This window comes from Telmatherina bonti (genome assembly GCF_933228915.1).
Source record: "Telmatherina bonti genome assembly, chromosome: 19".
NCBI lineage: Eukaryota > Metazoa > Chordata > Actinopteri > Atheriniformes > Telmatherinidae > Telmatherina > Telmatherina bonti.
Genome location: NC_136617.1, coordinates 33,946,429 through 34,089,699, shown reverse-complemented (window position 1 = coordinate 34,089,699; position 143,271 = coordinate 33,946,429). Strand labels below are relative to the sequence as shown.

At 44.9% G+C, this 143,271-nt stretch overlaps 6 protein-coding genes and 1 long non-coding RNA gene across 10 annotated transcripts; 4 read left to right on the top strand and 3 right to left on the bottom strand.

The window, feature by feature from the left end:
• Positions 1–10,813: 10,813 nt before the first annotated feature.
• On the bottom strand, positions 10,814–18,275 carry LOC306769711 (tRNA selenocysteine 1-associated protein 1-like). The gene is made up of 9 exons (XM_079258405.1): positions 18,137–18,275; positions 16,936–17,033; positions 15,612–15,711; positions 15,475–15,524; positions 15,245–15,376; positions 14,733–14,849; positions 14,445–14,652; positions 14,338–14,374; positions 10,814–11,455 (listed from the first exon to the last, which is right to left on the bottom strand). Exons 1-9 carry the CDS (start codon positions 18,158–18,160, stop codon positions 11,295–11,297), a joined length of 927 nt encoding a protein of 308 aa, XP_079114531.1. The 5' UTR covers positions 18,161–18,275; the 3' UTR covers positions 10,814–11,294.
• Positions 18,276–27,521: 9,246 nt separating this feature from the next.
• Positions 27,522–62,957, bottom strand: sacm1la (SAC1 like phosphatidylinositide phosphatase a). 2 transcript variants are annotated; one of them, XM_079259138.1, is made up of 20 exons: positions 62,899–62,957; positions 54,746–54,843; positions 54,299–54,373; positions 54,081–54,208; positions 46,404–46,553; positions 43,524–43,583; positions 43,419–43,452; positions 42,580–42,681; positions 42,409–42,494; positions 42,201–42,287; positions 42,063–42,131; positions 41,888–41,967; positions 40,065–40,163; positions 39,853–39,991; positions 32,801–32,870; positions 32,629–32,701; positions 32,461–32,554; positions 30,817–30,909; positions 30,681–30,738; positions 27,522–28,277 (listed from the first exon to the last, which is right to left on the bottom strand). In XM_079259138.1, the coding sequence occupies exons 1-20, from the start codon at positions 62,925–62,927 to the stop codon at positions 28,141–28,143; spliced, it is 1,761 nt and encodes a 586-aa protein (XP_079115264.1). In that variant the 5' UTR covers positions 62,928–62,957; the 3' UTR covers positions 27,522–28,140. The 2 variants fall into 2 exon arrangements, with proteins under 2 accessions (XP_079115264.1, XP_079115265.1); XM_079259139.1 differs by lacking the exons at positions 30,681–30,738; positions 30,817–30,909; positions 32,461–32,554; positions 32,629–32,701.
• A 1,355-nt stretch (positions 62,958–64,312) lies between these two features.
• LOC306770310 lies at positions 64,313–67,967 on the top strand. Its single transcript, XR_013771732.1, has 5 exons — positions 64,313–64,605; positions 65,529–65,572; positions 65,751–65,781; positions 66,057–66,097; positions 67,835–67,967. It is a non-coding gene; the product is annotated as an uncharacterized lncRNA (long non-coding RNA).
• Positions 67,968–68,449: 482 nt separating this feature from the next.
• On the top strand, positions 68,450–73,965 carry cUnh6orf47 (chromosome Un C6orf47 homolog). Its single transcript, XM_079258885.1, has 3 exons — positions 68,450–68,491; positions 69,612–70,805; positions 72,691–73,965. The coding sequence occupies exon 2, from the start codon at positions 69,960–69,962 to the stop codon at positions 70,785–70,787; it is 828 nt and encodes a 275-aa protein (XP_079115011.1). The 5' UTR covers positions 68,450–68,491; positions 69,612–69,959; the 3' UTR covers positions 70,788–70,805; positions 72,691–73,965.
• A 1,712-nt stretch (positions 73,966–75,677) lies between these two features.
• ppp1r11 (protein phosphatase 1, regulatory (inhibitor) subunit 11) lies at positions 75,678–84,787 on the bottom strand. Its single transcript, XM_079259067.1, has 3 exons — positions 84,508–84,787; positions 80,469–80,577; positions 75,678–78,753 (listed from the first exon to the last, which is right to left on the bottom strand). The coding sequence occupies exons 1-3, from the start codon at positions 84,583–84,585 to the stop codon at positions 78,569–78,571; spliced, it is 372 nt and encodes a 123-aa protein (XP_079115193.1). The 5' UTR covers positions 84,586–84,787; the 3' UTR covers positions 75,678–78,568.
• A 778-nt stretch (positions 84,788–85,565) lies between these two features.
• On the top strand, positions 85,566–126,009 carry vars2 (valyl-tRNA synthetase 2, mitochondrial). 2 transcript variants are annotated; one of them, XR_013771734.1, is made up of 31 exons: positions 85,566–85,803; positions 86,305–86,512; positions 87,552–87,633; positions 87,728–87,828; positions 88,185–88,303; positions 88,373–88,439; positions 88,570–88,667; positions 90,012–90,093; positions 91,659–91,778; positions 94,698–94,806; positions 94,888–94,976; positions 96,597–96,687; positions 96,766–96,893; positions 104,663–104,766; positions 107,834–107,915; positions 108,004–108,080; positions 108,202–108,289; positions 108,440–108,533; positions 109,950–110,020; positions 110,121–110,246; positions 110,367–110,471; positions 115,127–115,195; positions 115,276–115,354; positions 119,323–119,453; positions 119,623–119,775; positions 121,044–121,295; positions 123,446–123,557; positions 123,638–123,840; positions 125,064–125,213; positions 125,622–125,776; positions 125,856–126,009. XR_013771734.1 is itself a non-coding variant. In XM_079259184.1 (30 exons), exons 2-30 carry the CDS (start codon positions 86,321–86,323, stop codon positions 125,697–125,699), a joined length of 3,252 nt encoding a protein of 1,083 aa, XP_079115310.1. In that variant the 5' UTR covers positions 85,566–85,803; positions 86,305–86,320; the 3' UTR covers positions 125,700–126,009. The 2 variants fall into 2 exon arrangements, 1 of the variants encoding a protein (XP_079115310.1); XM_079259184.1 differs by having other exon boundaries at positions 125,622–126,009.
• A 1,262-nt stretch (positions 126,010–127,271) lies between these two features.
• mgat1b (alpha-1,3-mannosyl-glycoprotein 2-beta-N-acetylglucosaminyltransferase b) lies at positions 127,272–140,105 on the top strand. Of its 2 annotated transcripts, none has more exons than XM_079259189.1 (3): positions 127,272–127,551; positions 134,539–135,692; positions 138,651–140,105. In XM_079259189.1, exons 2-3 carry the CDS (start codon positions 134,841–134,843, stop codon positions 139,350–139,352), a joined length of 1,554 nt encoding a protein of 517 aa, XP_079115315.1. In that variant the 5' UTR covers positions 127,272–127,551; positions 134,539–134,840; the 3' UTR covers positions 139,353–140,105. The 2 variants fall into 2 exon arrangements, with proteins under 2 accessions (XP_079115315.1, XP_079115316.1); XM_079259190.1 differs by lacking the exon at positions 127,272–127,551 and adding an exon at positions 127,927–127,974.
• Positions 140,106–143,271: the final 3,166 nt, after the last annotated feature.

Here is a 143,271-nt window from a genome sequence, read left to right as displayed (position 1 = left end):
ATGCTGACAGAAAAAGAAGTGGAAATATTCCGTACACCTGCTGGACTACGCCGCTGGACTGGAGCCGGATTAGAGGGCAATAAGTCGTAATCACGTGGCAGCATGTCAGGTTTTTGTCTGCTCCAGATGTTTCATTGATCTTTTACAGAGATGAAGCTGCTCAGAATTAAAATGATTCCACTTTGTAATCAGCAGAGTCTCTGCTTTCATGCAACACCTTGTTTGTGTGGTTTGTCACAGCGGAGAGATATAAACCAAAGCTCTGAACAGTAACATCCTCATCCATCCGTTTTCTTAACCGCTGAGTCCAGTTAAGAGTCGCAGGGAAGCTGGACTTCAGTTTTTTTTATTTGGCCAGAAATATAAGTTTAACTCTTTCTTTTTTCTCTCTGTTAAATTTCATCTTTTTTTAAATATAAAGAATGTTTTCTGCTTATTTCATGTCAGTTTAAGTGTCATTTGTCTCCTTAGAGCTGTAAGCAGGAGAGTTACATGTCTCCCAACTCCTTCAGGGATCAGAAGAGTTTTCTCATATTAAAGGTCAGACGTTCCAGCAGAGCTGATCATGTGACGTGACGTGAGTACAGAAAGTACTATCTACATGCATACTTGTCTGACCTTGTCTTAGATGATCATCCTAATGTGTCCAGTTGTGTTTGAGCTGGCTGGACTTGCCTGGACTGCAGTCAGCAGAGATGATGGGCTCTGACAACTCTGGATAATTAACGGGAATCTTTCCCTGCGGACTCCCAGCGTGCAGCCAGCAGCTTTAATATAACCTCAGACATGCTCCCACTTTTAAAATAACGTGACAATGAAGAGGTCAGGCAGGATTTCTCATGGTGACAGCAGCAAATTGGTATGAAACAAAAATCATAAATATCCCTACAGCTGTGTCTAACTTCTCTTAACGCGCGGCGATGAGCAGAAAGCATGAAATAAACATGCTGGTTATAGCAAAGAATCTTCATGTCCTTCTATAGATGGCAAATAAAAACAAAACCATGTGAGAATAGATAAAAACCATGACATATAAATCAACATTAAACAGACACATTCAGCAGATTTGGGGTTCTTTTAGACTTTTTTCTTTTAAATGAGCCTCAAAGATGTGAAACATTTTTTTATAAAGAGGATTCCATCATTTATCCATCATCACGACACGAAGCTCTGGACACGGTGACCGTATAGCGGTCCTGGCTAGAAGGGGCGGGACTTACCATGAGGCAAAACTAGGCGATTGTCTAGGGCCCCCAGTTCTTCAGGGCCCCATAAAACTTGTTGTATACTTATAGTTATTTATTACTTAGTTATTACCAACAAAAATTCTGTTTTTCATTAAAATGCATTTGCTAAACTGTCAGCAGAATGATTATTATATTATGTGTGTCTCGGGATCCCCCTTCAATACCTAATGTGATCTGTGTGTGTGTGTGTGTGTGTGTGTGTGTGTGTGTTTGGGCTGGGATCATAACCGTTCAGCCCATGCCTCGGTTCCCTTGTTGCTTTTCCTCTGAGACTAACCTGCTCAAAATCTGAGTTGATCCCTCTCCCGCCTCCCCGCTTCCTTTTCTTCTGACACACAACCTGTAGACTTTCAGCAGCAAGTTGACATGATGGTAGCACCTCCAGTTAGCTTCATGTGGAAATGAGCGGCATTAGTCTTTTTTTTGTTAGGGTGGTCATGCACCCCCGGTTAGGCTGCACCCTGGGCCTGAAACCGTCCCTGCCATATGGTAGAACCCGTGACGGGTTGGTCCGTGTCGTGACTGAACAGACATGTTTGTCAGCAGCGAAACCACCACAGTTTGTGGTGAAAGGTGGGGAGGGCCACAATCTGCTGGGGAGAAACTGGCTCAAAGCCACCAGGCTGGACTGGAGAAGCATCTTCTGTTGCAGACAAGACAAGCAGCCACAGGAGCTCTTACAGCAGGCAGCATGTTTAAATGTGAGCGGAGCGCATTAGAGGCAGCCACAGCCAAAATATATGTCGACCCCCCCCCCCCCGATCAAGCCTGACCTCTGCCATCTGCCCAAAATCCTCTTCAACACCATCTACTTGTCTTTTGCCTCTTAATGGACACCAGGAAGAAGATTAGACTTTGAAAATGTTGACACATATTGTTTTAAATGGTAAATATCCCTAAAAACCGTTGGTACTTTTTGTTTGACATTTTGTTAAAAGGACAAATAATGACTTAATTGGACTTTTCTGATCATTTTTTATGGGTTGGGTCTTTATGAGGTAAGCTATTTTACCAGTGTATTTTTCTATGTTCTTAAATTTTTTAAAGAATTATTTCAAGTGTGTATAATATCATGTAATTCTTTGAAAAAGGTCCATATCCAGCGAGTGATGAGTGACATGTCAACCATTTTGACACTTAATATCATGCTACATTATTTAGGTTCGTCCATTCTCCTTGGTTGGGATGTCTGGATGCAAAAGAAACAAAACATTCCACAGTTTTCAGCAGAAAGATGGACAACCTCCATCAGGAGTTCTCTGGATTGGGTCAATCTTGTCAGTTCTGAGAGTAAAAGTGCAGCTAAAGCGATTAAGGAATATGACTTTAACATATCAGGCATCAGCTAATGTTGGTTGGTTGTTACACTTCTCTCTGGAAAACTACATTCAGTATTAAAACTTACAGTGGTGAACATAGTATTCTGATGACATTAATTGTAGTATTCACACACTTCAGTAAAACAGCTGTAAACAGGGAAAACAGCCTTTAAAGCCCCGTGTTGAACAACTTCTGTGATTTTGTGAACTACAATTATTTCTTTGCTTCCTCATAAGGGATCAGGTCATGTCAGACCTGGTTGGGTCCACAGGACGCGTGACGCATGTGTTGAACGTTGGGTATAACCAGGGAAACCGTGTGTATGGGGGAAAAGACTAAAGAGACCAAGGGGTAGTAGAAGCTATTCCTTCTTGTCATGCATCAATGCCAGTCTCTTCTCTCCTAGGGTTGTTTTTGTCACCTTCCTGCTCCAACATACTTGAATATAATTAAATGGATCCAACAGCTTCTACAAAACTATTTTAATTTTTGCAGCAGTTCACCCAAAATCTAGAGGTGTGCAATCTAGGTTTCCATTCAGGGTGCTACTATCAGATTATTAAATGATTATCAGGGTTGTTTTATTTGCCCCTTTTTCCACATTGAGAGTTTTTCCTCTCAGCGACTACGTTGGTGCAACTTCATACTCCATTCAATATCCATTATTTCAAGTCACCAAACAAATTTATCTCCACGATTTTTCATTTATGTGTAATCATAAATAAATACAACACATATCAAACCTATTTTTCATACATTTCTCATACCTTTCATGTCTTTAAATGTTTCCCTGGAGGAAAAATGTGTCAGCAATAGTTAGGAGCAGCTCCTCTTGTTGGATCGGAGCTGCTGTCACATGTTGGTAATTTCACTGAGATTTTACTTTGGCTTTAAACAACATATATAAGCAGTAAGTCTTGTCCAAGTTTGTCTTTTCTCGTGTCCATAAAAAGTAAAATGTTTCCAAACACGACCCTTCAAACCCAAAGAGAAAATCTCAAGCTGAGTACCAGTAGCTGCAGGCAAGCGGCAAGCTTCCTGCTGTCTCTGTTGTTTACTGTTTGCAACTTTTAGCTTCCTGTTAAACTTTACAGCCACATTTCTGCCATTTAATTATTATGATGAATAAACTCTTTTTTTTTTTAATCATTTGCAAATCATAATTGAATTGTCACGTTTACATCAAGATGGATCCGCTACATAGGAAATCAGCCCACCCTCTACCCTTATCAACAACTAATTCAGCATCCATCTTGATCCTACCTTTACCATGAGATCCAGAGCGCATTGTTGTTCTCTTCCTTGGAGGAATGTACATCATACCTGCCCATGTTCATCCATCAGTCTTCAGTGAAGTGTCTGAAGTAACAACGGTACTGTAACGCTGTGGCTGGCTCCTAAAATCTCCATACTTTAAAGAATAAAACAAGACGGTTTATAACTCACTGGAGGTTTTATTCCAATTAAATTGTCTTACTTGACTTTACACAGTGGAAGGAAACTGTTCTGTGTTAAATCAGCTGATCAGTCTGATCGATCTGCTGCTGTGTGAAATCATTCCACTATTAGACCTGAAAACGCTGATGGCTACAAGACTAGATGTCTTAACAAATAAAAACCTACAACAGAGACCTGTACTGGAAATTAGATCTGAAGGTCAAGAGTAACTTTGCCGCAACAAAACCAGTTTATTAAGGATGGCAGTAAGCGGAGACAGCGGGACATGTTGGGAGGAAAGCAGGCAGGGAAAACAGCTGAGATGCTAGAACAGCTAAATTTGACTCACAAGAGTCAAATTTATATCTCTGGACAATTTCATCGGGCTTTAGAGTACAAGTTTCAACAAGAGTACAAGTTCTTGGAAGGATTCATATTTCAATTTCTCTGGGCTGAGAAAACTGCACATCAGGCTGAAGGTCGATGTTCCTGTAACACTTATCAGTTTAGCTTTTTGCCTTTCTGCATTTTCAATTTCATTGGCTGCAAAAGTACTGATCAAGTATGTCAGTAAACTCACGCTAACTCTAATTTTTGGGATCAAAAACTGCTAGCATACCAGTTGTAGACATACCTCTCTTCCTTGGCAGAATGTAACTGCAGTCCCTTGTTAACCAGCCAAAGATGTACATCATACCGGCCATCAGTCTTCAGTGAAGTGTCTGAAGTAACAACGATAACGCAACGCTGTGGCTGGCTCCCAAAAACAAACTCCATCCTTTGCTGTCTGGCAAAAGATGGAGTTTGAAATTCTCCAAATTCCTGTTTAATTCAGGAATTTGAACAAAAAGAGCTTTCCCTTACGCAGGGCCGGATTAAACGTGCACAGGGTCCTGGGCCCAGAGTGTCCCAGGGGCCCCCTTCCCCACCACAACATGATGAAAATTATGAATGATACGCTGTGAAACAAGATTTCTAACATCTGTCAGCCAGTGGTACCAACAGCAATACACTGGACACTGTGGTGTAACTATCTGGCTTTTATGTACATTTTGTTTCAGGTCCAAACTGCTGGTGTTTTCCCTATGGGTCCCACATGGACCCTAAGTGGGTGTGGGCTCCTGGGCCTGTCTCCATAATGCCTATTGGATAATCCGGTCTTACGGCTGAAGAAGCATTTATTGTGTGACATGTTAGCATTGTAAATGTCTCGGAGTCCACCAAGGTTTTAGCGTCTACACTGAGCAGTGGCTAAGCCTGACAATTCAAAGGGCTTTACATAAAATCATGAAAGCATTGCGGCAGGATGGTTTAAACTTGTCAGAACAAAAACACCTGTTATCTTCAAAACCATTTAGCCGTTGAAGTAAAGCTACTATTTAATTTGTCAAGGTGGCGGAAGATGAACTGTTGGCCCTCCTCGTACTTCCTCCAACCTGTTGAGGTTGAGGTGGCCTCTTCAGCACATCGCTCCATTGGAAGAGGTCCCATCCTTTTCCTTGAATGCAAAGATGTGTTTATAGTGATCCACGGATTCTTCCCAGATCATTCTCCACCTCCTCTGAGAAGACCGTCTTTTCTTCTGCTGTTCCACTGTAACCTTCCTTTGCCTCCCTCTTTTTCAATGTTTACCTGTCAATATTTCTCTCATTTGCAACTGATCTGATGGACTTTCCACCTTTGACATTACTGACTGCTCTCTCCAGAGTAAGTAAGTAAGTAAAGGTTTATTTATATAGCGACTTCCAAGATAAAATCACAAAGCACTTCACAACAAGACACAAAAACATTAAAGCAACATAAAACATCAAGAAAGAACATAAAAACAAATAAAACTAAATAAAAAGCAAGATTAAAAAGATATGTCTTAAGCTGCTGTTTAAAAGAGATCACCGTTCTCAGGCTGAGAGGAAGGGAGTACCATAAAGCAGGAGCCACTGCTGCAAAGGCTCTGTCACCTTTTGTTTTCCACCGCTGTGTAAAACCGCCAGCAGACCCTGGTCATCAGATCTCAGAGACCTGCTGGGAACATATGGCGTTAAAAGGTCTCTAATATAGCCAGGCGATTGGTTATATAGGGCTCTATAGGTTAAAACCAGGATTTTGAGTAATGGGGAGCCGGTGCAGCTGGGTCAGTAGCGGAGTGACGGGGGTGGATTTAGATGATCTACTGAGTAGCCTTGCAGCAGCATTCTCTACAACCTGAAGACAACCCAACAGTTTATTGTTTAGGCAGGTAAAGTTAGTATAACAGTAGTCGAGCCAGGTGGAGATGAAGGAATAAACAATCATCTCCAACTTAGATGGAGAAACAATTGGTCTCAGTTTGGCAATGATCCTCAAATGATAAAAACAGGACCAGACAAGCGACTTTATGTGGGCGTCTAGGGAAAGTGCGGGGTCCATGATAACACTGAGATTCTTCACAGTCGGCTTAACAAAACGGGCAAGCAGGCCAAGACTCTCAGCTATTTCAGTATTAAATTTGTCTGGGGAGCAAACAAGAACTTCAGTTTTTGCTTCATTTAGTTGAAGAAAATTTTCGCTAAACCAAGTTTTGACGGCATCCAGACACCCAAGTAAAAACTGAATCTTAAAAACATCCTGAGGTTTAAAAGAAATATACAGCTGGATATCCTCAGCATAGCAATGATAGGTAATATCTTTAAATGACCCTGTAATATCCTGCAAAGGGAGCAAATATAAAATGAACAACAACGGACCCAGGACGGACCCCTGTGGAACGCCATAATCAAGCGATGAGGCAGAAGACCAGAAAGGTAAGAGGAGAACCATTAAAATGCAAATCCTGGTACCCGGACCCAGTGTTTCAGCCCGTCAAGCAAAACCAGAGGAGAAGAGAAGCATTAATAGTTGTGAGTACTTAAGGGGCAATAGCCTGGAAGACATCTTTAAATAGGGGTGTAGGAAGAACATCAAGGGAGATGATGTTGAGCCTTCACTGAGCCAACTAATGTGACCAGCTCTGGTATTATTATTTATTATTATTTATTATTTATTTAGTTATTTTGGATTATGGGCGGGAAACAGGAACTAAAACAGCTGATGGGGACATAGAGCTTCTCACGGATTTGACTTTTTCAATCAAAAAGGCCAAATAAATGTTCACAATCCTCATTTGAGGTAATCGGGGCAGCAGGAAGAGTGGGAGTAACTAAACTGCTAACGGTGTTAAATAACACTCGATGACTGCCACGGCTTTTTGAGATTAAATTTTTTAAATAGGCGTATCTTGCATCTCTGACAGTGTTGTTGAAAGAAGTCAGAAGATCCTTCAGGAAAAGCAGGTGGACTTACAATCCAGTTTCCTTCCACAGAGGGGGATGGGCGCCAGTTGGTTTTCCTCATGTTGGTTCGCTTTTCTTTTACTGGAATGATTATAACAAACAAACCAAACCAGTTGATTGTACTTAAATAAAGATAATTTTATACAACAGAGACTTACATGAGTTTCAGTTCGTTATGGTGGAGTAAGTTAATCCAGTGGTTCAACTTTACCGCATGGCCACAATTTTAGAAAAAAAACAGGCTATCTTAGAAATTCAAGCTAATCTCAAGTGAAATTATTCGTATGATTTTAGTTAATAGTTCATAACAAACATGTATTACATGTAATTTTATGTAATTTTGTATGTATGTAATTTTATACCTGGATAAATTTGCATTGACATTCATTTCACCCAATAAGCAGAAAATATACTTTGGCAACAAAAAGTTGTTTTTGTGTAGAAAAAAAAACTTACCACTTCTCCCATCTGCTTTTCTGCATCACAGCATGATGAACTTGATGGGTTCTTCATGAATTTATGGTCACATGATAGAATTTGTGGAAGGTTATGGAGTTAAAGATCAACTTACCCACTGACTCATCTAACCCCTCTCTCCCCTACGTCTAGGTGTACTCAGTGGTGCAGTCCAGGGTATACGCCGGCACACGGCATATACCCACTTCTTTTTCAGTCAGCATAGAGTACACCCACTTCTACATTTCTAAGCTCCCTGTGATGCTGCTTTTACAATTACAAACGTCTCTACACATGTGGCCACGTCGCCCAGCAGCTCAGCTACGGTTACCGATGCTACACTGGCGCAGTTAGCCATCAGATGCGTTAACTTTAGCCTGAACATAGACATAATGAAGACATATGTACATAAGTCTATGAGCCTGTCTCCGGGGCCGAAGCTTCAGTTTGGTTCTGTAACTGTTACATGTCTATATGTCAAACCTTGGACGAGATGGCTTGAACCTTGAATTTCCCCTCAGGGATGAATAAAGTATCTTTGATTTAATTTGATTAGTAATTTCATAACTCTTCCTCCATGAAACTGAGGAGCAGAAATTATGTGACAATGAGCTCAAATATTTATGGATTTTTGGGGTGAAGTAACTAGAGTAGTCTGAAATGTCACTTTCTATGAAACAATATTTTTCTGGGCTATTTTTATGTTTGTTTTTTATAACAAGGGCAAAAGTATACCCACTTCTTGAGGGACCACTACACCACTGGTTGTGCTTGAGCCAGACAATGAACTCCACGTTGCCTCTGATGTGTTGACTAACATGTGAGTGATAATGTGTCATCTTTTGTAATGGGAAACATTTTCCACTTTTAAATGATGACACAAGATGTCATCAGAGGTTTAATACTGGTCTTGCACTTTATCTGTACAAACTACAGGGAGACAAACAAGCCCCTTTATAGAAATAGATTTTATATATATATATATATATATATATATATATATATATATATATATATATATATATATATATATATATATATATAAAAATATATTTATAAGGACTAGCTGTCATCATGTGACAACAGCTGTATATACAGAGGAACCCCTGACCCTGACCAGCTAAACCCATCAATAATTCTAATAAAAAATCAGTTGTTTTTTTTTGCCTTGGTGGGATTTTTCAGGTTCTTCTTCTGGTGAACTACTTGTGGTTCTCCTCATACTGTAAAACAATTACAAAAATCTGTAAACTTTCGCAAAATGTTTTGTTTTTAATGAAAAATTTCAATAATTTAAAAAACACTTTTTAGTTTAAACTTTGGTCTGAGGAGGACAAGCTCATATTTAAGAAGCAATCTCTTCTGAATTTAGATGCCCTGTTGCCCTAATGTTGTTTGTGCCTTTAACAAACTGTAAAACTAGATAAATGTACCATTTACGTGGGATATCAGAATTATAGTCTTGTAAAATGTGTCTACCAGATTGTCCACTGCAGTGTTTGGAGCAGTTTTGAATAATATGCCATAGTTTAATAGCACAAAAAAATGAAATCTTCCCTTGCAACCAGTTTGTTGACTTCTTACATTTGTAAACCTTAAAGTTTTTTGTGTTGTTTAACAGAAAAAACAGAATGTACTACGCAGCAGCAACACACAAGAACTGATCAACCCAGCAGGTAGGTGAACCAAAAAGTTCCTGGATCCAAACAAATCAAAATCCAAACCAAAAGAAATTAAAAAAAAATCACTTCTTCCTTTTCACATTTTCAACAAGTCCTGAAAATTTCATGAAAATCCATTCATAACTTTTTGAGTTATCTTGAACACAAACAGATAAACGCTGGTAAAACACTGATGAAAATAGTATAAATTCATGTTTGTGCTCCTGCTCGACCAGGCAACAGTCCAGTAATAGTAATAATCAATGATGAAGAGACCACAGCATGTGTCAAAATATTATATTCTAATTGTATGAAGTATGAAGCCAAACAAGCCACAACACCACTTTGGGACTTTTTATCCTGAATACAAAGAAAATCCTGCAGGTTACTTTAGAAATAAACCATAAAATAAACTATGATATCCAGCAGTTGTTTTCCTGAAGCAGCATCGTCTCACTGAAGACTCGGGAAAAACCAGGAGAAGAGACTGCTGGTTTAAAACGTTTCACACTGAAGCAGAAGAATGGATCATAACCCTGACACTGACATGGTTTTAACTACAATAATCACGAAACAAATGATGAAAGGGTGCCGATAAAGTTTGGGAACCACTGGGTTAATTCTTCCCAACATCAGACGGGGTTTATCCCTGCTAGTGAGAAGACCACCAGACAGCCGTAACACTGTTTACATCTGTTTGAGTCCATCCTCAAAACACACCTGTTGAAGAAAGCACGGCTTTATGCTGCATTTTATTGGTTCTTTTGTTGCAGTTTTAATGTCCGTTCTTATTGTAATGTCCTTGTGTAGCCTGAAAGGTACTTTTAAATGAAATGCATTATTATTATTTATCTTCCAGTCATGTAAAAGGTTTACATTAATACCATCAGCTGTGCTGATGGTATTAATGCATCACACGACTGTAGGGTAACTGTGAAACTCTGGCGTTGATATGCAGATGAAGCGCTGTCAGGTGTACAGAAGCTACAGGATTAATTAACCAGGATCCTCTTCATGAAGTCGGTTTTCTGCATCCGATCTGAAATAAGAAAATCTACGAAGGCTCCATGTCTGATCTGGTCTCTAAAGAAAGCTTCCTGCAGTGTACAGAAATGTTTTCCATGTTCACATCTGAACGCTGAAGAACAGAGTGAAAACTCACGTTTATAAACCAGTAAAGAAAATATTTTATTCAGTGCCTCAGCAGGAGAAGCACAAAAAAACAGCAGAGAAGAACAGACTGGAAAACAGAAGAAATAAACTGTTAGTTCAGATTAAAACAACAAAAAATGAGATTCAGTCCAAAACAACATGAACTGTCTGAATCGTGTGTGTGTGTGTGTGTGTGTGTGTGTGTGTGTGTGTGTGTGTGTGTGTGTGTGTGTGTGTGAGTGAAGACATGCGGGATAAAAAAGCTCCTCAATATTCCCTGACACACACACACACACACACACACACACACACACACACACACACACACACACACTAACTATAAAACAGCATAAAAACAGAGAAAATGTCAGAAGAAAAAGAAACATTTTATTCATAGGAAGAATTTTGTCCCAGTTTTCCTCTCGGGACAGATGGGAATGTGTGACGCAACACATCCTCTCTAACAGGAAGTCCACTCATCATACCTGGTCCGGGTGTCAGAACTCATCACCGTGGTCACCAGACCAGGCCCTCTGAACTGGTTCCAGTCAGACCAGTAAGACTCAGAGCTTAGTGAACAGAAGTTCTGTATTAATGGTACCAAAGTGATGCCGGGTCACGTCCAGCTCCTCCATGTTCAGTCCATTTAATCCTCTTTTCTTCCAACGATGGTGTAATCCTGCCCCGTCGTCAGACAGTAAAAAGTTAAGTTCTCAGCAGCAGATGGGTTCAGGAATGATGGAAGCCAGATATTCCTGTTCTGCAGAAAACTCTGGTGGCTGCCAGTGACAATCCAAGAGAGCGTCGTACAGCTCCTCGCTGTTCTCCATGAACTTCCTGTTATCCTCCAGCACATCCGGCTCCAGGATGGGATCTAGAACACCGAGAGGAGGAGGAGGGTCACGGATCGGCACAGAACCTTCAGCTGTTGATGTAAACTTACTGAAACCTGCAGCTGATCCAGTCGCTCTGCTGGCTGTTTATATTTTACACTAATGTGTGTTTTTCCTTTTGGATGGGAAATAGATCCAATTATCCCACCAGCAAAGTGGCGTGATTCAGTTAGTCAGTCATAAGATCACAAAAGAAAAAGCAGAACAAGTAAACCTAAAATCCTCCGTGTGGGACCGCTGGAACCGCATCGTGGACGGGAACAAGGCCAAACTAATCGGACTGGGATGAGCAGAAACTAGTCAGCACATCGAGCTAAATGTTCTTTAGAAATTAAAGTTCACTATTCACAAAAAGTTAGGGATATTCAGCTTTTGGGTGAAATTTCACAACAAGCCTAAAATGCCTTCAAACCTGTACAGGTGAACTTAATGTGATCTTCTCTAAGCTTTTAAATGCACATGTCCAACTGTTAAATGTTTCAATAAATTTTGCACAAGTTGTTGTTCTCTAACAAGGAGCTTAACGGCAAAAATCACGGCAGGTGTGTGATCCTTGAATTGACCAATAAATGTCCTGGTTCAATTAGAGCTGGTGTTTAAACAGTTGTCCTCATCATGCTGTTCACATTTTGACATCATGAGACCAAGACGACACCTAACAATGGAACAACAGTCCCTTGCCATTGCGACGCTTCAAACAGGACGTTCTCAGACAGAAGTGGCCACTGAGCTTGGAGTGTCACAGAGTGTCATCAGCAGGTTGCAACAGAGATATGGAGAGACTGGAAGAGTCACAGAAAGGCCTAGAAGTGGACGTCCTTTGGTCACATCCCGTGCTGATGACCGCTACATTGTGAACACTGCCCTGAGAAACCGGATGATGAATGCCACTCAACTCCAGGCACGTTTAAGAGAGGTGAGAGGCACCCAAGTGTCCCGTCAGACCATTCCAAACCGTTTCCATCAGCGTGGTCTGCGTGCTAGACGACCTGTACGGGTACCTGACCACACCACCAGGCACAGGCATCATCGTCTTGCATGGGCCAGGGAGCATTTACGCTGGACGAGGAACCAGTGGGCCTCAGTGCTGTTCTCTGATGAAAGTCGATTCACACTGAGCAGAAATGATGTTGGAGACGTCAGGGAGAGCGCTATGCATCAGCCACTGTTGTCACCAGGCCAGCTTTTGGTGGTGGCGGTGTTACAGTGTGGGCAGGGGTGTCCACTTGGTACAGAACTGCCCTACACTTTGTGAATGGTACAGTGACAAGCCCATACTACCTGAATAACATCATTAATCCAGTGATTGTGCCCCTACATGAACAGCACAGGCCTAATTTCATCTTCATGGACGACAATGCTCCTGCTCATCGAGGCCGCATCATCAGGGAACGGCTGTTGGAGACTGGTGTACCTCAAATGGAACGGCCTGCACTCTCTCCAGACCTGAATCCCATTGAAAACCTGTGGGATCAGCTGAGCCGTCGTGTAGAGGCTCGAGACCCTGCACCCCAGAACCTCAATGACCAGAGGGCTGCCCTTCAAGAAGAGTGGGATGCCATGCCTCAGCAGGCAATAAGTTGCCTTGTGAACAGCATGAGACGTCGTTGTAAAGCTGTAATTGATGCTCAAGGGCACATGACCAGATATTGAGACGTTCAAATTTTTTGTTGTGGTGTAACTACCATTGTTGTTACCTTTTGTGTTGAATGAATTTTTTGAGATGAGGAAATCAGTAGTGCATCCTTCTACTTAAATGTCTTACTTTTATGATATTATATCACTTTAGCATGAACATATTGCATTTTCCATAAATTTCACCTGAAAGCCAAATATCCCTAACTTTTTGTGAGTAGTGTATGTTGATCTCTGAAAGGTTGTACTTGCATTGTTTTGGTATTATTGTTAAGTTAAAAATGGTCTCAAAATGACAACAATAATAACTCAGCGCAATAATATCCTTTATCGCAATAATTTCTAAAACAATTAATCTTTGTTACCGTGACAGCATGTGGATCATAATGTCTTGCTGAATAAGTTGAGCTCATAGACTGTATATAAAAGATGGGCGGAGCCTCCGTGACGTCACCTGTAGGTTTCTGAAGAGCTGAATTGAAGCTCGGTGGGTGGTTCCTACCATCAACATCTTGGCAGGGTCATGCGTGTCGTCTCACCCGAAAAATACAAATATGGGCAAAGAGGTGGAGCTGAGAGGGGGGCTGTGATCGTCATGGTGGATGATTAACATCGAGCGAACTCCGAGCTTTCTGTAGCTAAGAGTTAACCGAGCTAACCTGGAGATAACAGGAGCTAACCAGCTAACGGAGGTAAGCGGGCTAAAGCTAAGTCACGTTGTTAACTGGCTAAAAACCGCGGTTGTTCTACGTTCTTCTGACTTGAAGCGTGAGGCCAGGTACCTGTCAATCAAAAGGACACGCCCCTAAATATGCCGAACTTCGAGATTAAATGACTTCAAAACGGGTGAGTTAGAAAAAAATTCACTCCCCCGCAGTTGTCATGAAGGTAAACCTGACCTATTAAACCTAAAATGGATTTTTGAACCAGGCTGTAAACATGTTTATTCCTGTTGTAAACATGTTTATTTCTGCTGTAAACATGTTTATTTCTGCTGTGAAGTTGGTCTTTTTAACATGGGAGTCTATGGGGATTTGCTCTGTTTTGCAGCCTCTAGTGGATGAAGGGGGAACTGCAGTTTTATACTCTTCCACATCAGCTTCACTTTTAACCGCTGGAGGCTCCGTCCATCTTTCATATACCATATCTGTGGTTGAGCTGCTGTGCTTTTCATCCCGCTGCTACTACATCTTTAACCTGCGGTCTACCAGCAGCTGCATCAACTCACCTTCAAGCCCGTCGTCCTCCAGAACCGTTTCGCTTTCCTTTAAAAGGAAAATAATCATTAATAATAATTCTGGCAGTTTATCTAACGGTGCAGCAGGGCGAGCTCACCTGGGCTTGTGGGTACTGTGTGTAGTCATACTGCTGGTAGTTGTAGCCATACATTGCTGCAGTCTGGTCGTAGCCCCAAGACGGGTAGTAGCCAGGATACTGCTGGTACTGGTTGTACTGGCTGTACTGGTCGTAGCCGTATCTATAATCTGAGCCGGACTGCCAGGTCTGTTTCGGATCCACTTGCTGTTGCTGCTTGTTCCTTAAACTGGGAGATGGAGGACAAACACTGCTGAGCTCCAGTCATTTGGTTTCTTTTCTGAAGGCGGAGAAGCTTCTGGTTCTTACTTGTTAGCAGCCAGACTCAATCTGAGAGGTTTGCCTCCGAGTCCGACGGCGCCCTGACACTCGTCCAACGCTCGCTTCTGGAGACGCTCATCTGGGAACTGAACGAAGCCACAGCCCCTACGGAGGACAGAACAACATGTAAAGCATTTAATTAAAGATGAAAGCCTTCAGACTGTTCTCCTGAGGAGAACTTCATCCAGTCGGGTCTCCAACGGAACAAAGATCATCATTTTCTCAGGAATACTCGAACATGTTGAAGCAGTTATTAACCTGGCCATTGTGAATCACCAGGTCAGACTACGTAGAATCACCTGTTGGATTTGTTCATTACTGGTTTTATTCCACCTTATAAATGACTAAATCAATGAGTACCGTTGTAGGATGAGGTTCAATGAGCTTCATGTGATTGGTGGTGGTGAAGCTGAAAGCGGACCAGCTTTAATGGAGGTGGTAAAAACCAAACCGATCCTGCTTTCTCAGCGACTTTCAGACTGTGCAGCATCAACACTTACTTTGAGTTGCCCATGCTGTCTAGCACCACTTTCCCACCACGACAGGATGGGTAACGGTTGTAGAAGAACTCATAAAGCATCCCATCATCCACCTCTGGAGTCAGATCTCCCACAAACAGAGAATACATCTGACTGCAGCAAGAAAGAAAGAGAGGCTGATTATCCATATAACGTCAGCGTTAACGAACAGCTTTATTCATTTTGACACTTTGGTTCCTGTTCAGACTAACCCAGTTTCCTGCTTTCCGAAAGTGGCTCGGTTTAGCTTGAATCTTGTTGGCTAAGAGAAAGATGTGTCATGTTCATTATAACAAGGAGTCCCATTCAAACAGATCAAACAAAATCATTCAATAAAAGCTCTCCTTACCGGACTGGCTCCCGGTAACGATTTCCCATTGACTTTACGCAGACACCTCTCAGCTGTGGCCTCGTCGGTCATCTCCACAAAACAGTAACCCAGAGCTCCACTGGAGGACAAGACAAAGTTAAACACTAGGAGTGGGAAGATCGAATTGAAAAAACAGGATTTTTTGGCTTCACAATTTTAAAATCGATTTTTTTGTATTTTAAAAAAATAATTTTTTTTTCAAACAAATAAAAATAATCCATTATAAAAATGTAGTCATTTTTATTGTTTTTATTGAACTTTTTACTTGTCTTCTTGGGGCGTTATAGCAGCAGAATGATGGTCTGGTTACTGGGTTGTTTTTTCCTCTTTGAATTTAAAGTGGAACTATTATGTTCCATAGCATTTTAGGCTAATTTATTTTTATTTCTGAGACCAGAAGGGCTGGGATTGATGAAGTTATTGTCACAAATGGCTTTATTTACTTCAGACCGACCCTCTCCGTAGGCTGTCAGATCAGCCTGCGTGCAAAACGAGTGGATTGAGACTCTTCCGCATTAAGCCCCGCCTCCCGCCACTGCACTACATCGGGAGCGCGCACCGCACCTGCTTTCACCGTCATTGTAACATCTCATAAACAGAAGGATTAGGCTCATATGAGCTCAATAAAAAAACAAACTACAATGTCAACACATAGCATCCAGCCCTACATGTTGGAACCTGAATCAGAGCCTGAAAACGAAGTGGAAAACAGCAACCCACAGCAACGAATGCAGCAGGATGTCTCTCTTTGGTAAACTCACCAGCCATCGTTGGAAATAACTTTATCCCACGTTTTCCACCCGCCTGATGTATTTGTACATGCCCTTGTTAACCAGTAGAAGGTAACCAATCACCGAACCTTATCCCCCGGGACGTCACAAGGATTTCCAAGTAGAAAAAAACTCTCTAAAACGACGCGTTTTTCGTCGCTATGGAAACCAAACAGAGAGCGTGCTGGAACTCAAACTCAAACATGCGTTTAGGTGATAAAAAACAGTGTCGTTCACATGTCTGATGAGGATTCAACACTGTAACCCTGTAGAAAGCTCAGAAAACTCCAAATACCAGAATAGCATTCCTTTAAGAAAAAGTGACGAGCAAAATAAAAGTTTTATCCGTTTATTTTGTTTTTAATCTACAAAATCAGCAATATTGAAGAATTGTGAGAATTACAATTTAAATCGAATCGGCACCCAAAAAAGCGGAATCGAATCGGGACAAAAGAATATCGTCACAGCTCTATTAAACGCCATCAAACTTCTAAACAGGAAGCACTTCAACTCAGTGTGGATGAACCTCTCACCCCGTCATCTTATTGCGGATGATCCGCACACTGACCACTTGCTCCCCCATGGTGGAAAAGGCTCTGGTGATGAACTTCTCATCCATGTAGGCATCCAGCTGCAAGGGAACACAAAGCTTAAAGAATAAGCTCCTGACCAATCATTTATTAGATTTTAGTTTTAAGTGGAAATTAAAGACACAGCTGATCCAACATGAGAGAGCATAAACACAGATGATCGTGATTGGGTCCATCTTCAAACGGTGCTAAACAGATAAATAATAGCTCCTCTTTGACCAAATTAGATTTTTAAAAATTTACAAGAGTAATTTAATCATCTTGCACGTCCACTCTGATCAGGTTTGGATGCTGATCCGGCCTGAAGCGTGTTTCTGATTGGGGGTTTCTGTGTGACCCGGATGTTGCTAAAAGAGAAAAACCTCTGAGCACTGCAGGCTGGCGGGCGTCTTCAGGTCTTGTGTGTCTCTACCAGGGGCGCTGCCAGGAATTTTGGGCCCTATGAAAGACAATGGACCCCACCGCTTGATTGCAAATTTTAGATTTTTGTTTTTACTTCAAGATAATTTTTTTAAAAAGCTTTTCATGGGAATAATAAAAATCTAGGGCTGTGTTTAACCGTTTATGGGGCAAGTGACTATTTTTTTTAGCACTTTGTTTCCTTTCATATGCAGTGTGAAACTTTTTTTTTTTTTTTAATTAATGTTACAACAGCATGGAGGTCTTGGTTCATACCAGAAGGACAATTTTAGATTAATATTTTTAATTTGAAAGTATTTTATTGAGTATAAAGGGTTAAATCACAGTGCATACATCTAACTAGGTTATTTTATTATAAATGGTTTATCAGTTTATATTACTGCTATATTTTATTACAACCTTTGGAAAAAGTATTTATTATTTATAATGAAGGTTTAATGATTTTCTTATATAGTTTATACATCTTTTTGGGCCCCTATGAAGTCGTAGAATCCTCCTAACTTTCCCCCATATGGCACCTCTGGTCTATACCATACATAAAATACGAGAGGAAACAATAAGACTCCTTATCCGAGTAAAGAATTATTAATAAAACAATATTCAGACGTTAAACTTTGCGGGTTCCTACAGCGCTAACGTTGTGCTAGCATGCTAGTTAACATGCTAGCTGGCTAATCCGCGTAACTGACCGACAGTTTTCGGCAGGAAACCGGAATAAACTTACATTCCCCATCCACAAAGTGCTCATGATGCTGTCAGGGTGAAAACCTCTCAGCAAAAACTGTTGAAAACTAAAAAGGAAGATCAGCACAAGTCACGCCGGCTAGTACGCAGTTTGAAGGCTAATCAACGTTACGTCTTTACGTCACTGATTAAAACGTCACGGCGTTGCTCTCAGTCCCTCCTGCGTCATAGACGTTACGTAAATACGTACTTATCAATGTTTATAGGGCTATGCCCTGCATTGTATAGACATTAGTAATAATTGCCATTATAATTGGTATGCTGATTATTAAAAGAAAGACGAACTCTGTATAAATCTCTTTTTATGTTTAGCCATTTTTTTTTATTCACAAATGGAAAGTTCAGAAATGTTCCCCCAATTTGATCTTTTTTAAAAATGAGCTCAAACTATATGTAAAATCTTTGAATTGTATGGAAAACCCCATAGTTCAAACATTGTACTCCTATTTACTTTATATTCCCTTGGACTTGATTGTCTCAGTCTGAAGTCTTGTTACCTTTTGCAATGTTGGCCTCATTTTTGCACTTTTGTTTTAATTTTTTTAAATGTAATGCTCAAACTATTCACAATTGTTCCCTTATTTCAAATGTTACAATTGTAAAAGCACAGCCATGTTTGCTATATTGCATATATTCACTTGTGAGTTATCAAATAAAAGAAAAAAAACATAGACATTAATAAATTAGTGATAATTTATAAATTAAACTTTATTTATATCTATGCTGCATTACTAGTTCATGAATTGATAAAAATATATTTCAGTTTTAGCATCTGATGTTATTTATATTCTATTGAGAATAAAACGTGTTGGTTAGATTTGCAATTTTTTCATTTCCACGGCATCCTCAGAATTTTTTTCTTTTAAATTGGGATTGTATTTACAGTTTTATTACCTTGACGTTTGAATGAATGAAACTTTAATGTCCCACAAGGGGGAATTTGTCATGGTGCAAGTTCAGCTGCAGACAAACAAACATTAACACAACAGTGCACAGAGACATAATGATACAGTAAAATCAATAAAAATAGAAAAAAGTGCAGACTTTTAGAAATAAAGTGCAAAATGTATGTGTGTTCAGATAATTATGGAAAGGGATCGGAGGGATGAAGGGGAGGGAGTGGTGATGGACAGGGGATCCACAGCTGAAGGCTTCCTTCCTGCCCTGTAAGCTGGGAGCGATCTGGGTGGAGGTCTACATACTCCTGAACCCTCTCCATGCTGCTGGGGTTGCTGAGGAGTCTCCCCTCTACCTCAGCAGGTTGTACTCTGAGAATAGAACACGAGAAGGGTCAGCCAGGATTTTAGAGGCTTGCCTGACCACGGCCTCCTCATACAGAGGCTGAAGGGGTTGTGAGTCTGATTTCTCTCCTACTTTAATGCTGTTGTTACAGTTCTGTGCAGCTTGGTCTTTTTCTGGACTGTCAGGGAGCCGTACCACGCTGCCATGCTAGATCTTACAACACTCGCAAACACTATCCTGTCAAATATATCCCCTGATCTCTGCATGCACACCAAACAGGCATGGCCTTCTTAGGAGGCTAGTCCGTTGCATGTCAACATGTTCACTCCAGCTCAGGCTGTTAGACACCATCGAATCCAAATATATGACGAAACTTGTTCCATGGGTGTGTTGCTGATGGTTACAGGGTCATGAGTCATGACGCTCCGAGGGTTAAAGATCATTTCTTTTGTTTTCTTCATATTTAACAGCAGGTGATGAACATTACAGGATTTAAATCTCCCTGAAGTACACACTGGGGTTTGTCTTTGTGTCTAACAGGGAGAGGATGATGGTGTCAGAATTAATCATGTGATTGCAGGGGCGTGTGCTCTTGCACTCATTTGTGTAGAGTGTATAAAGAAATGGAGAGCTAACACAGCCCTGTGGGACTCCTGTATTCCTCTGTTTGGGAGTAGAGAGGGAACCATTTACCAGGACTTGTTGAGAATTGTTTGTTAAATATGAATAAAACCATTTCACAGTTGCCGGGTTGACATTCAAATAGATTAGTTTCTGTATGATCATGTGTGGAAGAATTGTGTCAAAAGCAGAGCTAAAATCTGCAAATAGGACCCCTAACCCCATGGGCTTGAGGGTGCTCAAGGTTTTGGTTCATCAGATGTGTGACTAATCACTACATCTTCCCTGCCTTTACGCTAACTGTAGCAGGCCCAGACAACTGTCAACTTCTGATCTGAATCAACTAACCAGTTTTTTTTCCAAAACATTTCATGATTATTGAAGTTAACTCCTCTGGTTTATAGTCACCATTTGTAACATGGCATGAAACCTTAGGCACTGCCACTATTACAGATTTTTTTCCTAACTGTGGTAGAGAATGGCAGTTTTATGACCTTTGGAAAATAAAATGGAAGTTTTTGTGGGGTGTATCAGGGATGGACAAGAAGCAGAGTACAGAGAACTGGTCAGTCAGTTTGTTAAATGGTGCGGTGACAATCATCTCATTAAATAGCAGCAAAACAAAAGAGATGATTGTTGACTTCAGGAGGTACAAGTGTAACAGGAGGTGGCCGGGGGCATGTTAAAATAAAGAAAATAAAAACAGGTAATAAAAGAAGGGTCCTTCCGGCCACCTTGGTTCTTTTAAAAATCAGGGGGAGCAGAGTCAACCACACAAATCTCAATAAAAATGGTTTAATAAAATAAAAAAGGTTAAAAAGTTAAAATAAAACCAGAGTCCTCCAAAATGTCCTTTAAAATGGCCACTGTGCGGCTTGGGGCCCTCCTCTCTGCAGCGACGGATCCAGTCTTCTCAGCCTTCCTTCGGCAACGTCACGTCCAGGACCTGCAGAGAGGAGCATACGCGGCAGTCTACACGCTTAGGAGGGGAACCCTCCTACCTGGCCCTGCAGCCAGCCTCTCCCTCTGGACCCTAAACTAAGCCAGTCATACTCACGCTTGGTCCGGGGCCAGGAGTATCCGTAGGCCCAGGACTGAGAAGGGTTTTAGGGTCCAGACCGGCTGCTGCACTTCAGGCTCCGCCTCGCCACCACCAAGCCGCAGTAGGACCAGTCACTGGCCCCTCAGCAGTCTCATCATCGTCCATTTTCAGGAGCTTCGTCCCCTTCCTTGTCCTGCTCATCTTCTCTGTTTTCCTTCTGTTTCTCTTCTGCCACACCTGTTGCTCTTTTAAAGTGTCTGCCCAGCCATTCACAGGTGTTCCCACTTAATTAGTTATAATGCGACAGGCCTCCAGGGGGGTTAGTAGTGCAAGCAACAAGTTAAAAACACATGTAATAAAACTATTTCAATTTAAAAACCACACTTTAACCCCATCACAAGAATAAACAAAGCACTGTTTCCATCCTGGGAGAGGAGGTGGAGGAATACAAGTATCTTGGAGTTCAGCTGGACAACAAACTGGACTGGAAATGCAACACTGACTACATCTACAAGAAAGGTCAGAGCAGACTGTACTTCTTAAGGAAGCTGAGATGGTTTAACGTCTGCACCAAGATGTTGCATATCTTCTATAAGTCTGTTGTGGAGAGTGCAGTCAGCTTTGCAGCATCTGCTGGGGTAGTAGCATCAGAACCAGAGACTTAAAGAGAATCAAACTGATCCAGAAAGCTGCTTCTGTGCTTGGAGTAACTCTGGAGCTGCTGGAGCTGATTGTCCAAAGAAGAATGCTGCACAAGCTGATGAAGATGATGGAGGATTCTTCACACCCTCTCCACAACACAGTGATGAAACAACAAAGTGTGTTCAGTGAGAGGCTTCTTCAGGTCCCATGTAAGACTGAAAGATACAGAAGATCATTCCTGCCAGCAGCCAGCAGCCTCCGGAACAAGACCTCCTCTAGTTATTATTATATACTACAATGTTGAATTTACCTTTGGGGATTAATAAAGTATTTTTCCTTTCATTCCAAATGGGACACCGAGGCATAGCCAGTTCAGATGAACAGTTTCTAATCAAGGAAGCAGAAAGTGCATCCCATCCTGCAGACCTTACTAAAGACAGACTGTCCCTGATGGAGGTTGATCTGAGGTTCGTTGTGTCCATGGGGACGAGGGAGTCCAACATTTCTATCCCCTGTTGAGTTGTGAACCTTAGAGGAAAAAAAAAAAAAAAAAAAAAGTCAGGATACGAACATAATTGTTTCTGGTGTAAAATCAGAACTCAAACAGGTCTAAGTTTTAAACTTGTTTTTAGTGCAAATTGTTCTCTTGACAAACAGTGATACTGATTTTCAGAGGACGCTTGACTTCTAGACTGGTCACAAACTATCTGCGAAGATGGCCTGAGCACAGGACGGAGCGATAGTCTGCTTTCATAGTGGTGAAGTCTCCAGGATTCATGTCTGGTCCCGGATCTCTGGGGCCCTGGGGAGACCCTCAGGACCCCCCGCTGAGCTTCATGCTGGTTTGATATTTCATATACAGAGACATGTCCAACTCATGTGGTTCCTTCAGACTTGCATGTTTCATTAATGTAAAGTATAACTTACTGGTTTTCCAATGTAGAGCATTGTTAGTGTGGCGAGTGAAGAGACGACAAGTATGACAACGCCAGCTAGGGGTGACTCCCTAGCAAATCGGCCAACATGGCCACAAGTTTGATAAGAGCCCGGACAGTGATTGTGGGTTTCACAATAAAAACAAAGTTTAATACAACAAATGGTTAAAAGCTAAATAAAACCCATCTATAAAACCCTGTGAGTCCACAGCACAGGGATGAGCACAGGGGTGGGCCTGCAGAAGAGAGCAACCTGCCAACTGAAATAAACATGCATAACAGCAAAATAAATCAAAATCAAATATGAAAACTTAAACCATACAAAATGTTGAAGGCAGGTTGCCTCCGTACTGATGAGTCCCAGCCATGCCCAACAACACCCAGATGTGGGAGGGCAGAAAAGGTTAGTCTTCAGAAACCACAGCCGCTAGGAGAGGTCTCTCCCCAGGGTGAAGCAGGTCCACTCCAATGGTTGTTGTGAGCCAGACAAGACAGCAGTGTCCAAGGGACCTGGAGCAATGGCATGTGGCGCACACCTCCCCAGTATGCCTAAAGAGAAGGCTATTTACTTTGTGTATTGAGCAAAACCCTGTGGACATGTAGATATCCTACCTGGAAGGCAAGTGCAGCCTACCCACAAACAATTTATGACCATCTACTTCTCCAACTGATGCTGGAGAAGTAGATGGTTCAGCTCACCCGGCAGCCACAGCTGGCAAACTCCCACACTACAAGGAATCATGGTGAGTAACCCAGAGACAGAATTGCCAAACAGTCATGAACAGATTTTACTTACAATTTGTCAATGGGTAGAAATGACCACGCTCGCTGCTATGCTGCAGCAGGGTAGAACCAGGAGACGGACTGAGGAGCATGCACACCTGCCCATCTATAAGGCCCCTTGATTGGCCTCAATGGCTTACACCTGGTCCGTGCAGGTTTGTGTGGGAAGGGGAAGCCTTCCTCACCACTTAAGGATGTCCTTTGAACACATTTCCCCTGCACGAGTTCTAACTGAGCTAAGGAAAAACTGTCTGACCTTCAGCCGTAGCCGTCACAAATGAGGACGACAAAGACATCTCAAGGCACTTAAACATCCTGACAAGCGATTCTCATCTTGTATAAACATCCTAATCTGTTAAGTTATCTCATTGACATACAGTAGTTCTCAGAATCTTGAGCTGTAGTTCACAAACTTTCAGAGCCATGACGTGATGAAGATGAACATACGTTGGTGTTCACAGCTGTGACAAAGCACATAGAGGTGGAAATTCTGCACGTCTTGCCAAGATAATGCCAAAATCATTCATTCATTCGTTCATTATCCGGTCCACTTATTCCGATCAAGCGTTGCGGAGGAACTGGAGCCTATCCCAGCAATCTTTGGACGAGAGTTGGGGTACACCCTGGACAGGCTTCCAGTCCATTGCAGGGCGATAATACCAAATTTTTAATGATTTTTGTTCACGTCTCAATGGTTAAGTTTAAAAACTATCTGAAACACAATAGATTAGGAGGATAAAGTGGTCCATCCATCCATCCATCCATCCATCCATCCATCCATCTGTGTATGTTGATTTGTGTATGTAAAGTGCCCTGTGACAACATTGTTGTGAAGTGGCGCTATACAAATAAAGTTGAATTGAATTGAATTGAATTGAATCTTCCGCCGCTTATCCGGGGTCGGGTCGCGGGGGCAGCAGCCTAAGCAGGGAAGCCCAGACTTCCCCCTCCCCAGCTACATTTGCCAACTCTGCGGGGGGGATCCCGAGGCGTTCCCAGGCCAGCCGAGAGATATAATCCCTCCAGCGTGTCCTGGGTCTTCCCCGGGGTCTCCTCCCAGAGGGACGTGCCTGGAACACCTCACCAGGGAGGTCCAGGAGGCATCCTGACCAGATGCCCGAGCCACCTCAACTGGTTCCTCTCGATGCGGAGGAGCAGCGGCTCTACTCTGATCTCCTCCCGGATGACCGAGCTCCTCACCCTATCTCTACGGGAGAGCCTGGCGGCTGAAATGAGGAAACCCATTTCAGCCGCCTGTATACAAGATCTCGTTCTTTCGGTCACGACCCACAGCTCATGACCATAGGTGAGGGTAGGAATGTAGATCGACTGGTAAATCGAGAGCTTCGCCTTCTGGCTCAGCTCCTTCTTCACCACGACAGACCGGCGCAGAGTCCACATTACTGCAGACGCCGCACCGATCCGTCTGTCGATCTCACGCTCCATCCTTCCCTCACTCGTGAACAAGACCCCGAGATATTTAAACTCCTCCACTTGAGGCAGGACCTGACTCCCGACCCGGAGAGGGCAATCCACCCTATTCCGGCTGAGGACCATGGTCTCAGATTTGGAGGTGCTGATTCTCATCCCAGCCGCTTCACACTCGGCAGCGAATCGCTCAAGTGAGAGCTGGAGATCACGACCAGATGAAGCCAACAGGACCACGTCATCTGCAAAAAGCAGGGACCCAATCCTGAGGCCACCAAGCCGGATCCCCTCATATTTTTTTATATATGTGTATAGATGTATAGAAAGATAAATGTATAGATAGATAAATAGATAGATACACTCAGACACAGTGTTCACCACTCTTTGCAGGAGTGTCATGCAGTACAGCTGCTGCGAAGCTTTCTTCACCAGCTGTGTGGTATTTAGTGTCCACGTTCTTGCTGACGTGAACCCCTCTCCACTGCTGTTCTTCTCCTTCCTCGGGTCCATTATCTTCTTCTTCGTTCTATGTTGAAGGTGAGGTGGTTGTCTTCACGCCTCCCTCCTTTATGCTTTTGTCCTGCAGTGGTTCATACTATCACAGCTGTGTCATCTGGAAAACTGTCAGACAACCACCTTGTGTGAGGACAACTGTAGCGGACGGGGTTGAGGACAAAGACCTGAGATGTGCCAGTTTGCTCTGATGCCAGCCGAAGTCTTGCTTGCTATCCTAACAGAATCCTGCCGATTCTGCAGCAGATTTATGCAGCATTCCATCCAGTTTACACATCAAATCCCAAAAGATTATTTATGTCAGAAAACATGAACTGGTTTTCTCTTGAATCTATTTTCACGTTTATCTGTTCTCCTCAAATACAACATCCCACCATGGCCAGAGGACCAGAACGACTGGTCAGCTTCACAGGGGAAATGAAGTAAGCGTGTCCTCTTCCTAAACTTCAGAAGGACGCATGACAAAACACAGATAATTATAAAAAATACAAACACACTGCTGCATCCTCCTGATGAGGGACGTGAAACACACACAATGAAAGAAGTTGGAATCAGTCTTTTCTAAATAACAAGCTTCTGATTAACCACTGATTAGAAACATTTTTAGTAATCCAATATGTAATAAGTTGACAATAACGTAAACAGATCTATTATTGGTGAAAACTGCCAAAAAAATATATTTGCGACAAATGCAGTATTATGTATTCTTACGATATCAGCAGTAATTATTTCATTTTCAACGTATTCTATTCATGCAGGGTCAATAACCAACTAATACCAGAATAATGCTGTTGTGGAAATTTCATTTTTCCAGCTTTAGGTATTCATTTATTTCATAATCCTCAGCGTATGTTCATTTCTGATGATTGCTTTGTAGGCTTTTTCTAAAGGTCATGATGAACTTTAGCTTAGTTGCACAGTTATCTGCTTATTCTCCTTACAGACATACATGATGTGTAGAGGCCTTGAGATGTCTGCATTCAAGCATCTGATTAACCAGAACACACCAGGAGGTCAGATACCATGGAGCCATTAGGGAGGTTATAATTTAGTGGTCAGTTTGACCTCAGCTTCAGAATAACTCTTGTTTATAATAACCTGGGTTTATAACATGCAACTGACACTTGCGAGGAGGAAGGCTTCACAGGGTAGTTTGGTCTAGAGGGGTTCGAGCATTTCCGACTTCTGATCCGTCGGACATCTGAACCGACTCTCTGCAAGTTGCAATAATCTGTTTTTCTTATTTTCTGCTCAATAAACTTTGTCATCCTTTTCACTTCAGAACCAGACTCCTCATCATTGACAGACTTTTTCCCCACAACAACACATCACAATATACAACAAATGTTTTTACATTACTGGTTAGAAAATTACATTATTGACAAGTTATGACGTAGCTGGTTCATTATATTTAAAGTGTCTCTATGATGCACATTTCAGTCTAATTTAATATGCAAGTTTAGAAGAGCAAGAAATAATCAATCATTTTCCACAAACCCCTTCATTCATGTTGTATTGATCCTCTCAGATAACCCCCCTCCAGAAACACGTCAACAGAGGAAGCTCCGCCTCCTGCCTGCAGGCTGCGTCCGATTGGTCAACTGCCAGGAGTACTAATACTGATCAGTGAAGGTGGGCATGGCTATTTTCACGTGAACGTGCACAACCTAAAGATGACCAGTCACTGAGTCCCTTCCCAGGACGTCATTAAAATGTAGAAGTAGAAAAAAAAACCTCTCTAAAACCAATTGTTTCCGTTGCCATGGAAACCGAACATAGAGCGCGATGGAAAACTCAAACATGCGTTTAGTTGATAAAAAAGAAAGGAAAAAATGGCGCTGTTCATATGTCTGATGAATATTCAACATCAGAATACTGCAGAAAACTCAGAAAACTAGAAATAGCATCATAGAGCTGCTTTAAACAAGGAGAAATCATTATTAGTGTTTATTTTTACTCGTACCTCGTGGATTTGCCAGTAAGAATAACTGGATGCAAATTAGTTACTGGAGGAACTCTGGTGCACATTTCCATTTGTAGGTATGTTCAGTAATGCACAATATTGTCCCGTTAATAAAGAAATGAATTAATTAAAATGTCCAAAAGGAGTTCATGAGCATTTGCTACTAACATCATAGACCTGCACAAATACCTAGCTGTCTATACCTGTCTATACCAGGTTAAAGTCCTCCAGGATCATCGTACAAACATCTTTACTCTGATGTGGAACACAAAGGAGACATGATGAAAAACTGGATGCAAGTGGCACGTTTTATGGGTATCTAAAGTGCAAGTTAAGTCGGGAAAAACCTCCGATAGGACACGCTCATCATCAATACTCTGAATGATTAGCTTATTAGGAAGACATTGTTCACTCATAATACAGATTAGCAACATATTTATGTTCCATAAACAGGGTTTCATTACATTCAAACTCTGTATCTGCAGACTTACAGTATTCTTTTTAATTACATACAACAAATATTTCCAAACGGCCCCCACCTCCAGATTACTGTTCAGGGCCGAAATGATGTTGCATTAATAAATCCACAGAGAGATGCCTCATTCAATCAAACATTAGTGTAAATGTAGAGCAATGATGGTTTTGGAGTAAACGTACACCATCCAACAAGTCAGAGAAGTAACGAGGGCCTGTCAGCATAATGCAGAACACACAGGTGTGTTTGGAGGAGGTGCACTTTAAAAAAACAGTTCAGAGAAACACAGAGGCAGCAGGTCAGTGCAGGAGGACACTGAGGACACCGTCTACACCCACATTCAGTCAATCTTCTCCTTGTGAACAAGTTTAGGAGCATCCACAAAGTCCTGGCCGTTAAACAGGATGATGGTAGCAGTGATGGCGCTCGCGGCCCCCCAGAATACCACGTAGGCCAGGGTCTCTGTCCACGTGTCCCCTGGAAGACACACATCAGTCAGGAATCCTGGTTTTTCATCACTCCCCAGAGCTAAACTTCTCTTGTTGTTTTGTAAATGCAGTAAAGAGCTGGAAGTGCAGCGATGGTGCCATCCAGACGAGCAGCGTTGGAAACAACACGACTACCTCTAACACAAAGATGCAAAATAAGTCATTCTTAACCATGCAAAGACCTCTTGTGCCATCTGGAGGACCACTATAGGCTGCGCTGATAACATTTAAGACATGAGACATATTTTTCTTCCTACCAAAAGGAAAAAATGTTGCAGTTGTAGAAACAGAATAAACAAGGCAGAGCGAAGACCTCCGGCATGAATGTTAGCTAATGCTTTCCATCAGCGAAGCAGCACCTAAAAACCAAACTGGATATGAGACTGTTTACACAACTGCAAGTTTATTTCATTCATCTACAGAGACACAAGACAGATGTAGTGTGTGGTGACCTGGTGGGGGTTAATCTGATTTCATGAAGTCAACTCAATTATTATTATTTGAAAGGTGATTTATGGGGCAGATTATACAAGACTTAATTTTCTATCTGTGCCCATTTGTTCATGTGTAACAATGAACAGAAAATGAAATGAAATGAACAAAATAAATCTAGAAAAAAAACAAACAAAAAAACATCCAAAAGTTCTAGGAGAGTCTGTAACGTTGCAAGGCACAAACACAATAAAATAACCAAAAGAAACAACTTAAGTAACAAGAGTAAAAGAGCAAAAACATCTGACAGGCAACTCTTCAAAAATCTGTTTATTTCAATCAATAAATAGTTTAAATATTCTTTTATTTTTATTTTTTTTAAATACACCGCTAACTTTAATTACTCTTGATTTGATTCTGTATTTTTTTAAATGTGTTTTTTAGGTTTGCGACTCCATATTAAAAAATCTAATTACCATATTTGTAACTAGTTAATCTAATTAATCGCGTACAACAATATTTGCCCCAAAAAGCTAAATGTTTTTGTTTAAAACGGTTTTAGACACAGTTATCATTATTGTAAACTCAAGCTCTGTAATGTCAGACACTGCAGTGAACTGCAGCACAAATAAAACAGTTGAAAAAGAAATAGAAAATATATAGGGATGCACTGATATCAATAACAGTATCGGTATTGGCTCAATACCACGTGTGTACTAGTACTTGTGTACCGATACCACAACAATACCACACTAGTCCAGCCAGCACAGATGTGTTTGATGACATGCTTCAAACGTCGTTAAAAGAAATAAATGCCTTGAATGTTAAAATGAGACATTTTTTTCCACTAAAAGCCAGATATTTGTTCCTAAACCACACATTTATATGTGGCAAATCAGAATAAAACCTGTTGAAATGGTCAGATCTGTAATGTTATTATATTTGTTTTGGTGAGATAACTTCAGAAAGGATGGGTCATTTATTACAACCTGATGAAATCTGACACAGTTATAACAGCAATAATAACCTGAGTCACAGTAATGTTCACATAAACAGGTCTGGTATCGGCAAATATTCACTTTTCAGATATCAGTATCGGATCGGAACTCCCAAAAAGTGGATCGGTGTGTGTGTGTGTGACAGGCGACCTGTCTAGGGTGCTCCCCGCCTCTCACCCAGTGACTGCTGGGATTATTTATCTTGTTTGTTCGTGATGAAATGGCATTAAGTTGATGTGTTTTGTTTAACATGATCGTGCTGAAAGTATCAGAGCACATTTCACCGGCCGCTGCATGAGCACAAATCCACCTTTAGTCTCCAAAAGTCTTCAATAACACCAGAAAAGTTGCTCAATTTTCACTAGATGCTTTTTTTCCCCCCAAGTAGTGTCGCTAGAAGGGTCTTAAGCCAGATATAGATATAGAATCCTGAAGTTATTAGTTTTTATTTTGGTAAAATGGTCAGGGGAAGGGTTGGGTTGTGTGTGTTTGTAAGTGTGAAACCGTTTTCATTTTCATGTTGTTAAACACTTTGAGATGCTTTTGTATGAAAAGGGCTGTACAAATAAAGTTTGGTTTGATTTAAAATGATGTATAGGGCCACAGTAGCTAAATGTGTGTGCATCACTGTAGCCGGTGAAACAGGATACTGAGCCCTGACAAATATTCCGTGTCATACATGTTACTGTAAGTCCAGAAGCTTGGATTTTTCCATTCAAATGTCTTTTTATTGAACTTTTTTTTCTGCATCAAAACCTAATAGTTGTTTTTGTGACCTGGAGTTTTTAAATGTGTTCCTGCAGACGCCTGATTTCCATCTGAACTGTTAGCATGTTGTCTGTGGAGGTGCGTGCTGTGTGATGAAGTCCTACTGTGGCAAACTAACCGCATCGTCCCTGGAAGCGGACCGCGGTGCTGCTAAAGCAGACCAAACAGCCCCGAGATAACAAGAGTGAACATACCGGCCATCAGAAGACTGACGATGCACATGGAAAATGCCACCAGCATGACGATGGGCAGCTGCAGAGACAAGATTTACTCAGAGGTCACGGGAACTGGCTTCAGTTCTGCAGCAGGTTGAGGGTCTGATGAACTCACCGTCAGGAATTTCCAGTCCTTCTGAACACGAAGAGGAGTCGGTCCATCAGAGTCGTCAACGGCAAAATTACCAAGGAAAAGGTCAATGGAGTCCTGAAACACCACACACACACACACACACACACACACACACACACACACACACACACACACACACACACACACACACACACACACACACACACACACACACACACACACACACACACACCTTTACTGAGCTGCTAAGAGAACGTAAAGAAAACATGTGACTGTAATCTGGAGGTGATAAGAGCTTATTAACGTATTCTGTGGTATCACCATGGTAACAGTAAACTGGAGTACATGATCCTGTTAGTTTGGTCAGATGCAAAGTTCTGAAATGGAAGATGGTTCTGATCCGGGTCCTGCTGATCTGGACTTTGGTGTAATGCTAAAGTTTTAGCCTGTTAGGCTTCCTTCAGGTCTTCTTATCAGACAGCACGAAGGTCCTGATGGAGGTTTTCCTTTCTGGTTCTGGTCCTGATGGAGGTTTTCCTTCCTGGTTCTGGAGGTTTTCCTTTCTGGTTCTGGTCCTGATGGAGGTTTTCCTTTCTGGTTCTGGTCGTGATGGAGGTTTTCCTTCCTGGTCTTGGTCCTGATGGATGTTTTCCTTTCTGGTTCTGGTCCTGATGGATGTTTTCCTTTCTGGTTCTGGTCCTGATGGAGGTTTTCCTTCCTGGTTCTGGTCCTGATGGAGGTTTTCCTTCCTGGTTCTGGTCCTGATGGAGGTTTTCCTTCCTGGTTCTGGTTCTGATGGAGGTTTTCCTTCCTGGTTCTGGTCCTGATGGAGGTTTTCTATCCTGGTTCTGGTCCTGATGGAGGTTTTCCTTCCTGGTTCTGGTCCTGATGGAGGTTTTCCTTTCTGGTTCTGGTCCTGATGGAGGTTTTCCTTTCTGGTTCTGGTCCTGATGGAGGTTTTCCTTCCTGGTTCTGGTCCTGATGGAGGTTTTCCTTCCTGGTTCTGGTCCTGATGGAGGTTTTCCTTCCTGGTCCTGGTCCTGATGGAGGTTTTCCTTCCTGGTTCTGGTCCTGATGGAGGTTTTCCTTCCTGGTTCTGGTCCTGATGGAGGTTTTCCTTCCTGGTTCTGGTCCTGATGGAGGTTTTCCTTCCTGGTTCTGGTCCTGATGGAGGTTTTCCTTCCTGGTTCTGGTCCTGATGGAGGTTTTCTATCCTGGTTCTGGTCCTGATGGAGGTTTTCCATCCTGGTTCTGGTTCTGATGGAGGTTTTCTATCCTGGTCCTGGTCCTGACTGAGGTTTTCCTTCCTGGTTCTGGTTCTGATGGACTAATATGGGTCATATAATGGATTTATTGTAATTGGATCATTATAAATGGATCACTTCACAGTAAACTGGTTCTGTATAAAACCCGGTTCATATCAATGCAGCGTGAAATGGTCCGTTTGTCCGTAACCATGACGATGAGCAGGTCTTCCCAGCAGGTGAAGAAAGGCAGTGAATTCTCCACAGTGTTTACAGATATGCTAATGAGGCGATGTGTTCGACGTCCTACTGGGATCTGGGTGAGAATCTCCCCAGAAAGCCTGGGATGAATCCCCCACATGACCCGTCCAACATGCCACCACTGCAACACTCAGGACCGGTATGTAAAACCGTTCTACACCTGTCTGAACCCGTCAGAGAAGTTGTTTTTGTAGTAGCGGATCATGGAGTTCCAGCCATCCATCAGCAGCCCCCATCTGGTCCTCTTCCCCGTCCTGATGGAGGAAAGGACCGCGGTTAGATGGAGGTCACGGCAGGTGCTGGTCATGTGGTGCAGATGTTACGTTACCTGGTGAAGTCCGTTTTTAAGGCTCCGGTTCCAGCATACTGCACAGCGCATGCATTGGCATTGTCAGCCCATGCTGGTTAGAGAGCACACACACACAGAGAGAGAGCATGAGGACACACTTCTTACTCATCACACAACACATGCACACCGTCCAGCAGAGGCAGGATGTTACCGTTTTTATAGATCTTTTCAAACTCAGCTTGCTCTTCGATGCGCTGACCCACATTCAGGATCCCCATCCTCTGTGGACACAGAAGAAGAAAACAAGTAGCGGTGAGCAGCATGTCAATCATCCAAACACACGGCAGGTCTACGGGTCTGGACTGATGCTTCTGATCAGGAATAATCATCACGTTAAAACGGACTTCACTGTTCGCAGGCAGAGTTCAGATTTAATGCTCCAAACCTGCAGAATCTCCGCGGCTTCTTATTTACCATCTTCTATCAGAACAACTGTTCAATCCTCCAACTGGAACTTTCATTTCATCGACTTTATTTTCATTTCAAATTCTTCCACTTTTTTAAAGTTTGATTTTAATTTTTCCTTCAACCCAAAGTAAGATTTTCTGTAATGCACTTTGTCCAGTGGGGACAGACGCAGCGAGGACACACCTGTCCAGTGGGGACAGACGCAGCGAGGACACACCTGTCCAGTGGGGACAGACGCAGCGAGGACACACCTGTCCAGTGGGGACAGACGCAGCGAGGACACACCTGTCCAGTGGGGACAGACGCAGCGAGGACACACCTGTCCAGTGGGGACAGACGCAGCGAGGACACACCTGTCCAGTAGGGACAGACGCAGCGAGGACACACCTGTCCAGTGGGGACAGACGCAGCGAGGACACACCTGTCCCGTGGGGACAGACGCAGCGAGGACACACCTGTCCCGTGGGGACAGACGCAGCGAGGACACACCTGTCCCGTGGGGACAGACGCAGCGAGGACACACCTGTCCAGTAGGGACAGACGCAGCGAGGACACACCTGTCCAGTAGGGACAGACGCAGCGAGGACACACCTGTCCAGTAGGGACAGACGCAGCGAGGACACACCTGTCCAGTGGGGACAGACGCAGCGAGGACACACCTGTCCAGTAGGGACAGACGCAGCGAGGACACACCTGTCCAGTGGGGACAGACGCAGCGAGGACACACCTGTCCAGTGGGGACAGACGCAGCGAGGACACACCTGTCCAGTGGGGACAGACGCAGCGAGGACACACCTGTCCAGTGGGGACAGACGCAGCGAGGACACACCTGTCCAGTGGGGACAGACGCAGCGAGGACACACCTGTCCCGTGGGGACAGACGCAGCGAGGACACACCTGTCCAGTGGGGACAGACGCAGCGAGGACACACCTGTCCAGTGGGGACAGACGCAGCGAGGACACACCTGTCCAGTAGGGACAGACGCAGCGAGGACACACCTGTCCAGTAGGGACAGACGCAGCGAGGACACACCTGTCCAGTAGGGACAGACGCAGCGAGGACACACCTGTCCAGTGGGGACAGACGCAGCGAGGACACACCTGTCCAGTAGGGACAGACGCAGCGAGGACACACCTGTCCAGTAGGGACAGACGCAGCGAGGACACACCTGTCCAGTAGGGACAGACGCAGCGAGGACACACCTGTCCCGTGGGGACAGACGCAGCGAGGACACACCTGTCCAGTAGGGACAGACGCAGCGAGGACACACCTGTCCAGTAGGGACAGACGCAGCGAGGACACACCTGTCCAGTGGGGACAGACGCAGCGAGGACACACCTGTAAAAGCTGCTTCTGTTCTTTCTGAGCGTAATATTTACATAATGAGGAAAAGTGTCTGTTTTCTCAGCTCTGCAACATGTTTGATTCTTTTCTTTTCTCCCTGATGAGTATAAAGTTAAATATTTCACACCATCTCACTTTTTGGCCTTGTTTCCATGACAACGCTGAGAGAGGAAAACACAAACGTTTTGTTGACTGCTGGTTTCTCATTTACATCAGTGAATAAAACCACAAAGGTTTAAAAAGACTGACATTGGCTACAGTTAGATGATGTTTTTTAATTCGGAATTAATAACTCGGAATTAAATCAGAATTAACGGGTTCTCCGACCAGTTTGGATGAAAATAATAATTCTGAATAAACGTTTACAGGAAACACGTCCTTAATTCCTCTTTAGAGCGGCGGGTTGGGAAGGGTTCTGATTGGACAGAGGGTGCACGTGACGTCTACCGGAAATAAACAACGTTGGCTCCCTGCTTCTCGTCTTTTCAGTCGTAACTTGTAAAAACTACATAATAAGAACCAGTTTCGCCGCTATTTTCATTATAAGTGTGAAGTAGCAGCTCAACACATGTCATGATGTGGTTGTTGCTGTGCCTTACTTTCAGGTTTCCTGTTTTATTTTGTAGTTTTTCCTGTTTGGTTCTCTTGTTTGTTGTTTAGCTTTATTGATTTCCTGTTCATTGAGTTCGCCTGGTCTTGTTTTAGTTTATTCCGTACACCTGTTTCTTGTTCGGTTCTCCAGTGTATTTATACCCCTCAGTTTCAGTTCTTGGTTGCTGGATCATTTTGTTGCGCTTTGTTTGTTTGTATAAGTCCCCTGAGTTCCTCCGTTGGATTAAATCAGTCTGAATCTGCATCCCTGTTTCCCTCATGTCTGCATTTGGGTCCACATCCCCACCGCCTGTCCTGACAACACCAGCATACTACTTCACTTTCTGCAGCTACTGAGAAGGAGAAGAAAGATAGACCACCGAACACGGGAGGCGAAACAACGCGCGTCATCGGGACAGGACAAGGTAACGAGCATGCTCAGAACGACCGGAGTTAACTTAGAGCGGAATGAAGGTTTACATGACAGAGGAATTAAATAGTTCGGGATTAAAATGTGAATAAACCAGACACTTACATCGGATTTAAGTTTGATTCCAAATAGAAATCTGGATTAGGAATGAAGTGTTTACATGGTCGTCTTTCATCAGTTTAAAGCGGAATTAACTTTTATTCAGAATTAATCAGGAATTAAAACTCCCATGTAAACGTAGCCAATGTGTACGTAGCAGACAAGTCTGAGTCAGGTGTGTTCCAGCAGAAACCCCCTGGTAAAACCTGCAGGACACCTCGAGGACCAGGGTTGGGGATCCCAGTAAGCTCGAGATGAACCGCCACCAGGCTGAGAGAGGAGGGGGGGGGGGAGAGAAGAGCTTTCATAATGACAGAAATACTCCCTGATGCCAGAGAGTACTTCCCACGCAAACATCTGTATCACCCCGACTCTACTTTAAACTGGTAGAATTACTGTGGTAATAAACTTACAGAGTACTTAGCTTCTACTTTAAACTGGTAGAATTACTGTAGTAATAAACTTACAGAGTACTTAGCTTCTACTTTAAACTGGTAGAATTACTGTGGTAATAAACTTACAGAGTACTTAGCTTCTACTTTAAACTGGTAGAATTACTGTGGTAATAAACTTACAGAGTACTTAGCTTCTACTTTAAACTGGTAGAATTACTGTAGTAATAAACTTACAGAGTACTTAGCTTCTACTTTAAACTGGTAGAATTACTGTGGTAATAAACTTACAGAGTACTTAGCTTCTACTTTAAACTGGTAGAATTACTGTGGTAATAAACTTACAGAGTACTTAGCTTCTACTATTAACTGGTAGAATTACTGTGGTAATAAACTTACAGAGTACTTAGCTTCTACTTTAAACTGGTAGAATTACTGTAGTAATAAACTTACAGAGTACTTAGCTTCTACTTTAAACTGGTAGAATTACTGTGGTAATAAACTTACAGAGTACTTAGCTTCTACTTTAAACTGGTAGAATTACTGTAGTAATAAACTTACAGAGTACTTAGCTTCTACTTTAAACTGGTAGAATTACTGTGGTAATAAACTTACAGAGTACTTAGCTTCTACTTTAAACTGGTAGAATTACTGTGGTAATAAACTTACAGAGTACTTAGCTTCTACTATTAACTGGTAGAATTACTGTGGTAATAAACTTACAGAGTACTTAGCTTCTACTTTAAACTGGTAGAATTACTGTAGTAATAAACTTACAGAGTACTTAGCTTCTACTTTAAACTGGTAGAATTACTGTGGTAATAAACTTACAGAGTACTTAGCTTCTACTTTAAACTGGTAGAATTACTGTGGTAATAAACTTACAGAGTACTTAGCTTCTACTTTAAACTGGTAGAATTACTGTGGTAATAAACTTACAGAGTACTTAGCTTCTACTTTAAACTGGTAGAATTACTGTGGTAATAAACTTACAGAGTACTTAGCTTCTACTTTAAACTGGTAGAATTACTGTAGTAATAAACTTACAGAGTACTTAGCTTCTACTTTAAACTGGTAGAATTACTGTGGTAATAAACTTACAGAGTACTTAGCTTCTACTTTAAACTGGTAGAATTACTGTAGTAATAAACTTACAGAGTACTTAGCTTCTACTTTAAACTGGTAGAATTACTGTGGTAATAAACTTACAGAGTACTTAGCTTCTACTTTAAACTGGTAGAATTACTGTAGTAATAAACTTACAGAGTACTTAGCTTCTACTTTAAACTGGTAGAATTACTGTAGTAATAAACTTACAGAGTACTTAGCTTCTACTTTAAACTGGTAGAATTACTGTAGTAATAAACTTACAGAGTACTTAGCTTCTACTTTAAACTGGTAGAATTACTGTGGTAATAAACTTACAGAGTACTTAGCTTCTACTTTAAACTGGTAGAATTACTGTGGTAATAAACTTACAGAGTACTTAGCTTCTACTTTAAACTGGTAGAATTACTGTGGTAATAAACTTACAGAGTACTTAGCTTCTACTTTAAACTGGTAGAATTACTGTGGTAATAAACTTACAGAGTACTTAGCTTCTACTTTAAACTGGTAGAATTACTGTGGTAATAAACTTACAGAGTACTTAGCTTCTACTTTAAACTGGTAGAATTACTGTGGTAATAAACTTACAGAGTACTTAGCTTCTACTTTAAACTGGTAGAATTACTGTGGTAATAAACTTACAGAGTACTTAGCTTCTACTTTAAACTGGTAGAATTACTGTAGTAATAAACTTACAGCGTACTTAGCTTCTACTTTAAACTGGTAGAATTACTGTGGTAATAAACTTACAGAGTACTTAGCTTCTACTTTAAACTGGTAGAATTACTGTAGTAATAAACTTACAGAGTACTTAGCTTCTACTTTAAACTGGTAGAATTACTGTGGTAATAAACTTACAGAGTACTTAGCTTCTACTTTAAACTGGTAGAATTACTGTAGTAATAAACTTACAGAGTACTTAGCTTCTACTTTAAACTGGTAGAATTACTGTGGTAATAAACTTACAGAGTACTTAGCTTCTACTTTAAACTGGTAGAATTACTGTGGTAATAAACTTACAGAGTACTTAGCTTCTACTTTAAACTGGTAGAATTACTGTGGTAATAAACTTACAGAGTACTTAGCTTCTACTTTAAACTGGTAGAATTACTGTGGTAATAAACTTACAGAGTACTTAGCTTCTACTTTAAACTGGTAGAATTACTGTGGTAATAAACTTACAGAGTACTTAGCTTCTACTTTAAACTGGTAGAATTACTGTAGTAATAAACTTACAGAGTACTTAGCTTCTACTTTAAACTGGTAGAATTACTGTAGTAATAAACTTACAGAGTACTTAGCTTCTACTTTAAACTGGTAGAATTACTGTGGTAATAAACTTACAGAGTACTTAGCTTCTACTTTAAACTGGTAGAATTACTGTGGTAATAAACTTACAGAGTACTTAGCTTCTACTTTAAACTGGTAGAATTACTGTGGTAATAAACTTACAGAGTACTTAGCTTCTACTTTAAACTGGTACAATTACTGTGGTAATAAACTTACAGAGTACTTAGCTTCTACTTTAAACTGGTAGAATTACTGTAGTAATAAACTTACAGAGTACTTAGCTTCTACTTTAAACTGGTAGAATTACTGTAGTAATAAACTTACAGAGTACTTAGCTTCTACTTTAAACTGGTAGAATTACTGTAGTAATAAACTTACAGAGTACTTAGCTTCTACTTTAAACTGGTAGAATTACTGTGGTAATAAACTTACAGAGTACTTAGCTTCTACTTTAAACTGGTAGAATTACTGTAGTAATAAACTTACAGAGTACTTAGCTTCTACTTTAAACTGGTAGAATTACTGTGGTAATAAACTTACAGAGTACTTAGCTTCTACTTTAAACTGGTAGAATTACTGTAGTAATAAACTTACAGAGTACTTAGCTTCTACTTTAAACTGGTAGAATTACTGTGGTAATAAACTTACAGAGTACTTAGCTTCTACTTTAAACTGGTAGAATTACTGTAGTAATAAACTTACAGAGTACTTAGCTTCTACTTTAAACTGGTAGAATTACTGTGGTAATAAACTTACAGAGTACTTAGCTTCTACTTTAAACTGGTAGAATTACTGTAGTAATAAACTTACAGAGTACTTAGCTTCTACTTTAAACTGGTAGAATTACTGTGGTAATAAACTTACAGAGTACTTAGCTTCTACTTTAAACTGGTAGAATTACTGTAGTAATAAACTTACAGAGTACTTAGCTTCTACTTTAAACTGGTAGAATTACTGTAGTAATAAACTTACAGAGTACTTAGCTTCTACTTTAAACTGGTAGAATTACTGTGGTAATAAACTTACAGAGTACTTAGCTTCTACTTTAAACTGGTAGAATTACTGTGGTAATAAACTTACAGAGTACTTAGCTTCTACTTTAAACTGGTAGAATTACTGTGGTAATAAACTTACAGAGTACTTAGCTTCTACTTTAAACTGGTAGAATTACTGTGGTAATAAACTTACAGAGTACTTAGCTTCATTAGAGTCAGAAGTATTGATTTCCAGAGGTAAATTCTTTAGCTTAAAGCTACATAAGTAATGAAATACCAGTATTATTTGGGTGCAACTTAACTTTTAAAGATATAAACCTCAGATCAAACTGTAAAAGTAACTTTAAAAAAAAAAAAAAAAAAAAGCATAAATGAGAAGTTACTTTTTTTGTTTTCATTCATGACGATGTCACAAAGAGTGAAAAACTCTTCATAGTTCAGCAAAGTTCTGTTTCTAAGGAAGCTGGTAGAAAGAGCATCTGCAGATAAAGTCCAGAACAACCAAACCTCCTGACACCTGGTCGGCAGCAGAGGGCGGAGAATTACCTGAAGCTGAGACTGTAGAGAGCGGCGAGCCAGCAGGCTCTGGATGACGTTGGTCCGGTCCAGGCAGTCCATGCAGTTACTGCGGAAGACTCCACTCTGCTGGGTGAGGATCTTCCCCTCCGTGGTCACCATGAAATAACTACAGACAGAGGAGAGGCTCAGCACCTCATTCCACTGTGAAGGTAGAGGGAAGCATGGAGCGAGTGAATTACCCGTATTCCTCCTGAGTCTCTGTCAGGGCATCCACCAGGATCTGCAGACGGTCCCATCTCATGTTGCTGCACTCTTTGTGGAAGTCGAAGGCCATGTAACTGTAAGCGAAGACAAGTCCTGATCAGACTGAGGGAGCCGTGACCTACGATGTGAGCTGAAGAACAATCCTTAAGACTCCAAGTCATTTATTTACGTAAAAAGATGAAGAAACTCTTTTAATCAACATCTAGACACGTTTTACGTTCTTCGTTTATGAAGCTAGATCATGTCAAACTTATGGATTAATAGACGTACTCCCATAAAGACCGACTGAAACCACAAAACAGGATTTATTACTGACAGTACTTTGTAGAAATCAGACCATCTGCTCGTCGCACTCTCAAGTCTCAGCTTTCAGGAGCTAAAATATCAGCACTGATACAAACATTAACACCTCTTCCTGGAGTGTTCGGGTTAAACGTTTATTCATGCTGATATTTACTGTGTGTCCTCCGTAAACTCAGCTGGTTTTTGGTGCCACCGTGCAGAAAGAAACATCATGAAAATGTGATTAATAATGGTGTTCTCATGGATCTCTCGTTGTTGCTTTACTAATCAATGAGTTATTGTGCCGAACCTATAAGCTGTTGGATCCATTTCATGCTCCTCAGGTGTGTCGGCACATGGAAACCCTGAAAACCTGCAGGACTGGAACGCTTGTCGGACCAAACAGAGTCGTCAAGGATGAGCTATCCATCACGATTTACGCCACGAGTTCCAGAAGCCGGTGGTGATACGGGCGACGGAGCACGGCGGCCGGTGGTGATACGGGCGACGGAGCGCGGCGGCCGGTGGCGATACGGGCGACGGAGCGCGGCGGCCGGTGGCGATACGGGCGACGGAGCGCGGCGGCCGGTGGCGATACGGGCGACGGAGCGCGGCGGCCGGTGGCGATACGGGCGACGGAGCGCGGCGGCCGGTGGCGATACGGGCGACGGAGCGCGGCGGCCGGTGGCGATACGGGCGACGGAGCGCGGCGGCCGGTGGCGATACGGGCGACGGAGCGCGGCGGCCGGTGGCGATACGGGCGACGGAATGAGCGACGGAGCACGGCGGCCGGTGGCGATACGGGCGACGGAGCACGGCGGCCGGTGGCGATACGGGCGACGGAGCACGGCGGCCGGTGGCGATACGAGCGACGGAGCACGGCGGCCGGTGGTGATACGAGCGACGGAGCACTGCGGCGATACGGGCGACGGAGCACTGCGGCGATACGGGCGACGGAGCGCGGCGGCCGGTGGCGATACGGGCGACGGAGCACGGCGGCCGGTGGCGATACGAGCGACGGAGCACTGCGGCCGGTGGTGATACGGGCGACGGAGCGCGGCGGCCGGTGGCGATACGGGCGACGGAGCACGGCGGCCGGTGGTGATACGGGCGACGGAGCACGGCGGCCGGTGGCGATACGGGCGACGGAGCACGGCGGCCGGTGGTGATACGGGCGACGGAGCACGGCGGCCGGTGGCGATACGGGCGACGGAGCACGGCGGTCGGTGGTGATACGGGCGACGGAGCACGGCGGCCGGTGGCGATACGGGCGACGGAGCACGGCGGCCGGTGGTGATACGGGCGACGGAGCACGGCGGCCGGTGGTGATACGGGCGACGGAGCACGGCGGCCGGTGGCGATACGGGCGACGGAGCACGGCGGCCGGTGGTGATACGGGCGACGGAGCACGGCGGCCGGTGGCGATACGGGCGACGGAGCACGGCGGTCGGTGGTGATACGAGTGACGGAGCGACTGAGGACAGCTGTTGCTAAGCTGTCCTCAGACATCTCTCACCTCAGCATTTGGTTGTATGTATCAGACACCATCCTGGCAAAGGTCTGCTCCAGAGGCTTCTCCGAACCCTTCTGGTTCACCTGAAAGGGAACAAATTAAACTCTAAAACCCATCAGTGACAGGTGTGTAAGAAGTGGGGGGGGGGGGGGGGGGGGGGGGCAGCTGGGGGGCTCACCAGGTTCAGGATGGTTTGTTTCCCGTAGATGAGGACCTGAGAGTCGAAATGCCGCTGGCACCCATCCATCTGTGCAAAGACTGGTGGTTAGCTTCAGGGTCACATGACTCAACATGTCAGAGAGAAGGCTGGTCTTACGTGGTTCATTGTCTTGCTGATGATGGGTTTAGGCTTGTACTTCAGGTTGGGCCTCTGGCTCCAGTAAAACGGCATCGAGCCTCGTGTCTGACCAGGACAAACGTCTTTAGATGGCATCAAAATGTCAAACCGTGGATGTTTAAGTACCGAAAGGAAGCCGATCAGTTCTCCAGGATCCAATCAGCTGATGTGATGGATCGCCACTGACCTGAACAAACGAAGCCTTCGCTCCTTCATACAGAACGATCTGCTCCGTCTCCACAAAGTTGGCGGCGTGGCCTTCAGAGTCGATGCCTGGAAGGAGAACGGGACAGCTGGCAGGGAGGAGGACAACCGCCTGGTTCCATGTCACCATGACAACACACACACACACACTTACCTCTGACGTAATATCTGACACCGGCCCGGAAGCAGCTCCTCCTGGAGATCAATATCCACTCAAAGATCTTCCCGTTTATCCGACACGGCTTCATGACAATGACTGGACCAGCAGCATCAAAGAAAAGCTCATCTTGATCATTAAACACATCTGTCCAGATAAAAAGTCACCATTTGGATTTAACTCAAACGTTTCTGAAACCACGTGGGAAGAGACACCATGGGGTCGTGGAAAACACGTTCATCTGTTTCAGAAGGGTCGAATTACTGGCTTCTAACGACAGAAAACATCTAAAGAGATGCTGAAACTACTAAAATGCTGTTTGGAACGTTTAAATGATCTCCAAAAGAACCAGTAAAACTCACAGCTACCGTAAGTTTAACAGTAAAAGTACTAACATGAATAAAATGCTGGGAAGTGGAAGGACTGAGACTAAACAGCTGTGGAGGCACTGATCAGTAAAACCTTTCTGTAACGATGAGCCGGTTTTTCCAGATAATTAAGAGTAAAATGATCCAGAGTCCAGATTCAAACCCCGTTCAGGATCCTTGGGACGTGTTGACGGTCCCAATGCCATCACAACAACATCTTCAGGAATAATCCATGCAGCTCCGGACAGAGATAAACGAGACACTGCAGAAGCTTTTTGAAGCTTCGCCACAGAAAATGCTGCTGTGATCAACGGCGAAGGAGGTCCAAGAAGAGATTCAAGTCTTTATCATCGTATCTTTACAACTTAACTCTGGGGTTAATTCTTAGCATTTTCATTTAATTTCATCACCTCATGTCTGGCTGAACTCTGCCAGATCAGGAGGAAATGTCAGACACATAAAGGATACATCCATGAACAACCGGCAGAGCAAACTTATGCAGCTGCAGAAGAAGAGTGACAGTTAGTTCATGAAGAGAAGAAGAAGAATGGGGTCAGCAGGTTGGCGAGTTACCTCTGGCTGTCCAGCCAATTCTCTCAGGAGGTTTCCATTCCACACAAACCTCTGATCTGCCTGGAAACACACACACACACACACACCTCATTTACAGTCACCATTTTTAGACAGGAGGACCAGAGAAGTAAACATCTAACTTCACTTTGTCCTGACAGGATTAATCTCTGCTTTGTTTTAGGACTAATATTTTCTATTCTATTCTATTCTATTCTACAGTCATTTAGCAGACGCTTTTATCCAAAGCGACTTCCATCTGAGTGAGAACAACACAAGCATGAAACCAAACAGTAGAGGACATGGTAGGAAGGTGCTGGAGGACTGTCCAGTTGGACGCAGGTCTTTCCATGAAGCTACAGGCTTTTTTTCCTGTTTTTTTGGTTGTTTACTCCCTTCCCACCCCATAATATCACCGATGTTGAAGTACAAAGAATTGATACTGTCGTGGAATTTCTCTGATGAAAAACAAATCTAGAAATCCACCGTGGTCCGTCCAGTTTACTGACAATGCACAGTTGTTGTCAGCGAGAGGTCTGGAGAGCTCTGCCTCCCGCTCCGGGTGTTTCAGTGGTTTTTAGTTCCTGGCAGAACTAGTCCAAACAACTGGCAGCTTGAAGATAACAGTCAAAGCTTAAACAGGCCTTGAACAGAACATTCAGTTTAATGCATGACCCTACTAAAGCAAGCTTTCTGAACTACTCTAAACTATGCAGAATACTGTATATATTTTTTACTGCATAAAAGATCGTTAAGAAAGGAGTAACACATTAAAACCATGCTATGTGTATAGTCTCCACCACAAATACCATAATGTTTGTTGCAAAGAACTGGGCTAAGTTCTCCAACTTTCCAACAAATATAGCTAAACTAAGTGTGGAAGGTCTCCTTGAAGAGCTGAGTCTTCAGTAAACAGGGACTCTGCAGAGCAGACAGAGTTTGGGTAAATCTGCATCGTGCATTCTCCTGCTTGTGTAATCAACCGGTGGAAGCGTACTGAATGCTGCAGATATTATCAGCACAGTATCAGCCGATATAGACCTCAAAATTTAATGTTGATATCGGCCATTTCAGTGATATAATTAACCAACAAAATAAGAGACACTGGGACAACAAAATTCCTTTCAACACTGGCGTTCCCAGAGCGATGGAAGCTAAAATGTATGAAATATACTAAATATTTAAATTAGTTTTAATTAAATTCATGTGTTTTTTTTGGTAAAGTTGGGCACCAGGAAGCTTTATCATTTTATTTAATAAAGTAAAAGAATATTCTAATTATAAAACAGTCAAAATTACATCTGGGACATTCTAGTGATAAATGCACCTAAAATACACAGAATAAAGATTAAGCTCAAAGATATATTCATCACTACAGATTTGAAGTGATAGTAAAATAAAAAATAAAGATCAGAGTCAAAAAGCTTTAGCTGATATCTGATCAAAACAAAAGGTAATTTAATTAAAAGTATTATTTAATTTGGCGTGTTGTAGATCAGGGATCCCCAACCCTGGTCCTCGAGGACCGGTGTCCTGCAAGTTTTCCAAGTGTTCCTGCTGGACTCAGACAAGCTCTGCACATGTCTGCTAAATACATAATGATTTGAATCAGGTGTGTTGCAGCAGGGACACTCGGAAAACCTGCAGGACACCGGTCCTCTAGGACCTGGATTGGGGATCCCTGTTGTAGATAATGCAGGCTGAAATATTTCTCTTATTTTGCACAAGGAGTGAATATTACATCAATGCTTCAGCTTTTATTGATTTCCATCTGCATTTGCAAACAGGCCAACATGACAAAGACTGATTCCGTAGTTTAATTCCACAACAGAGGAAACTAATATCCGTATTGATCCATCCATTTTCTACCATTTATCAGGGGTCGGATCGCGGGGGCAGCAGCCTGAGCAGGGAAACCCAGACTTCCCTCTTCCCAACCACATCTGTCAGCTTATCGGGGGGATCCTGAGGCATTCCCAGACCAGCCAAGAGACATAATCCCTCCAGCATATCCTGGGTTTTCCCGCGGTCTCCTACTGCAGGAGAGCGTCTGGAACATCTCACCAGGGAGGTCCAGGAGGCATCCTCACCAGATGCCCGAGCCACCTCCTCGGCTTTGTAACCTCCCACTCACAACCGGTGTTTCTTGTTGACATGTAAGCTCTGCCTCAGACTCTGTAAGAGCCGGTGGGATTACAAGTTCCAGAATAAAACGGTCTGATCTCTGCTCATCCAGACTCTTGTTGACTAGTTTCCTTCACAGACCCCACCCCTGCAGAGGCAGTGGCTCGGGAGTATACGGTCTAGTGAAGGGTGGTTTGAATCCTGCTCCCTCAGTTGTTTTATCAATAGACCGGTGAATGTTTGGTGGTCAGAGACGTCGTTAGGGTTAGCGTTAGCATCTAAACCTCGTGAATGGGACATGAATGTCTAGAAAACCTCTGTAGCTCTCCTAAAGCAGGGGTGTCAAACTCCAGTCCTCGAGGGCCGGTATCAGGCAGGTTTTTGGTGTTTCCCTCCACCAACCCAGCTGATTAAAATCAAATGCATCCAGCAGCTTCTTGTTAACCTTTTTTAAGTTTTGGTCAGGTGTGTTGGAGCATGGAGACAACAAAAACCTTCAGGATACCGGCCCTTGAGGACTGGAGTTCGACACCTGTGCCCTAAAGGATAAGATTTCCGTCATAATTCCCCCCACAGAGTTCCGGTTCCTGAGAAACTAAGTGTGCCTGGGGGCTCCTCAGCTCTAGCAGAGTTTTAAGGAAATGGTGTTAAACTGAATGAACAATGTGTGAAAGAATCTCGAGGAAACAACCAGTCAGGACAAACATTCACTGTCTGCTGTGAAGGAACTGAGTGCAGTGAGTTTATGGGATGCTTCACCCTCTCCAGTAGGCTCATCTCCTGGAAGTCGGGGCTGGTGTTGGCTAGTCGCTGAAGCGTGTGCGTCAGGTCAAAGTCCGTGCAGAAGTAGAAGCCATCTGTGGTCAGCACATTGTTGATCATGGACAGGAAGGTCTTATTCTCCTGAGACTACAACAGGACAACAGACAGGAAAACTGGGATATGGAACTTTGCAGAGATTAACAGAACCACTGACACCAACACCAAACCCAAGATAAGCTGCTTTTTGTCCAGGTCCTCAGCTTTTTAGGACCTCTAGGAAACCACAAGCGATGCATACACAAAGAAAACCATGTCTGCACCTTTAAATGCACAAAAAACAAGTCTAAAAGGAGGAAAATGTGCCCTCGTCATGTTTTCTGTTGTTAAAACAAATCAAACCTGATATAGTGAAGCGTGGGATGAAATTTAGACGAAGTTTAACCTCTTCCAGTGTTTCCCACACAACAGGTAGCAAAGAGCTGCCATATCTAATATATCAATAGACAATCTTAATTTTTTAAAGTTCTTTAACACTGGAATTACCAGCCTGACAGACGGTCTCAGCCCAGTGAGAGGGGACGGCGAGCTCTGAAGGAATTATTGTGTAATAACATATAATCTTGAACAATATCTGCGTCGTTACGTCTCTATAGCAGAATATGACGGCACTGCCAGCGTTCAGACTGCAGTGACAAAAGGCCTTCTGATTTTACTTATCTGTAAAATCAGATCTAGAAATGTCAGGCAGGTAAAATCTCCATTTATTTCATCTCATCTTCTTTTATCCCAGAAAGTCTCGGGCTTTGCGTTGTGGTGGACATGAGCGCGATGCAACCAGGAGGAAAAAGAAAAGTCGCAATTTGGGCGTTTAGACCTGCTACATGAACGGCCAAATGGGAGCGCGACACACACACACACACACACACACATACACATACACACTCACTCACACACACACACACACACACACACACACACACACACACACACACACACACACACACACACACACACACACACACACACACACTCGTGCCTTCTCATGTGGAACATCAGCAAAGCCCCGCAGCGGGAATTTTAAAATCAGAAATCTAGGAGGAACATCATCAAATCAAACTTTATTTGTATACTTTTCATACAGAAGCATATCAAAGTGCTTGACAACATTAAAAAAAACACAGTTTTAAACTTAAAAACACACACACACACACCTCAACCCTTCCCCTGAACATTTAAGCCGAAATAAAAACCACTAATTTTCAGGATTCTATCTGTGTGTGGCTTGACCGACACCGCTGCGAGGAAACGGCATGTGGGGAATACGTCCATGACAGGAGACGCATCAGGAATGACCAACAGAGACGCCGCCACAGGGAACGCCCAGGCTCGGGTCCACAACACAGCCATATGGCTGCAGTGCAGGACCCCTGCCAACACCCCCGCCAGGACGACCCCGTCGGTAAAACAGGCGCAGCCCCCGACACGGAGGATCCCCATGAGGAAGAAGAAACACTGGAGCTAAAGAGTTAAAGTGTTAAAAGACACACAAGATAAAACAACTAAATCTCCAGACTGCGTCACCTGGTGGTGCGGTCTGGAGTTACGTGGTTTTTTTTTCCTTGACCCCCCCACCCCTATGATCCTAATGTATCTCTGTTCTCATCTGTTATAAGGCGGCACCGGTAAAACTGGCTGCGTGGCCGAAGCTTCAGTTCGGTTCTGTAGATGTGTCCTAAATGTTACATGTCTGTATGTGAAACCTTGGACAAGCTGGCTTGAACCATGAATTTCCCCTCTCGGATTAATAAAGTCTCTTTGATTTGATTAATTAATACAACAATATTAAACCTAAGTAATGTAAATACATAAGAAGTACATAAAATATGTCATAAATTAGGTAAGGATTGCAGGTTTTTAAGTCTCAATCCAAAAGAGAGAGAGAGTAGTGCATGTAAGTGAAACAGAAGTTGGACTTTTGTTTTGGTTTCTCCAGCTATGGTGCAGATCAACCATCCTGCCATGTTCATGGCTGCTGGCGAGCCTGGCAGGACACCTTCTGGTGGGAATGTGATCTGCATGCATCCTCCTCAGTCTCAGCGCAGCAGACTGCTGAGTCATGCTGCCTGAACTGACTGTGCATTTACACCTGACCTGTAAGTAGTAAGTCAATGTACAGATTCAGACTTCTCTATTTTCATCAGCATTTCGTGTGCATACAGTGTGTGTGTGATTTAGTGTAAGCAGCTGTTCACTGCCTTGCTGGGGGGCAATTAGCCAGTTTACATGGGCACTATGTGGTTGTTAGCTGTAACGTAAGGATTTCATTACTTCAGGTGGTTCTCACGGTGAATATCCGTTTAAATAATGTTTGGTTTTTACCATCATGATGAAATGAATGAAATGAAATGAAAAGTATTTTATGAATCCCCAAAGGGAAATTCAATTGATGCAACTGATAGGGTGAATGTTAAAAGAAAAAATTATGAAAGACAGATTACAGGACAGACTTAGACCTACTTAAGGGGATGTTTAATGCTGTTTAATGTTGGAGTTTAAATGCAGTTTTTCTACTCTTTATTTGTGTCATACATGCCCGTCTCTTGCTGCATCTTTAAGCTCTGCTTACAGCCATGTTATGATTCACCAGAGTGAAACGGTTTTAACATGTCGTTCAGGAATGAGCTTCCGTCTGATGAAGACGGCGCTGCAGCAGGATATGTGAGCCCCGGCTTAATAAGATCTAGCCGCTAAGCTTGTTAACCGAAAGGGAAAAGGCTGCTGTTACACCTCTACCACACTGACCGGATCAACTATCATTCTTCCTTTTTAAGCCCACCGCGTGCCATTGCTGTGATTTGGGATTGAATTGGTATTTACTGGATGTTTTCATCACAGTTCCCAGACAGGACACCAGCAACAGGAGCAGCGGCAGATTAATAATGCACTAGACTCCAGACTGCAGCACTAATCCTGAAACACGAGGGCTCACCGTGTCCGTCAGACATCCACAAGGCGCCGGGTTTACACAGCAGCAGGGGAAAATGAGTCATCTCAAGGCTGATCTGCATCTCCTGCTCCTCTGAGCCTGCAGAGGTCAAACAGACCCCCCTCATGGGTACCAACCCACATTACCCAGCATCATACCATCATCAGTATCGCTGTCTTTGCTGTGGTGTGCTGGGGACCGGGCACTGAAGCAGAGGATGGACACCGACTGGACAAACTAATCAGAAAGGCAGAGTCCGACGTTGGGATGAAGCTCCTCAGACTAGAGGAGGAAGTAAGGGACAAAAAGCTGGCAAGACTGCTGGTAGTCATATATATAACTGCTCTCTGACAGGACGGACGCTCGTTCTCTCCCTCCTGTTCCCACTCTGACCTGCTGCTTCTCTGTTGTGTCGATCTATCTGTCTGAGCCTCTTTATTCATTTCCTTCCGAATCTAAATCATGGATCTGGTCAGCTGGTCTCTCAATGAAATGGGTCAAATCTTTTTTCCTGAAGAACGGGCGAAGGAGAGCCTGCAGGTCCTGACAGAGTGCATGCTGCTGGATACGTGATGAAGGTCGTGTATCTGTCGCTTCTTTCTGTGGAGGGTTTCTACACAACTGGATTTATGATAACTGGTTTCTGCTGTTTGGCGTGTGCGGTTTCCTGGCGTGTGCGGTTTCCTGGTGTGTGCGGTTTCCTGGTGTGTGTAGTTTCCTGGTGTGTGCGGTTTCCTGGTGTGTGTAGTTTCCTGGTGTGTGTAGTTTCCTGGTGTGTGCGGTTTCCTGGTGTGTGTAGTTTCCTGGTGTGTGTAGTTTCCTGGTGTGTGTGGTTTCCTGGCGTGTGTGGTTTCCTGGTGTGTGTAGTTTCCTGGTGTGTGTAGTTTCCTGGCGTGTGTGGTTTCCTGGCGTGTGTGGTTTCCTGGCGTGTGTGGTTTCCTGGTGTGTGTGGTTTCCTGGCGTGTGTGGTTTCCTGGTGTGTGCGGTTTCCTGGTGTGTGTAGTTTCCTGGTGTGTGTAGTTTCCTGGCGTGTGTGGTTTCCTGGCGTGTGTGGTTTCCTGGCGTGTGTAGTTTCCTGGTGTGTGTGGTTTCCTGGTGTGTGCGGTTTCCTGGTGTGTGTAGTTTCCTGGTGTGTGTAGTTTCCTGGCGTGTGTGGTTTCCTGGCGTGTGTGGTTTCCTGGCGTGTGTGGTTTCCTGGTGTGTGTGGTTTCCTGGCGTGTGTGGTTTCCTGGTGTGTGCGGTTTCCTGGTGTGTGCGGTTTCCTGGTGTCCTGGTGTGTGTAGTTTCCTGGTGTGTGCGGTTTCCTGGTGTCCTGGTGTGTGTAGTTTCCTGGTGTGTGTAGTTTCCTGGTGTGTGTGGTTTCCTGGTGTGTGTGGTTTCCTGGTGTGTGTGGTTTCCTGGTGTGTGCGGTTTCCTGGTGTGTGCGGTTTCCTGGTGTGTGTAGTTTCCTGGCGTGTGCGGTTTCCTGGCGTGTGCGGTTTCCTGGTGTGTGTAGTTTCCTGGCGTGTGCGGTTTCCTGGCGTGTGCGGTTTCCTGGCGTGTGCGGTTTCCTGGTGTGTGTGGTTTCCTGGTGTGTGTGGTTTCCTGGTGTGTGTGGTTTCCTGGCGTGTGCGGTTTCCTGGCGTGTGCGGTTTCCTGGCGTGTGCGGTTTCCTGGTGTGTGCGGTTTCCTGGTGTGTGTGGTTTCCTGGTGTGTGCGGTTTCCTGGTGTGTGTGGTTTCCTGGTGTGTGCGGTTTCATGGTGTGTGCGGTTTCATGGCGTGTGCGGTTTCATGGCGTGTGCGGTTTTGTGTGCGGTTTCCTGGTGTGTGCGGTTTCCTGGTGTGTGCGGTTTCCTGGTGTGTGCGGTTTCCTGGTGTCCTGGTGTGTGTAGTTTCCTGGTGTGTGTGGTTTCCTGGTGTGTGTAGTTTCCTGGTGTGTGCGGTTTCCTGGTGTCCTGGTGTGTGTAGTTTCCTGGTGTCCTGGTGTGTGTAGTTTCCTGGTGTGTGCGGTTTCCTGGTGTGTGTGGTTTCCTGGTGTGTGCGGTTTCCTGGTGTGTGTAGTTTCCTGGCGTGTGCGGTTTCCTGGCGTGTGCGGTTTCCTGGTGTGTGTGGTTTCCTGGTGTGTGTAGTTTCCTGGTGTGTGTAGTTTCCTGGCGTGTGCGGTTTCCTGGCGTGTGCGGTTTCCTGGCGTGTGCGGTTTCCTGGCGTGTGCGGTTTCCTGGCGTGTGTGGTTTCCTGGTGTGTGTGGTTTCCTGGTGTGTGTGGTTTCCTGGTGTGTGCGGTTTCCTGGCGTGTGCGGTTTCCTGGCGTGTGCGGTTTCCTGGTGTGTGTGGTTTCCTGGTGTGTGTGGTTTCCTGGTGTGTGTGGTTTCCTGGTGTGTGTGGTTTCCTGGTGTGTGCGGTTTCATGGCGTGTGCGGTTTCATGGCGTGTGCGGTTTCATGGCGTGTGCGGTTTCATGGCGTGTGCGGTTTCCTGGTGTGTGTGGTTTCCTGGTGTGTGCGGTTTCATGGCGTGTGCGGTTTCATGGCGTGTGCGGTTTCATGGCGTGTGCGGTTTCATGGCGTGTGCGGTTTCCTGGTGTGTGTGGTTTCCTGGTGTGTGCGGTTTCATGGCGTGTGCGGTTTCATGGTGTGTGCGGTTTCATGGCGTGTGCGGTTTCATGGCGTGTGCGGTTTCATGGCGTGTGCGGTTTCATGGCGTGTGCGGTTTCATGGCGTGTGCGGTTTCATGGTGTGTGTAGTTTCCTGGTGTGTGTAGTTTCCTGGCGTGTGTGGTTTCCTGGCGTGTGTGGTTTCCTGGTGTGTGTGGTTTCCTGGTGTGTGTGGTTTCATGGCGTGTGCGGTTTCATGGCGTGTGCGGTTTCATGGCGTGTGCGGTTTCATGGTGTGTGTAGTTTCCTGGTGTGTGTAGTTTCCTGGTGTGTGCGGTTTCATGGTGTGTGTAGTTTCCTGGTGTGTGTGGTTTCCTGGTGTGTGTGGTTTCCTGGTGTGTGCGGTTTCCTGGTGTGTGTGGTTTCCTGGTGTGTGCGGTTTCCTGGTGTGTGCGGTTTCCTGGTGTGTGCAGTTTCCTGGTGTGTGTGGTTTCCTGGCGTGTGCGGTTTCCTGGTGTGTGTGGTTTCCTGGCGTGTGCGGTTTCCTGGTGTGTGCAGTTTCCTGGTGTCCTGGTGTGTGTAGTTTCCTGGTGTCCTGGTGTGTGCAGTTTCCTGGTGTCCTGGTGTGTGCAGTTTCCTGGTGTGTGCGGTTTCCTGGTGTGTGCAGTTTCCTGGTGTGTGCAGTTTCCTGGTGTGTGCAGTTTCCTGGTGTGTGCGGTTTCCTGGTGTGTGCGGTTTCCTGGTGTGTGCGGTTTCATGGTGTGTGCGGTTTCCTGATGCGTAGATCAGTGCTGGACTATGGCGAGCAACTAGCACTCGAACTCATGCGGTGATTGAGCTGGACAGTAAACTGGATGCCACTCTGGCCCGAACTGGCCGGCTGGTTGCGGTTCTGGAGCTCATCCGTGGGGTGGAAAACATCATGGAGAAGCTGATGCTCGGTTTGGTGGAAACTGACCCCTGATTCGGCTGTTTTGGAGTCCGACTGAGACCACTGAGGACTTAAGGAAGAGCCAAACAACGCTCAGCCTGACCCAAAACAAAGCTGTTATCTGGATCTGGCTCCCTGACTGACGCTCAGTTTCACCCAAGCCAAACTCTCCTCTCAGGCCTGTGGCACTAAACTGAACTCAACTCCCGATGGCAGAGATGAACACACACACACACACACACGTCACGGTCACTGTTACACACACTGTCTTATCTTTCACCGTCTTCTCTGGTCCTTGTCCCTCCCTTCACTCACAAACAGCAACTTGGTTCAATGCCGTTTTCGGCTGTGAACTGACTGGCTGTGCTGGGAGATCCCACCCCAACCAGGCCCTCCTGGGTGTTTTCCTCATGTTGTGATTGTCTGAATATGTCCTTTTACTGGTTTTGAGGTTGTTTTGTTGAATCTCTAGACTGCCCTGTAAGGGCAGTACCTTTATTCTCCTCATGTTTACCTCATGTTGTTTCTTTCCTCTCTGCCGAAAGGCGGCGCCGGACAAACCTGGCTGCGGGAGTTCAGTCTGCCATAGACCTATGTTCTGTGTAATAATGTTCTATGTCTGTTCGTCTGTAAAAAATCTTGGACAGATTGTACCTGAACGTCAATATCTCTCCAGGGATTAAATATTTTTTTCTGATTTTTATCGAGGAACTTGTTGTGTCTGTGACAACTTCACAATAATGACGAGATGGACTCCGTTATCCGATAGAACAATCTCTATTGAGAAAAACATACTTTGCTAAGGAATCAATGCTGTGGAACATAGAAACGACGTTACTGCGCCAATGGGAATAGATCCACATACAACAGAACTCCCCACTGATTTTATGAAGCCGACTTTGTATGAAAATAAAGTCCTTTGAGTTTTTTATCATTTAAAACACAAACTTGAGCAGTATTTGAACTAGTGATGTTAAAGGAGAATAGCATTAACTAAATATGGATTCAGGATATTAAACAGAAAAAAAACAGTTTACAAATCACCATTTCCAGGATTCAGGATGGCAGTGCAATCTGGAGTGTTTTTGGCAACAAGATCAGTCACAACTCACATTTATCAGTAAAGATCCACAAGTCGTGTCCACAAACAGACATTACTGAGCTGCAGAGTAAATAACCTTCTAACCTGGATCTCTGACAGATGGAGCACCGTCTTCTTATAAGAGATGACATCAAAATCGACAGCCTTCCAAACGGCGTGGCCCAGGAGGCTTCCGACGTTTCTCTTCCTCGTTATGACGATCAGGTACATCCCTGGTGGATGACAGCAGTGGAAGTTATCAGCCATGACGGTTTCACAGGTTTAAAAGATAAACGTAGAAAAGCACAAAACACTGCAGGTACCTGCAACGAGGCGAATAGTTCCCATGATGCCACAGATGGGCCGGGTGACTGCTGACGGAGGAATGTCCTTTTTACCTGTAAAAGCAGCAAAGTCACCTCCAGCTTTCTTTAGATCACTTTGAGATTCCAGATCTGTTTTCAACAAGCATGTGACAATCAGAACCGTTAACATTTTACCAGCAGGAAACACCTGGTGGATGGTAGACACAACACCACCAGTGTCTTGTAGGACACAGCAGAGAGACAGCCCCCAGCTCCCTCCCATCATCAGACCCTCCTCTCCACATCACCCAAGGTCTCCAAAGGATCCATCCATAACATTTTAATCATGTTGCGTGTATACAGACACGACCGAAAACGTGATCTCTACCTTGGCAGAGGTACAAAGTTCCAGAGTTCAGCTTTTTCAGTGCAGTGATAATCTGCTGTATTTATTTGACATCTCACCTGTGAGGGTCATCTCATTGGAGACTCTGTCGATGGCCAGCACAGCATCAGCCCCCTCATCACAGGCCTCGATGAAGAACTTCTCCGGAGTCGTGTGACTGAAAGAAACCGCAACGAGGAACATTGAAAGGTTTACTCAGATGGGAAACTGAAATATTCAGCCGTCATACTTCAGCAGGAATTTAATTTGCTACAGAAGGAAATGGTCATCTCATTCCTTGTGGCAGTTTTGGCCCCTGGTTTGGTGCTCTAATACCCGACCCAAGGTTCATTTTCTTCTGTAATTCCAGCTGGAGACATTAGTTTACAACTGAATTCAGAGACAGTTGGAAGAAGGGCAACAAAAGGCTGGAAAAGGCATTTGTTCAAATAAGAAAACAACTGGTGGGGAATCTGACACGATGGTTAGGTGATCTGGAAACAAGTCGGTAACATGACTGGATATAAAAGGAGCATTTCACTGGGATAGAGTCTCAGATGTAAGGGTGGACAGAGCTTTTCTAATGAGATAAACTGAGTGCAACATTTCAGAAAATGTTCCTCAGAGTGAAAATGTGAAATGTGAGATGTGTTGCTGTCGTCAGTGGTTTAAAAACTTAATATTTTCTATGAAATGATAAAATGCCTCAGTTTCATCATTTCATTTGCTGTTTATGTTCTATTGTAAATAAAATATGGGTTTGATGAGATTTTGAAATCATTATTCTACTTTAAATTATGTTTTACATGTCCTGATTTTGTTTTAGAATGGAATTATTCCTTTTAATCTATTTTATATTAAAAATGAGAACAAACTACAGGGAAAGGTTTTCATGGAAAAAGCAAACTGAAGTGACAAGAGTACAAACAAAAGGCAAATGAAAGAAACACTAAATTAAAACTCATCTGTTGCTTGTTCTGCTGTGTGTGTGTGTGTGTGTGTGTGTGTGTGTGTGTGTGTGGATGGAGGAGACAGTAGTTAAAGTGAATATTCATATAAATGGGATCACATCTGGAGCTCAGGGGAGCCATAACTACCTCTGTTTCCCTATTAAGGCCGACTTTGGGCAGAGACAAGAGGGGGCAACACCCCTCAAACACCTCGCCCCCTCAAATAAAATCCACAGAAAAAGACACAAGCTTCCCAAACACCCTTTCCTCCACAGCAAGCTGCATGCTGGCTGTACAGGGTGTACTGCAGGGGTCAGCAACTGGCACTCCGCGGACCCACCAACGACGAGACGGGCTTCAGACGTGACTGATAGAAACTTATTCCAGAAGTAATTTGCCAATGCACGGCACGGTGCTGTTTACAGTAATAAACACCACGCAGCTCCTCCAGTTGCAGCAGAGTCATGTGTCTGCTTCACTGTTAGGTGAAGAGAAGGGAGTTTTCAGGGGAAGCTAACTGGAGCTCCTCCTCTTCTCAGCCTTCAGAGCTGCTGTGGAGGCAGAGGTTTCTGTCAGAGCCTTCAGACAGAGGAGGCAACACACCAGAGCAGCACGGTTACTAAACCATCTTTAGGACCAGAGAGACCAGATGGAAAGACAAGGAAAACAACTGGTTTTATTGGAGCTGAATGCTCGTGCAGGTGTTTAGTTCACCTGGTAAAGCAGCGGCTGCTTACACACAGCCAGGTGTAAGGTTCAATTCCCACTTCTCCCTGACACACTTTGTCCTCTACTGCTGAACAATAAAGGACAGTAGAACCCACACCGTGTTAAAACCAAAACAATGTAAAAAAAAAAAGAAAAAGAAAAGAAAACTCTTGTACTGAACACACAGAGTACAAACAACATGCTTCACAGCTAATATGGGAATATATTTATATATTATATAATATGATGCAGAAATGTAAAAATACAATGAAATAGTGGGAAAAAATTCAGTTTTATCTGCAAAGAGGTAACTGTGACCCGCCATTCAGTTGGTCAAAAACATTGTATCTAGCTACTCCCACAGAGCTACACCAGCAGGACCTTTGCTTTCAGGTGGGACCCCCACGCTGGACAGCTCTTAGGACCTTTGGTTTCAGGTGGGACCCCCAGGCTGGACAGCTCTTAGGACCTTTGGTTTCAGGTGGGACCCCCACGCTGGACAGCTCTTAGGACCTTTGGTTTCAGGTGCGACTCCCAGGCTGGACAGCTCTTAGGACCTTTGGTTTCAGGTGGGACCCCCAGGCTGGACAGCTCTTAGGACCTTTGGTTTCAGGTGGGACTCCCAGGCTGGACAGCTCTTAGGACCTTTGGTTTCAGGTGGGACTCCCAGGCTGGACAGCTCTTAGGACCTTTGGTTTCAGGTGGGACCCCCAGGCTGGACAGCTCTTAGGACCTTTGGTTTCAGGTGGGACTCCCAGGCTGGACAGCTCTTAGGACCTTTGGTTTCAGGTGGGACTCCCAGGCTGGACAGCTCTTAGGACCTTTGGTTTCAGGTGGGACCCCCAGGCTGGACAGCTCTTAGGACCTTTGGTTTCAGGTGGGACTCCCAGGCTGGACAGCTCTTAGGACCTTTGGTTTCAGGTGGGACTCCCAGGCTGGACAGCTCTTAGGACCTTTGGTTTCAGGTGGGACCCCCAGGCTGGACAGCTCTTAGGGTCTTTGGTTTCAGGTGGGACCCCCAGGCTGGACAGCTCTTAGGGTCTTTGGTTTCAGGTGGGACTCCCAGGCTGGACAGCTCTTAGGGTCTTTGGTTTCAGGTGGGACCCCCAGGCTGTACAGCTCTTAGGGTCTTTGGTTTCAGGTGGGACCCCCAGGCTGGACAGCTCTTAGGGTCTTCGGTTTCAGGTGGGACTCCCAGGCTGGACAGCTCTTAGGACCTTTGGTTTCAGGTGGGACCCCCAGGCTGGACAGCTCTTAGGACCTTTGGTTTCAGGTGGGACCCCCAGGCTGGACAGCTCTTAGGACCTTTGGTTTCAGGTGGGACCCCCAGGCTGGACAGCTCTTAGGACCTTTGGTTTCAGGTGGGACCCCCAGGCTGGACAGCTCTTAGGACCTTTGGTTTCAGGTGGGACCCCCAGGCTGGACAGCTCTTAGGACCTTTGGTTTCAGGTGGGACCCCCAGGCTGGACAGCTCTTAGGACCTTTGGTTTCAGGTGGGACCCCCAGGCTGGACAGCTCTTAGGACCTTTGGTTTCAGGTGGGACCCCCAGGCTGGACAGCTCTTAGGACCTTTGGTTTCAGGTGGGACCCCCAGGCTGGACAGCTCTTAGGACCTTTGGTTTCAGGTGGGACCCCCAGGCTGGACAGCTCTTAGGGTCTTCGGTTTTAGGTGGGACTCCCAGGCTGGACAGCTCTTAGGACCTTTGGTTTCAGGTGGGACTCCCAGGCTGGACAGCTCTTAGGACCTTCGGTTTTAGGTGGGACACCCAGGCTGATGCGATCGCATGTTGGCCCCTTCGTATGTCTGTCTGACCATCATGTATGCATTCCTGGAGCCGGTCTTGTTCCTTTTACCACTTAGTCCGCTTCAGGGAAAATGAAGCCTATTCCAGCATTTAGCAGGTGAGAAAGATGGCTTCTTTTTAATCAATATTCTACTTTGTCTTTAAGACTTTAATTTTTCCCGTCTTGTTCTAAAACCACGTGATTAAAAACATTAAATGAGGTAGTTTGCATAAAGCAGCTTTAAACGAGTCCATGTTTATCCGCAGTGACGTGGTCTGAAACAGCCTCTCCATTGTTGGTCTATATAATTTAAACCAGCCTGAACATGCCCACTCTGCATCAACACAACATGCAGTGTTTCAGCTCGTTTTAACGTCTACCACACCTGGGAAACAGATTTATTTTTGTTTTCATGTTAATCTTCCACCCAGGTTCCCAGCAGGACTAGTCAAACTGGAGGAAGACTAGTCAGACTGGAGGAGGACTGGTCGGACAGGAGCAAGATGAGTCAGACTGGGTGGCTCACATTGTAGAAAGGTGCAGCGCACGTGGGGTGTGTCTGAGCCCAAAGTTAACTGGAAACTAATGAATTTTGACCCAGTCAACAAACAGCTGGTTAAAAACCTTGTGTTTGTCATAAATGTGTTGACATCATTCCCAAACCACAGAAAAGTCAACATGTAGATTAAATAGCGTTCCCTCCTGTTTGCTCTGAGCCTTCAGGCTGCTCCATAATGTCCATATGATACCAGCAGTGCTTTAGGAGGGCCGGTATGCAGCAGTACGCAGTTTTAAATTCTATCCCTTTGCACACCGGGACTATTTTTACAGTGTATGGTGCATACCGGAACTTTTACCGGCTTTCCCCAGCTATCAGTATATCCTCCTACGACTTCACTACATATTATAGCTTATAGTTGTTGATTTTAATAAAATAAATTAAAAAAAGTCGCCTCAAAAGAAACGTATTGTTAAGGGCGGTTTAGACGCACAACGCTTGCTGTAGCGACGTCACGCCGCACGTCATGTTGTTCACTCGCTTCTGTGTTTACATTGAAGTGGACGTTTGAAAGAAAGGAAAGGTGGAGAAAAAAAACCTATGGCGGCTGTAATGTTACGATCTGGAGCAGAGCTGAGTGACGACAGTAGTACTACTTAACAGTCATTTACTACAGTAGTACTACTAACAGTCATTTACTACAGTAGTACTACTTAACAGTCATTTACTACAGTAGTACTACTAACAGTCATTTACTACAGTAGTACTACTTAACAGTCATTTACTACAGTAGTACTACTTAACAGTCATTTACTACAGTAGTACTACTTAACAGTCATTTACTACAGTAGTACTACTTAACAGTCATTTACTACAGTAGTACTACTAACAGTCATTTACTACAGTAGTACTACTAACAGTCATTTACTACAGTAGTACTACTTAACAGTCATTTACTACAGTAATACTACTTAACAGTCATTTACTACAGTAGTACTACTAACAGTCATTTACTACAGTAGTACTACTAACAGTCATTTACTACAGTAATACTACTTAACAGTCATTTACTACAGTAGTACTACTAACAGTAATTTACTACAGTAGTACTACTAACAGTCATTTACTACAGTAATACTACTTAACAGTCATTTACTACAGTAATACTACTTAACAGTCATTTACTACAGTAGTACTACTAACAGTCATTTACTACAGTAGTACTACTTAACAGTCATTTACTACAGTAGTACTACTTAACAGTCATTTACTACAGTAGTACTACTAACAGTCATTTACTACAGTAGTACTACTAACAGTCATTTACTACAGTAGTACTACTTAACAGTCATTTACTACAGTAGTACTACTTAACAGTCATTTACTACAGTAGTACTACTAACAGTCATTTACTACAGTAGTACTACTAACAGTCATTTACTACAGTAGTACTACTAACAGTCATTTACTACAGTAGTACTACTAACAGTCATTTACTACAGTAGTACTACTTAACAGTCATTTACTACAGTAGTACTACTTAACAGTCATTTACTACAGTAGTACTACTAACAGTCATTTACTACAGTAGTACTACTTAACAGTCATTTACTACAGTAGTACTACTTAACAGTCATTTACTACAGTAGTACTACTAACAGTCATTTACTACAGTAGTACTACTAACAGTCATTTACTACAGTAGTACTACTTAACAGTCATTTACTACAGTAGTACTACTTAACAGTCATTTACTACAGTAATACTACTTAACAGTCATTTACTACAGTAGTACTACTAACAGTCATTTACTACAGTAGTACTACTAACAGTCATTTACTACAGTAGTACTACTTAACAGTCATTTACTACAGTAGTACTACTTAACAGTCATTTACTACAGTAATACTACTTAACAGTCATTTACTACAGTAGTACTACTAACAGTAATTTACTACAGTAGTACTACTAACAGTCATTTACTACAGTAATACTACTTAACAGTCATTTACTACAGTAGTACTACTAACAGTCATTTACTGCAGTAGTACTACTAACAGTAATTCACTACAGTAGTACTACTAACAGTCATTTACTACAGTAGTACTACTAACAGTAATTCACTACAGTAGTACTACTAACAGTCATTTACTACAGTAGTACTACTAACAGTCATTTACTACAGTAGTACTACTAACAGTCATTTACTACAGTAGTACTACTTAACAGTCATTTACTACAGTAATACTACTTAACAGTCATTTACTACAGTAGTACTACTAACAGTCATTTACTACAGTAGTACTACTAACAGTCATTTACTACAGTAGTACTACTAACAGTCATTTACTACAGTAATACTACTTAACAGTCATTTACTACAGTAGTACTACTAACAGTCATTTACTACAGTAGTACTACTAACAGTCATTTACTACAGTAATACTACTTAACAGTCATTTACTACAGTAGTACTACTAACAGTCATTTACTGCAGTAGTACTACTAACAGTCATTTACTACAGTAGTACTACTTAACAGTCATTTACTACAGTAATACTACTTAACAGTCATTTACTACAGTAGTACTACTAACAGTAATTTACTACAGTAGTACTACTTAACAGTCATTTACTACAGTAGTACTACTAACAGTCATTTACTACAGTAGTACTACTAACAGTCATTTACTACAGTAGTACTACTAACAGTCATTTACTACAGTAGTACTACTAACAGTCATTTACTACAGTAGTACTACTTAACAGTCATTTACTACAGTAGTACTACTAACAGTCATTTACTACAGTAGTACTACTAACAGTCATTTACTACAGTAGTACTACTAACAGTCATTTACTACAGTAGTACTACTTAACAGTCATTTACTACAGTAGTACTACTTAACAGTCATTTACTACAGTAGTACTACTAACAGTCATTTACTACAGTAGTACTACTAACAGTCATTTACTACAGTAGTACTACTAACAGTCATTTACTACAGTAGTACTACTAACAGTCATTTACTACAGTAGTACTACTAACAGTCATTTACTACAGTAGTACTACTTAACAGTCATTTACTACAGTAGTACTACTAACAGTCATTTACTACAGTAGTACTACTAACAGTCATTTACTAAGCCAGACAGTGAAGGTCAGATGCTGCAGACTAAGTGTACGGCTGGTCAGTAGTTTGAGTTTTTGAAGATTTCTAGATTAAAGATAAGATCAGGCCTAATGCAGGGAGAACATATTTCACAGAGGAAAAGTGTAATAGCAATACATTGTTAAATGAGTCTGGTAATAAGCTAAATAAGTCTAAATGTAGAACTTTTTATGTTTTTAACCCTTTCATGCATGGTGGCCCTGTAGTTGACACCTATTTACAAGCTTTTGTCTTGCATATTCATGAATGAGGAGGGTATTTTTGTAAATAAACCACTTCAGTGGATGTTAGTGTGTCATCCAATACACTTCCATTCAATGGAGAATAAATTTGTGATACAATTAAACATAATGTTATTAAGCAACTTTGCCTTTGCGATAAATAGGAAAAGAAAATGATACAGCTGTATTTTATAGGGATATGTGCAATATGCAATGATACTTTTTTTTGTTAATTAGTGATATTTAGTATTTTTTTTCTTATTTATTTTAATGTACTTTACAAAATAGTTATAGAACAACATATAATCATAATTATATTATGTAAATATTCTATAAAACAGGGATCTCCAATCCTGGTCCTCAAGGACCGGTGTCCTGCAGGTTTTCCAAGTGTCCCGCTGCAACACACCTCTGAATTGGAACTCTGAATTTGGCAAATGTGGATTTGATTTAGAACTTGCTGTTTTTTGTCATTTCTGTGCAATAAAACTATTAATCTACAGATCAATTTATAGCTCTACATGTAAGTAGATCTATAATTATATCTCATCATTTCCACATGATTCCAGGTTTTCCATCATTTCCACATGATTCCAGGTTTTCCATCATTTCCACATGATTCCAGGTTTTCCATCATTTCCACATGATTCCAGGTTTTCCATCATTTCCACATGATTCTAGGTTTCTCTTCATCATAAATGAGCTGCAGCTCCTCTGCTTCCTGCTCCTCCATCCGCGCCTGTCTGCAAACTTCAGCCGCTGTGTCAGCGACATGACGGCTGAGCTCGCGCTTCTCTCTCACATCTGTCTACAAACATCCGTCTTCGTCGCTCAACAAAGTTGTAAAAACAGCAGAACGAAAGGAGACGGAACCGAGATAAAAATGAAGGATACTTACAGATTGTACCTCTCGTAGACGGTCGCCATTTTCCTTCCGTTTGGCTCACCTCAGTTACGTCAGCAGTGACACGTCTCTGGGTTGCCAGTTGAGTTGACAAGAGTCAGCACTGTGGGTTGCCAGTTGAGTAGACAAGAGTCAGCACTGTGGGTTGCCAGTTGAGTAGACAAGAGTCAGCACTGTGGGTTGCCAGTTGAGTAGACAAGAGTCAGCACTGTGGGTTGCCAGTTGAGTAGACAAGAGTCAGCACAGTGGGTTGCCAGTTGAGTCGACAAGAGTCAGCACTGTGGGTTGCCAGTTGAGTAGACAAGAGTCAGCACTGTGGGTTGCCAGTTGAGTAGACAAGAGTCAGCACAGTGGGTTGCCAGTTGAGTAGACAAGAGTCAGCACTGTGGGTTGCCAGTTGAGTAAAACAAGAGTCAGCATGAGGATAGGTAACTCTACGTGACGGAAAAGCTGATTTCCTGTCAAACGCAACACAATCTGGCAACCACAAGCCCGATGGTTGATGGGACTTGTAGTTTAAGCCACCAAAACTGCTGCTCATGTGGCAGTAGGCAAACAATTTTACACCCCTAAAACTTGATTCTACTTCCTCTACTAATGAGAATAAGAATGTATTATTGATCAAGCATCGATGTATACTAAGCTATTTGACTCTGTAAAAAGATTGACAAGGTTTGAAACAGCAGGACTGAAAGAATTTGAGAGGTCAAACGAAATAACTTTAAAAAATATTCTAGATATTAAAACTATGCAGGGCCAAACAGCTACATTTATCTGAAATCATTGATAAAAACGACATTAATTCTTAGACTCAGTTTGCTGTGATAAACTTAGAAACCCTCCTAAATATATAAGCCCAGCTATTCTCTCCACCATGAAATAAATCAATTTGCCAACTATTTTAGAACAAAAATTAAAATAACTAAACTAAAAATTGAGTCTAATTGACAACAATGGCTCTAACAATTGAGTCTAAAAGTCAGAAATGACTCCTACGACATGCCACCATTTAATATTCCATTCTACAGTCATTTGGCATCCAAAACAACTTGCATCTGAAGACTAAATTAGGTAAAAGTCCAAATCAGTTTTTTTTCTTTTATACTTTAATTTTTAAATCTGTCTTCGTCGTTTTTTAAAATTAAAAATATCTGTTAGTTTGGAGGAGTAAGTCTGCATGATTTCTCACAAACACATGAGAGCAAAGCAACACAATCTGACTGGACATATTAATCTCTCTCTCTCTCTCTCTCTATTAATTTATAGCGTGTTTAAAATAACCATGCTGTGGTATTACCTACTGACAAACATTGAAGTCAGGCAACATCCAGGACATCTAAGACGTAAATAGAAGGAGGACCCCATATATAAGCGGCGAACAGCGTGCTCTTCGGTCTTTGCGCGGAGAAATGTCGGAACCTCCGGACATTTTGTGTTGAATTTATATCAGAACTTTTCTTTTCTTTATTTATTTACTTATTTTATGTCTGAAACATCCAGAGCCGGATGTGGACCAATGTTCTCTGGTCGGTTTTGTTGGACCGGACCGGAAAGCTCCGGGACCACCGGCTCGGTTCGGACCACGTGCCGACCACGTGCCAGACTGGACCATGTTTCCACTGATGGGGACATCTGAGGGAAGATCCTGATGATGGTCGTTAGCCAGGTGGACCAGATGGTCACATTTCCAACCAACAGCAGGTAAAAAAAAAAAAAAACAGATTTACTGTTAATTAGACAAAACTATGGAAATGGACAGAAGTGTGTAGATTAGATTACAGTCCAGCAGATTCCAGACTAAGGGGAAAAAGAATCGATCCTGTCTCATGAGAACTTGTTCCGGAGGGTTTTAGATGTTTACTGTGAAGATCACATTTTCTAATTAACAGGATTCAGTTAAATAACTGCAGCTCCTAGATGTATACCAAGGCCTGGCACGTTTATTTCTGTGGCACAATTCAACAGAGACAATGACACAATAGAAAATTAGAAGCATAATTTAGAATTAAAACAAAGCAAGGGGAAAAAAAATAAGACTGCATAAGGAAACATGCAGAGTCGGACTTGAAAGTAGGTTTGAATAAAAACGACTGAAATGCAGCGGAGAACAGGAGGGTCTGTAACCTCGATCTGAATAAGAGTTCACCTGATCTGAGACCTTCTGGGAGTTTGTTCCAGACATGTGAAGCATAGAAGCTGAGTGCATGGCTCGTTTTGACTCTAGGAACTCAGATGATCCAGATGACCTGAGGGGTCTGGGAGGGTCATAATGAGTCAGGAGGTCTGATGTACTCCTAAACCATTCAGAGCTTTATAGCCCAGCAGAAGGAATGTAATAACTTTGGGATAACTTGAGACCAGAGTGATTAAACTGATGCTTAGCCTCATCAGACCCACCAGGTTTAATGTGTAACATCAGATCATGGTGGACCATGAAATGATTAATTACATGCTGAAAAATAAAACGCTGGTGTTGGGAGCTGGCTGCAGGACGCCTGGGAGGGTCCCCTCTGTTCCTACGGCTCCGATAACAAACGACTTGCAGCACTTTTCCCCACTTTTACTTTACATTTTAAAGAACAAATTGTAGAGAAATGAGATTTCCCCACTTTTGTTTCTGCCAGGTTCCTGACTTGGTGTTGGAGCTGATCACATGACCCTGAAGATGGTGAGTTTGGATGAATAATGCCCGGTGATGACCAGAACGCTGTTGTGATGATTCACTAGACTAGAGTCTCTGATTATACAATGAAGCTCTTTCACAGTGCACTGAACATGCATGGTGGATGATTGTGCTCCTCCTCGGTGCAGTTGGATGTGGAACTAACCCTGGTTTTCATCAGCAGGTGTCCATCAGAGGGATGGCGGCTCCTCCAGGTCAGTGCGCCATCTGACAGCTGCTTGTGTCTGACGTGGGATGATGATTCACAGACTAGAGTCTCTGAAAAAAGCATGAAGTTGTTTTCACAGTGCACTGACCACAGAACCACAGCGGTCTGCTATGTTTGGTCCGTTACCTGCCATACGTCTGATTTAACCAGACTAGTTGTCTCAAACGGGTTGGAAATGGGTCTAAACATTCAGACCGTCCGATCACAGAAGTGTTTTTAACCAGTATAATGTGTAATAACGCTACATACCTCCTCCGTTAGGTCGCTGACGCCGATGGAAGCTGGCCACTCGTCTTCATACGGTATGCATCCCAGTACCCCCCACTGTGGTGGAAACTAACAGTAATGCAGGGCAAGTTAGAACAAACTGGAGCTAAAACTGGACCAGTTATTAGATGGGTTTGTCAGTAAGGACGTTAAGATTCTGTGTTATTGATACAATTATTTTCAAAGAAATGAGGATTATTTTTCCCAGATTGATTTTTGAAAACTAATAAAATCACATGAAATTCTATTTCTGTATTTAGATCCCAGCTAAATAAAATGTTATGTAATCAACTTTACGCCCTCTGCTTCGCACACTAGATAAAATCCCAGGTTTATCTGGATTTCTATCAGAGAACAGATGGAAATGGTGATGGGGTCTCTACATGGAGGGCTTCTCTCTGGAGACTACTGTATAAAATAGTTTTAAACTTTTTCCAACCTGTGCAGAGAATTTAGAAACATCTGACAAGCGGCGACTTCCAGCTGTCCTGTGGCAGAATATCTGTGACTGATACTTAAATCGTACTAGAACTGTGGAAATAAACTAGAACACCTGCAATTAAATCTGCTTTCTTCTACATATAAACATATTGCTGTATGTTTTAGTGTTCAGTAAACGTCCTACAGAATGATAAAAACCAACATCAATCCCAGTGCTGTTAGGTGAACATTAGTTCCATTTAACCCAGTTTACTTTGTGCCACAAAGCTGCTGCTTATCCTCCAAGGCTTTACAGCAGGGCTACTCTATAAGATATTCAGGTGGGCCAGATTTTCAAATTAAAAAAAGGATCATAGCCAGCAAACAAAGTAAAGGAAAATAAATAAGACACATTTACATTTTGAAAAATAAGTAGTTCATTAATTTTTCTATTTTAAATTCAGTCCCACATGACAAGGGCAAAAGCACAAAATAAAATAATGAAAATTCCAATAAGAGCCCATTTTTCTCCTAACTTTTAACATAAGGTCATATCAAACTAAACTTCCTGATGTGGTGCCTCCTCACATTATAATCTACACACCACCACACGCTCATCGCATATTAAACACATCGGTTTAAACTCATGGTGTTTAATATGGATTAATTGTTGAGACTAGTTGTGACGTGTCTGTGGCTCGGGACCTGAAGCAGCAGACCTGAAGCTGAAACGCAGCAGAGAGAAAGTGAAATTTATCTAAAGTGGACCTCATGATGCTGCTGTGCAGATTCTTTCTGAATCCCAGCTTCAGGATGGAAACCAGTGCTGGTCTGACTGGTCGATGATGATGCAGTTATTCGGTTCGACTGATGTTAACTGAAGTTTACTCGCAGCGCACTGAGACCGTCAGACCACTGAGGTGAACCAGATCCTAAACAGATGCTGGAAGTATCGAACAAGCGGGACACGCGCGAACTGGGTGGTTTTAATGGTTCCAGTCCACTGCCGTTACAGCGTGGTGGAACCAGGTTCTGCTGGGAATGCATGTTAAAAGCAGCATGTAACAACCAGTTATGCAATAAATCTGGCCTATTTAACAGGAAAATAAAATATCTAACTAAATATGGACCTCGCATGGAAAAATGAAAATAACATAAAGATGACTGAATTTTTGCAGATTTAGTGCAGCTTCCTCGTCTAAAATGTTTATCATTAAATTTGTTTAGTAGTATTTGAAATGATGGAAGTATTAGCCGTTATGTTCCAGTTTGCTTCGCAGCACATGGACCCTGAAGGCAGGAAGTTCTGGAGTGTAAACATGAGATTTTTCATGTTTTGTTTTTTTTTACAGAAGACTGGAGCTTCAGGTCGTGGTAACTGGGAGGAGCTGCGGTGTGGAACTGGAGACGTGTCTCCTTTCCTTGCTTGTAATTACGTGTTGAAATTGTCAGACATGTTTTTGTATGTGGAATAAAGAATTAAACTTGTGGAATCTGGTGTGTTTGTTCTTATGGAAAATGGAACTGAAACTGGAGATGAGTTCTGGTCCAGTTGGTCGCGATGACACTGATTTGAAGGGAGATGAACATTAATAAACACAGAAATAAACATTCTGGTGTTGGTTGGGAAACTAGATATTTGTTGGATTTAGTTATGTAGACACTGGTATGGATTTATTATAAATGACTGACAGTTTGTTGCTACATAGTTGGTGCTTGGTGGATAATTAAAGGATGACAAACCAGATGGAAAAAGCCCATCGAGTTTATAAATATTCCGAACCTTTACTGGGTCTGATGGAGGTGACACTTGGTTCTACATCTGTCCACAAAACCGGTCCAGTCTGATCATCAGAACCAGGTCACATGAAGGTTCGGATCATCAGAAACAAGCGTTTCAGAACGAAGTTGGTAAAGTTGGAACTTTCGACATGGTTCCGGTCGGACCTGCGGATCCATTTAGGAGGCGGACCGGAACTCCGCCAGCCTCAGCCTTTGTTCCCTGAGAGGTGAGCTGCTTTTCTTTGGTTTTTCTCCAGATTTTATTTCTAAATAAACTGAAACGGGACAAGTTTACAGTCTAGAATCAGGAGATGGTGAAATAAGAAGTGTGTCCCGATCTCAGTCGCGATTGTTCGGTGGTTCGATGCCAAACGCATCTTTGGGTTTCTTTACCTTTGGGGCAGTTAGCTTCAGCTAACACGTTGTTGTTGGTTTTTTTTTTTTTTTTTTACATCTTTAACTTTAGGGGCAATAAAACCAGAAAAAACACGTTTTACTTTTCACCACATCAGCAAGGAGGAGGTTCGGGAGTAAAGTCCCGGGTTCAGCTGCTCTGTAGGCGGTGTTAGCTGAGCTGGAGGACGTGGAGCTGAAAGCGGCTTCATCTAATTCAATTCAACTTTATTTATATAGCGTCAAATCACGGCAATCCCATCTCAAGACGCTTTACAGACAGGAAAAAACCACAATGAAAGCCAATTCACAATAGCCTATATAAAGAAACCAACAGATTGAGTTGAGTCCAACTCAATCTCCCATCCTGAGCAAGCACACTGGCGACAGTGGGAAGGAAAAACCTCCCTTTTAACAGGAAGGAAACCTCCGGCAGAACCCGGCTCAGGACAGGCAGCCATCTGCCTCTGCTGTGTGGGGGGAAGAGGACAGAAAGACAACAGGAACTGCTACTCCCGGCCAGGGAGACCTGCTGAGACAGGAGACATACATGTTAATGATGCAACACTGTTATGGGGGGGCGGATAAAAGAGAGAGATAAAGAGAAAAAGAAAGAAGCTCAGTGTATCAGGAAATGTCCCTCAGCAGTCTAAACCTATAGCAGCATAACTAAGGGATGCTAACCATCCCTAGCTATAGGACTTATCAAAAAGATAAGTCTTCAGCCTAGTCTTAAAGGTGGGGAGGGTGTCTGCTTCCCTAACACTAACTGGGAGCTTATTCCATAAGAGAGGGGCCTGATAACCAAAGGCTCTGCCTCCTGCTCGGCTCTTTGAGACTCTAGGAACCACAAGTAAGCCTGCAGTCTGCGAACGAAGTACTCTGCTTGGTATATAAGGAACAATGAGGTCTTTGATATATAGTGGATACAAGCTCCTCTGCTGTTGTTTATAGGTGGGACAGACCCGACACGCCGCGGACGCCGCTTCAGGATGTTCTGGAGCTCCTAAACATCCAGCAGAAAACTGTCCGAACTCTGAGCACCTGTCTGGGATAAGTTCCTCCTGAGCTCCGCAGGATGATCCGGAGGGTCTGCAGACCTGCAGATGGTGGACTGCTTCCTGAACGGTTCCTGTTCTGGTAAAGAAAGTAATGTGTGTGGGCCAGTTGGATCTGGTGAACTGGTTTCTGACACCCACTGGTGCGTCTGGGGCCTAAATACTGGACAGAGTCCCAACATCGGACGTTTCAGCTCCACAGACAGCAGACAGACCTGACTAGTTAAAACACACCCAGGAAGAGATGGTCTCTGTGGCTGGCAGGGCGTGGGGGTGGGTTCGCTCCTGGGGGGGCAGTCCTCCATCACACACCACACCGGGGATGGCAGAGAAGCAGCAGGGAAGGGCGGACTGGGGCCGCATGGGATGGGTCTCCTGGATCTGGGGAGGATGGAGAAGACGGGGTGACGCCGGGGCGGTGGAGGAGTTCTGGGAGGCGCAGGAGAAGCTCCAGCCGGTGGAGATCGAGGATGTTGGAGCAGGGAAACAGGAAACGGATAACATGGTCCAAGTCTCCAGGTGGTGGAGTAGATATCTTCCAGCTTCAACCTTCTGGTCCAGAGAAGCCGAGCCGGCCGGCCTGAGGAGGAGGAGGAGGAAGGGAGACGATGTTGACGGAGACTACTCAGACTTTGAAACGCCACCTCCGTCTCCTCCGCCTTCTTCTCGCCTGACGTCTCCGTTCCGATTCTTCGCTCACAGCTGGACGGTGGAGATCCTTCCAGAGCATTACGAGATCTGCTTCAACTTCCTGCGCCACCTGTTTGATCTGTTTGTGGTTGCCTTCCTGTGGACGGTGTCCCCCCCCACCAAGCTGATCCTGGAGGTGCTGGGGGTCCAGGGAGCTCTGAGGCTGTGGTTCCATGGGATGGCCATGTTTTTCGTGTCCACAGTGGGGATGGCGGGCTTGCTGTGGCTGATCCAGGAGTATCTCCCTCAGTTCGCTTTGATCTACGGCATCGTGCAGGCGTTGGTGATCTCTGTCAGCGTCAGGCAGAGCGTCCTCCTCGGTGTGGACAAAGACGAGGAGGGGGAAAAGGAGGCGGATGAAGGCAGAGAACATAAAGACTAGTTTGTCTTCATGCTGAAGGTAAGTCAAGTCTTTCTCATGTCTTTAAAAACTTTTTAAAGACATTTTATTAAACTAATTAAAACTCTGAACCTCAGAGGATCCCCATCTCTGGAAAGCTTTTAAAACAACAGCAGCCAGTAGCAGCCGACATCCGTCTGTCTGCAGCGTCACACGACTTCATGAGCAGTGGAGGAACCTGAACATGAGGTTTTCTGTCTCTGCCTGATCCTTCCTCTACGAAAAAAATCTAAAATATTTCCCTTTATTTTCATCCTAATATCTTCCTAAACACCACCAGACTGGTTCCAGAGGATATTTTCATGTTCTACAAGAGCTGCACGATTATGGCAAAAATGATCATCACGATTATTTTGACTGAAATTGAGATCTCGATTATTTAACACGATTATCCGTTATCTTTAACATGATTTTTTTTTCTTTTACATTAAACTGACTTTTAAAAAAATGTATTTAGGATTCCACATATTTTAGAAAACAAACAAATAACATGAAGCTTTGTCTTGACAAAGTGTAGATACTGATGTAAACTGAATAGATAAATAAAAGTAAGGATTAAACAACGCTGCGCGTCGTGGTGTTCCTGACTCTTTGTCGTGCATTATAACCGACTAATGCCCCGTTCAAAGTTGTTTAATCCGCTTATACCATGGTCCCACACAGGAAACATTTCATAACAAATCTGTATTTCTTTTTTACAACACTTGATGAATATTCTGAAGTATAGGAACTATTTTACGTTGGCCTGGATGTACATTTTATACCAAACAACCGCTGTCAGGCTGCAGCGTGTTTCTCTCATTCACCTGTTAAAAGACGGCTGATCTGAACCAGCTGGTTAACGCGTTGCTATGGTAACGCCCCGTAACGGAGGGATATTACAGTGTTTAACTGGCCGAACTATGTATAGGAAAATAATGCAGCCAGTTGTCACTGACAATGGTATAAACTATGTTTAGGTGAACTTCCACAACCTACTGCAGTTATTCTACATTGACCTGCAGCCGGAGCCGACTGAGACTGGCCGCCTGGGAGTGCTTTAGGACGGGAGAGGCTCCCGCTGCTCCTTCCTTACAGTAACTGCAGAACAATATGTGCCTTCAAGTCAGTCGCCACAACACCAGGAAAGTCTCTAATAACTCCAGTAAAAGCTGCTAGATTTGTCGCTTTTAACAAAAAAAGTCACCAGATTTAGCGAGAAAGTCTCCAAGTTGGCAACAGTGTCTGAATGAAAGCAAAGCGGCTGTGGGAGGAGTTTACAGCACAGCGCTGCAACGCCAGAGACGCTCGATTAGCAGCTGAAGACAGCAGGAGAGGAAACTGCAGAGAGAAAAATAATCACACCCTTTTATTTTTATCATCGTTGGAAACCCAGATCGTACTGAGAATAAAATCTGATTAATCGCCCGGTCCTACGTTCTAGCTACATCTAACTACAGCCTGTTTAAATTGAACTGGAGCCTGCAGTAACAAGGCCACTGAGGTCATTTTAAACTTTTTCAGCTTCAGTGTGAAAATCTCGATGAACTGAGTTGATGTTTGTCCTGAAAAACGAAATACGACACGGTTTTCCCACATTATGTCAAAACTAATCTACTACCATGTAACTGGATCAGCGGTGCTACATGGTGCTACGCTAACATCAGCCTGATACCGGATATCCATGCAGGTCTGCAGATGTTTCCTCATCCAGTAACCCGGCAACACCTCCGGTGGCGCCTGGGGCATCCAGTCCATCCCAGTTCCTGCATGGAGTCCTGAACCCACACATGAAAACCCCACGCAGGACCAAACCCCTTTATAAGCTGGAGGCTGTTGTCTACACACACACAGGAGTGTGTCGCTCCAGATCAGCTGTTCATCGTTGTTTTCTGTTTTTCCTCAGATGCTGAGAAGATGTTCAGGAGTCCATCTTCATGAGACTTCCTGAGCCGACACAGCAGGACTTCACCACCGTATGAGTGTGTGTGTGTGTGTGTGTCTGTGTGTGTTTTAACATGATCACCGGAATATAATGAGAAACAGAGGAATCTGTGGGTCTGCAGGGAAAACATGGTGGCCTTTCAGCCGATTTGCTTTTATTCGTTTTGTGGGAAGGATTTCCTCGCCGTGAGGTTCTGACGGGGTCCAGGACTGCCGAGACCCTTCCAGGTCCAGGACCAAATACCAAAGCCCTCACCAGCTGGGAAGTCCACCCCACCATGAGCTGCTGAACAATGTTGCTCATCTTTAACACTCCAGCTTCTCTGTGTGTGACAGCGGCGCGTCATCCACCGTTCAGAGGGGTTTACCTGGTGGTCCAGAGGGGTTTACCTGGTGGTCCAGAGGGGTTTACCTGGTGGTCCAGAGGGGTTTACAGGGTGGTCCAGAGGGGTTTACCTGGTGGTCCAGGTTAAATTTTAGGTTTTAAGTTTTTGGTGAAGGGTAAAATACCTGGGAGGAGACTAGCGACCTCTGCAGACATGTACCTGACTGCACCGTGAGAAAAATCTGCATATTTACACATTTTTTCCCATGAAACACTAAAACTTTGTGTCTGAATCAGTTTGATGTTGAACTCTGACCTGATGGAGGTGTGTGTGTGTGGGTGGGGGTCTGTCAACACACTAATGTATTTATTTCTGCCTTACGTCACTTTCTGTGCTTCCGCTTTGTTTTCTACGTTCACGCCTCAGAGTTCCCACTGTTCTCCAGAACAAACGAACTTTAATCAGCTGAAAATGCGGAGTTTCGTCTTTTTTATGTTCAGTAATCACATCTCTGGACCTCCAGAACTTTCTGGATCTGTTCTTTAATGTATAAAGTTAAAACTGAAACCTTGAAAGTTCAGTTTTACAATAAGGTGACATATAGACACTTTTTCCATATGTGCACAGAAATGGAAATAAAATCTTTATATTTAGTTTGTTAGAATCCACAAAGTGAATGTTTTATTTGTATTTGCACCAATCAGAGCGCGTGTGCAGCTCCACGTTGCCTTTCATTCACCGTGCTGTACGAAGCTTTAATGCAGCAATATCATATGAACACTGATGATTGTTCGGAAGAAAAGCAATGTTTAGTTTATTAGCAGCACGCTGGATCAGCTCACTGATCCGTACTTCCACTCTGCCGTAAGGGAAGATGGCTTCTGCTGTGACTTGTTGATGCTACTGTAAAATGTCCCACATCAGCATTAAAGCACACCGTTTATTACCCTTTCCTCTGGTCGTCCTCCATCCAGACTATCTGAGCTCTGCAGGAACTTCTCATCCCCGCCGTGACGGTAAAGCAGGACATCTGCCATGTTTAAAGCCCTCTGACCAGCGAACCGCTCAAATCCAACAGGATGAACTGAAAACATCCGGAGGATGGAGGAGGTCTGCGGCTCACGTTGCTGCAGTACCTCCTCCGTCGCCCTGCTGGTCATGACTTCTGTTTCTGAGACGTCCCAGCTCTGAGAGGCAGAAACTCCCAGGAAATGTAAACATGAAACTTTATTTACAATAAATGAGAAATGTTTAATAGTTGCCTTTAAAATTGATACAACTCACACAGAGGTGTTGAAGCTGATAGTTTTTACCAGTTTCACCCTGAATCAGTCGTCCTCCGTCCACCACATGCTCCGGTTTTACCCGGGTCTGTGGACTAGAGGAGCTGCACTTCCACACCGACCCGGTTTAATCTGTCCGATAGATTATACCGGGTCCTGAAGTTCAAATAAAATGAGCTTTTTTTTTCAGATTTTATGCATTACTTTCTTTTCTGTGGAGCTTCTTAATCAGATCTGATACAGCCGGTTACCTTCGGCGGTACCTGCTAGTATTTTACAGGAATATTACAATACCAAAGACCCCTTTTTAAATTATATCAGAATATACTAAAAAATAACAGAAGTCATTTTTAAAAGAAAAAGTTTAGCATTTGTGAATCGACTTCCAATAAAAATCTAGTAATAAATCCATATTTTTATTGACACGTCACCATAATACTAGCTGGTGTATTTTTTTATTATTTGCACAGTTTATATAAGGTTTAATAATTGTTATATAATTGCAAACATTTTTGTCATTTAAGGTCCTGATGCTAATGTTTCACACTGATTTACTTCCAGCTACTGTTATTACTGATGTTTGTGACGTTTCCATACGTATATACTAGGGGTGGGAAAATCGGGATATTTTTGCTTCACAATTTTAAAATAGATTTTTTGTTTTCAAATAAAATAATTAAAAAATTTTGTAATTTTTATTTCTTGGGCATTATAGCATCAGAATGATGATCTGGCTACTGTGATGTTTTTCCCAATCGAAATCAAGAAAAATGACGAGCAAGGAAAATTTTTCTATAAAGGAATTGTGAAAATCGCAATTTAAATCTAATCAGCACCCAAAGAAATCGGAATCAAATTGAATCGGGACAAAATCATATCACAGCCCTGGTATATACTGATGGTGTACATGTATGATTAAATGAAGGAATCTCCCTCATCAGCCGTCATGACAAGTCCTTGTTGGAACTGGCTTAGATTATCTGGTAACATTTTGTTTTGGAACTTTTATTTTATTGAATAAATCTTTAGTATTTATTGTGACAAAGCTCTGGAGGAGCATTTTCAGCTGCCATGAATGAATTTGCATCTTCAAGGTTGATTAAAAAAATCAAAACAGTATCAAAATCTTTATTTCCAGATAATGATGCAAATTCCTCAAGGAACCATAAATCATGTGAACTGCTTCCTCCTGATGTTCTTGTCTCGTAAAAAGGAAAAGGGATTGTTTTCAAATGAACCCACTAAGACCAGTTCAAATCATTTTTCTATATACTGGTTTTATTTGGTACGTTACAGTGGAGATCCCAAAGATGAAGACACCGTGGTCTGTTTGCGGTTGCAGTTCAAAACTTTAATTCCTATTAAATCTGCTTCATTTTGCCAGTAATATATACAGAAAGGTGCATCATCACCACCAGCAGGAGCATGATATACAACTGGAACACTGTGAGGAGATGGGACGAAAGGCAGGGACCCACAGCGTGGAGGCCTTGATGATGATGATGATGGTGGAAGAGTCTGGATCAGAGTTCTGCACCACGCCCCATCATCTGATCCCCTTCCAGGAAAACCCTCTGCAGTCACAGCATTTTCTTGTATTTTCCTCACAACAAACAGCGGCTGTCTGGACATCACCGGCCTCCATCACCAGTCAGAAATCCTCCTGAGATCATTGTGGTAACGAGTCTTCATCAGACCCAGTCCAGTCCAGAGACTCCAGGATCTCCATGCTAGTCTGAAGCTACAGGATGGGCCCCACCTCTCTGGTGTGGTCCTGAATCTTCATGCGGTGCAGCGTTAAGATTCAGGACTCCATATGTGAGGATCTGCATTATCAAGCTGACATCACGCTGAGTGAACGTGCAGCCAGTTTATCAGCAGCTCAGACTGAACCTCGAGCAGATTTCTTTATTTTCAACGGTTAACATGTACAGGTAGCTACTGCAAGTAGAATTAACTGGCTTATTTACACAAACTAAAAACAGGCAGCAGCTCAGACTGGAACCAGTCTGAGCCGCTGCTGGAAATGGGCCTGCACCGGACTCAGTGGTCCGTGTAGCTGCAGGCTGATAAGACCGGGGCTGTGATCCTGGTTAACATGAGGTCAAAGCTGCGTGAAGCCTTCAGTCACATCAGAGGTTAACAGTTCTACCAGGAACACAGTTCATCTTTAGATTCTACAGAACGTCTGTCCTTATGTCTAGCCAGGGTCATGATGAAAGGAGAGGTTCTGATCCAGTGTCTCAGACCCTGTCTAGCTCCTGGTAAAACATCTAACTAAACCGAGCCGATAACTCAGTCCCACCCTGATAACGAAACAGGTTAAATGTAGGGAAAACATCACGGGAAAACCCACCTGTAGATCAGAACCTGATCCAAAGTCCAGTCCATCCTGAACCCCCATCAGACTGTGGTCCACCACACATCCAACATCAGCAAGAACTAAGAGCAGTAAATAAATAAATACAAAAAAACTCATCCACAGTGTGTTGAGTATGTATGGGCCCCCCCCCCATGCAGCTTTTAAAACATCATGTCCTGATGGGTCAAGTCCCATCGCACCTACTGGGACAAGTCCCCTTACGCCTACTGGGACAAGTCCCATCGCACCTACTGGGACAAGTCCCCTTACGCCTACTGGGACAAGTCCCATCGCACCTACTGGGACAAGTCCCTTTACGCCTGCTGGGACAAGTCCCTTCACACCTACTGGGACAAGTCCCTTCACACCTACTGGGACAAGTCCCATCGCACCTACTGGGACAAGTCCCTTCACACCTACTGGGACAAGTCCCCTTACGCCTACTGGGAAAAGTCCCCTTACGCCTACTGGGACAAGTCCCATCGCACCTACTGGGACAAGTCCCTTTACGCCTGCTGGGACAAGTCCCTTCACACCTACTGGGACAAGTCCCTTCACACCTACTGGGACAAGTCCCATCGCACCTACTGGGACAAGTCCCTTCACACCTACTGGGACAAGTCCCCTTACGCCTACTGGGAAAAGTCCCCTTACGCCTACTGGGACAAGTCCCATCGCACCTACTGGGACAAGTCCCTTTACGCCTGCTGGGACAAGTCCCTTCACACCTACTGGGACAAGTCCCTTCACACCTACTGGGACAAGTCCCTTCACACCTACTGGGACAAGTCCCTTTACGCCTGCTGGGACAAATCCCATCACACCAACTGAGACAAGTCCCGTCACGCCTACTGGGACAAGTCCCGTCACGCCTGTTGGGACGAGTCCCGTCACGCCTGGTAGGACGAGTCCCTTCACGCCTGCTGGGACAAGTCCCTTTACACCTGCTGGGACAAGTCCCTTTACACCTGCTGGGACAAGTCCCTTTACACTTGCTGGGACAAGTCCCTCCACACCTGCTGGGACAAGTCCCATTGCACCAACTGGGACAAGTCCCTTTACGCCTACTGGGACAAGTCCCATCGCACCTACTGGGACAAGTCCCATCGCACCAACTGGGACAAGTCCCATCGCACCAACTGGGACAAGTTCCTTTACGCCTGCTGAGACAAGTTCCGTCACCTCTGCTGGGACAAGTCTCTTTGCTGGTCTGGGTCTTTCAGCTCGTTCAGTACTATCACACAATCTAAAGGTCACTATTTGATTGACGACTGCTGTTTTCTGCACATTTAGCAGCAGTAACGTCCACCATCAATCATGTGACTCCTGAACCAAATCATGACGTGTCAGCGACATGAATATGGAGACACAGTGCTGCTGAAGAACAGAAGATCCATCAATGACACGTCTTTAGACCAGCAGAACCAAACTGCTTCTGAAAAATAAGACAGTAAATTTGTCCAGTTTAAACTATTTAAAACAGGAGATGTCTCCATGGAATGACAGATTGTCAGTGGCAGTCAGTAGAGAACAGACTAGAACCCAGCCTCCACCTGGAGACCAGACCAGCCTCCACCCGGAGACCAGCCTCCACCCAGACACAGAGGTCTTCTCTGATGTGTTTTAGAAAATATTGAAACTCTGTGTGATTTGATATGAATTAGCTGGACCATACAGAACCACGATGACATGTTAAACTTTGTCATGTTGATCTCCACATCTGTCCTTCAGCAGCTGGAACTTCCTGACATATGAACCTCTGATGGGACTAAACTAAAACAATGAGTGCAGGTTTTTAATGAGATCCCCTTCCCACACACACATACACACACACCCCTTCACAACCCCCACTTCATCCAGCACTGCTTGTTAGTGGGAGTGCGACCCTCCAGAGTTTGGAGGAGCAGTGGTCCCCCCCTCCCCCCTCTGTCCATGGCCTCTCCTGCCGTGGCCCAGGATGCAGTGAGCACTTCCACAGCCTTCCTCATCCTCATCTCCTTCACTTTCAGAGGAAGACTCTCCAAACTGTCGGGGCTTCTCATAAATACAGCAGCCTGGAACACAACAGAGACAGAACCACATCATCCACCAAAAGAACCACATCATCCACATACGGAACCACATCATCCACCAAATGAACCACATCATCCACCAAATGAACCACATCATCCACATACGGAACCACATCATCCACCAAAAGAACCACATCATCCACTAAAAGAACCACATCATCCACATACGGAACCACATCATCCACCAAAAGAACCACATCATCCACTAAAAGAACCACATCATCCACATACGGAAACACACCATCCACATACAGAACCACATTATCAAATCATTTAGAATCGAATCATTAGAAATTCTAATGACATTTGACAAAGTTAAATTAAAAAACAGAACAGGTGTAGTTTGCAGCCATTTTTGAGCATTTTAACCCTAAAGACTGGGCTAGATCTCTGGAACCCCCAGCTGATATTATTTACATAATCAAGTGTGTAACTCTGTGGGGTAAATTGTGATAATAATTACCCTTTAGTTTATCAAGGTATATAGTTTATATATAGTTTATAATTACCCTTTACGGAAGCTTTGCAGGCATTTATCTGTCGTCTCCACAAAGAGTGATCTATGATAACGCCACCATAAATACTCCATGTTCCTGAATATTCCTGGTCATTTACATCCAGTAATGCCCTCACTAGCTAGGGAGGGTCATGGTGACAACATACTTGTTTACAAATCACCTGGAAAATAATTGTGTTCCTCCTCAGAGTGATGGAAAGGAACAGAGAGTTTTAAGCTAACCAAACACCTGTTTATTGGTGTACAGATAAAGACTCTAGAGACAAATGCTTACAAGTTGTTTTACTATGGACTTGAAAATACATAATAAGTTTTAATCTGTTTTAATTATGTCTTACAAAACTTTTGCTCACCTGTTCAAACAAATGATACAATCAACAACCGAGCCCTATCTACTACCAGATCTAGATGTACTGTAGAAAAGTTGTAAAATTGAACAGAACATGGACAGTTGTATAGCTGATGCTTCATAGGACGTTGTCAGAATCGGTAACGTGCACAGCAACATGAGAACATATGGCATTAGGATTGGACCATGTGTTTATAACCTTTATCTTCACAGGTGTGACTATAACAGTACAGATGCAGATAAGATCTACAAGTAAGGATTATTTCTGTAAGTCAGAAAATACAAATAAAAAATACAAGTAAAATGTACAAATACAAAACATTTGTCCCATAGCAACCAATCCTCCAGAACCGGTCAGATTTCTTTAAGCCCTAACCTGCAGCATACAGAGGAGGGTTGAAGTAAGAGAAGTCTGTTTATGGGTGAATAAAAACTTATGATCTGATCACTGAGGAGATTAACCTCTTTTCTGAGACAACTTGTGAGTTTCCATTAACCTAATTGTGTTACCTGGCCCAGGTCAGACAGCGGTATAAGTACTTTTCCACTGGACATAATGTTTGGCTGAGGACACAAAGAATCTTAGCCCTCTTCTCATCGTGACTGGTTATGGATTAGAGAATCTGACGGGCTCTAGAGTGGATGTGTAAAATGGGAACAAATGTTTTGGACTTATAAAAACACCGACTTGCAGAATGAGTCTGTACTACTGGATGTGATTTATTAAAGTTACACAAACGGAGACATAAGTTACAGAACTTCTGTACCCTCCCAGCTCCATGGAAAGACACCAGGAGAACTTGGAGACTATCAAACTGGGTGTGAACTCACATTTGGAGGACCTTCTTCCCAAATGCTCGTTGTCCACAGTGTCACTAGACCATTCCACCTTCTTCTCCGTCTTCCTCTTTCTCAGCTTGATTGTTAGGCTTCGTCCCTCCTGCAACACATCAGACAGGAAGCCATGGTTCAGACAGAGCAGCTAAAGTCTTAATCTGTCATCATGATGTTCTTTTAATTCTGTTCATTTTTTCCAACACGATTTAAGACAAACACACACAAAACAAAAGAAACAAAAAAAAAAAGAGTCCGAAGAGGAGTGGGTAAAAGTAAGGAATCCCATTTTTCCCCCTTTTTTAACAATGACATTATAAACTGTTATATCTCTGATAGGACCAAATGCACACAATCTATGACTCTTCACCTCCTGGATGATCAAATTATTTACCCAGCTGCCACTCAACAGTTGTTGTTAAACCAGTCAACCATAACAACAACTAGTCCTCCAGCAGAGGCCTGTTTGACGAAGCTGGATCTTCTCTTACCCAGATAACTTCAGCGTTAACCCTTGGTTTTCTGTCCTACAAAGCAGGTTCACTTCTTATCACCATGAAGTGATGAATGGCTAACCTGCCCCGGAGAAGGTTTTGTTCTGGATAAGAGATCAAAAAGTGTAAAAACACTGCGTCCTGTCCAATCAGTTCTCTTGGAAAATGGCTGACTGTTCTGTTGAGAGGAGTACTTAAGAGAGAAACAGTTTTTAAGGACACATGCAATGCATTTGATGAAGTAATGAAGCTTTGTCACTGACACCTTTTGAAGTACTTGTTCTTGACTTATTACAAAGTGCATTTAGCTTCCCTGGGATTGTGTTTGAACCAATAATCCCAATAACAACAATTACACAGCCTAAAATTAACCATAAAATGAAATTACCGAATTAATAACCAGCTTTGTCGTACTTATCCAGACCCTGAATGTCCGAGTAAGTCAACCCAGGTAACAGGAATATCATTGAAATGTACAAAATATGCAGCTGAAAACGTTTCCATCCAATTGGCTGAACGTTTCTGGAGTCTGATGTGATCAGTTGATCCTGAACCAATAGGAAAACCCTAGCTAGAGCCTGAAAGGCCTGCCGGATGATGCTGTGGATGAGGTGACAGTTATACGGGACCATCAGGTGTGTCTACATGTTATCTGGAGGATCGGCAGGCTGGAGATGTGTGGGAGCAGAAAACTACTGGACTACATGGACAATTCTTAGCATACAAAGGCAAAGCATACTTAGCAAACAAACAGAGTTTGTTTGGTTGTCTGTTAGCAACATTACTCTAAAAAGGTATGGATGGATTTTGATGACATTTTCAGGATATGTTGGGGGTCTCACAAAGAACAAAGGATTACATTTTGGTGGAGATCCGGAAGAGATCCTGGATTCTGGATCACTCTGAAGTTATGTTGGGTGTTAATATCAGTATGCTAGGTGGAGGTGTACGCTCTCCGAGTGCTTTTCTAGTTCTTTTATTTGATAGATCTACAGAAAAATTGTAATTCCTGCTCAAAACTGAAATATTTTTTATACTTTTGTTGTTGTCCTAATTTGTGAGGAAAAAAATGTAGACTGAAACCACAAACATGTTAAAAATAAAACAAAAAAGCCATTACAAATAAGTATTCTATGACTGAGCAGAGTATCCAGGGATTAGTCAGAACCCACGATTTCCATGCTGAGGAAAACAAAGAAAATGGCAGACTTTGATGGTGAAGCTGGGATCGGCTGTAAAACATTGAATATGGTGGAATTGGTTCCTATTTGGCGTGATGTGTGATCTCCACTATCTGTGTTTCCTGAAGTGATGGAGATCAAGCCTCCTCCAGAAGCCCAGCGGAGGACAAGAAGCCAACAGAAACACTTAGAAAAAAGAAATCCTCCCAACCTCCCCAAGAGATATTTCTAGATGAAATCCTGAACGTCCACCATATGATTAGACATAATAAAAACGTTAGGTCAAATAATAACACAGAATTTGGGGGTAGGGATGGATGTGTTTGAACACGTGTGTGTGTCCGAAGGAGGGGGTTTAATGAAGCAATGTGGGGAAAGGAGTTCCACAGTTCCACAGGACTCTTGGATGGGATGAAGGCCTCGCCTCTTCCTTACTGATAGGCCTAAAGCATCTGCTTCATTTCCACACTGCAGCTTCCACCTCTGAAAACAGTTATTTTTGGCTCATCTGGTGTTTTCAATCACTTGAAAGAAGTGTTTGTGCATGCACGCGTGCATGGCTTCTGCACAAACCACACCGGATGGTCACATGCTTGTGACATTATTAAAAGGCAGCAACCAATGAGATTTCACGATTTAATCAGCAACCTTCGTGTTCAGATAAAGCTGATCAATCTGTGTGCTCTGGTTGTAGTCAACGTGCTCTTTGTGTTTCTGTGGAGCACGACATGATGAGATTATCTGCTTTCCAGCAGAAAGATGAGATTATCTGCTTTCCAGCAGGAAGATTTCATCAGAAAGACCAGCTCAGGTCCTGATGCACACCTGAACCCAGAGGAAGAAGTGTGAAAAAACAGCTACAAATCACATGTTAACACGTCCAGTTTCACCACTGACCTTCAGATAATAACCTTCCACTGAAATGAATTTAAGGTAGATGAAACAACAGCTTAACGCAGATGAAACAACATCTTCAGGCAGATGAAACAACATCTTCAGGCAGATGAAACTACATCTTCAGGCAGATGAAACTACATCTTCAGGCAGATGACACTACATCTTAAGGCAGATGACACTACATCTTAAGGCAGATGAAACTACATCTTCAGGCAGATGAAACTACATCTTAAGGCAGATGACACTACATCTTAAGGCAGATGACACTACATCTTAAGGCAGATGACACTACATCTTCAGGCAGATGACACTACATCTTCAGGCAGATGACACTACATCTTCAGGCAGATGACACTACATCTTCAGGCAGATGAAACTACATCTTCAGGCAGATGAAACAACATCTTCAGGCAGATGACACTACATCTTCAGGCAGATGAAACTACATCTTCAGGCAAATGAAACTACATCTTCAGGCAGATGAAACTACATCTTCAGGCAGATGAAACTACATCTTCAGGCAGATGAAACTACATCTTCAGGCAGATGAATGAAACTACATCTTCAGGCAGATGAATGAAACTACATCTTCAGGCAGATGAAACTACATCTTCAGGCAGATGAAACTACATCTTCAGGCAGATGAAACTACATCTTCAGGCAGATGAAACTACATCTTCAGGCAGATGAAACTACATCTTCAGGCAGATGACACTACATCTTCAGGCAGATGAAACTACATCTTCAGGCAGATGAAACTACATCTTCAGGCAGATGAAACTACATCTTCAGGCAGATGAAACTACATCTTCAGGCAGATGAAACAACATCTTCAGGCAGATGAAACTACATCTTCAGGCAGATGAAACTACATCTTCAGGCAGATGACACTACATCTTCAGGCAGATGAAACTACATCTTCAGGCAGATGACACTACATTTTCAGGCAGATGAAACAACATCTTAAGGCAGATGACACTACATTTTCAGGCAGATGACACTACATCTTCAGGCAGATGAAACTACATCTTCAGGCAGATGAAACTACATCTTCAGGCAGATGACACTACATTTTCAGGCAGATGAAACAACATCTTAAGGCAGATGACACTACATTTTCAGGCAGATGACACTACATCTTCAGGCAGATGAAACTACATCTTCAGGCAGATGAAACTACATCTTCAGGCAGATGACACTACATCTTCAGGCAGATGAAACTACATCTTATGGCAGATGAAACAAAAATTTTATGGCAGATTTAACTACATCTTAAGGCAGATTTAACTACATCTTAAGGTAGATAAAACTACAGGCCTCTTGAAGCTCCATGAGGCGTTCACACTGAAAACACGGGAGTCGTCCACGAACATCACGGCTTCATGACAAATCAAAAAGGTGTCATTCTTCTCCCTATGAGTTTATTTAACACAGTGTTTCCCTAACAGTGTCCTACGGTTTTACCTGCTGGGGCGGCGGCGGCGTGCTGGTCTGAACGGTCTCCGTGATCGTCTCGCTCGAAGTCCCGGGAACCTCCGCCATCCCTGCTAACGCTAACGTTAGCTGCTTGTTAGAGTCGGACGTTTAATGTGTTCAGTATCACGTTAGTGGCGCTGCAAGGACTTGTCCCGGTTATTAAAACCACAAACTGAATAAAAATAAGATACTGTTGACCTGATGAGGAAGGTGTTGCACTATTTGAGATGAAGACAACACGAGTAAAGTTAAAAACAAGTCGACTCAAACCGGATGTCCGCTAGACTCAAACCGGAAGTGTCACGTTCTAATCATAGCAACCATAGCAACACGATCAGCGAGTTTGAACAAAAATAGGAAAAATAAACGGACAAAACACTGGTTTTTATTATTTTTAATGTTGAAATAAATATATGTTTGGGTTGGTAATGTTTACTGTTTGTGAATAATAAGTTCCATTATTCATTTATTTTATTTTATTTATTTAATTTTATTTTATCTTTTTTTTTTTTTTTTTTTTTTTTTTAAATTTTACCTTATGTAAAATTACCAGACAAACAGAACCATAAAAACAACTTACAGGGTGATACATTTTACAGCATCACAAAAATTAGCAACAGTTTGATTAGGATTATCAATATATTTTATGGAGTACAGGAGTATTCTAAATTCATTTTTAAAGCAGTTTATATTTGGCATCTGTTTTTTTCATTTATTTTTGTGAATATGGTATTTACCCATAATAATAGTAATATTTGTCAGAAGAGAAATCTCTTTTGTAAGTTTTGAGTTGCAAAAAATAATATCTTCAATTGTGAATTGTTCAATTCCACTAATTTTACTTCTTAACCATCTGGCATATCTTGCCAGAATCTCCTCCTCACTCAAGTATAATAAAAGAATTCTGTGATTCATTTATTTTGTTGAAAATCGCAGGAAGTTTGGTTCCGCTTCGATGCAGCTTTACCATAGACATCATATATACGATATCTATGAGCTTTACAACGGTAGAAATCGGGGGAAGATATTTCCAGTCGGACCACGTTTGTTTCCTCATGTCCGTCACGTTTTAGCTTCCCGTCAACAAACTGGCTCATGCTAATATCAAACATGGAATAACATCAAATGACGCGGCATTTTAAACAAAATAAAAAAGATTTATAAATTCCTTTAATGGCGACAAAGACGTCGTTGTATTTTAGGAAAGGGGAACTGTAGATGCAGAGCTGGTCTGATTAAAGGTCGTGGCTGACATGTCCCAATGCTCTCAGTGTGTTCAAACCAGTAAGTAGACTTAACTTATGAAATACAACAAGAAGAAAAAGTCTATTTATGACTGGTTTAGTGGATTGTCATGTTTTTAAACAATGTTTCTACTCTGCAGACTGATACTGTTGTGAAGTCTGTTAATTTACCTTTTGCATGGAGCCCCATTCATGATGAAAATGCTTTTTTTTTTTCTTTTTTTTCTTTTTTTTTTAGCAGAATCAGAGAAGATTTGGAAGTTTTAATGGGCACAGCCCACACATACTCTGCTGCTCATCCCACACACTCTGCTGCTCATCCCACACACTCTCTGCTGCTCATCCCACATACATGTTCATTACAAATGTGGATCCATTTAAAAGAAAAATAAACAGGCTTTTAAACAGTAAAGGATGTATTTCTAACAGGTATTTTTACAACAGAGATAAAGTCCACTAAACACTCATTTGCTTTCTTTTTGCTGACTTAAATAAAAGGAGTTATGGGAAGTGACCAGATTGTGATTCTGTTTGTTTCCAGCGTGACAACATAACTCATGATGTGGCGGGCAGGCCATACTCTGAGTCGGAGGCTGGCAGAAAGGAGTGCTGCCCGGTTGTGGTCCAACAACCCACCAAAATGTCCTCCCTCTGTCTCATCTCAGCTGGACTCCTCTCCTCGGCCTCAAGCTGAGAAACAGCGACGCAAACGACAGCGGGAGAAGGCCATTCTGTCAGGTCAACAGCCTGTGAGTGGAAACACAGAGAGACGAGAGAACGAGGCAGTGGTGTGAGGGGAAATGACAATATTCAGGGTTCTCAAGCCTCATTACTACTGTGGAGAGAAATTTCCTCTGTTAGGAGCCAAAAATGTTCAAACCTAACAATTAAATCTTTAAAAAATCATAGAACAGCTTTTGTATGTCATCATCCTCCACCTTTCTCTGCTGATCTAACAATCTTTTTGGAGTTTTAGAACCAGACAACACAGCCATGAATGCATGACAGCAGCTCAACACTCTGCCTTCAGACAGGCAGTAAATACCTGGACATCACTGGAGATGTTTGCTGAAGTCTAAACAGAAGATGTGAAGTCGGCACCATGTTGAATTAAATGTTGATGGTTTGGTTTGTTTCTGATGTGTTCTCATGGTTGAAACAGAGTTAGCATCTTTACTTCATAAAACATTAAATCTTAAGCAAAGTCCTTCTTTGTGCCACAAAACAATAACCTGAAAAAGATTATCGTTGAGGTATTATTATTATTATTTGACCCTATATAAATAAAGTTGAATTGAATTGGACTGAATTATTGAATAGATAATTAACAACAGCCTTCATCATAAAATATAAATAATCTAATGATTTTTTTCTAATGTTTTTTTACAAGTGGAGTATAATCCTGAAATGTCAGATTTAATGTTCAAATCAAATCAAAGATTTGATCTTTGATCACTCTTGATCTTTATTTATCCCCGAGGGGAAATAATTCATCCTGATGGAATCAGTCTTTAACAGGTAAATAAAACAGAAAATGCTGGTTTGCATGACGGACCTGTGATGTGTTTCTCTCGGCTCGTTACCAGAGGATGACTGCTTTCGTCTCTCTCAACATCCTCCTGTCTCCCATTTGTCCCGCTGAACGGTGGAGTCCAAATCTCAACCTCTTCATGTCCCTCTCAGAGTTCCTGTAGTCGATCGGAGGATAAACCTCAGCTCGGACTCTTGTCCTGAAACCTCTGCAGAGGTGATCCAGTTTTATTTAAATTCTAATATTTGTGTTTTCAGAGCTCTGAGAATAACATAGTTAACTGGAGCGAGAAGGAGAAGATCGTTTACACCTCCCCAGCTCCTCCTGGAGCAAAGAAAGGTGACTGAATGCTGTTTCCAACCCTGCAGGTCCACCTGCGGTTTCTTCCTGCACACACAAACTCTTTTATTTTTCTTCTTCTCTTTTTCTGCAGACACAAAAACAGATTTTCCTTCTTCTTATAGTCCAGAGTACGTGGAGTCCTGCTGGTATCAGTGGTGGGAAAAAGAGGGATTCTTCAGTCCTGATCAAGACGTGAGAAAAACTTTTTCTGATTCCACATGAAATTATTTTATACAATAAATATTATAGATCATAATTCAGTTCAGTTGAATCCAGCTTTATTTACACCAGTCCACAACAAAGTCATCTACGGACACTTTGACAGACATCGTCCAAGTAAAAGAGATTAGAACTGATCCAATATATGGATTAGTTTATGGATTTATGTGGATCTGATATAAGATCCACATGAGTCTAAAATTATAATTATGTTCATATAAACCAGTTTATTAAAGCAAAAGCCGAGCAAAACAGATCTGGAGTGTGGCTGTCTGCAGAGGAGAAACAGACGGCTGTTTGACGTTTGTCCTCCTCCTCCTCCTCCACAGCGGTTGTCTCACGGTGTGGAGCGAACCTTCTCTCTCTGCATCCCTCCTCCCAACGTGACGGGGACTCTGCACCTGGGCCACGCTCTGACCGTCGCCGTGGAGGACGCGCTGGTTCGATGGTAACCCCGACACTGTCTGCTGAGCGTCCCAGGAAAGCTGCTTCACTCACAGACGTTTTCCTCCTCCAGGAGACGGATGCAGGGCTGCAGAGTTCTCTGGGTTCCTGGATGCGACCATGCCGGCATAGCGACACAGGTCTGCATCATCACCGCTTTCCTTCCTGTTTCTCTGCTCTCATGTTTCTGGTCTGAAACGTCTCTGTAAAAGCGGATGGCGTCTCCTGACCCTCCAGCTCCTCACTGAGCCGGCGTCTCCTCTGTCTCAGGCTGTGGTGGAGAGGAGACTGCTGAGGAGGACCGGGAAACTCCGGCAGGACTTCTCCAGAGAGGAGTTCCTACAGGAGGTCTGGAAATGGAAGGAGGAGTAAGTTTTTCACTCCGTCAGAGACGGCTGTGTCTGCTCCTCTGACCTCCTGCCTACTCCTCTGACCTCCTGCCTGCTCCTCTGACCTCCTGCCTACTCCTCTGACCTCCTGCCTACTCCTCTGACCTCCTGCCTGCTCCTCTGACCTCCTGCCTGCTCCTCTGACCTCCTGCCTGCTCCTCTGACCTCCTGCCTGCTCCTCTGACCTCCTGCCTACTCCTCTGACCTCCTGCCTACTCCTCTGACCTCCTGTCTGCTCCTCTGACCTCCTGTCTGCTCCTCTGACCTCCTGCCTGCTCCTCTGACCTCCTGCCTGCTCCTCTGACTTCCTGTCTGCTCCTCTGACCTCCTGTCTGCTCCTCTGACCTCCTGCCTACTCCTCTGACCTCCTGCCTGCTCCTCTGACCTCCTGCCTACTCCTCTGACCTCCTGCCTGCTCCTCTGACCTCCTGCCTGCTCCTCTGACCTCCTGCCTACTCCTCTGACCTCCTGCCTACTCCTCTGACCTCCTGCCTGCTCCTCTGACCTCCTGCCTACTCCTCTGACCTCCTGCCTGCTCCTCTGACCTCCTGCCTACTCCTCTGACCTCCTGTCTACTCCTCTGACCTCCTGCCTGCTCCTCTGACCTCCTGCCTGCTCCTCTGACCTCCTGCCTACTCCTCTGACCTCCTGCCTGCTCCTCTGACCTCCTGCCTGCTCCTCTGACCTCCTGCCTACTCCTCTGACCTCCTGCCTACTCCTCTGACCTCCTGTCTGCTCCTCTGACCTCCTGTCTGCTCCTCTGACCTCCTGCCTGCTCCTCTGACCTCCTGCCTGCTCCTCTGACTTCCTGCCTGCTCCTCTGACCTCCTGCCTACTCCTCTGACCTCCTGCATGCTCCTCTGACCTCCTGCCTGCTCCTCTGACCTCCTGCCTGCTCCTCTGACCTCCTGCATGCTCCTCTGACCTCCTGCCTGCTCCTCTGACCTCCTGTCTGCTCCTCTGACCTCCTGCCTGCTCCTCTGACCTCCTGCATGCTCCTCTGACCTCCTGCATGCTCCTCTGACCTCCTGCATGCTCCTCTGACCTCCTGCCTGCTCCTCTGACCTCCTGCATGCTCCTCTGACCTCCTGCCTGCTCCTCTGACCTCCTGTCTGCTCCTCTGACCTCCTGCCTGCTCCTCTGACCTCCTGCCTGCTCCTCTGACCTCCTGCCTACTTCTCTGACCTCCTGCCTACTCCTCTGACCTCCTGCCTGCTCCTCTGACCTCCTGCCTGCTCCTCTGACCTCCTGTCTGCTCCTCTGACCTCCTGCCTGCTCCTCTGACCTCCTGCCTGCTCCTCTGACCTCCTGCCTGTGTGCCAGGAAGGGGGAGGCGATCTACCAGCAGCTGAGGGGACTGGGAGCGTCTCTGGACTGGAGCAGAGCCTGTTTCACCATGGACCCAGTAAGCCTCCAGCCGGTTCGGTGATGAACGGAGAGAAAGTTTCCTCCTTTGAAGGGAAACAATGAAAAGTCTTTTTAACGGTGATAACGGTAAACTCAGACATCAGGAAGATGTTTTCGCTTCACGTCCACGCTGAAGGTGACTTTTATAGATCGGAGGTGGAGGTGGAACCTGTGTTTAGCGCTCCAACGGTCCTTCTCCAGTGGGGTGTATGGAGGTACTCCAGCTCCGCTGCCTAAAGGCCACAATCCTGCAGCTTCTCAGTGTTTTCCTGCTGCAACACACCTGACTTTGTGAGTTATTGTGTAGAATTTCATAGGCTGTTGGATCATATTAACTTGAATCAGCTGTGTTGGAGCAGGGATACATTGAAAAGCTGCAGGACTTGGCTTGATGGCCCACTCTGGAAACCCCTCGTTTAAACCGTGGCTTCCAGGTTGAATCTTCTCATCTAGAACCAAAGACGAGGTGGGACGTTTCTTCAGAGGGGACAAAAACATTCATTATTAACCTGCTGAAATCAGACTTTCTGTCCTGTAACTGGAAAATCCCAGCAGCTTCTCTTCTGTCTTAACTGGGAGTTGATCCATCTCACTGTAAGTAGATGGATTTAAACACAGCGTCGCTACCTTCAGTTGTGCTCATATGTCTTCATCCCCTTTCATTAAAGAAAAGCTGAATTTACAACAGTCACTCAAATAACTGGAGACTTAAAAATGGAACAATAACTAAAAAATTGCAAAAATATCATTTAGTAATATAGCTGCAGATCAGCATGTACAGTTGTGCTCATATTTATTCATATTTATTCATATTTATTCATCCCCTTTCATTAAATAAGGAAAAAAAAACAGCTGCCTGTAAAATCAGCTGAAATTGACTAAAGTAATAATAAATAAAAAAAATTTATGAAAATCATTACATTATTTTCTAATTCTGGTTCAATAGAAATATTTTTTTTTAAAAAGCAAACAAATAAGATAATTTATTACATATTCCATCAGTCATAAAGTAATATTTAGTAGAAGAATCCTTTAATGTTTCCGCTCCAGTCAGGTGTTTTCTGTTCCTCTCAGTCAGACTTCTGCACCTGTTGACAGGTATTTTGTCCCACTGTTTAACAGAAAAGTCTCTCATTTGTCCAGGACACATTTGTTTGTTTTTTCTTTCTTCAACTCAATGAAATGAAAAAACTGTCTTATATTACTAGATTATATTTTTGCACATTTTTAGTTCTTGTTCCTTTTTTAAGTCTCCAGTTATTTGAGTGACTGTTGTAAATTCAGCTTTTCTGTAATGAAAGGGGACGAAGACATATGGACACAACTGTAGTCGTTCATCGTCTTCATGCAGAGAAAACGCTTCTGTCTCGTCCTTCCACAGCAGGTGGACGTAACTAAAAGGTCGCTGTGCAACAAGGAACGTCACTTTAGTTCCGACCAGAAAAGATGTTGCAACAACGTTGGAATAAATCAACAATACAATGAATGTAAAAAGATGAGTAATATTTGCTGCAGTTAAACAGCAGCTGTTCCCAGACCTCACTAAGTCTTCCTCTGTTTCAGGCTTTCTGCAGAGCCGTGACGGCAGCTTTTGTCAGGTTGTGCGACTCTGGTTTGATTTATCGATCAGAAGGTTTGATCAACTGGAGCTGTGCTCTTCAGTCGGCCATCTCTGACATCGAGGTGAGACGGTGAATGGAGAAGAAACTAAGACCTGAACGGTGGCGTGTTAGGACAGAGTTACACGCGGGATGTTCAGCGTGAGCTTTTCTTTATCCTGGAAGAAGATGCTGATTAAAATAAGCCAAGGCTTGTTGTTTGATCGATGACCTACTTCCAGGGCCAAACCTGAGCTCTCTGTTCAGACGTGACTGCGGTTCATATGAGCAGCTTGGTGTTTGCAGGAGAAGTGAAAGACAGACAGCGGTGTCCAGCTGTTAGTCGGGTGTCTGACAGAAGAAGTAGCCACACATCTAACACCTCTGCTCTCTTCGTGTCCAGCAGTAACGTACATGTCATGTAAATGTTCTGCGTTCACCTGCTCATGAACCAGAAGCTCAGAATGAATCAGATAAAAACGCCGCGGTATTATTCTAGATGACGTTTCTCAGCTCGTCTGCAGCGTCTTCTTTAGACAGAGGAAGGCTGCAATAGAGATCATTCTGCAGGATCCAACTGGATTCCAGATGTTGTGGAAAAAGTCTGTCGATGACGAGGAGTCTGGTTCTGAAGGGAAAAAGATGACAAAGTTTATTTAACAGAAACTAAAGAACAGAGTAATACAATCTGCAGTTTGGAGAGACGGTCCAGATGTCCGACGGGCCGGAAAGTCTTCAGCCTTTTACCTGGCATGTTTACCACGTCAGTTGTCTGCCCTGAAGAGCAGTCTGTTATCAGCTGTAACCCTCATGAAGGAAGAGAGTTTTCTAGTTAATCAGATGTCTGAATGCAGACATGTCAGACCTCTACACACAGCTGTGTCTGTACAGCAGACACTGTGGAACGTAGCTTCCTAACCCTCCTGCTGTGTCCACCACATAGATGGGTCATTATGACCTGAAGGACAACAGGAGGGTTACCTTCATCCAGAAAGCCCACAAAGCCATGATCAGAAATAAACACACCCTAAGAATTATTGTGAAATTGTTGTAGTGTAGGACAAACAAGGACCCAAGTGCAGATTGGATGTGGATACTAGGACAGGTTTATTGTTCTCCTGGGCAGAATGGTAGGTGGCCAGGCAGGCAGGTTGGCGGGCAGGCAGGTTGGCGGGCGGGCAGGCAGGTTGGCGGGCGGGCAGGCAGGTCGGCGGGCGGGCAGGCAGGTCGGCGGGCGGGCAGGCAGGTCGGCGGGCGGGCGGGCAGGCAGGTCGGCGGGCGGGCGGGCAGGCAGGTCGGCGGGCGGGCGGGCAGGCAGGTCGGCGGGCGGGCGGGCAGGCAGGTCGGCGGGCGGGCGGGCAGGCAGGTCGGCGGGCGGGCGGGCAGGCAGGTGGGCGGGCAGGTAGGCGGGCGGGCGGGCGGGCAGGCGGGCAGGCTGGCTGACGGGCGGGCAGGCTGGCTGACGGGCGGGCAGGCTGGCTGACGGGCGGGCAGGCTGGCTGACGGGCGGGCAGGCTGGCTGACGGGCGGGCAGGCTGGCTGACGGGCGGGCAGGCTGGCTGACGGGCGGGCAGGCTGGCTGACGGGCGGGCAGGCTGGCTGACGGGCGGGCAGGCAGGCTGACGGGCGGGCAGGCAGGCTGACGGGCGGGCAGGCAGGTTGACGGGCGGGCAGGCAGGTTGACGGGCGGGCAGGCAGGTTGACGGGCAGGCAGGCTGGCTGACGGGCGGGCAGGCAGGCAGGTTGACGGGCAGGCAGGCAGGTTGACGGGCAGGCAGGCAGGTTGACGGGCGGGCAGGCAGGTTGACGGGCGGGCAGGCAGGTTGACGGGCGGGCAGGCAGGTTGACGGGCGGGCAGGCAGGTTGACGGGCAGGCAGGCAGGCTGGCGGGCAGGCAGGCAGGTTGACGGGCAGGCAGGCAGGCTGACGGGCGGGCAGGCAGGCAGGTTGACGGGCAGGCAGGCAGGCTGACGGGCGGGCAGGCAGGCAGGTTGACGGGCAGGCAGGCAGGCTGACAGGCAGGCTGGCTGACGGGCGGGCAGGCAGGCTGGCTGACGGGCGGGCAGGCAGGCTGGCTGACGGGCGGGCAGGCAGGCTGGCTGACGGGCGGGCAGGCAGGCTGGCTGACGGGCGGGCAGGCAGGCTGGCTGACGGGCGGGCAGGCAGGCTGGCTGACGGGCGGGCAGGCAGGCTGGCTGACGGGCGGGCAGGCAGGCTGGCTGACGGGCGGGCAGGCAGGCTGGCTGACGGGCGGGCAGGCAGGCTGGCTGACGGGCGGGCAGGCAGGCAGGCTGACGGGCGGGCAGGCAGGCAGGCTGACGGGCGGGCAGGCAGGCAGGCTGACGGGCGGGCAGGCAGGCAGGCTGACGGGCGGGCAGGCAGGCAGGCTGACGGGCGGGCAGGCAGGCAGGCTGACGGGCGGGCAGGCAGGCAGGTTGACGGGCAGGCAGGCTGGCTGACGGGCGGGCAGGCAGGCAGGTTGACGGGCAGGCAGGCTGGCTGACGGGCGGGCAGGCAGGCAGGTTGACGGGCAGGCAGGCAGGTTGACGGGCGGGCAGGCAGGCAGGTTGGCGGGCAGGCAGGCAGGTTGACGGGCAGGCAGGCAAGAATCATGCACTGGTGACAGAACAGACAGTTGTGAAACAAGCAGTTTAAATCCTTAAGCAGAAATGCTGCAATGGCCGAGAGCTGTTACCACAGATGAAACAACAATCAGGCGATGACTGGTGAACTGAGCTGGCCTTTTATCTTGCTGCTGCTGATTACCCGATGAGAACCTGGTGTGGACTTGATTGCCAGGGAAACAGGCACACCCACTGCAGCGCAGGTCAGAGCAGGAACCACAACAGAAATATATGAGAATCTAAGTCAGAACGTAAAGTTTTCCCCAACAGCAGACGTTGGGATCCTTACTTTTAGGTGTCTGAGAGAAGGACAGGTTGTTGTGCCGGCTGTGTGGACGACCTTCTGGTCCATGATGTAAAAGCTGTGAATGTGTGATTAGGTTGACTGGAAGGAGCTGGGTGGGCAGACCATGCTGTCTGTTCCAGGTTATGAGAGGAAGGTGGAGTTCGGGACGATGCTCACCTTTGCATATCCTGTCGACGGCCAGGGTAGGTTTAGTTCAGAAACGTTTCTCATGCTGGAACAGTTTTATTTCAGCTCGTTTAGTGATTTTCCTTCCTGTGTTGCAGGCGGCGAGGTGGCGGTGAGCACCACCCGTCCTGAGACGATGCTGGGAGATGTGGCTGTGGCTGTCCACCCGGATGATCCGCGCTATCAGGTGAGTTTACGGAAGAAGGTCGGTCTGGAAAACACTGAATCAGGACGGATGTAGAAAACCACTTCAGATCAGACTTCCTTCTGACTCGGACTTCACTGACGAGCTTCACGCCGATGACTTTATCTGCATGCAGACATGTTTTTCTTTCTAAATCATTCATCTAGATTCCAGCATTAAAATCAGGGTGTCAAACTCATTTTAGTTGATATTCAGGTCAGAATAGTCTGGTTTTCTCTGCGTTGGACCATTTTTAATGGCATGATAAGTAATAAAAACTCCACGTTTTCCCTCTGGTTTCGTACTAAAAGTAAAAGTACAAATTGGAGATGTTTACATTCAGAAAACTGTCTTTCATCTCATAAATAACTAAGTTTCTGAAGAAAAATGAGTGACATGTCCACAATATTTTGCCTCAGTTACACATTTATGTTTTAATTTATTTACATGATTTATTCAGGTAATAATTTCTTAATACCCGTTCATATTTATAAAAAAAAAAAAACTTGTATTTATTTTATTCGATTTAATTTATAAACTTATGTGAGGATAATTTTAGGTTTTCTAAAAATATTTGAGTGTGTTTGAAATTTCAATAATACATATTTTTATTTATTATATACTTATCAATTTTTTTAAAAATTTTGATTTATGTAAATAATTTTTTTCCTTTATTGTTCTATAATGTACCACAAAATAGTGACATACAATATATCAAATAACAACAAAAAACAAAAACTAAATAAATCTTAACCAAAATATTATTAATATAAAATATTGTTAACCCCCCCCCCTCCAAAAGAACCCAACATTTCCAGATCCTGATTTCTGTTCTTGCCGACCGGCCGGCGACGACGCAGCACCGACCCGACTCTTTCGGTCGAAACCAAAACCAGTTCTTTGCTTGCTAACTATCTAAGCACTGGTTCTAGCACCAGAACCGGTTCTTCTCTAGTCGAGAAGCCCTCGTAGAGTACCACCATAGAGCCGGATGTAACAGAATGTAACAACATATTTATTACAACATCCACATCACAATGCATCTAAAAAATCACCAAGCATTTCATCTTTGGTGTCAGAAACAGAAAAATACATTTATTTTCATACCAGAATAACTTTTCTAGATCTACAGGTTCTATTTGCTGTACATATATGTCTATGTCTGCATGTGTGTAGACTTACCTCATCATAGAAACTGACGTCACATCTGTTGTGCAGGAAAGCTAAAAAGATAGAACAAGTTTCTGACTTGTTTTACATTAAACATAAAGACATGAACCCTTACATGCACAAATTCTGATTTAAAGTTACTTTTATTAAACATTACAGTTATTATCTTCTGTTTAATCCTTCCTGTGGACCCGACTGGACTCTGGTTGGCCCGTTGTGGCTCGCCTTGTCCGAGCCTTCAGCGGAGACTGTAACTCTGGCTTTGTACTTATTAATGGACTGAATAAGATCAGAAGCAACTGAATGTGTTGTAAAAGTAGTTTTATTCATTTATCTGTGGAATTTGTTGACATTTTTTGCGGTACGAGGGTTAGGGGTTAGGGATCCACCCAGCCAGAGGAAAACGTCCTCTGATGAGCAGAAATGATGTTTTCTTCAACCTCTTTGTTCCAGGCCTTTCATGGGAAGCATTGTCGGCATCCTTTCAGCAGCAGACTCCTCCCCATCATCACCGACACCCTGGTGGACATGCAGCTGGGAACCGGTAAGTACCAGCTCCTCCTCGGTCTGGACAGTCTTTGGGCAACCCGGTCTTCAGCGCTGTCCTCCTGGTCTTCTGTAGGAGCAGTGAAGGTGACTCCCGCTCATGATCACACCGACTTCCTGCTGTCCCAGAGACACGCTCTGCCACGCCTCACTGTGATTGGAGGAGATGGAACCATGACGCCGTCCTGTGGACAGTGGCTACAGGTACATGAACACTGTTACCATAGCAACAAGCATGTTGTCAGCGGAACCGGAAACCATGAAAGGAGAAAAGGATGTAAACTAAAAAGTAAGAAAGAACAAGAAAACAATGAGATGACACCTGAAGTGTGAAGTCCTCTGTAGTGCTGAGGGACACGTTAGGGCCTCTAAAAAGAGTAAAAAGTCTTTATAAAATACAAAAAACTTTTATTTTGTCCTTTTTTATTTGTACTTATGAAAGCGCTGTAAGAAAAGCAAAAAGTGTAAGATTGTCCTGTTTCAGGACAAAGTGGATGCAGAATTTAAAGGCCGATGGATTCATTCACTTTGAGGAAAGATGGGAAAATATGAACATGAACTGTGAACAGGTCTAAAAATAAAGGCAAACTAAATTCTTTACTGGTTGGAACGAATATGAAACAAGAGTTTTCCAGCCAAACAAGGCCCAGCAGACAGGATCCAGTAATGATAAGATAGATGTCCCCCTGGATGCAGGAGTTTCCTTCCTTTCTCCTGGTGCTGGGTGTGTCCCGGCTTCTCCGCCTTGTTTACAGTTTCACACAGCTGCTGCAATAAAACTGTTTCCGTTCACTGAGATCATGTCGATATCGATGAAGATGAATGGATTAAACATGATCTGTCTCTGATGACTGACTGAACAAACATGCAGATTCAGTCATAAACAGACGTTGGAGTGGCTTTGTTGTTATTAGTCTCCAGTTATCTGAGTGATAACTGGGAATTTAACCTTTTCTTTAATGGAAGGTTGAAAATATATTTCAGGACAACTGTATGTGTTGGCACCAAGTGGCAACCTGCAGCAGTTAAAAGTGAAGCCTGTAGTACCGTAGTTCTGTACGTAGTACTGTAGTTTACAGCAGAATAAACATGTTTACAGCAAATATAAACATGTTTACAGCAGAATAAACATGTTTACAGCAGAATAAACATGTTTACAGCAAATATAAACATGTTTACAGCGGAAATAAACATGTTTACAGCAGAATAAACATGTTTACAGCAGAATAAACATGTTTGCAGCATAAATAAACATGTTTACAGCATAATAAACATGTTTACAGCGGAAATAAACATGTTTACAGCAGAATAAACATGTTTGCAGCATAAATAAACATGTTTACAGCATAATAAACATGTTTACAGCGGAAATAAACATGTTTACAGCAGAATAAACATGTTTACAGCATAATAAACATGTTTACAGCGGAAATAAACATGTTTACAGCAGAAATAAACATGTTTACTGCAGAATAAACATGTTTACAGCAGAAATAAACATGTTTACTGCAGAATAAACATGTTTACAGCAGAAATAAACATGTTTACTGCCTAAATAAACATGTTTACAGCAAATATAAACATGTTTACAGCATAAATAAACATGTTTACAGCAAATATAAACATGTTTACAGCAGAAATAAACATATTTACGGCAGAATAAACATGTTTACAGCAGAAATAAACATGTTTACAGCCTAAATAAACATGTTTACAGCAAATATAAACATGTTTACAGCAGAAATAAACACGTTTACAGCAGAATAAACATGTTTACAGCAAATATAAACATGTTTACAGCAGAATAAACATGTTTACAGTGGAAATAAACACTTTTACAGCAGAAATAAACATGTTTACAGCAGAATAAACATGTTTACAGCGGAACAAACATGTTTACAGCAGAAATAAACACGTTTACAGCCTGCTAACAAAAAAAAAAAAGAACATTAAATAGGTCAACTTTATTACAACTGTTCAGGAAGTGATTTTTTTTTCGTAACTTCTCCCTTTAGAAGTGATTTAATCTCAAAATTCAGCGTAATTGTGGGTGTGTCCTTTTGATTGACAGGTAACCAATATCTAGCTGCAAGAAGGCAGAGTGTCAAACAACCGTGGTTTTCAGCTACTGACAGCGTGATTTAGCTTCAGCTCGTCTACATCTGTTAGCTGGTTAGCTCATATTAGCTCTGAATTAGCTCAGTTAGCTCTTAGCTACAGACTGCTTGGAGTTTGATGGGTGTCATCCATCCATGCTCACAGCCCGCCTCTCAGCACCACCTCTTGTCCCATTTTTGCATTTCTTGGGAGTGATGACACATGTGACACTGCCAAGATGGCGATGGTGGGAAACCGCCCAATAAGCTTCCAAATAGCTTGTCAGAAATCTACAGGCGACGTCACAGAGGCTCCGCCCATCTTCATCCAGACTATGGCGTGCATTCATACACACAAACACAAATGTGGACAAATTGGATGGCAGTGGTAAAAATCTTACAGTTAATCATCCCAAACTATTAAAAACTTATTTTGTTACAATTGATAGCTATGAATCTGAGCGAGTGGCCGTGACTTGTGGAGTACCTCAGGGGTCAGTCCTTGGACCTCTTCTGTTCAACTTGTATATGCTCCCTTTGGGTCAAATAATACACAACTTTAACATCAATTATCACAGTTATGCAGATGACACGCAGCTTTATGTGTCTTTGTCACCAGATGACCACAGTCCAATAGACTTACTGTGCCAGTGTTTGGAGCAAATAAACACCTGGATGAGAGAGAATTTCCTTCAATTAAATGAAGACAAAACTGAGATTATTCTGTTTGGTAGCAAAGAGAAGAGGGTCAGCGTTGGTAAACACCTGGAGACTCCAGCTCTTAGAACCACCAATCAAGTCTGTAACCTTGGAGTGTTGATAGACTCCGATCTGACTTTCAGCAGCCACATAAAAGCTTCACTAAGAAGCTTTTTACCAACTGAGAAACATCAACAGAATTAAAAGTTTAGTCTCCCAGAAAGATCAGGAGAAACTCCTCCATCATTCATCTCCAGCAGACTGGATCACTGGAACGACTTCCTAAAAACAGCATTAAACATCTGCAGCTCATCCAGATGCTGCTGCTAGAGCTTCAACTAGATCTAAGAGGTCTGAACACATCACACCAGTTTTAACATCTTTACACTGGTTTCCAGTTTATACTGGTTTCCAGTTAGTCACAGGATGGATTTCAAAACCCTGCTGATTGTTTACAAATCCCAGAATGTTTCTGGACCAGAATACATCTGTGATGTGTTCAGAGAATATAAACCAAGCAGAGCTCTTCGATCCGAAGACTCGGGTCAACTAGTCCAGACCAGAGTCCAGACCAGAGTCCAGATTAGAGACCAGACCATAGTCCAGATTAGAGACCAGACCATAGTCCAGACCAGAGTCCAGATTAGAGACCAGACCAGAGTCCAGATTAGAGACCAGACCATAGTCCAGATTAGAGACCAGACCATAGTCCAGACCAGAGTCAAGACCAGAGACCAGATTAGACACAAGACCAAGGACTGGAGCAAAGTCCAGACCAGAGACCAGAGGCCAGACGAGAAACCAGATTAGACACCAGACCAGAGTTCAGACCACAGTCCTGACCAGAGACCAGAGCAGAGACCAGACCAAGGACCAGACCAAAGTCCAGACCAGAGACCAGACCAGAGGCCAGACCACAGTCCTGACCAGAGTGAAGACCAGAGACCAGACCAAGGACCAGACCAAAGTCCAGACCAGAGACCAGTCCAGAGACCAGACGAGAGTCCAGACGAGAGTCCAGACCAGAGTCCAGACCAGAGTCCAGACCAGAGACCAGACCAGAGTCCAGACCAGAGTCCAGACCAGAGACCAGACCAGAGTCCAGACCAGAGACCAGACCAGAGACCAGACCAGAGTCCAGACCAGAGACCAGACCAGAGACCAGACCAGAGACCAGACCAGAGTCCAGACCAGAGAGTCCAGACGAGAGTCCAGACCAGAGTCCAGACCAGAGTCCAGACCAGAGACCAGACCAGAGTCCAGACCAGAGTCCAGACCAGAGTCCAGACCAGAGACCAGACCAGAGTCCAGACCAGAGTCCAGACCAGAGACCAGACCAGAGACCAGACCAGAGTCCAGACCAGAGACCAGACCAGAGACCAGAGCAGAGACCAGAGCAGAGACCAGACCAAGGACCAGACCAAAGTCCAGACCAGAGACCAGACCAGAGGCCAGACCACAGTCCTGACCAGAGACCAGACCAGAGTCCAGACCAGAGACCAGACCAGAGACCAGACCAGAGTCCAGACCAGAGTCCAGACCAGAGTCCAGACCAGAGACCAGACCAGAGTCCAGACCAGAGTCCAGACCAGAGACCAGACCAGAGTCCAGACCAGAGACCAGACCAGAGTCCAGACCAGAGACCAGACCAGAGTCCAGACCAGAGACCAGACCAGAGACCAGACCAGAGTCCAGACCAGAGACCAGACCAGAGACCAGACCAGAGACCAGACCAGAGACCAGACCAGAGTCCAGACCAGAGACCAGAGCAGAGACCAGACCAAGGACCAGACCAAAGTTCAGACCAGAGACCAGACCAGAGGCCAGACCACAGTCCTGACCAGAGTGAAGACCAGAGACCAGACCAAGGACCAGACCAAAGTCCAGACCAGAGACCAGTCCAGAGACCAGATTAGACACCAGACCAGAGTCAGGACCAGAGACCAGACCAGAGTCCAGACCAGAGACCAGACCAGAGACCAGACCAGAGTCCAGACCAGAGACCAGACGAGAGACCAGACGAGAGTCCAGACCAGAGTCCAGACCAGAGTCCAGACGAGAGACCAGACGAGAGACCAGACCAGAGTCCAGACCAGAGACCAGACCAGAGTCCTGACAAGAGACCAGACCAGAGACCAGACCGGAGTCCAGACGAGAGACCAGACCAGAGTCCAGACCAGAGACCAGACGAGAGACCAGACCAGAGTCCAGACCAGAGTCCAGACCAGAGACCAGACGAGAGACCAGACCAGAGTCCAGACCAGAGACCAGACGAGAGACCAGACCAGAGACCACACCAGAGTCCAGACGAGAGACCAGACCAGAGTCCAGACGAGAGACCAGACCAGAGTCCAGACCAGAGTCCAGACAAGAGTCCAGACAAGAGTCCAGACCAGAGACCAGACCAGAGTCCAGACCAGAGTCCAGACAAGAGACCAGACCAGAGTCCAGACCAGAGACCAGACCAGAGACCAGACCAGAGACCAGACCGGAGTCCAGACCAGAGTCCAGACCAGAGTCCAGACCAGAGTCCAGACCAGAGACCAGACGAGAGACCAGACCAGAGTCCAGACCAGAGACCAGACCATAGTCCAGACCATAGTCCAGACCAGAGTCCAGACCAGAGTCCAGACCAGAGACCAGACCAGAGACCAGACCAGAGTCCAGACAAGAGTCCAGACCAGAGTCCAGACGAGAGACCAGACCAGAGTCCAGACCAGAGTCCAGACCAGAGTCCAGACCAGAGACCAGACCAGAGTCCAGACCAGAGACCAGACCAGAGACCAGACCAGAGTCCAGACCAGAGTCCAGACCAGAGACCAGACCAGAGTCCAGACCAGAGTCCAGACCAGAGTCCAGACCAGAGACCAGACCAGAGACCAGACCAGAGTCCAGACAAGAGACCAGACCAGAGTCCAGACCAGAGACCAGACCATAGTCCAGACCATAGTCCAGACGAGAGTCCAGACGAGAGTCCAGACCAGAGTCCAGACCAGAGTCCAGACCAGAGACCAGACGAGAGTCCAGACCAGAGTCCAGACCAGAGACCAGACCAGAGACCAGACCAGAGTCCAGACCAGAGTCCAGACCAGAGACCAGACCAGAGTCCAGACCAGAGTCCAGACCAGAGTCCAGACCAGAGACCAGACCAGAGACCAGACCAGAGTCCAGACCAGAGTCCAGACCAGAGACCAGACCAGAGTCCAGACCAGAGTCCAGACCAGAGTCCAGACCAGAGACCAGACCAGAGTCCAGACCAGAGTCCAGACCAGAGACCAGACCAGAGACCAGACCAGAGTCCAGACCAGAGTCCAGACCAGAGTCCAGACCAGAGACCAGACCAGAGTCCAGACCAGAGTCCAGACCAGAGACCAGACCAGAGTCCAGACCAGAGACCAGACCAGAGACCAGACCAGAGACCAGACCAGAGTCCAGACCAGAGTCCAGACAAGAGACCAGACCAGAGTCCAGACAAGAGTCCAGACCAGAGTCCAGACCAGAGTCCAGACCAGAGACCAGACCAGAGACCAGACCAGAGTCCAGACCAGAGTCCAGACCAGAGACCAGACCAGAGTCCAGACCAGAGACCAGACCAGAGACCAGACCAGAGTCCAGACCAGAGACCAGACCAGAGACCAGACCAGAGTCCAAACCAGAGTCCAGACCAGAGACCAGACCAGAGACCAGACCAGAGTCCAGACCAGAGACCAGACCAGAGTCCAGACCAGAGTCCAGACCAGAGACCAGACCAGAGACCAGACCAGAGACCAGACCAGAGTCCAGACCAGAGTCCAGACCAGAGTCCAGACCAGAGACCAGACCAGAGTCCAGACCAGAGTCCAGACCAGAATCCAGACCAGAGTCCAGACCAGAGTCCAGACCAGAGACCAGACCAGAGTCCAGACCAGAGACCAGACCAGAGACCAGACCAGAGTCCAGACCAGAGTCCAGACCAGAGACCAGACCAGAGTCCAGACCAGAGTCCAGACCAGAGACCAGACCAGAGACCAGACCAGAGTCCAGACCAGAGACCAGACCAGAGACCAGACCAGAGTCCAGACCAGAGACCAGACCAGAGACCAGACCAGAGTCCAGACCAGAGTCCAGACCAGAGACCAGACCAGACCAGAGTCCAGACCAGAGACCAGACCAGAGTCCAGACCAGAGTCCAGACCAGAGACCAGACCAGAGACCAGACCAGAGACCAGACCAGAGTCCAGACCAGAGACCAGACCAGAGACCAGACCAGAGTCCAGACCAGAGACCAGACCAGAGACCAGACCAGAGACCAGACCAAGGACCAGACCAAAGTCCAGACCAGAGACCAGACCAGAGAGCAGACCAGAGTCCAGACCAGAGTCCAGACCAGAGACCAGACCAGAGACCAGACCAAGGACCAGACCAAAGTCCAGACCAGAGACCAGACCAGAGAGCAGACCAGAGTCCAGACCAGAGTCCAGACCAGAGTCCAGACCAGAGTCCAGACCAGAGAGCAGACCAGAGACCAGACCAGAGACCAGACCAGAGACCAGACCAGAGTCCAGACCAGAGTCCAGACCAGAGACCAGACCAGAGACCAGACTTAACATGGAGAAGCAGCATTTAGCTGCCAGTGGAGATGAATTTTACACCAAATGTAGAAACTTTTAAATCCAGGTTCAAAACATTTCTTTTCTCATGTGCCTATGCATGACATCTGCACAGTAACTTTTACTTCATTCTGCTTGTAACTATTTTAATATAATTTATGATTTTATTATGATTTTGTCATTTGTATTTTCTTTTATACTTTTTTCTGTAATGCTTTTAATGTTTCATGAAAAGCACTTTGAATTGTCTTGTACATGAAAGGTGCTGTATAAATAAACCTGCCTTGCCTTGTCACAAAGACAGAATGCAGTAGATATGGATCCAACTCAAGGATAAAAAACAATTCCTCACCAGATTTCATCGCTAGGGAACAATTACAGCTAAAATTATCTCCATAGATACGCTTCACAGCTGCATAAAGGGTCAAACTACAGTTTCACCTTTTTACTGCAGAACCTCTGCTTTACAGGCTCTTCAGCACCGAGATTTTCACCTTTCCAGCTCCACAGGTGACCCATCGCTGGTCGACACTGAGCTTCAGAATAACCTGGTCTGATGTTGATATTCTGGCTTCTTTTCTGCCGACAGGGTGTGAAGCGGTTTGATGCCAGACAGCTTGTTGTGGACGCTCTGGTGGAGAAGAAGCTGTTCAGAGAAACGAAGAGCCACGCCATGACGTTGCCCATCTGCAGGTAGCGAAAGGAACACACCGAGCATCAGTTTGTGTCAATGTGAGAACAGAGAGGTGGATTTCTCTGAGGTTTCCACAGTATCATCCAGTAACAGGAGCTCCTGTGGGGGAGGGATGTTTCTCCTTCTGAGCATGAAAATCTGATCTGATGATGGTCACACTGAGAGGTTTTCATTTCCTGAAGCTGCAAACCGGCCCACCAACTTTCTGAACCCATGTTCCACGTTACATGTCATCTAGTCCCATAGTTCTGCTACTGCAGTACACTGGTGGTCCTCTTCCTCTGGCGGTATTATTACCTGAATTACCTTCCAACATCAACCAAATTACAGGTCTATGTGTACGCTCTGCAGAATATTATAAAAAATAATCCTACATTTTAGTCACAGGCGCCTTTCTAGACACTGAAGGTCACCGTACAGATAAAAACATGGTGAAAATACCATAAATATACAAGATAAATATCATTTAAATAACAATAAAGCTAAAAAAACAAAACAAATAAAGGATCAAAACCAACATTAACTTATTAAGATGCAGCCCATGTATGACAGAACTCCACTATGATGTCTGGTTTTCATGGTGGATAAACAGACTGGGAGTTTCAGATGTGAACTTTTCACCGCAGCAGCTCCTGGTTTTATGTTACAGGGATGTAAAGGCATCATGTGATCACTCTGATTCATTCCACGATCACATCTCTTTTCACGCCCTGCAGAATCTGTGAATTAAAAGACGCTTAGAAAAAACACTCTTCGCTTGTTGTCTTGGAAATAAAATACAGATGGATGTATTGATCAGGTATCATCATCTCATCCGGATCATTGGTAACAGTTAAACGACTCACTAACTAGCTGGTCAGCTTCAGCATTTAAAGGTGCAATTTGTAACTTAATCAAAGGTCAGGGACTAAAATGCAAATTAATATTCTAAAATAACTTATGTTTATGTTATCTTACGCTGTGTATTGATTCAGGGGAAGTATGAAGGCTGCGTAGACAACGAAGTCTTCTACGTCGTCTGTTTTCTGCCAGTAAAATGAGACGGCCTCTCTAGTGGACGAGAATTACCCATAGTGCTCCAGTTCTCCGTTGTCTGACAACTATATATGGCAAGTTTATCTAATTACTGATCCCATTCTCCCACAAAAACACAAAAATATTTTTAAAATGACAGAAAATGGTGCCAGTAATTAAACTTTGATTTCTTTTCCTTTTCCTTTGTGTGTAAATGAGCAACATGAGGCGCTTTAGACGAGCTCTCCTCTGGCTGACAGCTCATCCTGTCAAGCTGACGTTAACTTCAGTGGAAAATAATCCTTGTTAGACACATATACAGTCGTCCTCATATGTATTCATACCCTCCCATTAAAGAAGGAGAAAACAGCTGTCTGGGAAATAAGATGAAACTGACAATAGTAATAATAAATACAAGTTTTATGAAAATCATGACATTATTTTCTAATTCAAGTTCAACAGAAAGATTTTTTTTATTATTTTTTATTATATTAGTCATAAAGTAATATTTAGTAGAAGAGTCCTTTAATGTTTCCGCTCCAGTCAGGTGTTTTCTGTTCCTCTCAGTCAGACTTCTGCACCTGTTGACAGGTATTTTGTCCCACTGTTCAACAGAAAAGTCTCTCATTTGTCCAGGACACATTTGTTTGTTTGTTTTTTTCTTTAACTCTATTAAATGACAAAACAGTGTCTTATATCACTGGATTATAATTTATCACATGTTTAATTATCATTCCTTATTCCAGTCTTCTGTTATCTGAGTGACTGTAATAAATTCAGCCTTTTCTTTAATGAAAGGGGACGAAGACATCTGAGGACGACTGCAATTAAATCCATTTGTGTTTATTGGACACGATGCCGCTGTCCTCCCAGCTTGTCTGCTGGGACAAATATGTGTGTGTATCTACATAAACATAAATAAATAGTCTCGCTGGTGTGGTACCAGCGCTAGAACACCATTTCAGACGTACTACTCCATAAAAGGAGCACAGAAGATGACAATACAATGTTGAAGTAGTTACCTGTAGTCAGTCATTGCTGCACCTGTAGCACCAGATCCACTCTGACATCAACACTTTAATGTCTGGACAGAATTTACCACCGATGGCCACCAGCCATTCAGATCTGTGCTAGGCCAGTTGTTGCCACTAGATGTCAGTATTCCACACACTGGACCTTTAACGAACGAGCTGCTGGGGTTAATAACTGAGTTTAACCGCAGCCCACACAGTTTATATGTGAAAAGGCAGAGACGTTATGCCTCAGGGGTCTGTGATCAGATCATGTGACACTCCGGTTTTTTGTCAGATGTTTATGGACCATAGAAAACCAGAATATATGATGGTTTGAATCTGGTAAAATAAAGATATTTATCCTTGTATAAAACCGTAATGGATGTTTCTCACTGTGTCACATCACCTTTGTCATTCTACTGAAGTGAAAATGAAAAGTTTTGAGCCCAGTATGTTGAAGTTGAAGAGGTTTGAGTGAAAACATTAAACATTATCAGGTTTATGGTGATCTCAGATCCTCTTGGAGCATGTGGATGTGAACATGTGGATGTGGATGTGAACATTTTTAAGGGTTTAGTGATGAGGACAACTTTATGTTTTTACTGTAAGATTAATTCCAGAGTTCCTGTAAGCCAGTACCAGCATACAGGAGATGAATGTCGTTGCTCACGGCCCAGGATGGTTCATGTCTGATGGGACCGATGTCTGTTACCACTGAGCCACCGCCACCCTACAACCATGTCAAGCATGTCCATCTATCAATCCATCCCTGTCCAATAATTAGTATTTTATCTGGAACTAACCTGCTGAAGTCTGGTGTAAAAGTCCAAGTCTGTTCTGCTGGAGTTAAATATCTGTCATAAAGGTGGTGCTTGGAGAGACTGATAAATCACAGTTCTGATCATCAGTCCCTGATCCGTCCTGTTGACCTCTGATGGTCAGGTGACCTTCAGGGCAGCATGAGGCCTGTGTCTCTGAAGCATGATGTCACCAGTGTGACGTGTCCTCATGTGTTGTGTCTTTGTTCTTTTGTCCTCAGCCGCTCAGGTGACGTCATCGAACCTCTTCTGAAGAAGCAGTGGTTTGTCCGCTGCGATGGGATGGCCAAACGAGCCGTACGGGTATGTTGGAGGCGGAGCTTCACCTTGGAGGTGTACACCTTCATCTCCTCTAAAATCTTCTTTTAAACACGTGTGTGATCTTTGTCAGGCCGTGGAGGACGGACAGCTAGAGATCATTCCTCACCACTACACCAAGACGTGGACGAACTGGCTGTCCAACATCAGGTAGAGGAAAGAGCCGCGGGTCGTGATGTGGTGTCAGCAGGAGAGGTCGGGGGTGTCATTCCCCGATGATAAATGAGCTGTTGTTCAAACAGAGTGTCTCTGTTTGCTCATTGCTTCACAGTGATTGGTGCATATCCAGGCAGCTCTGGTGGGGTCATCAGATCCCTGCTTACCAAGTACAGCTGCCTCATTCTGCAGACCAACCAGAGGTCAGTGTGTCCCTGTGTGTGTTAACCCTATGTTTGATGGTCGGGCTTATTCAGGGACCTCCACACATCTAAAGCCAGTTTATTGATGGATTATTGGGTAACCTAGTTTGTACTAAACTGCACATCTGATAAGTCTTGTTTGTGTATCAGGAGCAGTGGGTTTGGGGACAGAGTGAGGACGAGGCCCGGCAGAGAGCTGCTGTGAAGTACGGCGTGAAGCTGGAGGACATCAGGTTGATACGGGGTAATCTCTGAGCTTCAACCACCTTCTTCTGCTGGCAGCAGGTCATCACTTCTGCTGCTGTCTCACAGCGAGGCTGGGTCTGGTTTCATGTAGACTCACTCATGTTTAAACTCATGTGTGAAGCATCAGCTGGAGGACAGCAGCTCAGATGCAGATCTGGAGTTAGTCTAGAAGCCTTCATCAGAACTGCAGGCGTGGCGGTCTCTGCAGACACAAAATCCAACTTCAGATTAAAGTGGAATTTATTTTTATTTCTGAGCCCAGAAGGGCTGGGATTGATGGAGTTATTGTCACAAATGGCTTTATTTACTTCAGACCGACCCTCTCCGTAGGCTGTCAGATCAGCCTGCGGGCAAAACGAGTGGATTGAGACTCTTCCGCATTAAGCCCCGCCTCCCGCCACTGCACTACATCGGGAGCGCGCACCGCACCTGCTTTCACCGTCATTGTAACGTCTCATAAACAGAAGGATTAGGCTCATATGAACTCAATAAAAAAACAAACTACAATGTCAACACATAGCATCCAGCCCTACATGTTGGAACCTGAATCAGAGCCTGAAAACGAAGTGGAAAACAGCAACCCACAGCAACGAATGCAGCAGGATGTCTCTCTTTGGTAAACTCACCAGCCATCGTTGGAAATAACTTTATCCCACGTTTTCCACCCGCCTGATGTATTTGTACATGCCCTTGTTAACCAGTAGAAGGTAACCAATCACCGAACCTTATCCCCCGGGACGTCACAAGGATTTCCAAGTAGAAAAAACTCTCTGAAACGACACGTTTTTTGTCGCCATGGAAACCGAACGGCGAGCATGCTGGAACTCAAACTCAAACTCAAACATGCGTTTAGGTGATGAAAAAACATGTCTGTTCACATGTCTGATGAGGATTCAACACTGTAGAAAGCTCAGAAAACTCCAAATACCATCATAGCACCCCTTTAAACTTCTTTCATAATAAAGAGTCACTGTTATTTCATCACCATAGCAACATGAGCCCAATCTCGTTGTGGCTCCATCGTGATGCTACCGGGGCCCAGGAGGGCCAAACCAGACGGGAAGGGCAGCAACTGCGAGGGAGATGGAAGATTTCTTCTGATAGACTGTCGTCTGTTTCAGAGGGATTCTGTTCTCATCTAGTCCAGTTTTTTTCCTTTTGGCCCAGTCAGTCAGTTTTCTTTTTTTTCATTCTTTTCTGGTCTGTTTTCTATCCTTAGTCAAGCCGAGAACGGCATAGAACTGTTCCTGGAGATGGTCCAGTTGATCCCTGGACCAGATGAGTTTTCCAGCTCAGACCAGTGACCCCTCAGAGAACTCCACCATGTCTTCCTCCTGCTCTCTCTGTGTCAGCAGCAGAAACATGAACTAATGGAGCAGAAGTCTGACCTCATCCTCCGCTGTTTGTGTTTCAGACCCCGATGTTTTGGACACGTGGTTCTCATCAGGACTGTTTCCGTTCGCCATGCTCGGCTGGCCAGAACAGGTTCTGGAGCAGAAACCAACAGGATTTACCAAACACACCTGTCTCACTTGTGTCTCATTTGTCAGATGCCTGTCTCTCACCTGTGTCCGACTTCCTCTAGACCTCTGATCTGAAGCGCTTCTACCCAAACTCCATCCTGGAGACGGGCAGCGACCTAATTTTCTTCTGGGTTGCTCGGATGGTGATGCTGGGGACCGAGCTTACCGGACAGCTGCCTTTTAAACAGGTTGTTTGTTTCTACAGTAATGATCGACCCAAACCAAAACCATCACCAGAACCAGAATCAAAGCTTCTTATGATGAACTTCAGGGTCGATCTGATGAATTCTTCCTCTTGTTTCTCTCAGGTTCTGTTTCACTCTCTAGTAAGAGATAAATATGGCAGGAAAATGAGTAAATCTCTGGGAAACGTAATCGACCCCTTAGACGTTATCCATGGAGTGTCCCTGCAGGTGAGTAAAGCAGACCAGGAGCATTAAAAACAGTTCATCTCTCCTCCGTCGACACTCAGGACATCAGGTTATACTAGGGGTGGGAAAATTGAATAAAAAAATCGAAAATCTGGATTTTCTTTGCTTCACAATTTTAAAATGGATTTTTTATTGTCTAAAAATCTTTTTTTTTTTTCAAATAAATAAGAATAATCCATAATGATTTTTTTTGGAATAATTTTTTACTGTTTTTATTGATCTTTTTACTTGTCTACTTGGGCATTATAGCAGTAGAATGTGTGGTCATTTCCCAACTGAAATCAAGAAAAATGACGGGCAAAAAAAAATTTTCTACATTTTTTTTAAGACTACAAAAACCAGCAATAAAAATATCGTGAGAATCGCAATTTGAATCGAATTGCCACCTTAAAAATCGGAATCGCATCGGGACAAAAGCGTATCGTCACAGCCCGGGTTCATACACTGTTTGGTCTCTGTGTAAAATGTAAATAAAAACCAAAAATTCAATCATTTCCAAATCTGATCAACCCAAATCGTATTACCAGTAGAACATAAATATATCTGTGTTTAAGCTGAGACATGTCAACAGCTCTAATGGCAGCAACACATCTGTAAAAAGTAGAAACAGCTGGAGGAACATGTTACAACTAACTAGGTTAACTGGCAACTGGTCAGTCCGGTACCGGTAACTAGTCTTTGGTCAAGGACTTATCAGTATCTCTGATTGAAAGATAGCTGCCACACCTCCTGCTTCACTTGTAGGAACATGAAGATTTAGACAATCATGCGAAGTAGATCTACTAATTACCTCCCCCAATAGGAGGTCATTCGAGATAAGTCAAAAAGTTCTGGACTGATTTTCATGGAATTTTTAGGACTTGGAAATGTGAAAAGGAGGAAGTGACTAAATCTTGGTGGTGATCCGGATCACCGTATGGATCCAGGAAGTTTTTAAAGGATTCTTTAACAGTGTGTCTGGCGGAGGTTTCCGCTCTCCGAGTGCTTTTCTAGTCCTAACCTGATCTAAACCCACGTAAACCTCCTCACCTCCATAAGCCGGGCTTTTCTAGTCCTAACCTGATCTAAACCCACGTAAACCTCCTCACCTCCATAAGGCCAGCTTTTCTAGTCCTAACCTGATCTAAACCCACGTAAACCTCCTCACCTCCATAAGGCCAGCTTTTCTAGTCCTAACCTGATCTAAACCCACGTAAACCTCCTCACCTCCATAAGCCGGGCTTTTCTAGTCCTAACCTGATCTAAACCCACGTAAACCTCCTCACCTCCATAAGCCGGGCTTTTCTAGTCCTAACCTGATCTAAACCCACGTAAACCTCCTCACCTCCATAAGCCGGGCTTTTCTAGTCCTAACCTGCTCTAAACCCACGTAAACCTCCTCACCTCCATAAGGCCAGCTTTTCTAGTCCTAACCTGATCTAAACCCATGTAAACCTCCTCACCTCCATAAGCCGGGCTTTTCTAGTCCTAACCTGATCTAAACCCACGTAAACCTCCTCACCTCCATAAGGCCAGCTTTTCTAGTCCTAACCTGATCTAAACCCACGTAAACCTCCTCACCTCCATAAGGCCAGCTTTTCTAGTCCTAACATGATCTAAACCCACGTAAACCTCCTCACCTCCATAAGCCGGGCTTTTCTAGTCCTAACCTGATCTAAACCCACGTAAACCTCCTCACCTCCATAAGCCGGGCTTTTCTAGTCCTAACCTGCTCTAAACCCACGTAAACCTCCTCACCTCCATAAGCCGGGCTTTTCTAGTCCTAACATGATCTAAACCCACGTAAACCTCCTCACCTCCATAAGCCGGGCTTTTCTAGTCCTAACATGATCTAAACCCACGTAAACCTCCTCACCTCCATAAGCCGGGCTTTTCTAGTCCTAACCTGATCTAAACCCACGTAAACCTCCTCACCTCCATAAGCCGGGCTTTTCTAGTCCTAACCTGATCTAAACCCACGTAAACCTCCTCACCTCTATAAGCCGGGCTTTTCTAGTCCTAACCTGCTCTAAACCCACGTAAACCTCCTCACCTCCATAAGCCGGGCTTTTCTAGTCCTAACCTGCTCTAAACCCACGTAAACCTCCTCACCTCCATAAGCCGGGCTTTTCTAGTCCTAACCTGATCTAAACCCACGTAAACCTCCTCACCTCCATAAGCCGGGCTTTTCTAGTCCTAACCTGCTCTAAACCCACGTAAACCTCCTCACCTCCATAAGCCGGGCTTTTCTAGTCCTAACATGATCTAAACCCACATAAACCTCCTCACCTCCATAAGCCGGGCTTTTCTAGTCCTAACCTGATCTAAACCCACGTAAACCTCCTCACCTCCATAAGGCCAGCTTTTCTAGTCCTAACATGATCTAAACCCACGTAAACCTCCTCACCTCCATAAGGCCAGCTTTTCTAGTCCTAACCTGATCTAAACCCACGTAAACCTCCTCACCTCCATAAGCCCAGCTTTTCTAGTCCTAACCTGATCTAAACCTACGTAAACCTCCTCACCTCCATAAGCCCAGCTTTTCTAGTCCTAACCTGATCTAAACCCACGTAAACCTCCATAAGCCCAGCTTTTCTAGTCCTAACATGATCTAAACCCACGTAAACCTCCATAAGCCGGGCTTTTCTAGTCCTAACCTGATCTAAACCCACGTAAACCTCCTCACCTCCATAAGCTGGGCTTTTCTAGTCCTAACCTGATCGAAACCCACGTAAACCTCCTCACCTCCATAAGCCGGGCTTTTCTAGTCCTAACCTGATCGAAACCCACGTAAACCTCCTCACCTCCATAAGCCGGGCTTTTCTAGTCCTAACCTGATCTAAACCCACGTAAACCTCCTCACCTCCATAAGCCGGGCTTTTCTAGTCCTAACCTGATCTAAACCTACGTAAACCTCCTCACCTCCATAAGGCCAGCTTTTCTAGTCCTAACCTGCTCTAAACCCACGTAAACCTCCTCACCTCCATAAGCCGGGCTTTTCTAGTCCTAACCTGATCTAAACCCACGTAAACCTCCTCACCTCCATAAGCCGGGCTTTTCTAGTCCTAACATGATCTAAACCCACGTAAACCTCCTCACCTCCATAAGGCCAGCTTTTCTAGTCCTAACCTGATCTAAACCCACGTAAACCTCCTCACCTCCATAAGCCGGGCTTTTCTAGTCCTAACCTGATCTAAACCCACGTAAACCTCCTCACCTCCATAAGGCCAGCTTTTCTAGTCCTAACCTGATCTAAACCCACGTAAACCTCCTCACCTCCATAAGCCGGGCTTTTCTAGTCCTAACCTGATCTAAACCCACGTAAACCTCCATAAGCCGGGCTCTGTTGTCACCACGCATACCCTCAGTGAGACGAGTCTGGACTGCAGGCAGGCCAGTCCAGTACCGCGCTCCGCCATTACCAAGCCAGGCTGCTGGAACACCTGCAGAATGTGGCTCAGCGTTGTCTTGCTGAAATAAGCAGAGACCTCCCTGAAAACAGCATCTCTTGGATGCAGCATACGTCGCTGTGTGTACCTGTCAGCATTAATAGTGCCCTGACAGATGTGCCGGTTGCCATAGTTACTCACTCACCCCCATATCACCACAGATGATGGCTTTTCAACTTTGCTCTGATAACTATTCAGACATTTCTTTTGTTCTCTGACCCAGAGGACATGAAACTCATGATTTCTAAAGACAATCTGAAACGTTGACTTGTGAGACCTCAGCAGACCTTTCCACCATGTCAGTCAGGTGAGCTGGCATCCAGAGAAGCCGGCGGTGCTTCTGGGTGTTGCTGATGTCTGGCTTCGCCTTTGCAGGCAGTTTTAACTTGCACTCGTAGATGAACTGTGGTTACCGACGGTGGTTTTCTGATGTGCTCCTCGGCCCACGTGGATTTATCCTTTACACAATGATGCTGGTTTTCAATGCGGGGCTGTCTGCGGGAAGTGAAGATTGTGGCATTCATTGGCCTTCGTGCCGATATTCCTCCAGATTCTCTGAATCTTTGCATATTATGGAACGTAGACGATGAGATCCCTACATTTCTTGCAACTGTACATTGAGACACATCGTTCTGAAAGTGTTGGACTGTTTGCTCATGCAGCTGGTGTGAAACCTCTCCCCATCATTGCTTGTGACTGAGCCTTTTGGGATTCTCCTTTTATACCCAATCATGACACTCGCCTGTTTCAGTGGACCTGGAATGCTCCAGCAGGGGTTTTCTGGCATTCCTCAGCTGGAACACGCTGCAGGCATTAAATTTAAAATGAGGAAATATTTATCAGTTTAAACTTTAGACATCTTGTCCTTGTAGTGTACTCAATCGAATGTAAGATAAAAAGGATTTGCAAATCTTTGTTTTCTGGGTTTTTTTTACGTTGTACACATCGTCCCAGCTTCATTGGAATCTTAGTTGTATTATAATGAAAGAATACAAATTGAGTGACTGTCTTCAGTTTAGTGATGAAATTTATTCTTAGCTTTGTAATCTGACTTGAGTGAGACTGAGCCAGGTTGAGTTTTTGGACGCAGACATTAACTTGACAATTACTATGGTATTTGAAGGTATCATGTGCACACAGGGACACACAAAAGTTATGTTCTCTGTGAAAGAGCTGTCTGACATCCAGAATATGTGTTTTTGTACACAGAGGCTTCAGGAGAAAGTGAAAGAGGGAAACCTGGACCCCAGGGAGCAGCTGGTTGCCATGGAAGCACAGGTCCTATCCTTTTCACTTGGCTCAACCAGCTGAAAGCATTCATGACTTCTTATCGGACGGCTTCATCTGCTTTCCCACAGAGGAAGGACTTCCCCAGAGGAATCCCTCAGTGTGGGACCGACGCGCTGAGATTTGCCTTGTGCTCCCACAGGACGCAGGGTGAGTCGCTTGCTCTGTTTTATCAGCGCAGATCAGCTGTTCTGAGGTCAAAGAATCATGTCACAGTGAATGAAGCAGTTTATAAAGGCTCCGGTTAAAATGCTTCATTTCCACCTTTAACCACATTCATGGTCATTTTACCTGGAAATCACCTGGTAGAGGAAAACAGAGCTCCATCTGTCAGGAGAAGGTCCAAACGTATCCCAGAAACATCCCTGGAGTTACCATGGAAACTAAGACACACTATGGACAACAGGGACATGATGAAGACCTGGGTTAGTGGTGAACTGAAGGTTCAGGGTGGTCGTGAGGGACCAGGGTGGACTGAGGGATCAGGGTGGTCCTGAGGGACCAGGGTGGACTGAGGGATCAGGGTGGACTGAGGGATCATGGTGGACTGAGGGATCAGGGTGGACTGAGGGATCAGGGTGGACTGAGGGATCAGGGTGGACTGAGGGATCAGGGTGGTCCTGAGGGACCAGGGTGGACTGAGGGATCAGGGTAGACTGAGGGATCATGGTGGACTGAGGGACCAGGGTGGACTGAGGGATCATGGTGGACTGAGGGATCATGGTGGACTGAGGGATCATGGTGGACTGAGGGACCAGGGTGGACTGAGGAACCAGGGTGGACTGAGGGATCAGGGTGGACTGAGGGACCAGGGTGGACTGAGGGATCATGGTGGACTGAGGGATCAGGGTGGACTGAGGGATCAGGGTGGACTGAGGGATCACGGTGGACTGAGGGATCAGGGTGGACTGAGGGACCAGGGTGGACTGAGGGATCAGGTTGGACTGAGGGATCATGGTGGACTGAGGGATCAGGGTGGACTGAGGGATCAGGGTGGACTGAGGGATCAGGGTGGACTGAGGGACCAGGGTGGACTGAGGGACCAGGGTGGACTGAGGGATCATGGTGGACTGAGGGATCAGGGTGGACTGAGGGATCATGGTGGACTGAGGGATCAGGGTGGACTGAGGGATCAGGGTGGACTGAGGGACCAGGGTGGACTGAGGGATCATGGTGGACTGAGGGATCAGGGTGGACTGAGGGATCAGGGTGGACTGAGGGATCAGGGTGAACTGAGGGATCAGGGTGGACTGAGGGATCAGGGTGGACTGAGGGACCAGAGTGGACTGAGGGACCAGGGTGGACTGAGGGATCATGGTGGACTGAGGAACCAGGGTGGACTGAGGGATCAGGGTGGACTGAGGGATCATGGTGGACTGAGGGATCAGGGTGGACTGAGGGATCAGGGTGAACTGAGGGATCAGGGTGGACTGAGGGATCAGGGTGGACTGAGGGATCATGGTGGACTGAGGAACCAGGGTGGACTGAGGGATCAGGGTGGACTGAGGGATCATGGTGGACTGAGGGATCAGGGTGGACTGAGGGATCATGGTGGACTGAGGGATCAGGGTGGACTGAGGAATCAGGGTGGACTGAGGAACCAGGGTGGACTGAGGGATCAGGGTGGACTGAGGGATCATGGTGGACTGAGGGATCAGGGTGGACTGAGGGATCAGGGTGAACTGAGGGATCAGGGTGGACTGAGGGATCATGGTGGACTGAGGGATCAGGGTGGACTGAGGGATCATGGTGGACTGAGGGATCAGGGTGGACTGAGGAACCAGGGTGGACTGAGGGATCAGGGTGGACTGAGGGATCATGGTGGACTGAGGAACCAGGGTGGACTGAGGGATCAGGGTGGACTGAGGGATCAGGGTGGACTGAGGGATCAGGGTGGACTGAGGGACCAGAGTGGACTGAGGGACCAGGGTGGACTGAGGAACCAGGGTGGACTGAGGGATCAGGGTGGACTGAGGGACCAGAGTGGACTGAGGGATCATGGTGGACTGAGGGACCAGGGTGGACTGAGGGATCAGGGTGGACTGAGGGATCAGGGTGGACTGAGGGATCAGGGTGGACTGAGGGATCAGGTTGGACTGAGGGATCATGGTGGACTGAGGGACCAGGGTGGACTGAGGGATCAGGGTGGACTGAGGGATCATGGTGGACTGAGGGACCAGGGTGGACTGAGGAACCAGGGTGGACTGAGGGATCAGGGTGGACTGAGGGACCAGGGTGGACTGAGGGATCAGGGTGGACTGAGGGATCAGGGTGGACTGAGGGATCATGGTGGACTGAGGGACCAGGTTGGACTGAGGGATCATGGTGGACTGAGGGACCAGGTTGGACTGAGGGATCAGGGTGGACTGAGGGATCATGGTGGACTGAGGGACCAGGTTGGACTGAGGAACCAGGGTGGACTGAGGGATCATGGTGGACTGAGGAACCAGGGTGGACTGAGGGATCAGGGTGGACTGAGGGATCATGGTGGACTGAGGGACCAGGTTGGACTGAGGAACCAGGGTGGACTGAGGGATCATGGTGGACTGAGGAACCAGGGTGGACTGAGGGATCAGGGTGGACTGAGGGATCATGGTGGACTGAGGGACCAGGGTGGACTGAGGGATCATGGTGGACTGAGGGATCAGGGTGGACTGAGGGATCATGGTGGACTGAGGGATCAGGGTGGACTGAGGGATCAGGTTGGACTGAGGGATCAGGGTGGACTGAGGGATCATGGTGGACTGAGGGATCAGGGTGGACTGAGGGATCAGGGTGGACTGAGGGATCATGGTGGACTGAGGGATCAGGGTGGACTGAGGGATCACGGTGGACTGAGGGATCACGGTGGACTGAGGGATCAGGGTGAACTGAGGGACCAGGGTGGACTGAGGGATCAGGTTGGACTGAGGGATCAGGGTGGACTGAGGGATCATGGTGGACTGAGGGATCAGGGTGGACTGAGGGATCAGGGTGGACTGAGGGACCAGGGTGGACTGAGGGATCAGGGTGGACTGAGGGATCAGGGTGGACTGAGGGATCATGGTGGACTGAGGGATCATGGTGGACTGAGGAACCAGGGTGGACTGAGGGATCATGGTGGACTGAGGGATCATGGTGGACTGAGGGACCAGGGTGAACTGAGGGACCAGGGTGGACTGAGGGATCAGGGTGGACTGAGGGATCAGGTTGGACTGAGGGATCAGGTTGGACTGAGGGATCATGGTGGACTGAGGGACCAGGGTGGACTGAGGGATCAGGGTGGACTGAGGGATCAGGGTGGACTGAGGGATCAGGTTGGACTGAGGGATCAGGGTGGACTGAGGGATCAGGGTGGACTGAGGGATCATGGTGGACTGAGGGATCAGGGTGGACTGAGGGACCAGGGTGGACTGAGGGATCATGGTGGACTGAGGGACCAGGGTGAACTGAGGGACCAGGGTGGACTGAGGGATCAGGGTGGACTGAGGGATCATGGTGGACTGAGGGATCAGGGTGGACTGAGGGACCAGGGTGGACTGAGGGATCAGGGTGAACTGAGGGACCAGGGTGGACTGAGGGATCAGGGTGGACTGAGGGATCATGGTGGACTGAGGGATCAGGGTGGACTGAGGGATCAGGGTGGACTGAGGGATCAGGTTGGACTGAGGGATCAGGGTGAACTGAGGGATCAGGGTGGACTGAGGGATCATGGTGGACTGAGGGATCAGGGTGGACTGAGGGATCAGGGTGGACTGAGGGATCAGGTTGGACTGAGGGACCAGGGTGGACTGAGGGATCAGGGTGGACTGAGGGATCAGGGTGAACTGAGGGACCAGGGTGGACTGAGGGACCAGGGTGGACTGAGGGACCAGGGTGAACTGAGGGACCAGGGTGGACTGAGGGATCAGGGTGGACTGAGGGATCATGGTGGACTGAGGGATCAGGGTGGACTGAGGGATCATGGTGGACTGAGGGATCAGGGTGGACTGAGGGACCAGGGTGAACTGAGGGACCAGGGTGGACTGAGGGATCATGGTGGACTGAGGGATCAGGGTGGACTGAGGAGCCAGCCTGGTCCTGGTCCACGTTTCTTCCTCTGTCTTGGTGATGACCTCTGTGTGACCTCTCTTCCTCAGGAGAAGACATCAGTCTGTCCATTAATCAGGTCCTGAGCTGCAGACACTTCTGTAACAAGATGTGGCAGACACTGAGGTTCACTCTGGGAGTTCTGGGAGAAAACACAGCCCCACTGGGAACACTGGAAGAGGTGCGTGGTTCTGCTGCTGGTTCTGCTGCGTTTCATTAACAGGATAAACTGAACGACACCATGACATGTAGCTGAGATCAGAAGTGTAGCTGGAGGTTTGTGAAGTGTCAGAACCGAACAGTGAAGCAGTGGGAGGAGTCAAGCTGTAGACCTGCTGTTGGTGTTTCAGACCAATCCAGCGAGCAGCATGGAGCGGTGGATCTGCTCCAGACTCTACAGCACCGTGGCTCAGTGTGAACGCGCCTTTGAGGCTTACGAACTACACAACGTCACATCTGTACTGCACTCCTTCTGGGTCCACAGCCTCTGTGACGTCTACCTGGTAAGAACACGAACCTTCACTTGTGAGAAATGATCTGCAAGCTGTCACCATGGAAACGGGTCTCTGCAGTCAGCGACCATGTCTGAGTCTTCTGTTGGAAATCCATCTTGGCCTTTAAACATTGTTTTTATTAGATAGGAGGTACTAAACATGTGCCCCAAATAAGGTTAAACAACAAAAAGGTCAGCACAAAAAGTCAAACAAAGGCCAAAAGTCTAAAAACTTCCCCAGAGGAACGAAATGAATGCACACAGATAAAATGTACACAAGTGACAATACCATAGATCATATATGAAAGATGGACGGAGCCTCCAGCGGTTAAAAGTGAAGCCTATGCAGAAGTGCATAAAACTGCAGTTCCCCCTTCATCCACTAGGGGCTGCAAAACAGAGCAAATCCCCATAGACTCCCATGTTAAAAAGACCAACTTCACAGCAGAAATAAACATGTTTACAGCAGAAATAAACATGTTTACGACAGGAATAAACATGTTTACAGCAGGAATAAACATGTTTACAGCCTGGTTCAAAAATCCATTTTTGGTTTAATACGTCAGGTTTACCTTCATGACAACTGTGGGGGGAGTGAATTTTTTTCTAACTCGACCGTTTAAAAGTAATTTAATCTTGAATCTTGGCATATTTAGGGGCGTGTCCTTTTGATTGACAGGTACCCGATTTCCCGCTTCAAGTCAGAAGAACGTAGAACAACTGCGGTTTTTAGCTGTTTAACAACGTGACTTAGCTTTAGCCCGCTTACCTCCGTTAGCTGGTTAGCTCCTGTTATCTCCTGGTTAGCTCGGTTAGCTCTTAGCTACAGAAAGCTTGGAGTTTGCTCGATGTCAATCATCCACCAATACGCTCACAGCCCCCCTCTCAGCTCCACCTCTTTGCCCATATTTGTATTTTCTGGTTGAGACGGAAAATAAAATACATCATGCCCCTGCCAAGATGGTGATGGTAGCAACCGCCCACCGAGCTTCAATTCAGCTCTTCAGAAACCTACAGGTGATGTCACGGAGGCTCCGCCCATCTCTTTATACAGTCTATGGACAATACATTCCTGGATAATGTGCTTCTCTTCATTTAAAACACAGGATGTTATGCTGTTATTTTATGGGTCGGTTCATTGAACATTAGATTAAATGTACAACCTGGACTAGAATGAGATAACACCTGTGTGTGTGTGTGTGTGTGTGTGTGTGTGTGTGTGTGTGTGTGTGTGTGTGTGTGTGTGTGTGTGTGTGTGTGTGTGTGTGTTTTCTACAGGAGTGTGTGAAGCCCGTCATCGTTAAGCAGAACGAAGAGGCGGTAGTCTGGTCTGACTCAGAGCTCACCAACTCCCAGCGGCAGGCGATCCCAGCTGTCCTCTACCACTGTGTGTCTCTGTCCCTAGCTCTGCTGTCCCCCTTCATGCCTTTCATCACAGAGGAGCTTTGGCAGAGACTGGAACCCTTCAGACCTGGACCTGTAGCTCAAACCAGCCTGTGTGTACAGCCGTACCCCCAGTCCTCCAAACTGGTGAGACTAGACCCAGACCCAACCCTCAGAGAGGCCTTTAGCAGGTTTACATACTAGGACATGGGGATGATGGGGTGGTCCCAGTTTGTCACACTGATTGTGTTTGGTAGTTTTTCTTGGTGTGATCATTTCTGTTGTTGATCTGAGGCTGGATTCAGTTCATTTTAACTCCTGCCGAGGATTAAGTGACGTTTTCATGATGTCCTGACACACGAACCCGAGAAGTGAAGGTGGTGGACTTCCTGTGGTTCCTCCTCATCCTGAGTGATGCTAAGTTTGCATGGTTGGTTTTACTCGCTGTTTATTCTGTCGTTTGACCTCCACTTCCCAGAATTTGATCTTATCCATTCGTGACTTTCACCAGTGCTGTCTCTGTGCTATGATGAGCTCTAAATCCTGACTGAAACTCTTCAAACAGATTGTTTCTGCTCAGATAGGAACATAGTTGGGTTGAAACTGTTTTCTCCAGAATTTTAGACAAGAAGGGGAGATTAGATATTGGTCTATATTTAGCTAAAACTCCTGGATCGAGTCGCTTTTTTAAGATGAGGTTTGATTACAGCTGTCCTAAAATATTGAGGTACATATCCTATTAATATAGATGAATTGATCAGGTCCAGTACAGATGTATTGATTAGGAAACATATTTCCTTGAATAATCTGGTTGGGATGGGGTCTAAAACACAGGTTGAAGGTTTAGATGAAGCTATTATGTTGGTTAACTCGGAGAGCTGTACAGGCAAGAAACGGTCCAAATGACAATCAGCTTCTAAAGACGTCTCTAAGGCTGCTGCAGAAGAAATAGCATTAGTAGTGTTCAGGTTATTACTGGTTTCCTTCCTGATAGAAACTATTTTGTTTCCAAAGAAACTCATAAAGTCGTCACAGCTGAGGTTGAAAGGAATAGATGGCTCAACGGCACTATGGCTCTTAGTCAGTCTGGTTCCAGTGCTGAAGAGAAACCTGGGGTTGTTCTTCTTCTCCTCTATCAATGATGAATAATAAGCTGTTCTAGCCACATGCAAGGCTTTTTATACACTATTAAACTTTCTTTCCAGACTATGCGACACTCTTCTAAGCCAGATGAACGCCATTTTCTTTCCAAACGTCTTGATGTCTGTTTTAAAGCTTGAAGCTGGGAATTAAACCACCGGGCCGCTTCTTCTGACTGGTTCTCTTCTTCTTTAGAGGAGCAACGTTATCTAGTGTTATACGCATTAAAGCTGTCATTCTAGCAACACATTCGACCTGTGTCGGGGTAAAGCTCGGATGGGTGTTTCCTGTTATATTAACTCGTGGTATTGGAGGGAATGATGATAAATTTACTTCTTAAATTTGTTAATACGATCTGACAAACATCGACTATGATGAATTCTCTTCTCAGCCGTTGTGTAGTCAAGTAACGTAAACTCAAAAGTTATTAAAATGATCAGACAGAAGAGGGTTATGGTTGATCAGCTAAACTGGTGGGAAATGTACAAAATGATCTGAAACAAAGTCTCAGTGAGTATTTAAGATGATGTGTGTAAAATAAACAAGTTTAGGTTTTAATAACTAAAAATAAATAAGACAATTAACAAACTTCCACTTTCTGCTCTGGTCAAGTTTATTTCCCTGAAAACAAGTTCAGAGAGACTGTTTGGATGAATAAAAGATTGTTTAACTTGGTTTAACAGAAGAAGAGGAGGTTAACAGGAAACCTGGTCCATCCAGGTGTTTAGGGTCATAAAACTCTTTCAGGGAAGTAATTAAGCTGTTGTTCCCAGAAAGCCAGGTCTAACTAACAACACGGGGAGGTTAGAACGGACTTCTACCGACACGAGATGAGGCAGAAATAAGTGTGAAACGCAGGAACTGAAAGGCGAACGGGAAGAAAAGCTGCTTGTTGTGGTTGGATGGTCGGGATGAATCAAAGACCAGGAGATGAGGGAGAGGTTCAGGTGGACTCTGATGGTCTGGACCTGATCCTGAAGCATTCTCAGGATGAAGAAAGCTTTTTTAATGTGGAGGAAACACATGAAGTGTAAAACAATCTGAAAAGAGATCGAAGCGAATGGGAAATGTTTTTTCTAGAAGGTTCTGTTTCCTGACTGATCAGGTCTTCCTCTGCTAAGTTCTGTTGTTCGTGTTTGACCTCCCCATCCTGACAGGAACACTGGCGCTTCCCAGAGGAGGAAAAGGATTTCCTTCTGGTCCAGGAGGTGGTTCGGGTAGCCCGCTCTCTCAGGGCCCAGTGTGGTCTCACCAAAGAGAAACCTGCCAGTAAGTCACCTGATCACAGCCTGGCTTGATGAAGAAAAGCTGACAGAAACATGAGAAGATGTCCCTCTCCTGCCTTTCAGTGTGGGTGGTGTGTTCACCAAGCCAGGCCCAGGTTCTCCTCCACTTCGGCTCAGCTGTCTGGACTTTAAGCCGGATCTCCAGCCTCCAGATCTGCTGTCCTGACGGAGGGGACGCCGTCCAACCCCGCTGTTCCTCTCCTCCACCTGAAGGAAGCCTCGTTGGCGTGGTGGACCACACATGTCAGCTCCATCTTCCCGTTCAGGTGTGTCCCAGCTGGATCCAAATCAGTTTCCTCATGTCGGCCGCAGGTTCCTCCTCATACATGGAACAAACCTTCAACACTTTCCAACCTCAGCTTTCTTGTGTTTTCCGTCGTTTGTGAAGTAATTCCACATAAACTCCATGTTGCGGCTGACTGTCCAACGCCATTATCTACTTAGCCGCTGCAGGCTAAACACGGGACATATTGATGACGCGCACCAAGATGTATGTTCTCCTTATTGCGTTTGTTTATTTTTATAGTTACTTTAAATAAATTACAAAGAACAAACAATACGCAGAGCAAAAACATCTAATTGTGGTCAACAAAAAGTTTACTCCCGAGCTCACCCCACTTCTGCATCCTTACAGCCAAAACGATGCGCTCAGGTCAGTGCAACTATTTGTAATGTGTGCATTCACACCCAAAGTGACACACTCTCCACCCAAGTGCCAATCAAGCCTGCACACATCAGCATATTCGCAGACATTCATGTCTTATAATATGGCTCCTACACTCCACTTGCAGCACGTTTCTCCTGACTGTGCAGCAGCTAGCTCCGTTCTCAGCAGGTCGTCCCTCCCAGCTTGTAGAGCTGCTTCAGGACGAACAGGAACCCCAGGTTCCATACAGCTAACAGCAGTTTTTACTGAATCATTTTGTCCAACTTCCAGCTTCTGTAGTTCAGATAAATGTAAGAAACATTCTAGCTCTCTGTGACGTTACGTCGGCGGCAGATCTAGTCACAATCCCAGAAAGAAGACAAGGACATGGTCTCAGCCTGACCTTTCAGTAACATGGCTGACATGATGGAGTAAAAACACACCGAAGCTTCTGGGAGAACAGAGGCCAACTTAACATACAAAACATCCCAAACTAGAAATAAAGACAGCTAACCACAGACGGAACTGCAGCCAGGCAGGTTTATTTCTGTTCCAACAACAGGGTGATTTAAAGTGCTTTACAGAGGCAATAAAACGTTAAATAAGAAGCATAATGTAGAAAGCAAGGAAAAAGAATTAACATGAACTGATGAAACCTGCAGATTTGGACTTTAAATAAACTCAAAAAACCTGAATAAAAACGACTGAAATGCAGCTGAGAACAGGCTTTCACCTGGATTTAAATAAACTGAGTGTTTCAGCTGATCTGAGGGCCTTAATGTAGAAGCTCAGCTTTTCTATACTTCAGTGCCAACCGAACATCGTGCTGATGTCCTCTTTCAGAGCCGTATGGACATTGACACTCAGATCCTGCAGCTGTCTCAGCGCAGAGACAAACTCCTCCCGAAGCTGGACCAAGTCCTCCAAAGGCTCCGCTCTCCAGACCACCTGACAAAGGTTCCCGCGCATGTCCGGCAGCAGATGGACAGGAAGGTAAGCAGGGTGCAACATCTGGAGACAGCAGCTGAGACAGGCTGGACACAGGACAGCGTTATGTTGTCCACGACTTCCGTCTGCACAGAAACACCTGAACTACTTTAATGTGGAGCCGTGGTAAAGCTGGGACAGACGTCCACATGATCTTAGTGTCAGCTGATCAGTAAAAGTTCAGTTTAAGTCTTTAAGTCTTAAGTTAAAAGTGCTTCGTCCTTTAAAATATCATCATGTGACAGTCTTGAGCCTGATGAAGCCTGACGAAGCCTCTCCTCTGCGATGCTTTGTCAGCTCCTGTTGGTCTGTGGGGTTTTCATGCAGCCCAGCTGACTGGAGATCAGCTGACTGAATATTCCTGCTCATGTTGTCTTTATATGTAAAAATGTCGGTCTGATCTTCTGTGTTCAGATTTCAGCTTTGAAGCAGGAGCTGAAGATGATTGAAGACCAGATGAAGCTGCTGCAGGAGACGCAGACAGCAGGATAACTGCAGACATCACAGCTTGTGGACTGTTTCATTATTTATCGTGTTGCTTCAGTCAGACGTCTGCAGCTCGCCTCCAGGTGAGGAGACAGACGTCCACGTTAAGATCTGATTATCTGCTGCTGCACATCACCTGAACACCTTTTTATATCACATCAGTTATACTGATGGTTGATATGGACAACCATCCTGCAGTCCTTCTGGATGTTTCTGGATCAATCAGCTGCGGATGTAGACGTCTGTAGGAGCAGGAGGCCATGTTGACTGAAACTGGAAAGTAATACTACAACTCTGTTGGTTTAAAAAAGCTGAGAAAAGGGTTATTAAAACATGAAGAAAAGGGTGTTTGACTTTTCTTTTTACTAAAGTCAGTTTATCTGTGTGTGTGTGTGTGTGTGTGTGTGTGTGTGTGTGTGTGTGTGTGTGTGTGTGTGTGTGTGTGTGTGTGTGTGTGTGTGTGTGTGTGTGGATGCAATAAACAACATAAAGATATAAGTCTAGCCTTCATTGCTTTGAGTGTTTATCTGAACATAAGAGCAAAAAAATAAGTAAATCTACAAAATTGCAATCCAAAAATGTTCTTGTTTAAACAATCTGGGAAGAAGCCAAAACATTTTCTTTATCCCAGTAGATTATACAAAATATCATTTACATTTTCATCATATATACCATAGTCACAGTGAGTGGTTGTTGGTCCTGCGATGGACAGGCGAGCTGTCCAGGGTGTACCCTGCCTTTCACCCAAAGACTGCTGGGATAGGCTCCAGCTTCCCCGCAGCCCTTCATTGGACTAAGAGGTTGGGATGATGAATGAATGAATGAATGAATACCATAGTCACATTCTTTATTAGTAAAAAATAAAACAAAACAAAACAAGGCAATACATCATATTATGAAACACACACAGATATATATACACTGCTAAAAAAAAATAAAGGGAACACTAAAGTAACACGCAGATTTGAACGAATTAAATATTTTTATTAAATACTTTGTTCTTTCCATAGTTGAATGTGCTGACAACAAAATCGCACAAAAATTATCAATAAAAATCAAATGTGTCAACCATGGAGGTCTGGGGTTTTACTTAAAACTAAAGTGGAAAAACACACGACAGGCTGATCCAACTCTGATGTAATGTCCTTACAAAATGTAAGTCAAAATGAGGCTCTTTTCTCTTTCAATAAATAGAAAGGATGTTTTGTGCTTTATTGTTTTGACAAGTTTCTGTCAATGACAAAGTTTTTCTTATGCAAGATAGAAAGAAAGAATAAGAAATAAAGAAAAGGAAAAAGAAATAAAAGAAAAAGAAAGAAAGAATAGGAAATAAAAAATAAGAAAGAAAGAGTAAGAAATAAAGAAAATGAAAGAAAAAAAGGAAAAGAAAGAAAGAATAGGAAATAAAGAAAAGGAAAGAAGAAAGAAAGAAAGAAAAGGAAATAAAAAGAAAGAAAAAAGGAAAGAAAAGAAAGAAAGAGGAAGATCGGCTCGACTCGGCTAAACTCGGTCTTTTACGTGTCATCGACCCGGAAGTGTAGTTTCGTGGAGGCCAATGGAAACGGTGTCGGTGGGAATCAGCCGCTGAGGAGCAACCGGAGGAGGAGAAGTGTGAAGACCTGCTCCTGCTTGGAGACCCGAGTCTCCGCCACTCAGCAGACCATGTAGTCCGCTGACATCTACTGGAGCAAACCGCGGAGCTCGGCCAGTAATGGTGTCCGGAGGTGGAGGTGGAGGTGGAGGAGCCTCGGCGATCCGCGGAGATCTGCTGCAACTGAGGGGAACATCCAGCTGGCCACAAGCTCCATGTCAGCTCGCCATGAGCAGGGTTTCATGTGTCGGAGCTAAGCTGGAACAGGTGAGGGAGATGTCTGCAGAAACCATGTTTTACTGTTAGCCTGGAGCTAACAGCGGCTCACCGGGCTGCTGAAGCCGGCGACAGGCGCCTGCTGGTCGGATTAAAACCACCGGCTGGCGGGGGGTCTGTTAGCTTCCAGGTTAGCATGTGCTGGTAGCCACTGTGTGTTTGTTTGTGTGTGTGGGTGTGTGTGCGTGTGTGATCAGCTGGACTTGAAAGCGGCGCGTGCCACAGTGTTGTCATGTGAGCGGTGCGTGGAGCTCCACGGTGTCTCCTGCGTGGATCCTACCAGCCAGCTCCACGTTGCCTGACGGAAGAGGTGGAGATTCAACTGGTTCAGTCAGAGAGGAGCAACAATCCCTCCCAGTTCCGCCAGTTTCTCACAGAAAACAGACTGGTTTGGGAAGTCCGGACGGACTGGAGGTAGGTTGGCGTTTTACCCGGGGACCAGTTCCACCTGACGGGTTCTGGGGTTCTTCTGGATCCGCTTTCTGCCAGTTGGACCTGACGGGTTCTGGGGTTCTTCTGGATCTGCTTTCTGCCAGTTGGACCTGACGGGTTCTGGGGTTCCTCTGGACCCGCTTTCTGCCAGTTGGACCTGACAGGTTCTGGTCCTCTGGACCCGCTTTCTGCCAGTTGGACCTGACAGGTTCTGGTCCTCTGGACCTGCTTTCTGCCAGTTGGACCTGACGGGTTCTGGGTTTCCTCTGGACCCGCTTTCTGCCAGTTGGACCTGACGGGTTCTGGGTTTCCTCTGGACCCGCTTTCTGCCAGTTGGACCTGACGGGTTCTGGGTTTCCTCTGGACCCGCTTTCTGCCAGTTGGACCTGACGGGTTCTGGGTTTCCTCTGGACCCGCTTTCTGCCAGTTGGACCTGACGGGTTCTGGGGTTCCTCTGGACCCGCTTTCTGCCAGTTGGACCTGACGGGTTCTGGGTTTCCTCTGGACCCGCTTTCTGCCAGTTGGACCTGACGGGTTCTGGGTTTCCTCTGGACCCGCTTTCTGCCAGTTGGACCTGACGGGTTCTGGGTTTCCTCTGGATCCGCTTTCTGCCAGTTGGACCTGACGGGTTCTGGGTTTCCTCTGGATCCGCTTTCTGCCAGTTGGACCTGACGGGTTCTGGGTTTCCATGGTGCGTTCACTGACCGTCTGACTCGGTTTTAAAGGTCCTGAAGGGTCCTGGATCTGGTCCTTTATGGTGGACTGGTTGAATGAACAGTGGAGGTCGTCACGTCAGGTCCAGGTATGTTTGGAGTGAAGAAATGATGTGAGAAGCTGTGGAAACACCTGGAATCCCATTCAGTCACCTTGTGTTGGGGATTTCTTGTGGTAAACACAGATCTAGTTGTGTTTCCGTGTCTTTATGAGCCAACTGCTGAATGAACCCGTGTAGAAGAACCGGTGATGTGTTTGTGTGGAGTTCAGATGGAAAAACTCTGAATCCTCGTGGCTTTAGGGAAAGAAAGGAAGCAGTGTGTCGGGATGTCGGACTGGATCAGTAAACACGGCCAACATGAGGATTATTGCAGCCTATATTTATCAGCACTAATTGGTTTAGGAGCTTCTGCTCCTGGGGGGGGGGTTGCTGTGACCTCCATGTGGTGGAAGCTGGACTCCCACATGTCCTGTGTTCTCGCAGCTCCTGGTTATTATCTCAGATCCTGTTTGTTGTGTTGGACTTTGCCTGTGCAGATAACTCCTGGTTTGACTCTGTGGGGTGGTGGGTTGCCCACCAGTCACGGGACAAGCGGTCAGATTGCCGTGTGTGCTCGCTGTCATGGTAGGGATTGACTGAAAGACCTGGACTCAGACCTGGGAAGTGGTTTGTGTAAATACAGAAACATGAAAAGGTCTGAGTCCGGTGTATATCTCAGATTCTGCTCGCAGGCGGGTTACACGTCATTTTCTAACTAAACTTTAGGTCACTGGGGGTACATGAACCCCTGAGGCCAGGGGTCCTCAAACTTTTGAAGCCAGTGACCCCTCATAGGGAGAAAATCCTGATTATCCAAACATATTAGATCAGAAGGATCAGAAAGACTTTTATTGCCATTATCTTAGAACAATTCACAGACTAGGAACTTGATTCGGTGATAAGGTGCTGAATAATAAAAGATAATAATTAAAAACACTGAATAATAATATAAAATTAGAAATACAGCTATTTTACAATTATTTTACAAATAAGATAAGACATGCAGAGAAATGAACATAAATACAAACTTTTTTTGGTTAAAAATCTATAATAAAAGTAATTTGGTTTGTAGACATGCAGATATGTACAGTATGAACCGCAGCATCCAAACAACCGTTAGCAGTGTGATGTTACATGACTTATTTAAGTGACTGGAGTTATAAAGTGTCCAGATCAGGTATTATGGGTCTGACGGCGGAGGGGAAGAAACTGTTTTTATGGCGAGAGGTTCTGGTCTGAACGGACCGTAACCCTGTTGAGGTTTCTGCCATCTGAACCAGGAGCTGGTAGCAACTTTTAAACGTAGGATTACTGAACCACAACAGGAACATATGTGATCCCGTTTGACTAGTCCTGAAACGTCACAACAAGACGATCCTCCTGTAGACACAATCCGTGTTTATTTTCACAGACAAAGTGGATAACGGCGCCTCAGAGAGGTCAGTGGTTGGACGGGGAGCGATGGCCTCCGTACGAGTTGGGACATTTCTTCAGAGGGGGGCAAAAACGTCAATGATTAAAAGGGCCGTGACGATATGCTTTCATTCCGATTCATTCCAATTTTTTAGGAGATGATTCAATTTAAATTGTGATTCTCCAGTATTGCTGATTTTTGTTGACTAAAAACAAAAAAAATGTGTAAAACTTTTTTTTTTTTTTTTCTTGATTTCAATGAGGAAAAAACAACACAGTGTCCAGACCATCATTCTGCTGCTATAATGCCAAGACAAGTAAAAAGTTCATTATCATTATCGTGGACTAATTTTATTTATTTGAAGAAAATTAAAAAAAAAACTTTTTTTTTCTTTTTCTTTTTTTTTTAACAAAAAAATCTATTTTGAAAATTGTGACGTAAAAAATCCCGATTTCCAATTGTTCAATTCGATTGTCCCACCCCTAACAATTAACCTGCTGAAATCCGACTTTCTGTCCTGTAACTGTTCAGCCTTAACTGGGAGCTGCCCACTCCCACAGATTAGAAGCTGGCGGGAAAATGAAGGAGTCCAGAGATACGCTGGAACAAAATGCTCCAGATGATGCTGGAAGTGATTCATTCCTTGGTTTCAGATTATAAAATGAACGGACATAAATGAGACGTCTCTGACTCCAGTTTATTTACTGGGAACATACTGGTGTTCCTGTGTGTCCCAGCTGGGTTGCAGCGCTGCAGATGTGGTCGGAGAGGGGGGGGGCAGTGGTTCCACCTTGTGTCCTAGCTGCGGTGTCCTCGCAGAGGAACCAATATTCACCATGAAGGAGGAGGTGCAGGAGATGGAGAGGAATAAACACCACCCTGACAGAAACTTGTGAATAAATGAGAATTCTCCACCTCTGATGTGTTGCATCACTTCTAGACGTAAAGCAGCAGCGTTTGGTTCCAACGTGAGAGGATGATTGACAACACAATCATTCAGATTGGATGATTGATCAGGTGAACGCAGGTGAAGCGCTGACGCCATTTAGTAGCATGTTATGTAGCGTCTCCACTATCTGCACACATCTGCAGCTGTACAACAGGTTTCCTCCTGGGCATGGAGGCTCCTCCACCTGCCTCCATCTGCCCGATGGCCGCTACACCACGTCTGGCTGTGGAGAACATCGTTCTGTTCCTCTGCTCTGGGTTGGGAAAAGGAGCGGACCCGACCTGTCAGTCCCTTCCCTTTGGAAGGTGCCGGACTGGAGTCCAGAGTCTCCATGTTCCATGTCCACCAGCAGGGACAGATAAGCCACGTTGGGGAGCATTTTATCTCCAACCATCACTTCATGTTCTGTATCTGCAGGTGGAGGAAACACCTGAGCAGCCTGATGATGGGCTGTTGTCATGGCGACCACGTCATTTTAATGCAATTATTCATTTAGACTTTCATTATTAATGCAGCTTCTGTACGACTTAACTGTGTGAAATGGTTTTTATAACATGTAGAACTGCTTCGTTTCAGAGCAGATTTTACTGGTTGATGTTTTAGTGGTGGAGGAACAATATCAAATGTGCTTTTTTTTTTTGCAAATGCTGTTAATGTCCAACATTCTGCCTAAAGGTTTATATTTGATTTTGAACAAATGTATCAAATTTCACACAATTTCTTTGGTTTTATTTTCTACCGTTGGTGTCGCCGTTTCCCGTTTCTCCAGATGTTGTCGTACGCCGGGGTCAGAGTTGGCGTGGAGGTCGGGACGTTTCACCGCCAAGTCGTGTTTTGATGAATTCCAAAAGTTGACTATAATTGGCGTACGCCGGGTTTTGTGCGACAGCTTCGTAGACGAGGCCCCAGGTCTGAATGAGGTGACTTAGACCGGGACTTAAGCCCCAATCCGGATCTAGATTCAGGCCCAGGCCTCGTTTTTTACACGTCAGGTCATTTGTTTTGTAATTGTCGTCAACAGCCTCAGAAAATCCACGTTTGCTGTTTGTGTTTAGTTTATTCAGAGCTGGTAGAAGTTTTCTGAGGAGCAGCTAACATGATAAACAAACAAACTAATGGAGAAGCTGGGAATAAAACCATCCGTTGTGCTCCAGAAGAAGAGCAGAAAACTTGACTAAAGTTTTAACGTTAGATTTTAAGATATCCAAACACACTCCTAGTGATATGTTCTTCATTTTGCCGGTGTAAGAGATGTTCACAGCCAGATTTGTCCCAGACAGGAAGGTGATTGGTTGGTTTCTGTCAGGTGACTACAACACCGTTTCCCCACAGAGCTGCTGTCTGAAGCAGCATGTACCTGTCGTTCCAGTTTAATCACAGCTGTGCAGGCGTCCTTTCCTGCTCGCTGCTCTTCAGTCCTACAGCTTCATCATCTCTCTGATCGGTTGTCAGACTTTGTCTCATGTAAACCGGACTTCAATGTTCCTTTTGTCTTTATTGTTCACCTGCTGCACACCAGCTTCTACTCCCGACATCTTCTGATGTCTTTCTCACAGTGGAACAGCGTAGGTGTTCAAATGCAGAGTTTCTTTGGGGAATTCATCTGGAACACCAACATCACCTCGTCAGCTGTGCAGAGGAATCCAACATAGATACAGAAAAACATCGTAAGATGTCGTTGGACCTTCCTTCAGCTGATTCCAAGCAGCATCACCTCAGAAAGTTTCTGCTTTCTTTCTGTCTTTCTGATTTAGCTTGTTGGTTTCTGGTGCTCCTGACGGTCAGTGGTTTTGTTCTCTGCAGGGACCATGAATCTACAGTTGGCGTGTGTGTGTGTGTGTGTGTGTGTGTGTGTGTGTGTGTGTGTGTGTGTGTGTACATACAGTTGTGCTCATATGTCTTCATCCCCTTTCATTAAAGAAAAAGCTGAATTTACAACAGTCAGATAACTGGAGAAAAATGAACAATAACTAAAAATTTACAAAAATATCATTTAGTAATATAAGACACTGTTTTTTTCATTTAATTGAGTTGAAGAAAGAGAAAAAAAAACAAAAAAAACAAACATGTCCTGTACAAATGAGAGACTTTTCTGTTGAACAGTGGGATAAAATACCTGTCAACAGGTGCAGAAGTCTGACTGAGAGGAACAGAAAACACCTGACTGGAGCGGAAACATTAAAGGATTGTTCAACTAAATATTACTTTATGACTGATGGAATATGTAACAAATTATCTTATTTGTTTGCTTTTTTAAAAATATTTCTATTGAAGCAGAATTAGAAAATAATGTAATGATTTTCATAAAATTTTTATTTATTACTTTAGTCAATTTCAGCTTATTTTACAGGCAGTTGTTTTTTTCCTTCTTTAATGAAAGGATATGAATAATGAGCACAACTGTATGTATATAGGTGGGTATGTGTATAGGTGTATGCATTTATCTCTTTCTCTTGTTTTTTCTGTTTTCTCTTCTTTCCTGTTCTCTTTCTGTCCCTCTTCTGTCCTCTCCGGTCAGGTCGAGCAGCATAAACTCTGTAATACGAACAATTATCCAAAACAAATAGGAAATTAAAATAAGAATCCAGAAATACAAGGAGATCATTACATCTATAAAAGCTCCTCTTGGCAAAATAAATGAGCTTAGCAGAACACAGCATCCAGAACATCAGTCTGCTGCTTCAATGCTGGACAAGACAATTTAAAAAAAAAAAAAAAAAAAAAGCTTCTGCAATGTCAAAACATTTATATCCGTCTCACATTCATTTGTCTCCAACATCTTGTAGTGATAACAGGAGGCTGAACATCCCAAAGACCCTCCATGTGAGTGGGTTCTGGATTCTGTGGTGCCAATCCATGTGTGAAAAACTTGTCTCCTCCTCCCAGAGCTGCACTTCCACAGTCTGAGCTCCATGAATCTTCAGTCTTTGTTATCTTGGAAGATGGCCGTGCCGTCAGATGAGCTAACCTACACGTTTTTCTCTCCTCGCTGGTCCGTGGGTTCTTTCTGGCTGCACAGCGGTTCAGTCCCATGAATTTTCTTCACATTGTTCATGTGGAACTGTTCAAGCTTCCGCTATTAAAAAACTAAAGGAAAAGTCGCTGGTTTTTGTCTGGTTGTTGGAAGAAACAAGAAGCTTCTCGTCTGGTAATCCGGATCAACCATGGGTTGAATTTTGGGGTTCCAACCAAAGAAATCTGAGAAACCAGTTTGACGTGTTTGAGCTTCAGGCATCAGTGATGGTGGAGATGGTGTCCTAGTTAAACTCTAATGGCCGTTTTGTCAGCTGTTCCTTCTGTACGTAGCACCAAAGGGACGATTCTGGTGAGAAAGTTGGGATGTTTCTGTTGTATCTCAGTGGATTTGATGGTAGTTAATGTGACTGCCAGTCGTTGTGCTGATTCTTTCTCTTCCTGCTCTGTTTTCAGGATGATGGCTGAAGGATAACGTCTACAGAGTCGCATTCCCTCAACCCCAAGCAGCCCCACCTTCCTCTCCTGTCCTCTACAGACTGAGTCCTTCACGAAATGCATGTTCTCCACACCAACATTGTGTTAGTTTGTTACAGACTGTCTGTCTGTCCTCTCCGTAAGCTTCCTGACCAACAGACAGGATGAAGTGAAGACCGTGTGACGGGACATGAACTGCTGGAACGTCTGAAACTGCTCCTTGGTCTGTAGGATTATCCGTTTCCCTCCCAGCTCCGTTCATTTTCTGCCGACCTTGGGCCATGGTTCGGAAGAAAGGTTCTCTAATATTATGCGGCGCTTTCCTGTTTGTTGCCTGGAATGCTTTGCTTCTGCTTTATCTCTGGGGTCGACCTCCAATCGGCCGCCTTGGAGAGGGGGGCGGGGCCGAACCGGGAGGAAAGGAAGAATGGGGTGTCGGCAGAGGGAAAGTGGCTCGAGTTAACCTCGCTGGGGAGGTGATCCGGCTGGCGGAGGAGGTGGAAGTTCAGCTTGAAACCCAGAAAAAACTACTGAAGGAGATTGAAAGTCACCGGGCCGTGTGGGCTCGGCAGAAGGACGTTGGGAAGAGAGAGACGGATTACGTGAAAGAAGACAAAGAGGTAGTCATCCAGCCACTGCCAGAAACCCCTGGTCCTACGAAGAATGGTGTGGATGCCAAGGATCAGAGTGATGCAAAACACACTCAGAAACCTGCTGAGACGGCAGCTCCAGGATCAGATTTACCAGAACCGGAAGGGAACATCATCACCACCAAACCGAGCCCTTCGGCCGGAAGCCCAGAGTTCATCATCCCCATCCTGGTCATCGCCTGCGACCGAGTCACCGTCAAACGCAGCCTGGACAGACTCGTCCAGTACCGCCCCTCTCCAGAACTCTACCCAATTATTGTCAGCCAGGACTGTGGCCACGCAGAAACGGCTCGCGTGATTGGTTCGTACGGAGATCAGGTGACGCACATAAGACAACCAGACCTGTCGGACATCAGGGTGCGGCCGGAGCACAGGAAGTTCCAGGGCTACTACAAGATTGCCAGACACTACCGGTGGGCCTTGAACCAGGTGTTCAACACCTTCTCCCAGTCCACGGTGGTCATCGTGGAGGATGACCTGGAGGTGAGGGCTCTTAGACTAGTCTGACTAGTCCATGTGGTCGGGATGGTCCAACTGCATGACAACATCGTTGTAGTGCAGACATCATGTGGGAATGTTTATTCTGGCGCTGTACGGCGTTACAAATGCTCGGCTGATGCCTCCGTCAGTCTGTCTGAGGAGGCATCGAGTTCATCTTCACAGCTTTGTGTAAACAAGATATTTCTATAGGTAACACGCCGTTTCCTGCGGGTAACACGCCGTTTCCTGCGGGTAACACGCCGTTACCTGTAACGCGGCGTTTCCTGCGGTTACCACGCCGTTTCCTGCGGGTAACACGCCTTTTCCTGCGGGTAACACGCCGTTTCCTGCGGGTAACACGCCGTTTCCTGCGGGTAACACGCCGTTACCTGTAACGCGGCGTTTCCTGCGGTTACCACGCCGTTTCCTGCGGGTAACACGCCGTTACCTGTAACGCGGCGTTTCCTGCGGTTACCACGCCGTTTCCTGCGGGTAACACGCCGTTTCCTGCGGGTAACACGCCGTTTCCTGCGGGTAACACGCCTTTTCCTGCGGGTAACACGCCTTTTCCTGCGGGTAACACGCCGTTTCCTGCGGGTAACACGCCTTTTCCCGCAGGTAACACGCCTTTTCCCGCAGGTAACACGCCGTTTCCTGCGGGTAACACGCCGTTTCCTGCGGGTAACACGCCGTTTCCTGCGGGTAACACGCCGTTACCTGTAACGCGGCGTTTCCTGCGGTTAACACGCCGTTTCCTGCGGGTAACACGGCCGTTTCCTGCGGGTAACACGGCCGTTTCCTGCGGGTAACACGGCCGTTTCCTGCGGGTAACACGGCCTTTCCTGCGGGTAACACGGCCTTTCCTGCGGGTAACACGCCGTTTCTTGCGGGTAACACGCCGTTTCCTGCCGGTAACACGCCGTTTCCTGCGAGTAACACGCCGTTTCCTGCGGGTAACACGCCGTTTAATGCGGGTGACACGCCGTTTAATGCGGGTAACACGCCGTTTAATGCGGGTAACACGCCGTTTCCTGCGGGTAACACGCCGTTTAATGCGGGTAACACGCCGTTTAATGCGGGTAACACGCCGTTTAATGCGGGTAACACGGCCGTTTCCTGCGGGTAACACGGCCGTTTCCTGCGGGTAACACGGCCTTTCCTGCGGGTAACACGCCGTTTCTTGCCGGTAACACGCCGTTTCCTGCGAGTAACACGCAGTTTCCTGCGAGTAACACGCAGTTTCCTGCGGGTAACACGCAGTTTCCTGCGGGTAACACGCAGTTTCCTGCGGGTAACACGCCGTTTAATGCGGGTGACACGCCGTTTAATGCGGGTGACACGCCGTTTAATGCGGGTAACAAGCCGTTTAATGCGGGTGACACGCCGTTTAATGCGGGTAACACGCCGTTTAATGCGGGTGACACGCCGTTTAATGTGGGTAACAAGCCGTTTCCTGCGGGTGACACGCCGTTTAATGCGGGTGACACGCCGTTTAATGCGGGTGACACGCCGTTTAATGCAGGTAACACGCCGTTTAATGCAGGTAACACGCCGTTTAATGCGGGTGACACGCCGTTTAATGCAGGTAACACGCCGTTTAATGCAGGTAACACGCCGTTTAATGCGGGTAACACGCCATTTAATGCGGGTGACACGCCGTTTAATGCGGGTGACACGCCGTTTAATGCGGGTGACACGCCGTTTAATGCGGGTGACAAGCCGTTTAATGCGGGTAACAAGCCGTTTCCTGCGGGTAACACGCCGTTTCCTGCGGGTAACACGCCATTTCCTGCGGGTAACACGCCGTTTAATGCGGGTAACACGCCGTTTCCTGAGGGTAACACGCCGTTTCCTGAGGGTAACACGCCGTTTAATGCGGGTAACACGCCGTTTCCTGAGGGTAACACGCCGTTTAATGCGGGTAACACGCCGTTTCCTGAGGGTAACACGCCGTTTAATGCGGGTAACACGCCGTTTCCTGAGGGTAACACGCCGTTTCCTGAGGGTAACACGCCGTTTAATGCGGGTAACACGCCGTTTCCTGAGGGTAACACGCCGTTTAATGCGGGTAACATGCCGTTTCCTGAGGGTAACACGCCGTTTAATGCGGGTAACACGCCGTTTCCTGAGGGTAACACGCCGTTTCCTGAGGGTAACACGCCGTTTAATGCGGGTAACACGCCGTTTCCTGAGGGTAACACGCCGTTTAATGCGGGTAACACGCCGTTTCCTGAGGGTAACACGCCGTTTCCTGAGGGTAACACGCCGTTTCCTGAGGGTAACACGCCGTTTCCTGAGGGTAACACGCCGTTTAATGCGGGTAACACGCCGTTTCCTGAGGGTAACACGCCGTTTAATGCGGGTAACACGCCGTTTCCTGAGGGTAACACGCCGTTTAATGCGGGTAACACGCCGTTTCCTGAGGGTAACACGCCGTTTAATGCGGGTAACACGCCGTTTCCTGAGGGTAACACGCCGTTTCCTGAGGGTAACACGCCGTTTAATGCGGGTAACATGCCGTTTCCTGAGGGTAACACGCCGTTTAATGCGGGTAACACGCCGTTTCCTGAGGGTAACACGCCGTTTAATGCGGGTAACATGCCGTTTCCTGAGGGTAACACGCCGTTTAATGCGGCTAACACGCCGTTTCCTGAGGGTAACACGCCGTTTCCTAACGGTAACACGCCGTTTAATGCGGGTAACACGCCGTTTCCTGAGGGTAACACGCCGTTTAATGCGGGTAACACGCCGTTTCCTGAGGGTAACACGCCGTTTAATGCGGGTAACACGCCGTTTCCTGAGGGTAACACGCCGTTTAATGTGGGTAACACGCTGTTTTCCTGCACCAGTCACAGGAAACTGAACGCATCGCTGCAACATTCAGACAAGGTCAGCTTTCTGTGAAACCTTTTCCATCTGGATCTTTCTCGCCTCACTGATGTGTATCTTCCTGTACTGTAGGTGGCACCGGACTTCTTTGAGTACTTTCGAGCCCTGTATCCTATCCTACGCGCCGACCCCACGTTGTGGTGTGTGTCCGCTTGGAACGATAATGGCAGAGACGCCTTGGTGGATCCGTCCAAGGCGGACCTCCTCTACAGAACGGACTTCTTCCCTGGTCTGGGCTGGATGCTGCTGAAGGAGATGTGGGATGAACTCGAACCCAAATGGCCCTCGGCCTTCTGGGATGATTGGATGCGGCAACCTGAACAGCGAAAGGAGCGCTCCTGCATACGGCCGGAGATCTCTCGGACTATCACCTTTGGTCGTAAAGGTGTGAGTTTAGGTCAGTTCTTTGACCAGTACCTTCGCTACATTAAGCTAAACACTGAGTTTGTGCCTTTCACCAAACATGATTTGTCTTATTTGCCGAAGGAGAAGTACGACGAGAAGTTTGTTAAAGAGGTTTATAGTGCCACGCTGGTTAAGATTGAGGACCTGCAGCAAGGGGGTGGTCTCAGAGGGCCTGGGCCGTACAGGGTGCAGTACTCCAGCAGGGACAGTTTTAAAGTCTTTGCTCGAAATCTTGGTGTGATGGACGACTTAAAATCTGGAGTTCCCCGGACAGGTTACAGGGGCGTGGTCAGCTTCCTGCACCGGGGCCGAAGGGTGTTCTTGGCTCCTCCGGAGGGCTGGAAGCAGTACGACACCAGCTGGAGCTGATCCGGACTCCACGCTGGAGCTCCTCCTAGACCAAAGAAGGACAGAGCTGGAAACGGGATGCCACCAGGGTGTGAAGGCCTGTTTTCCAGCTGCTTATCCCTGAACTCTGAGGACCCCCCACTAACTCTTAGAAAACCCACAAAGCTGTTTTAAAAGAGCTGCTGGCCGCGTGCCTTTCCGTCTGGGCCTGTTTTGGATCTGAAATGAAGTTTTAACGTCTCTGTTTGCATCAGCAGCAGGCGGAGGCTGAACGACAGCTTCTCTTTTACGTAACGCTGAGTTGTTCCAGGTCAAAGTGACGCTCTGAACGCCTCCCGACGTGACTCACGGGGAGAAGAAGTTGGACCACTGATTCAGGACTGCACACTCGCCGACTGCATCCATCCTGAAGTTATTTCCATGCAGAGAAATGTTACAGTGATGCTCTCTGTCTGGATGAAGGAAACTGTTCGTATGAAGGATGATGTGTTTAAAACGGATCTTAAAAGCTCTCTGTATGTCTGGAACTGAGTTAATGATGAAGTCTAAAGTGTTTCTGATGGACCCACCCCCATGTTCTGGTCTCTGCAGAACTGTGATTTGGTCAGTTTCGGTTCATGAATGTGATAGATGAAATGATTATCACTGTACTGTACTAACGATGGGAGACGGAACAGCTGAACCCTCCTCTGTATGGTGAATTTATGAGCCACTGCCTGAGCTGTTTCTAACTTTAATATACTATAAATAAAATCAACTATTTTGATATTTGTCCACTTGGCGAACACGTCTCTCCTCATTGATCCCCCTGTTTGCTCACGGCAAAGGAAAGCGGATGAGATCTTGCATCTCTTCTGCCTGCTTTGTGTCCTCAGGTCTGTTTGTCCTGCAGATCCAGCTGAGATCAGCTGCTTTCTGATGCTCTCTGTTTCCTGTGTGTCTGTACGTTTCCTGCCCTGCTTCCTGTTTCTCAAACAAGTTAAAGGAAGCTGTCCATGTTCTGACTTCTGACCGTGTTTGTTCAGACACACTGTGCTCCCATTGGTCCAGCTCAGCGTTTGCGCTTCCTCAGGATGAAGCTGCTGCTGTCTGATACCTTCTGCCTGATAAGTAAACCAGTCCTCTGCTGAATCCCTCCCAGACTGCTTTGCCAGCAGGAATTTCTGGATCTGATGAGAGAATGAAGAGCTTAAAGGCATCAAGCTGCATGATTTAGACGATTCCAGCGTGTCTTCAGGTTTGTTGGTCAGAACTAATGAAAGGCAGGAAAATGGAGACAGATTCACTAAAACTACGAGAACATGGAGGAAATATAAATCAGATAAAATCCTGAACACGCTTCCAGAATAAACCACCAACCTGCCAATGGCTGGAAGGCCAAGCAGGTAAATGTACGGCTGCTGGTTGCAGATGAGGATTCTGGTTGCCATGGAAACGGGCACGAGGCACACCCGCCACAGCCGCACACATCACAGCAGCAACGTTAGATCAGAATACCACATATAAATTTCACACAATTCACAGTTCTGTGTGATTATAAAAAGTAAATAAGCTTAAAGATAATTTATCAATATAATTATTTTTTAACTCAAGCAGGGTCTGAAGAAATAACGGCACAGGCGATTAAAACCTTGAACTTAGAATAAATTAATTAAGGCAAAGTGTTTCCACAAATCAAAGTCTGCTACCTGATATTTACCCGTAAGATGAGACAATAATATGCTATCTAGTGTTTTTAAGAAGGTCGGCTGAATGAATGGTTTATGTTTGGCTTTTATAATGGTGACAAACTCACAATAATTTCAATAAGCCAATAATTTATATGAAAATACATCAAAGTTTTGGATTACTTTATTAAACACTATTCTTATGTTGTGTAAAACATTAAAATAAAATTCTTCTGAGGCCACTTATTTTTTTAAACTGTCCTATTGTGCTTTCAGATCTAATCAGCCTCTTCATTGCTTGTTTTTTGACTGAATTTTTTGACCTAGAGATGAAGGTATTTCTATGTTCATTTATTTCTCCATCTACATCTCAGACAACAAATAAGATGTTCATGCAATCTTCAAGTTTTATTTTATATGGAAGAACAAAACTATTCATGTTAAACAATAAAAATAGGTAACCAAAGAAAAACGGGGTGGTGGTGATATTAAACTATGAGACTATGTTTCATTGTTTGGTACTATTCAAATAACCTGGTTAAAAGTTTATTTTTCACAATCCAATACCATGTGGGATAATAAAGGCCACTTTTCTGTAAAGCTAGAAGCTGGAGTTACTTTGATTTTTAGGTAGAAAAGTAGTTGTAAGGTTGACAACAGCAGATTATAAACAGATCTCATTCTGGGAAATTATATTTTCACACAACTTCTCCCCAATGGATCCACTTTTGGAACAGTAGAGGAATAACCATCATATAAGGTCAGTATTTTAACTGGGATATGTCAGGAGAATTCTCTTTGTAATCAACTTATATTTTGTTTTCTTTATTTGAAAGCAAATGCTTTCAAATAAAGATTTTCTATTAGTTTACGTTTTTTTTTCCCCTCAAGTTTAAATATACAAGGTTTCCTGTGTTTCTGCTTAAGTTACGCTTTACCATTTTCAGTCCCTAAACATAATTTAGCTTAAAATGTACTGGAGAGACACAACTTCATTAAAGAGGAGTTTAATGACCAATTTAGATCTTTTTAAATGAAAGATACAGCCCTAGAAAAAAATACTAGACCCTTGTTTACCTAAACTTCATACTTATTTTTTATGCCTGGTACAACAAACCCATTTAATTCTATTTTTTTCCCAGTCCTAAAAATATCCAAATCAGGAATCATTGGTAGCCTTTTGAACTAATCCTTTTTTTTTTTTTTTTTTTAAATTCAGTTGAAAAATCTATGAAGTATGTTTTATGACCAGTCACAAGTGTGATGATAAGTCAGAAATAAGTTGATATTGTTTCTTTATATATGAAACAGCAACAGTTTTTGTATTATGGAAATATGTGTGCCTCTTGATACAATTGTGACCATAAATATGTTTTCTCATTCTGCAAACACACGAAACAGAATTGAGTAAATGCATATATCATCACAAAACACCTGAAAGTTACTAAAAGTCTTTTTCCTAATTTTTAAAATTTTTTTTAACCTTCTTAATCTCTTTTTTAAGAATCTCTTTTTATTGTGGTGGAGGGGTTTGTGTGTCCCAAATATCCTAGCAGCTATGTTGTCTGGGGCTTTATGCCCCTGGTAGGGTCACCCATGGCAAACAGGTGTCTAGGGGAGGGACCAGACCAAGTACGGCTCACAAGACTCCTATGATGTACACAAACCCACTGGAGGTGGGGTACGTGAGCGAGCGTCTGGTGTTCGGGCCTTCGCCTATGGGGCCCGGTCGGGCTCAGCCCGAAAGGGTTACATGGGCCCCACCTCCCGTGGGCTCACCATCTGCGGGAGGAGCTGTAGGGGTCGGGTGCAATGTGAGCTGGGCGGCAGCAAGGGGCGGGGACCCTGGCGGTCCGATCCCCGGCTGCAGAAGCTGGCTCTAGGGACGTGGAACGTCACCTCTCTGGTGGGGAAGGAGCCTGAGCTTGTGCGCGAGGTTGAGCGGTTCCGGCTAGATATAGTTGGACTCACCTCGACGCATGGCTTGGGCTCTGGAACCAGTACCCTCGAGAGGGGCTGGACTTTCTTCCACTCTGGAGTTGCTCATGGTGGGAGGCGCCGAGCAGGTGTGGGCATTCTCATCATCCCCCAGCTTGGTGCCTGCACGTTGGGGTTTACCCCGGTGGATGAAAGGGTAGTTTCCCTCCGCCTCCGGTTGGGGGGACGGGTCCTGACTGTTGTCTGTGCTTATGCACCGAACAGCAGTTCAGAGTACCCACCCTTTCTGGAGTCCTTGGAGGGAGTGCTGGAGGGTGCTCCTTCTGGGGACTCCA

Coding starts and splice junctions, on each gene's coding strand:
- LOC306769711 (XM_079258405.1), bottom strand. CDS start 18,160: ATGAGCACTTTGTGGATGGGGAAT. Junction 15,377..15,474: donor TTCGGAAAGCAGGAAACTGG/GTTAGTCTGAAC, acceptor TTCTTGCTGCAG/TCAGATGTATTCTCTGTTTG. Junction 14,850..15,244: donor GACAGCATGGGCAACTCAAA/GTAAGTGTTGAT, acceptor TGTCCTCCGTAG/GGGCTGTGGCTTCGTTCAGT.
- sacm1la (XM_079259138.1), bottom strand. CDS start 62,927: ATGGCGACCGTCTACGAGAGGTACAATCT. Junction 42,132..42,200: donor TCAGCAAGACAATGAACCAC/GTAAGACCAGCC, acceptor GTCTTTGCACAG/ATGGATGGGTGCCAGCGGCA. Junction 32,555..32,628: donor TTAAAAACGGACTTCACCAG/GTAACGTAACAT, acceptor TTCCTCCATCAG/GACGGGGAAGAGGACCAGAT.
- cUnh6orf47 (XM_079258885.1), top strand. CDS start 69,960: ATGGTCTCTGTGGCTGGCAGGGCGTGGGGGTGGGTTCGCTCCTGGGGG.
- ppp1r11 (XM_079259067.1), bottom strand. CDS start 84,585: ATGGCGGAGGTTCCCGGGACTTCGAGCGAGACGATCACGGAGACCGTT. Junction 80,578..84,507: donor CGCCGCCGCCGCCCCAGCAG/GTAAAACCGTAG, acceptor GATGTGTTGCAG/GAGGGACGAAGCCTAACAAT. Junction 78,754..80,468: donor GGGAAGAAGGTCCTCCAAAT/GTGAGTTCACAC, acceptor GTTGTGTTCCAG/GCTGCTGTATTTATGAGAAG.
- vars2 (XM_079259184.1), top strand. CDS start 86,321: ATGATGTGGCGGGCAGGCCATACTCTGAGTCGGAGGCTGGCAGAAAGG. Junction 86,513..87,551: donor TTCTGTCAGGTCAACAGCCT/GTGAGTGGAAAC, acceptor TTGTGTTTTCAG/AGCTCTGAGAATAACATAGT. Junction 108,081..108,201: donor AACTGGCTGTCCAACATCAG/GTAGAGGAAAGA, acceptor ATTGCTTCACAG/TGATTGGTGCATATCCAGGC.
- mgat1b (XM_079259189.1), top strand. CDS start 134,841: ATGGTTCGGAAGAAAGGTTCTCTAATATTATGCGGCGCTTTCCTGTTT. Junction 135,693..138,650: donor TCGTGGAGGATGACCTGGAG/GTGAGGGCTCTT, acceptor CCTGTACTGTAG/GTGGCACCGGACTTCTTTGA.